The 130,000-nt window shown below is 40.0% G+C and overlaps 6 protein-coding genes and 2 non-coding genes across 13 annotated transcripts; 6 read left to right on the top strand and 2 right to left on the bottom strand.

Moving 5' to 3' along the window:
- The first annotated feature begins 27,258 nt into the window (after positions 1–27,258).
- nppc (natriuretic peptide C) lies at positions 27,259–30,844 on the top strand. The gene is made up of 3 exons (XM_015970730.3): positions 27,259–27,465; positions 28,384–28,670; positions 29,598–30,844. The coding sequence occupies exons 1-2, from the start codon at positions 27,373–27,375 to the stop codon at positions 28,654–28,656; spliced, it is 366 nt and encodes a 121-aa protein (XP_015826216.1). The 5' UTR covers positions 27,259–27,372; the 3' UTR covers positions 28,657–28,670; positions 29,598–30,844.
- Positions 30,845–39,650: 8,806 nt separating this feature from the next.
- On the top strand, positions 39,651–45,509 carry ncl (nucleolin). Its single transcript, XM_015970729.3, has 16 exons — positions 39,651–39,838; positions 40,751–40,846; positions 40,923–41,031; positions 41,277–41,426; positions 41,722–42,009; positions 42,383–42,535; positions 42,674–42,757; positions 42,846–42,969; positions 43,051–43,187; positions 43,302–43,428; positions 43,558–43,694; positions 43,809–43,938; positions 44,202–44,353; positions 44,540–44,666; positions 44,937–45,193; positions 45,286–45,509. Exons 1-16 carry the CDS (start codon positions 39,821–39,823, stop codon positions 45,348–45,350), a joined length of 2,154 nt encoding a protein of 717 aa, XP_015826215.3. The 5' UTR covers positions 39,651–39,820; the 3' UTR covers positions 45,351–45,509.
- LOC129152348 (small nucleolar RNA SNORA57) lies at positions 41,500–41,637 on the top strand. Its single transcript, XR_008558963.1, has one exon. It is a non-coding gene; the product is annotated as a small nucleolar RNA SNORA57 (small nucleolar RNA).
- On the top strand, positions 43,989–44,123 carry LOC129152346 (small nucleolar RNA SNORA75). The gene has a single exon (XR_008558961.1). It is a non-coding gene; the product is annotated as a small nucleolar RNA SNORA75 (small nucleolar RNA).
- Positions 45,510–52,018: 6,509 nt separating the features above from the next.
- b3gnt7 (UDP-GlcNAc:betaGal beta-1,3-N-acetylglucosaminyltransferase 7) lies at positions 52,019–55,042 on the bottom strand. The gene is made up of 2 exons (XM_015970728.3): positions 54,903–55,042; positions 52,019–53,945 (listed from the first exon to the last, which is right to left on the bottom strand). Coding segments are annotated over exons 1-2 (1,251 nt in total). The 5' UTR covers positions 54,905–55,042; the 3' UTR covers positions 52,019–52,696.
- A 9,114-nt stretch (positions 55,043–64,156) lies between these two features.
- Positions 64,157–101,539, bottom strand: LOC107392757 (lisH domain-containing protein ARMC9). Of its 4 annotated transcripts, none has more exons than XM_015970722.3 (26): positions 101,353–101,539; positions 100,961–101,120; positions 100,716–100,841; positions 100,322–100,492; positions 99,846–100,001; positions 99,651–99,743; positions 97,851–97,875; positions 97,120–97,277; positions 96,811–96,909; positions 94,512–94,547; positions 93,244–93,278; positions 93,062–93,173; positions 92,701–92,793; positions 88,462–88,552; positions 87,348–87,471; positions 86,622–86,761; positions 82,737–82,813; positions 82,399–82,473; positions 82,171–82,261; positions 82,025–82,077; positions 80,896–80,994; positions 75,579–75,694; positions 74,783–74,952; positions 74,176–74,284; positions 68,364–68,560; positions 64,157–64,361 (listed from the first exon to the last, which is right to left on the bottom strand). In XM_015970722.3, exons 2-26 carry the CDS (start codon positions 101,033–101,035, stop codon positions 64,339–64,341), a joined length of 2,544 nt encoding a protein of 847 aa, XP_015826208.3. In that variant the 5' UTR covers positions 101,036–101,120; positions 101,353–101,539; the 3' UTR covers positions 64,157–64,338. The 4 variants fall into 4 exon arrangements, with proteins under 4 accessions (XP_015826208.3, XP_054608238.2, XP_015826211.3 ...); XM_054752263.2 differs by having other exon boundaries at positions 82,025–82,074; XM_015970725.3 differs by lacking the exon at positions 94,512–94,547.
- A 304-nt stretch (positions 101,540–101,843) lies between these two features.
- On the top strand, positions 101,844–105,275 carry polr2h (RNA polymerase II, I and III subunit H). Of its 2 annotated transcripts, none has more exons than XM_070554196.1 (6): positions 101,844–102,016; positions 102,305–102,389; positions 104,327–104,410; positions 104,498–104,591; positions 104,686–104,769; positions 104,929–105,275. In XM_070554196.1, the coding sequence occupies exons 2-6, from the start codon at positions 102,317–102,319 to the stop codon at positions 105,044–105,046; spliced, it is 453 nt and encodes a 150-aa protein (XP_070410297.1). In that variant the 5' UTR covers positions 101,844–102,016; positions 102,305–102,316; the 3' UTR covers positions 105,047–105,275. The 2 variants fall into 2 exon arrangements, with proteins under 2 accessions (XP_070410297.1, XP_015826205.1); XM_015970719.3 differs by having other exon boundaries at positions 102,250–102,389.
- Positions 105,276–106,714: 1,439 nt separating this feature from the next.
- Positions 106,715–120,887, top strand: mfsd8l1 (major facilitator superfamily domain containing 8-like 1). 2 transcript variants are annotated; one of them, XM_015970718.3, is made up of 13 exons: positions 106,715–107,028; positions 107,242–107,342; positions 111,690–111,875; positions 112,026–112,088; positions 114,124–114,243; positions 114,357–114,436; positions 114,535–114,880; positions 115,030–115,103; positions 116,493–116,706; positions 116,839–116,961; positions 117,035–117,165; positions 117,677–117,782; positions 120,196–120,887. In XM_015970718.3, exons 2-12 carry the CDS (start codon positions 107,267–107,269, stop codon positions 117,752–117,754), a joined length of 1,491 nt encoding a protein of 496 aa, XP_015826204.1. In that variant the 5' UTR covers positions 106,715–107,028; positions 107,242–107,266; the 3' UTR covers positions 117,755–117,782; positions 120,196–120,887. The 2 variants fall into 2 exon arrangements, with proteins under 2 accessions (XP_015826204.1, XP_070410296.1); XM_070554195.1 differs by lacking the exon at positions 106,715–107,028 and having other exon boundaries at positions 107,035–107,342.
- The last annotated feature ends 9,113 nt before the right edge of the window (positions 120,888–130,000 follow it).

The following is a 130,000-nucleotide window of genomic DNA, read 5'->3' as shown; positions in this document are numbered from 1 at the left end:
GGGTTGAGACATTTAAATTTCTCATCTATAAGGTCAGACATATTTGTGTCTACAGTTCTGCAGGTGCTGCAAAATCTTAAAGATTATTTTGACTGGAATACTTTGAGTCATGTTGCAGACCCTAGTCTGACAAGCCATTGGGCCTAACGTGATGCAAATCTACATGGTTCTCATTACCAGTTGCACCTCATCAAGCTTGGCTTCTGGTGAACTTTTATGCATTTTTATTTTTTATATAATTGTGTCTTCATTTATGAGGATATTAGATTGAATTTGTTAAAATGGAAATTCACTGAGAAATGTATAATACTTTTTCTTTTTGAATTACGATTGGTCATGTGGAGTTTCACATGCATGTTGAGCGTGAAAACAACCCCTATTGTGTGCATTAGCTGTCAAAAAAGAATAGTTAGGGAAAGGCTCTGATCAGAAAAAGCAACTCAGATCTACATCGCTCTAAAATTTGAACTCATAGGTGTAGTTTTGACTTTGGGGGGGGGGGGGGGGGGGGCTTTACAGTAAGTATACAAAATTATGTATAAAACTACAGCCTAGAGGCTCTTTTATGCAAAGTCAGGAACGCAGAACTGTGAAGTACACAGATGACAGTAAAACAGAAAACTAATACTTTCAATTCAGCTTTGTTTTTCACTTTGTTAGTCATTTTCATTCCTACTCATTGTCGCCATTTTACACTTATTTTTTGAATATCTGCTCAATAGAGCTAATTTACATCAGATTCTAGCGGAACTCTTGGTCCTAGTGCTCAACCAGTCTGTTTAATATAGCGTTATATTGGTTTTGGATGGTAAAAAGTGCAGGGGACACCCATGCATGGACTCACCCACCTTGGCTGCAAAAGGTTGTGTTGTCTTGTGTTGATTAAAGCCGGGCATACACCGTGCAAGTCTTGGCCCATTTTGAGTTAATTTTCCTCTCCTTTGAAAATCTTTGAGGTTGGGGCAAGTATTGTATTATACGTTGTGTAGTATACAGGGGGTAACGAGAATCAATTTAAACCTAACAACCTATTGAAGCAGCGCTGCCAGCTAAATGTACCAGAATCACTCACACAGCGCATGTGTCAGACTCTGCATGGCTATTTCCGTGTCCACACACGTGGTCTCTATTTTTACATTTTTCTCTGCACACAATGACAATGGATTGTCAAGAAAGCGTGTTTGCTGTGTTTATGTCTAATAGAATGGACCCCAAAATATTCTTTTACTTCCTTTCATTCATCTTCCTTCTGCAACACCCATTAACACTTGCATGTCCTCCTACAACTACGGCAAGCCCGAAGTACAACAAACATCAATAACAGCACAACAATGTGGCTTTTTGGACTCAAATTTCCAAAGATTTTGGTTAAAAATTACTATTTTTAGCATATTTTTAGGTCCCGAAATGTTGCTACCACATGTACAATGTGAGCAGTCAGGTCACATCTGCTCTTGTCTTGTGACTGAGTTGTAAAGTTTGGGATGGAGCTGAATACAAGTGAAAAAGTGTACGCCCGACTTTAGCAGCCAGAAGAGAACAATGGTTACATATTGTAACCCCAGACTCTGTGAGTATAGGCACAGCCCTTTAAGGCTAACATTGGATGAACCATTCTTGGGTCAACCAAACGCTGAAGAGCGTTCAATATAGGCCTGCCTACCATGAGCCCTATTCTGGTATAAAAGGGGTGCTAGCCCCACCCTCATCTCCCAATGCTCTTGACCATACCGGAATCGGTGAGGCCTGCCGCGTAAAGGGCTGCTCATATAATCTGGGGTTACAATATGTAACCATCGCTCTATTTCGTATAGGCTCCACCCCTTAAGGCTGCCATTGGATTAAAGGCAGAGCTGAATAAGTTTATGCTTCTCTGGTTCAATCATACTTTGGGGACACATCCATCAAGGTTGCAGTTTTTCACCCAAGAAAAAAGACCAAAGTGAGGCAGTGAAAGAGTTATGTTGCTTTTAGCCAATCAGAAGCAAGATGGTTGCATATCATGAATAATAATGAGTAAGACTCAAAATGCTGCTGTTTTACACCGTCCACTCTTTTGACTAACTTCGTCTTCCTGAAACAGGAGTGGAAAAGCTTTTTTCCAAAGCAACCACTCACTAGGCATTAATCCATAGAGACCACAACAGAAGTATTATGTGCCCCCTTAAAAAAGTTTTATAAAAATTGGGAAACGAATCAAGCTGTTAATGTGAATTCGTAATACATCAGTGATCTTTTGAGTTTCTAATTTATAGAAAGTCAAGTATATACTGTATTGTGAGTGCTTACTGAGGAGAAGGTTACTCAAAGAGGTAAAAGCTAAGTAAAAACAAAATGGAAAAACTTTTGATAATCTCCATCCAGGACTATTGTTTTGGGTGGACGTTATCAGAGGTCCTCTCTGATCTCCAGCTCGGATTTGTAAGGGTTTGGTGAAGTTTTTCCTGTCTTCTGTCTTCCAACAGTACAAGCTGTGCTTACTGGTACTTAATCGGACATTACTCAGCCAGTGATCAATGGCCTCTTGACCGAGAGCCCAAAACCCTCCTTAAGAACGGAAGTGCCCCAATATATCTGAAGACCTTGGTGGGCAACTCTAATTTAAGGACAGAAAACACAACTGACCATGTTCAACTTTGTGCAAAAAGTTATTAATAAACTCTAAATGCAGTTGGAAATCATGCTCAACTTAAAATATACTGTATGACCTTAGCAGATAGGAGCTATCAATGCTTCTTTTTCAAGCACAACCATGCATTCAGAAACAAAACAATCAAATCCTTGAACTTAGGGATTATCACGGGCTATTCCTCCCCAGGGTGTAGTCATCGGAAGCTGGGCATGCTGACGTTTTCCTGAACTTGTGCTTCGTTTAGGAGTGAACAGGAACATAGCTCATGTCCTTCGTTTTGGGAACCACATCCTTATTCCCTCTTAATGAACAAAGCAGTTTCTTTTTTGAGTCATTTTTCCTAAGAATGAAGCAATTTCACCTGATTGATATTTTTTACAAATTAGTGACATTTAGTTTTAACCATTTTGACCACATTCCCCCACAAAAATAAACCTCCTGATTATGATTTCTGCTACCAAAAACAAGAAAACCATAATGCTGTCTTATTCATGTCTCTTACGTTCCTGTGTGGCTGTTTTCACCTTAAATAAGTTTCCCATAACAGGCTTAGTCATTAGTTTTTATTGTTTCAGAGGGACTTTGTCTGCATCCTGTCTGGGGTTGTTTCGGTTTCCTTTATTGATTCACAACTTACACTCACACATTCATCCTCTTCGCAAGTCCAGCAGAAACAGTAACATCATCACACATGATGACTTTGATGAAATGGCCCTGACTTTATTTAAAGCATTGGCTTATAGCACCAACATCACATCGGATCCTATTTAATCCTCTAATTTATTATATGTTCTTTTAGGGAAATTGCATGGCATACTTTGACAGAATAAAACTTTTTTTAATGTTATTGATATTCATGAACGCGACACTGATCAGTGATGTCACCCAGTGCCAAAATAATCATGATATGCTGACATCTTAGCAAGGTCCTGAAAATAAACAGATTTTGTATGGTGACACAATAGTGAGAGGATCGAGCCAGCTTATTTTCCCTGTCACCTCTCCCTCCTCCCAGAACTCTTAGTTGAAATGTATGGAAGAATGGCAGTAACACCAAAACAATGAATTTATAAAATTGAATGTTTATTCTGTGAAATTACATAGTTGAATTATTTTAACCTAAAATACATCAGAAAATTTTTCATCCATAAAAATTCAGCTGGAGAATTTCAAGATAAAACTTTCATCAGCAAAACTTCAACTGTGGAGTTTCAGCTGCAAAGAATCAACTTTATAAATTCAACAACAAATGAGGTGACCTCCTGTTGACCTGAAGCTGGGCGGACACTGTGCGACGTTTTCACTCGTAGCACTCAGCTTCAGCTCAAACTGTACGACTTCCTCGCAGAGCAGATCTCACGAGTCATGTGCTCACACTGTATGACCCAGTTCTCGGATGTAACCTGACTGCTCAAACTGTACGTCTGGTAGCAACACGTCAGATCTAAAAATATGCTAAAAATAGCAGTTTTTACACAACACATCAGACTTTTTTGTCTTGTTTTGACTGTTGTCCTTCAGGAGTGCTGCAGGAGGACACACAGGGATTTATGGGGGTTGGAGGAGGAAAACGAAAGAAAGTAAATCTGTGTTTTGTGATCAGTTTAATTTGACATGAACACGACGAACACACTTTCTTGACAATCCTTGTCATTGTGTGTAAAAAATGTGTAGAAATAAAAATGAACAACGTGTGTTATTAGGGAAATAGCGGGTGAGCGGTGCTGATGCATGATTGTGCATGCGCCGTGAGCGGTTCTGGTACTTTTTGGGTCGCAGCTGCTCGCTGCGCTGCTTCAGCAGTGCGATACCCTCACGAGGGACGAGCAAAATATCAAACACTCCAGAAGTCTGTGTGAGCTCACGATTGCTGATCGGTAGCTGGTCACGTGGTGTTAATCGCCTCTCGTAACCCCCTGTACACTACACGACGCTCAGCGCAAAACTCGCCCCGATGTCGTGGATTCTCGCACGAGTGGAAAATCGGCTCAAAAAAGTGAAAAAGTTGCACAGTGTACGCCCGGCTTAAGCCAAAGCAATCATCCCTCAATTTAGTCAACACCTCAATTGTGTTACGTGATCAGTCAATCAATCAATCAAAATTTATTTATGAAGCGCTTTTCATGCAGATGCAGCTCAAAGCGCTTTACAATATTAAAAACAGCCAGACAGCAGTCGGTTTCCCACCCCTCCCACACAGATTCACATAAGAGATCCCCTTTGTTTCTCCCTCCTCCCACCCTCAATCCCGACCCAAGCAGATGCAAACTCCTGCACGCGCGCGCACACACACACACACACACACACACGCACACGCACACACACGCACGCACACGCACACACGCACACACGCACACACGCACACACACACACGCACACAAGAAAGGGCAGCTGGCTGAGTGCAGAGGTAGTAGGTACAAAGAAGACAAAAACGCCATCAAAGGAGCCAACTGCACCGGGAGCACCAAGATTGGCAGCAACAGCCTTGGCAAGAGTAAACATGGGAAGCACCCCGGCCGCCACAGTCCACCGCTGCCCCCGGGGCAGCCGGCCCCCACAGAGGAAACACTAGTTTACTAATGAGACTAAGATAACAGTTAAGAAACAAATTAAACATAAACAGCTGATAAATAAAAATCTAAATAAAACACAGTGATAAAAGATGACCAAGTAGAAATATATAAATACATTTAATAAATATTGTACAACAAAGTATTAAGACTGGTTAAAACTAATAATTATTACAAGTTAAAATACGTAGGAAAATATGTGTTATTTAATTAAAAGGAGTAAGTAATAAAACACTGATAAAATATATACCTAATTAAAAAAATAGGAAAAAACAGGCTAAAATAGATCAAAATCACTTAAAAGCTATAGTAAAAAGGTGAGTCTTGAGCCTGGCCTTGGATCAGTGAAGCATAATGTTATTGGTTAAAAGCCACTCGACTCGGTTAAGTAACAATCATGTCACCCCAGTTCTGACACAGCTGCACCGGTTTTTGTGCATGCTGTGTCTGTTTTCCTCCTTGCCTGTTGCATTCTACCAATCAACATCCATTGTGACTTTCATGTCTTGACTGAAAACATATTTTTATAACATGGCTTTTAAACCATGAATTGGCTTTTGGGAAATCTTAGCTTTCTTGTTGTTTTTATTAGTACTTTTATTTTGGTTTTACTGATTTTACAATTGCCAGTTTGGCATTTTAATTGTTTTTTGCTTTGATGATTGTCTTTTTTATCACTCCTTTTCCTGTACAATATGTAAGGCACTTTGGTCAGTTCCCATGCGGTTTTTAAATACGCTTTATAAATAAAGTGGTATGGTATTGTATTATTTTGACTTGGGTTCCAATGAGATTGCTTCAGCTGTTGTTGAATCTTTGCTGTTAAATTTCTTATATAAACTTTTTTTTCTGCTGATGAAATTTAAATGTTGAAAATCTGTTGGACTGCGCAGTGGTTAGAGCTGTTACCTTGCAGCAAGAAGGTCCTGGGTTTGCTTCCCGGCCTGGGATCTTTCTGCGTGGAGTTTGCATGTTCTCCCTGTGCATGCGTGGGTTCTCTCCAGGTGCTCCGGCTTCCTCCCACAGTCCAAAAACATGACTGTTAGGTTGACTGGTCTGTCTAAATTGTCCCTAGGTGTGAGTGTGTGCATGATTGTCTGTCCTGTGTGTCTCTGTGTTGCCCTGCGATGGACTGGCACTCTGTCCAGGGTGTACACCGCCTGATTGTCCATTGACCGCTGGAGATCGGCACCCCCCCCCCCCCCCCCCCCCCAAAAAAAGACCCTACGTGGACAAGCGGGTTCAGACAATGGATGGATGAATGGAATCTGTTGTTGAATTTTTACAAGTGACATTTTTGCAAGCATATTTTAAGCAAATTCAGTGTCTAAAAATGTCATAATCTGGTGAGATTGTATTTCTACAATAAAAAGATGAAAAAATTGTCTTCGTAGCAAGATAATTCCTGCACAGATTGTCCAAACTCTCCACCATGGTTCACCATCCTGACCACCTCTGTTTGTGTGTGTGTGTGTGTGTGTGTGTGTGTGTGTGTGTGTGTGTGTGTGTGTGTGTGTGTGTGTGTGTGTGTGTGTGTGTGTGTGTGTTGAGCTTGATCTAAACTGCAGCAGAGCAGAGCTCTCTGGGATATATTAACATAGAAACCCACAGCGCAGCAGATCTCATGGAGGGCAGAATCAGAATGAAACAAAACAGAAGCATCTGAACTGAATAACGAGGGGGTGGTGGCCTCTGTTCATCAAAAAACTTAAAGTGGACCATGAAATGAGGCATCCTACAAGTGTTTCCCTTTAACAAGAGATTGTGGCAAAATACTATCCATCCATCCTCTGAAGCCGTTTGTCCACGCAGGGTCGCGGGGGGCTAGTGCCTATCTCCAGCTGTCAATGGGAAAACAGGCGGGGTACACCCTGGACAAATTGCCAGTCCATCGCAGGGCAACACAGACACAAACAGGACAAACAACCACACACATACACCTAAGGAAATTTTTAGATAGATCAATTAACTTGACAGTCATGTTTTTGGACTGTGGGAGGAAGCTGGAGTGTCCAGAGAGAACCCACGCATGCAGGGAGAACTCCATGTAGAAAGACCCCAGGCTGGGATGCGAACCCTGCACATTCTGGCTGCAAAGCAACAGCTTTAACCACTGCACTACTGTGCGACCTGTTGTGAAATACTCTCTAGACAAAAAGGTTTTGATGTGATATTTTTGAAGGTGTGCTGTTACATAATTTGAAAAAAAAACTATGTTCAACTTTGTCTTTTCAGTTACTGGAATTTAATTGGTTCTGCAAATTTATACAAACAGAATTAGTAAAGTGTTTGACTAACCTGGTGCTGTTTGCATTTTTTTCTTCCTGTGAGATCTTTTTAGTAGTAAAAAATCCTAAAGATGTAATTCAAAATGCAACAGTGAAATCGAAATGAAATCCAAAGTAAAGACATTACAACATAGGCCGCACCGTTTGACTGACAAATGAACAAATCTGGAAAACCACAGCATGGGATGCTTTACACCAGAGATGATGCCAAAATGACAAATGCAAGAATTTTGAGGATTCTTGCTTGAAGGTTAAGTCAGCTGAGTACAAAATCTTAGCCAAAGCACGTGCATTTCCCACAGAAGGTCATATCATTGCCACCATGACCACGTGTGAAAGCAGAGTTTAGCTACACATCTTGGGTTTATGCACAGATGGTAACCATTAAAACTCATGCCAGTTGGGGTACCCTGTGGTTGGACCTTGTGGTACTCACTCTGGTTTGGCCAAAGTCACTGAATCAAATATGGTAGCAGACAATCCAAAGTTGACGCAACCATGTCTTTATAAAACGAGCACCAAAGCCATCTGTTATATGCTGGGCGATTTCCCGCTCTAATATCATTGTTTGAGTAACTGTTTCCAAGAATGCTAAGAGCAGTTTGATGAGCTTTTTCCTGGTGTCCTTATTTCTGTTTAAAGGTTTTGGTTCACCAAGGGTGGGACCCAGGAGTTTGATTTATTTGCAACAGGCCTTTTTTCAATGAAGTGAAGCAAACTGGCATGTTGTGGATTTGTTTCTACTAACTAATCATAACTCACTGCTCTCTCCTGAATGTCTATGGCTTTTCTAATCAGAGCATTTCCCCGTCTATTTTTTATCTGCGGCAAATGTGGGAAATTGGGGTAGAAGAATATTTTCACGCTCAGTCTGCATGTTAAACTCAGAGTGACCAATCAAATTTAAAAATGTGAGGTTAAAAAAAAAGGTTTCTCAGTGGACTTGGTCTTAAAGCTAACACTGAGTGGTGTCCTGCACCTCCACCCTACTGGTTGAAAGTGGAACTACATCAGTCATAAACAACCCTGCAGCAGCCTGCTGTAGCTAGCGCTAACAACAAGCTAACACTAACACGAGCCAACTAATACTAAAATAAACCACAAAGTAAAAAGATCCACATTGTTGGGCAAAAAATAAAATTACTTTTAAGTCCAGTAGCAACAAAGTCAGGTCACAAGTCAGTGATTTTGTCGCCATTTGTAGCTCCCTCAAACCTACTGTTGGCCGTTCCTATGTTCACTCCAGTTTTAGCGAATTGCTTTTCAATTCAATTTAATTCAAGTTTTTTTATATAGCACCAAATCACAACAAGCGTCGTCTCAAGGCACGTCACGTAACACACATTACAATACAGGTCGATTCATTAAGCCACTCAGAAAAAAGTTTCCTACATAACCCAGCAAATTTCATCGAGCAATCCTCATACTAAGCAAGCATGCAGCGACAGCGGAGAGGAAAACTCCCCTTTTAACAGGAAGAAACCTCCAAAGGATCCTGGCTCAGTATAGAGCTCCGGGAGTTGACGTCACTTCTCCCGGCATGCAACAGTTCAAATCGAAACGGCGCCATATTGGCATGCAGAAGCCCGCAGCTGGACTATTTGTTATTGTCAGAAAACTCAAACGGGAAATATGGTAGATTCCTGTTGTGCCCCAGGATGCAGAACAGACACGGACAACATAAGGAATGAGCCATCTACGGGATTCCCCAAGATCCTGTAGATGGCTCAGCAAACGTTGGATGATTGTAATAAAACGCGCTAGTGACCGGGCTAAAATGAAACTGTGGGATCCAGAGAGTAAAGGTTTTCGCTTATGCAGCGACCACTTCATATCAGGAACTTAAACCAACGTTTCCTCAACTGTGTATGGTGTTTATTTTAAATGCTTTTATTACGATTCTTAGTGGGCTTCCTAAACTTATTTTGGCGTGGCTTTTTCTGTCTTATTACTCATAGCAACAAGTAAACATCACGTAAAACGTTGCCTCGTGAGTTCTGCGTGCTGCCGTTTACGTGTTTTATGATCACAGCAATTAACCGGCTAAGCTGCATTTAATTTTTAAGCAATGGTTGATCAATTGTCAGATCACACATAAAAAACACTTTGGATTGCTATTATCTGTCTCACCAAGACAGATCTCAGACAGATCCTGAGACGCTCCTGCCTGACATATTTATTTTATCCACGGAAAAAAATCAAACTAGTGGTTTCTCTTGGCGTTCAGTTTATACATTCAAACAGCACAGCACTCTATTTAAACTACTTACATGTAAATCTGTTATTTGTGTTATTTGTCCATCCATCCATTTTCATCCGCTTATCCGGAGTCGGGTTACGGGGACAGTAGCGTCGAGAGGCCAAGACTTCCCTCTCCCCAGCCAATTGGGCCAGCTCCTCCGGGGAAATCCCAAGAGGTTCCCCGGCCAGTTCCGGTAAGAAGTCCGCTCCGACAGCTTCTGGCGTTTTTAAAAAGTATCCCAGGGGCACGGTAAGGGTCAGAGATGTTCAGTCTATTTAATTTCTGACTATATATGGCAATTTCTTCGGTTTTAAAGTGTGAAGTAAACTCCGACATAGTAAAATCCAAGCCGATCCCGTTCATGTTCATGTTTACGATCCGTGTTTGTTTACCTTTTTTGCCTGCCATAATGGCGTCTACTAACTGAGAGTCACGTGGGGTCCGGAGCTCTATAAGCAGCCATCTGCCACGACTCACTGGGGATCAAGAAGACAGAGCAGACACACACACACACACACACACACACACACACACACACACCAAGTAGTGCTTCTATGGTTACATTGTGATTTCTTAGTAAATATTCTATTTGGTGAGAGATAGACTTTATTGTATTTATCCTAGTGAATCTATAATTAAACGGGTAAACTAGTAGTAGCACATTCAATGTCAAGGAAAGTAAAATGTTATCAGGAGAGGGAGAATGATTAAACACTTTACCCTCTTACTTTTACTTTCCGACGCCGACATTAAGCCAAAAAAAAGAATAAAGCTAACTGCTAGCATAAAAGCTAACATCTGTAAAGCAGGTAAAGAGCTCCTCCTAGAGTATCTGCCCACTCTACAGAACTGTTAAGTGCATTATCTGGCCAGCAGAGGGCTGCAGAGTGGTGTAAACATGAAACTGGTCAAATTTCTAACTCAACAATCATTGAGATCAATGTTAAAGCTCTAGCTTAAAGTTTAAAAACTATTTAGTGTTTCTTTTGAAATAAAAGTTTTGATTTATAGTTAAACGTTTACTGCAACATTCTCTTAATTTTACCAAAGTAAAGTAATGTTTGCAATCAGATCTTTTCCTTGATGGGTGGGAGCCATTTGGGATTTTTTTGTTCAGGCAAGCCATCTGGTGAAATACAAGTCTTATGCCATTATATAAGGGCCTCTTGTATAGGGTCAGTAAGTTCCTTCATCAGTTTTACTTTTGTGCAGATATCTTCCTTTTTTTGGGTAGATAATTACCAATAAAATCGTACATTACCATCATCCTGCAGTTGACTGAGAGTCTGAATTAAACCGCATCCCAACACCACAAAAAACCCAGTATAACATTTATGTTCTATGTATTATTCCCACTCCTGTTCATCTATGATGATGTGATGCATAATTGCCCCATTTGATCATTATCCCTCCCTGTACATGTAGTCCTGAATTTCCATTGTTAATTATCTGATTCTCGTGTTGTTTGTTCCTCCTTTTCTCAGTGTTTATTCATGTTTAAGTTGTGGCATGAAAATGTTCCACTTTTTTGTCACTAGTCTACCTGCTCTTGTGTCTGCATTTCATTCCTCCGTTCACTATTTTGGTTGGTTTTGTCACAATTTCATCACACATAGTCCGATTCTTTACGTTCTTGATACCTGGTCTAGCTTTTGGCTGCTGACTACTGTGTCATTTAATAGATCCAGCAATTGTTATTTCAATGTCATCAAGGAATTAATTACTCACTTATCTATTCATCTGTCAAATGACTCCATATTTTACGACACTAATGGAAGAATACTCTTTATACCCCCTCTATGGTAGCATTAATCTAATTTTCAGCAATGATCCTGCCTCTTTACCTCTACCCTTCAGTATATTTATGCAGAACAATCAAGAAATACATTATCCACACTAATAGTCTTCCTTTTAATGAGAATAAGCCTTTTATTCTGTCTGATATTTCCCGAGTCCGACACCTTTAGGGTGTTCTTTCCTACTCAAAGCACTATTGAGTTTCAAGGCCTTTATTTAGTTCAGATCAACATCCCCACCCAGACCAAATGGTCAACTTCGGATGACTCTCAAAACAGATTTCACAGCGTGAGCTCTGGTCTCCAACCGTGTTTCCTATAATCTCTGATAGCCCTCCAAATAGCTTCTTCTTGTCAACTATATCAGCAAATCAAAACCAGATCCAGTTTTTATTTCTTTTCTCTTTTTTTAGATCCTTCATAACCATTTGGATGTTGAAATGACAAACTAAAATCAGAGCAACAATGAAATGTTTAAGTAAATAACAGCATATGTTTGCATACATTTTTTGTAACCCTTATTGCCAGTGTGAAATTCCATGCCCGAATATTTGGGCTTTGTTGGCTCACAATGTTGTTTATTTAGGCTACAGGACATTTTGAAATGGTTGGATAAATTGTGTCTAATCAATATTGTTTCTAAATAACTTGTGCAGCCTTACGGAACTGTCAGTTAGGTGCAAAAGAAGTGGGGAGGAGGAGGGACATCAACCTGAAGGATTTAGCACTGTTGGGAGACAACATGGCAAAGTGAATGGGAACATTTGAAGAACATGGCCGACTGCCAAGAGTAGTTTGGCTGACCACAGCTGACACAGCACTTCACCGCAGAGGCCACACAAGTTCTCTTTGGTTGAGGCTCAGAGGGCTCTAAAACAAGCTCTGCCAGGTTCGTGCACGTAAACAGTGCACGTGAATCCAGATTTTCAACAACCAACAGTACTCCTACGTGTACTTGTAAATTTCATTTCTAATATCAGGGGTATTTCTTGGTTAAATAAAAGTCAAATTTAAAAGAAAATGGGTGATGTAAAGCTCTGCATCCATGCACGGAAGACAAATAAATGAATGAAACCATGCAAAAACTCTTGTTGCACTGCTTTAATGTGCTATAATCATTTTCAACTCTATTTCTCATCATAATTACTGAGGCAGTTTAAAGTTGTACGTCCTCAACATTCCAGTTTTTTAAATTTTAGATTAAATTTCAGATGTTATTTTCTCCTCGTCTTTGTTGCGTAAAAAACGAATCCATCAGTGGATTGTTTTTGACTGAGTTGCTGACAACAGCTTTAAAACTTTATTTAATAGTTTAATTTTTGTTCTTGTGAATCGACTTGTGATTTTTATTTTGAAAGAAAAAAAACTCTTTTATATAGCTCCTCTCAAGATAAAAAATCACAAGGAGCTGCACAAGAACAAAAAATTATAAATATAAAAAAAAGGTTAAAAATATGGTTGTAATTAAAACTAATTGTAATTAAAAAAATGTAAGGAAAGGGAAAGAGAAAATGACTAGGAAAGAGGGAAATAAGTGGATCCTGGGACAGGCGGAGTTGGTAGAAAGTGCAGAAACGGGAGAAGGTGGCGATAAAGGTCCCGCCAAAGCCAGCTTCAACAGGTGAGATTTCAGCTGCCTTTTAAAGGACACCACTGAGTCCACTGATCTCAGGCTCAGAGGGAGAGTCTGAGAACAGTGGACTCAGTGGTATCCTTGAGAAGAGCTATATAAAGTATTGTTTTCTTTCTTTCACTAAGTACCATTAATAAAGGAACCCCTATGGTAAAGTGTTACCGAACATTTGTGAAGGAGCCTCCAAAGGGTCTAAAATGGTTTGCAAGGCTCCCTAATTCCCTGAGGGGGAAACTGTGGACACATTTTAACAAGAATATACATGACAATTTCACAGTTGTCCCATTTCTTTTGCATTTACATCATAAGCCTACAAGACCCATCCATACATAAAACACATGATTAATGGTGATAAAACAAAAGTGTGTTATTGGTCTACTGTACCCTCTGCTATCTATATTTACACTCAAGGTCCCTGTTATGTGGCAAATGTCTATTTCTCTTTTACAAATGGCTTTAGAGTGTTGCCTTGTATGTCATGTGTCATAAAGAACTCAGGTGAATGTTTGAAGCGTTACTTTCATGCAGTAATTATAACAATCTTTATAAAGGGGTATATAACAGCAGAGACAATGACTGAGCTACAACTAAGTAAACAAAGATTTGATCTGTTTTCATCTCTAAAAGAATTCTGCAAGTCAGAATATGTGAGTGCTCAAATAAAATTGACAGATATTAAGTAACAATTTAATCATTACACATCAAAAGCCGAGGGGAAAAAACATGTGGATTACATTTTTTTTAAACCAGATCGTTATCTACCAGAAAAATGCCGCATTGTAATTTTAAAGCCTTGAGATCATGAAGGGAAGTGGAGAGGAGGTCAGAAAAAAAAATTGATGATAACAAGTATGAAGTTTGGAAAGCTGTCAAAACAGATTGTTGGCACTTATTTTATAATTGATGTTTAAAGAAAAATATTATTTGGTGTTTGGATGCCCACGGGGAAGAACATGCGAGGACAAAACTAACCAACTAACACCCGCACTATATATGTTCACCCTGTAGATGTTGGTTACTGTTTACACACTTCAGCAGCTTGCAATGCTACCACATATTCCAGCTCAAATACAAAAGTTTCTACATTTACTATAGGGATAAAATAAGTTCTTGCTACACTACTCTGTATTTGTTCCACAATTACAACATTATTTGGTTTTGGGATGCTTCACTAGAAATTGATACAACTCCCACAACCCCGCTCATTGTTGATGGGATTTATGGCTCTTCAATGGGAGCCGTTCATTAGTCGGTCATTTATCTCAAAGCGCAGTTGAAAACACTGGCTCCTCTGAACGGAATGAAGTAAAGGGAGCCGGGGGGGGGGGGGGGGGGGGGGGGGTTATAAAGAGCAACGTGTTCGTCTGGTGACCTTGAGGCTCCCCCCAGCCGCGACTGGGCTCCCATCATTCATGTTCATGAGCCATTCAAAAGAATCGATTCGTTCACGAACGTCACAACTCTACCGCTCAGTTATGACACATAAAAGAAATGTCTTGCGCTTATTCAACTCTCCCAATTGTTCATTAACATACTACAGCTGGTAGCTTGAGAACAATGGGTCATAGTTATTTCCGTACTATAGAGCGCACCTCAGTATAAGCCGCACCAACAACAAAAAAGGTTTTCTACACACATGTAGATGTACACACATCTACAGCGCATGTATGGCCATAACATAAGATAGACAGAAAGACGCTACACGGAGGTTTTTCATTGTTTTAATCCAACAAAACAAATTTTAAACATGGGTGAACGTGCCTACAAGTTTAGAAAAGAAAACAGCACTGATAGCATTCATATTTCTGGATGGTTATAAAATAAAAACAGAACTGACACGTTATTACCGGTAATTTGCATGCATGTTTAGAAGAATAGAACAGCGCTGACACAGCATTAATAAGCTCTGGATGATTCGAAAATAAAAACTGCACACAAAACATGCCTGGTTAGTAAATAAAACACACTTGCCTACCAGAAAAAGTCATTCGCTCTCATCTTCCTCTTGCACACTAAAGCCATTAAAGTCTTCTTCTTCAGTGTCGGAGTTGAACAGCCTCAGAAGAGCTTTGTCACATACCTTTTCTGTGGCGATGTCAGTGCTGCTGTCCGTGTTGCTGTCATCATCCCCGGGTGAAGCTGGCTTGAATGAGTTCTTCCCGCTGCCGTCTCCAGCGCCGAACCATGGATTCATTCATGCCAAGCTTACGTGCGGCAGCACTGTTTCCCTCCTTTACTGCCAGATCGATGGCCTTCAACTTAAATGCGGCATCATATGAACTTCATACGTGTAGTTTCCATGATGAGGGGGTATGGATTTGAAAAAAATTATTCGTCGTGCCGGCTGCTTGCATGTGCTAAATTAAAATGAGCACTTTCTTCGATTTCCACTTTTGACTTCCACCTGTTTCACTTTCTGCTAAAGCGCCCCCTGGCAGGTGAAGGAAAATCTTCAGTAAAGCCGCACCTCATTATAAGCCGCATGGTTCAAAGCGTGGGAAAAAAGTAGCAGCTTATAGTCCAGAAAATATGGTATATGGAAGTATAACAGTTCAACCAGAATATGTATTTTTTTGGACGCTGAATTTTTGACACTGAAAAACTGAAACTGAAAACTGTCAGGGGAACAGCAGCATTAAACATGTAGCTAATGTTAGCTGACTAGGAGGTGCTGCTGGTGGACACAAATAAAGTACAGCAAAGTTATATTTACAAAATACAAACAATAAAAATGCTCAAACTTACTTGAGAAAAGTTATCGTCCGAACTATTGCCTCAATAGTCTGTCGATAAGAGCAGGAATAATCTGCACAGAGCCCAGGCATCTTGTTCACTGCTGCTGTTAGCCTGCTGTATCTAAGATGGCAGCTGCAGAGGGTCCTGGCAGGTGTCACGTGATCAAAGGAGCGTGATTTGATTGGCTAAGAGGCAATCGACTCAATTGACTGTCAATTGCTTTGGCTTGGGTCACCAGGAGGTCAACTAATTTCTGCTGTTGAAAATCTGATGTTTAAAATCTGCTCCTGAATAAAAGCTGATGAAAATCTTCTGTTGAAATTCTGTAATTGGATTTTTAAAGGTGAAAATTTGCAAATGAATTTAAGCAGATGTATCTTCTGTTGGAATTGTGTTGTTGAATTTTTAAAGATAAAAATCTACTAAATGAATTGTATGAGATGAAAATTTTGTTGGTGTATTTTGAGTAAAAAAAAAGAAATTCAAATACATTAATTCAAAGAATAAGTTTTCAGTGTCAAACACTCCACATCTAAAACAATGAATATTCTGGTGAAACAGTTATACTTCCATATAGTTAGCCACCTCTGTGATGTTAAAACTTGAGCTTGTTGCACCTGTGAGTTCTTATGACTCTTGCTAGCTTCCTCCCGGATTCCCTGTTGAGCGATTCTAGAGTACACTAAGTTCAAATGAACTTGGTGTGCACCAAACTTGGATTTTCCTAAAAGAAAAATATTGTATCTGGTTCTAGCAAGTGACAGCATGTACCAGATAAAATAACAGGATGCCTGTGAAAAATATTTAAAGAACATATTCGCTTGTTTTTCAGTAAATTTGCTATGGTCTCTAGTAGAAGTTTCAGTTTCAACCCGATGTCGAGCCCAAACCCAATCAATGGGCGTTCAGAATAATTAAGTGAATTGGTTGGGCTGAGTCACACTCGCACAGAGAGAGAAAGAACAAAGTGTGTCTAAATGGAGTTTTAAAAATTAATATTGCTTTATTCTATTCTGGCCACAATAAAAGAACACTAAAAGATATGCTAAACTGTGGAGTCAGCGGCAAGTGTTCAGGATAAGTCAGGCTTAGACCAAGTCTTGACAAGTGACAATGTTGGGCTGGCCTGGTTTGTGTTTCAACTCTTTCAGATTGTTTCAGGTTTGGGAACAATTTTTGGGCCCGTTGAGATATCTCTAGTATAAATGAATGCCTTGTTTGTCATTTTTAGAGGAACGAAAGCCCTTGCGTTCCAGTATCAGGAGGTATAAGGCCACAGGATTATACGTCTTTCTCATTAATATTCATAATATGCAAACATCTCACCTCGGATTGGCTAACAGCACCTCTTCCTCTATTTGCTCTCCTTTCTTGGGTGAAAAATGCAACATAATTGTTTTATCTTCATAAATAACACAAGCTTGAATGCCAACTTTTGAACTTTTCCATGTGTGTGTGGGGGGGGGTGCACGCAGATTGTTTCGCTTCCGTCTGTTGAGAACCGGGGGTTCCCTCAGTATGAGATGTTGGAGGTGTGGCATGAACGTGAACGTGTTCTACGATGTTGTGGAATTGCTAATGCTAACAACAACAGCTTCCACTAGCCAAGCCACACTGCTCTCTTCTGAAATCTAAGTAAATACAATTTTCTGTCGTCGCAAAACAAGGTCGGTGAATTCATGACTACAATTTTTCCCTGTAAAGTAGGAGAGACTGGCTTTTTCTGACTTGATTGTTTTCCCCAGCTTAGAAATCTAAACAGACCATAACAGAAGCACAATGATTTTGCTTTGCAGGTCAGTCTATCCACGCTCCGCTGGATCCTCAGCCCGAACACTCCTAAGTCTTCCAAATAACATAGCTCTATTGGATTGGTGGGTGGGATGATGCTGATGGAGTGGAACAACTAAGATGGTGACAGCTCCTTTGAAACGGCTTCAATATTGGATTATTTGGCCTTGGACTTTTCTTTAAGCCAAGAGCAAATCGAGGTCCTGAAAGCCTCTTTCCGGAGTATTTCTCTTATCCAATGGCACCATCTAGTGGCTGACAAGCATATCACACAAATAGTTTCTCCTGTTTTTGTAAGATGGCGACTTCACATTTCTTGTTTATTTATGTGCTTCTGTAGCCGACAGACAGAGCTAAAGCATATTGTTTTATAAGTATTATTCTCATGTCATGTTGTGTTTTTACATATTTATATTTTAAAGACTTACTTGTCCGTGAAAAGTTCATCGACTCTGCATCAGTCGAGGTATTCTGAAAAATAAAGTTAACAGCTGAAATAGCAGGAAATAATGCAGTTAAAGAGCAATTGTAGACGAAAGTAGTAGAGTGTGGAAAGTGGTCAGTATGTCCTCCAGCAGTCTAAGCCTATAGCAGCATAACTACAGAGATAACTCTGGATAACCTAGCCTTCAAGATGGAGGCATGTTGGAGGCAGGGCAGGGGAGAGCCGTCTTTACCGACTGTATTCTCCACCTCCCTCTACTCCCCCACTTGTCCAGATCTGGGCTAACATCAGAACTTAACGTTAGGTCCTATCAATAAAAATGTTTTAAGCCTGGTCTTAGAAGTAGACAAGGTATCTGCCTCACGGACTAAAGCTGGGAGCTGGTTCCACAAGAGAGGAGCCTGATAGCTAAAAGATCTGTCTCCCATCCTATTTTTAGATATTCTGGGAACCACCAGTAAACCTGCAGTCTGAGAGCGAAGTGCTCGGTTAGGAACATATGGAACAATCAGGTCACTGATGTATGATGGAGCTTGATTATTAAGAGCTTTACATGTGAAAAAAATCTATTCTGAATTTAACAGGCAGTCAATGTAGGGAAGCTAAGACAAGAGAGATATGATCTTTCTTTTTAATTCTCATCAGAACTCTAGCTGCAGCATTTTGGACAAGCTGAAGACTTTTAACTACATTCTGTAGACTTCCTGAGAGTAATGAATTACAGTAATCCAGTCTTGATGTAATAAATGCATGAACTAGTTTTTCAGCATCACTCCTGGAAAGGATGCTTCTAACGTTGGCAATATTACAAAGGTGGAAGAAGGAAATCCTACAAACCTGTTTAATGTGGGATTTGAATGACATATCCTGGTCAAAGATGACACCAAGGTTCCTTACTTTGTTCTCGGAGCCTAATTTAATGCTGTTCAGGTCAGTTGATTGACTAAGCAATTTCCTATTCTGAAGTTCTGGTCCAAAGATGAGAACTTCAGTCTTGCCTTGATTTACAAGCAAAAATTTTAGTCATCCAATTTTTCATGTCTTCAAGACAAGCCTGTAATCTACCGAACCGGTTAGGTAAATCAGGGTAACTGAGTATCGTCAGCAGTACATGATGAGACAATCACTTTTACGGGTTTCTGAAAAATCGTGCATCATTTTTGAAAGGGGAAAACTCCAGAAGGATTCTTTAAGTCCTTTATTAAGAAAAAGGAAGTCTTTGCATCTTTTGTATGGAGGACTGTTCTATTGACTAACATCTGTACCAGTGAGTATGTCTTGTTGTTCATTGTCCAATAGCATATGGAGACAGTTTATGGGTCGTGGATATACTATATATTCACATATATAGGATGGCTTACCAGGCTATGTTTTCCCATATATTTAATTTATACAGCTAATGCAGGCAATAGGGGTTGAAAACAAATATCATAGTGAGTGATGTTGGTCTTATAATTAAAATGCAGGGAAAGAGGTCGCAGCAGGGTCATGAATCAGTTTGTCTGTATGCTAGTATATTTAAAACAACTATGACCAACAATGGATGAAAAAAGTACAGGTGTCATTTTAATTTGGCCCTTTAACTGCTCTTGTGTTTTTTTCTCCTTACCTCTTGACTTTAGCCTCACTTAAAGAGTATGTGCTGAAAAAGGATCTTTATTGAGTTACCTCCTGGCCTGACGGTAAAGTTAACTACTGTCAAAAGCTGGGCACTTTTTCCACGTGTTCAGCCAAATGGTTTCTCTTCATGACTGGGGACTGCAGATCTTTGGCATATCATTCAGCCTGGCCTTTGTGTGCAGTTATTGGAAGATAAATAAGGCACCCTCTTATGTAAATTGCACAAATAAAGTGAAATAAACAAGATCAAACAGTGTTACATCTGTAGGGTAATATGAGATCAAATGTACGTACAATAAACGAAGGCTGAGGCTAAATGAGTTTATGAGCAAAATCCAGAGTCCTAAACACTCTGAGCGTCTTGCGTTTGCAACCCAAACACTCGCTAAGCCACAGCACACAGAATGCAAATCACACATTTAATGTAAATTATAAAACGTCTGTATTTTGCTTTGCACCATAATGTTCATTAAAAACCTGTGTGGCCTTTGCGCAGGTCTACCTAACTTGACGTCAGAGATCTCCCAACAAATCGAAGGCAGAAGTGAAGGTTCTGGCTTCGTTTATCACATTTGGGTTGGACCTCACATGTTCACCACTTCACTTTTCAAACGTGCTAAAACAACTCCAGCAGCAGCTATAGCTTTGAATGCAGTTTTGAAAAAATTGCCATACTCTTTCACTTGCAATCAACTTGACCGTTCGTTTTTCCATGTGCATTTTTAACAAGAAATCGGTACTGAAGCTTACCATCAGACAATGAAAACCGTTAATTTATAATATCAACAAAAATATAACCATCATGAAATTGCAGAAATCTACGAAATTGTGGAGCTTAAAAGTAATTGCCCCAAAATAAACTGGCTCATAATTCATTATTTGCATGCATTTAGAACTAAAAAAAAAGTATATTGCTCTTTAAGTCTGTGCAATAACATGAATTGAGTCAGAATATTTCAAGTTTCTCTATTGCTCATCTCAGTTGCTGAGAACAACGATTAGACCCAATAATTATTTACATAAAGCAAAATGGATGTTGACTGGTTACGGAAATTGCATCAATGTGTAAAAAATACAGTAACATCTGCATAAGAAAGAAAAAATGTTGATCTGTAACCATTTAACTTCCACACCAAGAAAATTATTTATTTTTATTCTGCCTTTTTTAGTAGCCTTATTTACAACAATAAGGGCTTTGAAATCATTTAAATTAATCATATAAAATAATTAGTCATGTAGGGTAACAATAATGGAATGTAATCATGTTTACAGTATCTCTTGATTTAAATGTCCTCATATTTTTTATAGTTGTGTGGTTTTGTTTAGTTTATTCTGCTAAGTTCTGAGCATGTTTGAACTAGGTATAGAAAATAAATATGCTCTACAACAACCCAGAGAAAGGGTTAATGCTTTTAGAGTCCCACAGTATTATAATATAAATGATTAGTGATTAAAATAAATTAATTATTTTTTAAATGCACTTATCACTACCACCAAAATGCAAAAAAAGGGAAAAAAAGAATATATATATATATATATATATATATATATATATATGTATATATGTATATATATATATATATATATATATATATATATATATATATATATATATATATATATATATATATATATGTATAAAGAGAGAGAGAGAGAGAGAGAGAGAGAGAGAGATACTTTTTTATGCTTTTGTGTCTTTTAGCTAAATATCATATGAATATCGGATAAACGTGAACACTGGTTCCGAGTTACTTTCTGCTTTAACTTCTATCAAAAATAGATGGAAAATCGCTCGGTTCAGAAAAGCCTGCCAGATCTACATCACGCTGTCCCTTAACATTCATGGGCTCACCCATCTTGGCTCACGACGGGGAAGGCTGTTGGTATAGCATCCCGGAAAAAAGCAGAGAATGTCTGGGCTTGTAGGAGCTAACTGTTAGCATTAGCAACGCCACCAAACAGCAGAACCCCTTCAGGCTTGTGTTATTTGTGGAGATAAAACATCCAAGTTGCAGAACATACAGAGACAGTGGTAGTGTCACGTTCCTGTTAGCCACACGCGACTTCAGCTGAATTCTACATCCTCAAACAGGCACACTGGAGCTTTTCTTCCTAAGAGAATGACCTGCAAGACATTCATTTCTACTAGAGACCCCCTGCATACACATAAAAATAGGAGTCAGTTTGACCTTTAACATTTGGAAACCAAGTGGTAAAAAATGCAGTCAAACCTCGGTACATATAACAGTCTAACATTTCTATATATATGTGTGTGCAAAGTTCAGGAGTTCATGTAAACTGATTAATAAAACAAGTGACTCACCAGTTGTTTTATTACCAGTTACCTTTAAATTAGATATTGAGGAAATGCTGGTCACAAATAAAACTAATTAGGGAAACATTGCATCGGTGTTTGGGTGCAGTGACATTAGGGCTCTTCATTCACAGTCAAGGAAATTGTTTCTAACCTTGTTGCACATCTGTGCCGCAGCATCCTGCTTCCATGTGGTTTAGTCAGAGCACATGTCACCGAAAACCCCGTTTTTCCACACAGTCTGAGAAAGTGGTGCAATGTTGGAGTGGCCTAAAAATAAAAACATTCCCACATGTGGTGATGCTGTGACTGCTTGAATAAATGCCCTTAAAACAGTTTGAATATTAATACAAAATAATCCTAGATTTGTTTTTGAGTTGAAACTTCTAATCCACACAGAATATGGTTGACATTTCTTGGTGAAGTGTAATCTGAATGCTTGGGCTTCTTCAGAACCTCTAGATGTTCCTTCAACTCATAAGATGTTGATATTTCTTATATTGGATTATTCATTTTGCTGATTTATTTGCTCATTCTCCAGAATTCCTGCACTCTTTTAAAACAGTTATCTGTCATTTCAATTTAAGAACTTTATAAGACCAGAATCACAAAACATTTTCTGCAAAAAATCTCTATAAGAATTCCCTTCTTTTTAATTTTTCAGGAACTCCATTCCTTTGTCCCATCCTCTTGGCTCCAGATCAGAGTTTTGTTCCTACTGAGGACAAAAAAAAAAGAAATAAAAATGTACTCTCAAGAATGTGTGACATATTTTTTACACATGTTGTGTAGGAACCCATCACCAAATAGTCTCACAGTTATTGGAGCACTTTTTTTTAAATAAAACCTCAACACTCGTCTCTTGGAGCGCTTGAATCTGTTTGGAATCGTAATTCCATGACGCTCATGTGAAGAATAATTAAAGCTTATTGTGAAGTGTTTCAGGGTGACTGAACTTTTTCCACTTTCCAGTCATCTCCTGGTGTCTGCATGAGTATATTTTAGTGATGGAATTGCAACAAAATGAAGACACAAGTGCTTTCTTTAAAGCAGGCAGGAAAAGTCTGTTGTTCATCTCACTGTATTCCACTTGTGGTTACTTCATGCTTCATGCATGAGTTTTTTAATAATATCATAAAAGATTATAAAATTTTTAGGACAAGCAGGTGTCTGAAAACATGGAATGAATGATGGGGATGCAATTGTAAATCAAACTGAGCTAATATGATTATTAACAGAAGGTCATTTAAACTCGTTGATATTTGCGCATCTTTGCTTAAAAAAGAGCAAGTTCACTGAGAAAAAGCTTTTTTCCTTTTGTTGTTTTTAAATATGATCAGTCAGGCCTAATGTGAAAATAGTTTTCTACCACTGTGATCTATATCTTCTGATAGGAAGTAGACGGGGAAACACTTGGATAAGAAAATCCACTCAGATCTATGTCATTCTGTAAATTAACATTCATGGACTTGCCCATCTTGGCTCATGACAGGGAAGGTTGTTGTTGGTTTAGCATCCAGGAAACAGCAGAGAACAACTTGACTAGTAGAAGCTAACTGTTAGCATTAGCAACTCCACCATGCAGCAGAACTCCTTCAGGCTTGTGTTACTTGTGGGGATAAAACATCAACGTTGGAAAGCAGAGTCAGTGGTAGAGTCGTATTGCTGTTAGCCAATCAGAGACGAGATGTCCCAATAGCAGGAAATAAGATCCTGCTTTCTTCAACAGAAAGTTTTTAAAAACTCATTTTTTTTAAAAATGATCTTGTTTTTAGTCTAAAAAGAAAATAAATTATTCTCTAGAAAAGTAGCACTAAAATACAGTATTTGTAAATATGGCCCAGATTTTCTTGTTTTGAGTAAAAAAAAATGCCAATGAGGCAAGCAAAAGTTGTTTGGCTAGAAATCTTAAAAATAGTAAAATAATCTAATTTTAGGTTCACTGGTTTTATTTTCCCTTTAGGCTAAAAATAAGGGAAAATGTCTAATAATTTGGCTTTTTTACTTTCTTAGAAGTCAATTTTTGCAGTGATGTGGCTAACAACTATAGTTGTTAGCCACATCACTGCAAAAACTATAGTTCCTGAAACAGAGGTGTCACAGCTTTCCCCCACAGAGATCGACTCAAGGCATTCATTTACATAGAGACCACTTCAAATGTAAATACATTTTTTAAAAATGAATTTATTCTTTAATGAATTTATATTTTTCATTCCTTATTACAGTTTGCTTACGTACCTGCCTGGCACTTCAAATTGTTTAATGAGGTGGGAAAATAAATAAAGCACATCTGTGTACATTATTTTCATTTATTTATTCTTTAACGATAAATACAAGCCGATTTATGGCAGATGCAAAAGCCATCAGACTGCTTTTGTAAAAAGCAGTAAAAATTCAAATGCAGTAGAAGTGTTATTTATAGGACCATAACAGCCCTGTAGCTTTTCTTCCTCAAACACCAGAGGACAAGTGAACACACACACACACACACACACACACACACACACACACTGCAAGGTTGACCACAAACACATGGCTCCTCAAACGGTTTGTATAACATCTTGATGCAAGCAAGTTATTACATCTAATTTTCCCTCAGCCACATCAAAGGTGAAAAATTAACTGCAAATTAAGCAAATACGAGTTTGAAATAAAGTCGCTGCAGGAACTGAGAATAACTGAAGGGCCGCTGAAAACTAAGAGCTCTGTGTTTGCAGTGATGTCATCGGGAAAAGCGTGTAATATTGTTAAACTGCATTTTAAAAAGGGACAAGCTTGTGACACAACAGCTGTGGCATTAAGGAAGAATGTGTCACCAAGGTTGTTAAAGTTTAAAATAAAGAAATGAGTACGGACAGAAAAATGTGCAGAAAGCAGAGCTGTTGTAAAAGGAAGCTGCGTCTCCTCCGAGAGACAGAGCATCTTCGCTTCAGGGATTTTACCTACCAACCCGTCTAGTGCCACTTTATGAGGAGGTTTAAAACTTTGCTTGCACTGAAATTTGCACACAATCAACCCAAACTTTATTTATGATTTATTTTCTCTAACTTGTTAAAATGCATCAGCAAACATAAAGATTTTAATTTTATTTATTGAAAAAAACAAGAAAGGTTTTGATTAAATTCAATAATAATTTCAATCCCAAATAAAACTAGAGAAAAAAAAACGCATCTCATTGTGATTTTTTTATTATTATTTAATGCAGTTTATGCAGATTCAAATGACACAAGAGTTCCACACAAATAAAATGTGTTCTTACTTTTTGATGCAAACAATTTTATTAAATTACATGGAAGGGAAACAGTTACATGAATGACATTTTTTACATGAAGCCATTAAGAAAGGACGTTTTATGAGGTAAAAACTTTTAAAAATGTATGAAACAAAAGTTGATTTGACTTGAAGATGCTTTTACTCTCACAGATATCTTGATACGTTCATAATTTTTGACTCTTTAATTTCCTGTACCTGGTTTAAATCTTGTGTCCTTTCTGTGTGCAGTTTGCATGTTCTCCCTGTGCCTAAAGACATGCATGTGAGAGTCATTACAACATCTAAATTGGCTGCAGGAGTGTGTTTGGGACGTGTGTTACCGCTGTGGTGAACCGAGGAGTTCACGGCGTTCCCTGCTTTTTCTTCAGGGATGAATCCCAGCCTCAACGGGACGAAGCAGGTGGGAAAGAAGAAATGGGTGGATGAAATTTAGTCATTAATGGTTGCCTACAACGAGGGGATACTTTTGAGTGATGCATTGAATAATTGGGACACACACACACACACACACTGGCATTGATTTACTAAACTTGGTGACAATGAAGGAATCATTTCCTTTGCAGAACAGTGATTGCTGCCACTGTGTGTTCCAAAACAGACCTTGCTGTCCCAGAGTTTAGCTGTCTGTCCTCTAGGGGGACACTCAGACAGCAGAATGACTTCACACTGCAACAAAAAAAAAAGAAAAAAACATGCACTGCAAGTCATTTTATCACTACTTCATTTTTATTCTCAAAGTTTCATTGCAAAATGTCCAATTTCTTCTATAATTAGTTGCAACAAAATGTTTCAATATTTTTTTCTTTTTTGTTAAATCTCATGTGGGATCATCTTGTTTTGATCCTGTCAGTATCATAAAGCTACATGAATACCATCCTAATTACTGTTTATAAAAAGAGCCATTTTAACAGCTCAGATGCACAAAAGATGCATAAAAGAGAATAAGCTCCGTGGTTCTTCCTCTTCTCACCATGATCACCTTTTCCCCTTTGTTGTAGCAGCAAAATATCCCAAACCCTTTCCACATCTGTAGAAACTCTTCACCTGTGAGCCTGAAGCAGGAAATCACCTTTGCACCGTGACATTACAGTGCACCACTGGACCGACTGGATAATTAACGCTATAGTCATAGTTTCTATGAAGTGTCATGAGTCTTAATCAGCATCATCTTTGATTTCTAGTTACTGGACGTGAGAAAAGGGCTCATCTTGTCCACAAAATCATGTTTGATGTGTTAACGTGACAATGTTGTCAAGAACTTCTGTTCTGTTTTACAATCATCTCTTAACTTTTAGGAGAGGTCAGATCAACAGGACGATGTCATTGCTCAGGACTCTTAATGTGCTGCATTATTTTTTATTCATTTTTGCCTTAAAGGTGGTTTAATTCTTTCTTTTTTTTCATTCTTTTATTCCAACAAAGTCTACATTTTGCTAAACGAATCACGGTGGGATTGGTGAGAAGCCTGCAGATCAGCTTGACTCATCTACTGTAGTGGCACTCTGAGTTTTTCCACTTCATGGTTACCAATTATGCAAATCATATTTAGGATGCAAATAAATAAGGTCTCAACAGCTGGCATCTCCTTAGTTGTGTCTGTGTTGCTAAAGTCACTCTGTCTTGCAATCTTTGAAAGCACCTCCAGTTTCAGCCGGTCTGAAAGTTAAAAGTCTGGTTATTATTATTATCATTATTATCATTATTATTATTATTATTATTATTATTATTATTATTATTATTATTTGATAGATGATAGTCAATATCATTTCCTGTAAATCCCAGATGACCGGAGCTTGTATCATTGAATTAATCCCTGGTGTGACGCGAACGGAGGCAGGTAAAGAAAACAAAGTATTGGCCAGAAAGAGGCCAATTAGGTAGTCATGACATCACCGTGGGCTGGCTATAAAGCGCTGAGGTCTAATGCTGGGAGTCAGAAGTGCAGCTGAGGAGCTTTCTGAGGGAAGGACAAACTCAGTCTGACTGAAGCTGCCGTCAGAGGAAACCTGGAGACAGGGCGACACTTGTCAACATGAACTGGTCCTACTTGGTGGCTTGTGGACTTTTGGTCACCTTGCTTTCAGAAAGGATGGGAGCAAAACCTTTAAGTCAAGCGCAGCAGAAGGTAAGCCACTTGTATCCCCATGAGGATTTGCACTCTCGGATGTTGGAAGCAGTTTCAGGGGAGAACAGCTGTTTCCTGACGCGCTCGGGTCTGTTATTTTACGCGTCACGTTTCATCCTTTTAGTTTCGTTTACACGTTCAGAAAAAGATTCATTTCCATATTAAAAGCCTTAAACCTTCTACTCAGATCTCCTTCGTTTCCCTTTATCCTCGTTTAAAAGCCCGCAGAGACAGTTTTAACCTTTCGTGACCTTTCATTCACTCGTTTGAGATTATTAGCGCTAAAGAAAAGCAAATAAAAATGTTTAAATCATTTGTAAGCACAGTTTAATGATAAGAAAGCTCACAAGCCTGTAAACATGGAGTTGAACACTATTTTTGCATTATGTCAGCAACAAGTCCTAATTAACTGATCCGGTTTGTGCGTAAAACTGAACCAACACCGGATGAAACCATGAAACAGATACAATACATAATTTTACACTTAGAGTTGAGCTTTATGAAGGCAAGGGTTATTGCCACGTTTTGGAGTGGAGGACCCAGGAGCAGGCACCTGTTTTCCAGCATGTAATTGTTCTCGGAGCGCACGGTGCCCACGCGGAATGTCACTTGGTAAAAATCAGCCTTCGGGGTTTTAACATTGTGGATTTCTTTGAAGTTTGAATCTAAACGCGTGTTATTATGAGTCTCTTGCTGTCTTATTTTTCTGGTTAGAACCACATCTGAACCCCTCGGGGCTCTTCGTTCCTCCTGCTGCCTAATGCGCTCTGCACCAAGTTGAGGTCTACCTCACATTCTGAGGAAATTCTGTTCAAACAAGCACCCGAGCGATCTGAATCCGATTCCAAACCGATACCTTTGCGCGGCCTTCTTTGCCCCAGGGACCCAATGTTTATCTATTTTCTTCTAATCTTCCAGTCTCTTAGAAGTTTGTTGGGTGAAGAGCTGGCGGAGTTTCTGGAGTCGGAGGAGAGGGAGAAGCGGGTGGACGCGGTACGCGCTAGGATGCGGTTACTGCGGGATTTACGGATGGACACCCGGGCCAGAGGGATGTGGGCTCGTCTCCTTAACGACCAGCCCGCAACTAGGAGGCACAAGTCGGGAAGCAAGAAGGCGGGCTCGTCGTCACGGAGTGGCTGCTTCGGACACAAGATGGACCGGATAGGAACCCTCAGCGGGATGGGATGCTAAAGAGCGCAGCGATGGTGAGCTCACATCACATCCGCATCCTTCTGCTTCTCCAGATGGAGCCACTGTAACATCACACACAGGAGCCACAGCAGAGATTAATTCAGCCAAAATGAATGCTCATTTAAAAAAAAGATTTTTGTCAAATTTGCAGAAAAGAAGAAGTATGTGCAAAAAAAGAAAATTATAAAATAAAGAGCATTAATGCTTATCACTGGAGAAGATACACTAAAGTATAATTTAGATATCAGAGGCACATCTCACTGATGAAGCAATTATCATGACTAAGTCTTATTGAGCAATCAAACTCAAGAGTTGGAGAAATCAGATGTCATAGTGGATCTGAGTGATCACACATACTGACCTTTGTCAAACTTCTGCAATCACAATGAGCAAAAAGTAGAAACCCTTCATAGAAAAGCCCGTCTCAAACTGATCTGGGAGCAGTCTTTAAGTCCAATTTCTTATTACTGCTCCCGGTTGTGCCAAACGGCCTCATACATCGCATTTTGGGAAGAAAAGGAGACAAGGAGGAGGGAGCCGAAATTTATTCAGTCTCCTGCAAACAGAGCATCCTGCGGCGGTCAGGATCTTTCTGGAAAAGCCATTTTCTCAACCCAAGAGTTTTGGCCCAAAACAGGGAAGGGGTTGTGTTGGTCAGTGAAGTAATGCAGACGCTATAGGTGACACACAATTAGTCCTGAGGGTTGTGGCCTTTCTGTGGTCGTGGTGAACTGTGGAACCATGATGCAGATGTGTGATTTTTGTAACTAACGGAAGCGACTCTGTTCCTCATCGGTCAAAAGTTTGCATTATGGTGAAGTGAGAAATCAGAGCGGTAATTAGACCGCTGAGCAAACACTGGAAATTCCTTAAATAAGGATGAGAATTCACACGATGAGTGCCTTTTACAATCAGTCTAAACCTTTATGTTTTTCTTCTAGATCTCTGGACGATGGGTTTGGACGATGCAAGACGAATTTGCCGTCCCCTGAAAGAACAGAAAAGAAATAAATAAGAGAAAAAAGATCCAAGTGACAAGATTTTTGGTACGGAAGTGACCACAACCAGCATTAAGAGACTGAGATGACAATGCTGCAAAGTCCTTGCAAAGAAAGAAAACTATATATATATATATATATATATGTATGTATGTACATGACAAGTTCATTTGCAAAAATAGATTATTTTGTTTTCATTACGGACATCAGTGATATCAGTCATAACTTTGATGATTTTGATCAAAAATGACGTTTATCTTTTTCTTAAAAGGAACTCCCCATATATTTATGATGGAAATGCAGGTAGCTAAACATAAACATAAACACAACAGTCTACAGATAGAAACATAGATGCATACTGCTACATTGTGGATGACGGTGTAAAAACTACTAACCACAAAAAGCTGTACATTAATGCTGCTGCTGTACATTCAAGTAATTCATCTTCCCCTGCATAAATGTATTTATGTTTAAAAGTATTTATATGTTTATAAAAAAGAGATATTTATAAATATGACTTTTATTTATGTAACATTTTGAAAATGAATGCAAACATCAGATGGATTCTGTTTGTTACATTTTTTTCTTTTGTCTTTCATAATTGTAAATGTAAAAAAAACTGATAAAAAGAACCTCCATGTGCACTTACACACATTTTCTGGGTGTATTTTTCACTAGAATGGCTCCATTTTAAACATTTCACACTGGCTTTGTGGGATCGGAGTCACAATGACTGGATGGTGGAATATCAATGGAGTGCTTGATATTTTTTGATCTACCCTGCAAAAATAATGAAATAGTTAGAAAAAAAACACGTATAAAACTCAAAGATGCTCATACACACAGCAAAGCAATCACAGTCCCATAGCTTTGTCACCGGGTGGTAAGAGTGCTACCTAATGCATCACTGGCCTTTTAAGTGCATTTCTTTATTATCTCAAAGCTCCTGGTGACATTAAAATGACCAAATATGGTATTCGTAGATTAATGGTTGGGAGTAAGCAGTAAATTTACAAGTTTTATTGCTGCAAATTGGATCTGGACCAAGGCCTTACTGCCACAGCTTCAAGTTATATGATGGTGATAACAATAAATGTCTTCATTTATATGCTTATCTGAAGTCTCTAAAGCTGGGGTTGTAAACAAAAGAAATATCACTCAAACTGGTCATTAAAATGAAGTGAAGTGACGCTGTCAGTGTACTTTTTAATGATAATTTGACTATTAATTAACTGTAACCCATGCAGGGGGTGATGGGTGATCCTTTCTGCTGTTCAAACGCTCTCACCCAATGTGGAGCTGTGCATGTGTAAGCAAAAAACACCAATAATTTTATTTAAACACAAAAACAGTATATGTTTAAACTCTTTGAACATAAAGTGTCACCGACGCCTCCCTGATGATGTTTTCTAAGCACGCCCAACTGGAAAGAGATCTATAAGAAGGCCCAGGACATGCTATCCATGCTCCATAGGAGCTTCAGCAGGAATACCATTGGCCTGACTGTGCCAGTAACAGTGCTCTACAGGGAGCCTAAGTCACTTACGCATCATGGGTCCCCAGAAGAATGAAAAAATGAATGCAAGTCAACGGGGCGAAAAACACTATTTTCTAACTCGCTTTGCCTTAGGCCCTGGATCACACATATGTTGTGTAGAGATGATGTTCTTACATTTAATTAGAAACCATAGAATGTGAAATATCATAAAATATGACCAATATCACCTTAATGGATCTTTGAGTAAATTTAACCCGAAGATCAGATCTTTTTATTGCAGGGAGCTTTTATTGAGCAGCACTTCATATTAACTCCAAGAAGAGAGAGAGAGAGAGAGAGAGAGAGAGAGAGAGAGAGAGAGAGAGAGAGAGAGAGAGAGAGAGAGAGAGAGAGAGAGAGTCAGGTTTAAAAAGTTAAAAGATTTATTTCTAAACAATTTGAACAAGACTAACTTTAAACACTATGTGTATGATGTAACTAAGGTGGAGTAAGACCGAGGATGGTGTGTGTGTGAAATATGTTCAGAACCAGCAAATCTGGAGAAACTGTTAGTTCTGAGTGGCAGTGAAAGGGTGTTTCGCTCTAAGCTTTGGTTTGGAGATTATAACACACATTGAGACGCAATCTGTCGGTCTATGTACCCCAACGGAAGTCCCCGTTTAGATCCGGTATGTCGGGGGTCCAGCTTGGGCCCTCTTGGAACCGACGCCTGTAGATATGCAGTGGTTGCCGACCCTTCCAGTCTTGAGTTACTCCCAGGTCAGGACAGTTTATTGGCGTCAACGAGACCCTGAAGGGGTCGTGATGGTTCAGCTTTTATTCTGAAGGAACCGTTGCAGCAGGTGGAACATGCAACAGATTTAATCCAGCTTGTCGTTAGGTTCTTTCGGCTTTAAGAGGAAAGTTACAGATTGGCCACTCCGATAACTTCTCTAGAACGCTTGGAACTGAAGTTAAGATGACGTGGGGCAATAGTTTTATAATTTGGATGTCTTGATTTAATGTCGAATCAGAATTTGACAACAAAAGGGGATTAGCACCAAGAAAACCACGCCTCGCGTCAGATCTGGAAGGTTCTGATTGGATCAGAAAAAGGAAATGTGTCATGTGACTTTAGCATTATGTGAGATCAGTCCAGTGTAAATATTTTAAGTTATATTACTTATTAAATACTATCATAGGATTATAATATCAAGTAATTAATATTCTCATTTCACAGATTGATTGAACATTGAGCTTCACATGATTATTTGGACTAACAAAGTTATTTGATTATTATTTAAATAGAAAGAATTCTTTGTCTTCTTTCTTCCTTCTTGTGCTGTCCGGAGAAGCAACAGTTCAGATAAGAGAACAGGGCATGAGTGGCCTTGGACCATATCTTGTAGATTAGGCTTGTGTCAGAAATGTATGGTTTTGCTTGGGCAGAGCAAATAGAGCAGGGCCTTTAGGTCAGAAATGGACGATTCATCACGCTACAGTTGTACTGCAATTTAAATGAGAAATAATGATGGGTGTTTCGACCACGCCACGTACTTTGAGATTTATTAGCTTATAAAAGTTCATAATTAGCATGACTACAAACTAGAAATCGGCACGTCGCATATGTGACATCACCACATAATCTCTCCGCAAAGTAGCTGCTATTTACCACATGATCAGATTTATGGTGGTTCTTTCCTCCTGTGGGAAGTTTGCCGAGCTCACATCCCTTTTTCCTCAGTTGTCTCCGTGTCTGGTTTGATGACTTCACTTTCGTGAAGCGCATTTGTAGTTCTGGACTTATCTTCACACAAAACCTAAAATAGCTTTTGAAAATAAGCACATTCTTGGTATCAAAATGTGTCTTTAAAATTCATGGACATCATATATGAAATCCGTGGCGCAAAACAAGCGAAATTAGAAAATAGAGTTTTTAGCCCCGTTGACTTGCATTCATTTTTTCATTCTTCTGGGGACCCATGTTGCGGAAGTGACTTGGGCTCCCTATTGGTTTGGTGGATGATGCGAATGAGTAAAACAGAAAAGATGGCAACTGCTCAGTTGAAACGGCTTTGTCTTTTCTTTGAGTCAAGAGCAGATAATAGCACTTAAAGTCACCGTGTATATTTTCCCTGGCAATAGGGGGCAGCACATCCCGAGCATTGTTTTATGTTCAAGGAAGACCTTACCAACAGATGGCTGTTAGGGTCAAAAAACCTTGGGAGTGCAATGTCCAGCAAAAGAAACACCAGATTCCCTTTCATTACTTGCAACGAGTGAAGAGGTAAATGTGTAAAATAATGTTTATTAATGCTGAAAGTTTTGTAACCGTTGTTACAAATCAGTAAATGTGTTTTATCCTCACGGGTTTCCGTAAAAGGAAACAAGGCACCCAGGATGGCGTCGCCCAGAGACTCAGATTTATTTATGTATATTTTTCAACAACTGGATATTTTTTATTTTATTTAAAACAACAGAGATTAATGGAAAAAAATGACACATTGTCACTTTAAGTGAAAAGGGATGTATTTGCATCTTCCTTGACCAAGTATGGTGGGTTACCCTATGACTGACATCCACAGTGGTAAATATGTTACGTTGTTTGTTGTCCAATAGCACGTGGAGACATTCTGAAAGGCAACTGCAGTTTCTGCCCCACAACTGAGCTCTGTCTGTGGGTCGTAGTTTGTCAGGCTCGGGCCAAGTGGCTGGGGAGAGGGAAGTCTGGGCCTCCCCGGTGAAGCAGCTGCCCCCCGTGACTCGATTGTGAATAAGTGAAAGACAATGGATGGATGGACAGAACCAAATTTTTCATTTATCAAAAATATTAGGTCAAATGTTCTCTAAGGGATTACAAATAAAAGGAAAACTACGTCTGGTGAATTTTAGAGACTCACGTTCATATTTAAATGTGTGGTCACTCATTATCTGAACTCTTTAGGGTTGCATGGAGCAAGTGTCTATCTTCAGCAGTCACCAGAGGCAGGAAACACCCTGGAAAGGTCACCTGTCCATCCCAAGGACACACAGGGACAGACAACCAGTCACAGGGTTGTCCATCAACCTAACATGAATGTTTTGGCCTGCGGGAGGAAGCCGGAGTACCCAGAGAAACCCCACACAGATGTAGGGAGAACGGCCATGCAGAAAGGCAGCTGTTTGGATTTGAACCTGCAACCTTCTTACCACAAGGCAATAGTGATACCAGCTCTGCAATTGCGGTCAGTCACCAATGAATTAAAATTAAATTTAAAAAAGCAAGAGCAATTTCAGTTTTACATGCCAGGGGATAGAACTGAGAATTTTTGGGGCCAAAATTATTCTTTCAATAATAAAAAATGTAAAATTTGTTTTCAGATGTATAAAACTGCAATGCTTACAGGACGATAAGACAAATCAAAACACCAAACCATTCAGATTTCATGTCATTTATGCTGCATTGTTTTTGTAATGCAGCTTAAATTAGGTGTGAGACTTTTAACTGAAAAAACATGAAACTAAACAATGCCAAGGATAAAATTAAAATACTCTTGACATGTTTTTTTCTTACTGTTACCAACTAATTTTATTGTCATCTGCACAATTCAAAGGATTTGTGATGTTGATGCTTTAGGGAAAATTTCAAGCAGCCATTAACTCAGCAGCCATGTTTAACTCCATTAGTTATGAGCCCACTGTTATTAAAATTTATGAACATTGCTGGATTTATGAGAATAACTCTCAATAGAAGTAATTTTGGGTGGTTGCCCAGGAATAATGTGTTTTTCCTCAAGAAATTCCACCCCCGAAATTATTGTTTCCCCTAACTAATGCGTTCACATGTAGGATGCAAATGATTTAATCCTCCCCGCAATACGACAGTGCATAACAGGTGTGGGAGGATGTTCTTTGAGGAGGAAAATTGTTTTCGCCACTCTGCAAATTCGGCAGACGCCCTCTAGTGGAGGTGCTTTACAGCACTGCACAAAGATGCTCCAACTCCCATTAGAAATCATTTCTGCTCACTCAGACATGATGAGAAAATCACCTGCAGTAGGCTTGTGTAATAACATTATACAAATTATGAAAACCCCAAAAGGATTTATTATTGTAAATATTTTCCCTCTGTGGGATTTATCACATTGCATTATCCAGAAATCAGCGCGTTTCTGTGACATTTCTCAAAAAAAACAGAGATTACTTTATTAATTTGTCCAGAAAATCCATTAAACAAAAGTAAAATTATTTCCCAAACTATCAGAGCAGCTGCAAATGTGCTTCACTCCAACGTCATGAAGTGAAATACAACGCTGCCTCTGTGTGGTGTTGTAGGATAAACACCCCATTCTTGTCTAGATGGGATTTAATCATCTGGATCATGTCTTCCTGACTATCCATAATGAAGGGACCTGCTGCTGCAAGCAGGGCCTTCATTGTTATGCGCCTGCATTCTGCGAACGTTAATGGCTCTTTCTGGAGTATTTCTCTTGTCCGATAACACCACCTAGTGGCTGACAAGCATATCACACAAACTATTTCTCCCATTTTTTGAAGATGGCGACTTCATGTTTCTTGTTAAATGTGCTTCTGCAGCCAACAAACAGAGCTGCAACAGGTTGTTTTACAAGAATTGTTCTCATCATGGGTTAAACAACCCATATATTTCAAAATCCTTCTCCTCACATGTAAAGCTATCCATTACCTTTCTCCCTCATACCTGTCTGACCTCATTCACATTATCTCTCCCATCCGTTCCCTCAGATCATTATCCTCTATCACTCTCTCTGTCCCACCTTTCCGTCTCAGCACTATGGGGATCAGAGCCTTCAGCAGCTCTGCTCCCCGTCTCTGGAATTCTCTCCCTCAAGCCATCTACAACTCACTCGCTCTCCTCCTGTAAATCCAGACTCAAAACCCACCTGTTTCAGACTGCATACTGCTAGAGTCACCTTTTCCATCTTCATTGATTTTATTATCTAGTTTGTATTTTTAGGCTTCTGTGTGTGATTTTTGCTGTTTTTAACTTGGTTTCTTTGTTGTTATTTTAGTGTCCTTGTGTCCCTTGAAAGGCACTTTTAAATAAAATGCATTATTATTATTATTATTATTATTATTATTATTATGTCATGTCGTGTTCTCACATATTTATATTTTAGAGACATACTTGTCCGTGAAAAGTTCATCAGTGGTGTGAAACAATTACAACTTTTATTTGAAAGAAAAGCCTGAAGAGCACTCATTTTGCACATGTCAAATTATTTGTCTGGTTCATCACTAGTGGTTGATGAGCTTCTTTTGTATTTTTTTTTTATTTAACCTTTATTTAACTGTATGAGTCGATTGAGAACTCATTCTCATTTACAAAGACGATCTGGCTAAGAGGCAGCAGCAACAAAAACATAGTTAGCTTCACGCCAAAGAAAAACAGATATAAAACATACAAGATAAAAATAAGATAAAACAGACATAAAGACAAAGGACTGCTCTCATATATATGTATAAACATATATCTGGACTGGAAGAGAGTCACTTCACATGTCACTAGAGACAGAGTTTACACCAATGACATGACGTATTTATAAGGGTTCTAATTTTATTAAAAAATACTTGAAAAAGACAAGAAAACAAGTTCCCGTCTAAACGGATTTGACGGAGGAGGAATTTAACAAGACAGCCGTAGAAAAGATGCAACCAAAACCACCAGATCCTCTTATCCTCATGGGGATACTGAATCGCAGGATATATTAGATAAGGATGGCTGAAACATCAGATGCTTCAAATGGAAGCGATGATAATGCATCGGTGATATCTGATGATACTGAAAAAATTTGGTCTGGCCTGGAAGACAATGATCAGGGTTTGTTGCCCTTTGATGAAAGGAAACTGTTGTGGGCTCCACATCTGATCAGCCACACACACACACACACACACACACACACACACACACACACATATTCCATGTGCAATAATTGTATATACATAACATTACTGTCCATATGTACATAGCGCTGCAGAACTGTATCCCCCCCCCTCCCCAAGTATGTTTGTTTTACACTGAGTGGGAGATGCTCTGTATCTCACTTTACACCTGTATAGTGACAATAAAGGCATTCTATTCTATTATATATATATATATATATATATATATATATATATATAGCCTAGATGGATTACATGAAAGCCTATGACTCAACAACTCACAGCTGCTCTTGATGAACATAACATCTATGATAGCTTCCAGTCAGGTTTTTGTAGAGCTCATTCTACTGAAACAGCTCTTCTTAGGGTCTCTAATGACCTTCTGACCCACAGTGAAGCAGGGGATTGTTCTGTTCTGGTCCTGCTGGACCTGACTGCGGCCTTTGACACTGTTGACCATCACCTGCTACTGGAGAGGCTGAGAGACTGGGTAGGCCTATCAGGATCTGCTCTGGAGTGGTTCTTCTCTTATCTGTCTGAGAGTTCCTTTTCTGTGGCCGTCTCCAAGTTTAGGTCCTCCACCACCTCTCTTACCCATGGTGTCCCACAAGGCTCTGTGCTGGGGCCTCTGCACTTCCTCCTCTATCTGCTTCCTCTTCAGCACATCCTGAGCTCCTTCAAAGGAGCTCCTACCATCTTTACGCAGATGACATCCAACTGTACATCTCCTTTAAGCCCCATGAGATGCCTAAGCTGCAGCTGTTACACGCCTGCTTAGACTCTATCAAAACCTGGATGGCTGGGAACTTTCTACAGCTGAATGAAGATAAGACTGAGATCCTCATCAGTGCCCCAGACAAGCTGGTTCCCAAAGTCAGAGACTCTCTTGGTCAGCTTGCTTCTCACACCAAAACCTCCGTCAGGAATCTTGGCGTGACCTTTGACCCAGCTCTCACCCTGGATTCTCATGTCAGTTCTCTTGTTCGCTCTTCCTTCTTCCATCCCAGGAACATTGCTAAGCTGAGTCCCATTCTGTCCCGCTCTGAACTTGAGACAGTTATCCACACCTTCATCTCCTCACGCTTAGACTACTGTAACTCTCTTTTCACGTGTCTGAGCAGAACCTGAACCGTCTACAGGTGGTTCAGAAAGCCTGTGCTCGGCTTCTGACCAAGTCCTCCAAACACACTCACATCACCCCACTTCTCCTCCAGCTTCACAGGCTGCCAGTCAACTTCAGGGTTCATTTCAAGATCCTGGTTCTGGTCTATAGGGCCTTACATGGACAAGCACCATCATACATTGGTGATCTTCTCCATCCCTACACCCCCAGCGGGTCCCTGAGGTCCAGTGACCAAAGCCTACTGGTTGTGCAACGCACCAGGCTAAACACCAAAGGTGACAGATAATTTGCTGCTGTGGCCCCCAGACTCTGGAACTCTCTCCCCCTGAGCCTAAGATTGGTGGACTCAGTGGTCTCCTTTAAAATACAGCTGAAATCTCACCTGTTCAAGCTAGCTTTTGCGTGACCTTCATCACCTCCCTCCCCTTATTCTGCTCTTATTCCACCTTTCCCAGGATCCATTAATGTCCCTCTTCCCTATTAAATGTTCTCTCTCCCTTTCCTTACATTTTTTTCTTTTCTCCTTTTAAACATATTTTTAATCATTTTTGAAATCTTTTTATACTTTAATTGTTTTTTTGTTTTTGTGAAGCACCTCGTGATTTTTATCTTGAGAGGCAGATAAAATATCATCAGATAGAATCAGATATAAAAATATCATTTTCAGCATGTGTTCAGTATTGTGCAATACTGGACGTACATTATCTGTGTCTCTTATGCTGCATATTTTTGGAAACCCAGTTGTCTATTTGTATTCATTGTTTTGAGGGTTGAATGTTACAAGAACAGGTTACTGCCTATGTGTTTACCTGTACTTTTGTTGTTTTCTTCTTCCTTGTCTAAAAGTGTATGTGCTGCAGTAACAAGGTTATTTCCCCAAAATGGGATTAATAGTCTATTCTAAATAGGGTGGGACCTCAGCTTCTCCAGATGTTTAGCACAGGTTGGAGGAGTCAGTGGCATACACAATGCCTCTGCCCTTTTAGTATTTGCTGTAAAATCCCAGTGTCAGTGTCCCAAACTCTTCAAGAGATTTGAAAAAAAAGTGAGAGGGCGATATCCTCTTTACTGGTACAATTGAAAAACTGTGGTAACGTTTGATCAAAATATATTTTATTAAAGGCAAATTATTGTTGGCGGTTGAAACGTTCGACGTGGCCCTAAAAACTGATTGAATATACCCTGGGTTATGCTAGAACCACGTGGTAGACGCGGTCGATGGTTTACGGCAGCTGACCAAAAGAAAACAGCTGCACGGAGTTGCATAAAGACGCATTGTCTTTGTGTCAACATTTAGAAAATTGCACTTTTTTGGCACTATCCGAAGACAAATCTTGGAAGTTAAACACACAGATAATCTCGGAAATGGTATTTTTAGATGAAATTTGCTCAGGTGTAGAGAAAAAAACAGTCTGTAAACGGCTCGTAGGCGAGGCGCGTGCACGAGGCAAATATGTCAATTTCCGATTGGTTGAAATGGTCATGTGGGCGGGCAGACGTCACAGCGCGGAGCTGGAGAGAAACCACTTCTGCGACCCGTCTGTCTTTCTAGTCCAATGTCCCACTGAGTAGACAGATCCACGTGCATGCAGCAGACATTTTGGTACTTGTCATCAAACCTTTAGATATTAGTGTTTCATTGAAACACACACATCAGAAGCAACCATGGTGAAGCTAGCAAAGGTAAGACGAATCTATATCACATCAAAATGTCCGCGCTGAGCCGTGCTTGAATTTTTTTTTTTTGGCGCACGAGGCCTTTGGCTTAAGGTGCTGCGTTTTTGGAAAAATAAAACCAGTCAAAGTTAGGAATGTGCGCGCATATGTTGCAGTGACAGCGCATTTTCACAACATTTTTAACAATCTAATCCTTCAAAAGTAGTTTTTCCCCCTAATATGTAAAGCATGCTGTATTTGGTCGACGTCTCTGGTTCTGGTTTTCCAGGCCTAGCTCGGCCTGCTAACGCTAGGCGAGTTTTCGTCGTGTTATTTGTCCGTTTCTCTTTTTAAGCGTTTGGGTTTTATTGTGATTAAAAAATTGAGCTTTTTTATTAAACTAAAGTGGGAAAGTAGAGTTTTGACGTTACTGGTAATACATTTGTAATAATGTAACATACGTTTAATCCTATTCCGTTTTAGCATTAGCACGTTGCACATTTTAAGTACGTGGTCCGCATCTTCTTTACACGTTTTTGAGTCGAATTCAAGGGTTTTGTTTTTCGTTATCTGTTGGAATCTTCGTGTCGAACGTTTGTTACCCAAAGCGGTTTGATTTTTGTTGTAGTTTTAGTCGTCTGTGGTGAAATGTAGCCCAGATGCTAGCCTTATGTTAGCTTCACGAGCTCCACGTGGGTGGGCGCACGCTATGAGTGACACACGCGGTGTTCAACCAAAACCGAGAAAGTAGTTTACTGTAAAGGCGGACGGATGTCACGATTGGTTAGTCAGTCTGCATTATTTGCGGTATTTATTTTTGTTTAACTTGGATGAACTTGAATTGATATACTTAAGCTTAACGGTTGAGCTGTAGATTCGTTTTGACTGTTGTGTAGTCTTTCTAGTTTTTATGGATTAACACTGGCTTTTTTTTTTCAGGCAGCAAGTCAACAAATTAAAAAGAAAAAAGCCCCCCCACCCCCCAAAAAAGTGGAAGAGGAATCTAGTGAAGAAGAAAGCAGTGAGGAGGAAGAGGTATAACACTTGCTTAGTTACTGATATCAGTTTGTTGAATTCAAATAACTGAACTTTCTTTCTTTTTAAAATCCAGACCCCTCCACCTAAAGTAGCAAAAAAAGCAGCAGGTAAAGCTTCCCCAGCAGTCAAAAATGGTACCCCTGCCAAAAAACAAGAAAGTTCTGATGAAGAGGATGATTCTGGTGAGCTGCACTAATAAAATTTAGGTTTTTCAGGTCCTATTGATGTCATAATAAAATAATTTTCAAGGGATATCCCCGTCAAACTCACACAATGTACTCTTATTTAGCCTACACATAACGAGCTGCTTAAGAAAGTTTATTTTAAATTATAAACCTAAATGCATAATTTATTAGTTGCATAATTGATTTTTTTCTAAAAGTTAAATTTTATTTGATTTGTGAAATTATCTCGTGGTCACCCACAGAGGAATCTGAGGAAGAGGCACCACCACCTAAAAAGACACCTGCAAAAGCAGCATCTGCAAAGACAGCTGCTAAAGCCACAGCAGTGAAAGCAGCGCCTGCCAAGGCTGAGCAGTCTGATGATGATGACGACGACGAAGATGACGATGATGGTATGTGGTGGTTTAGACTTTTTTTTTTTTTTTTGTTAACTTTGACTAAGTGAATAGTGAAGTGGCCCCACACCCTCCATTTCTTGGCATGCATGCAGTTGATTGGTACTCATGTGTGTAATGTACGGAGGAAAAGTAAAGGCAGCGCTATGTCTTCGGTGCCGGTGTGTTTTAATGTCTGCCGGTTCTATCCTCAAACGCTGTTACATTGCTTCATGTTTTGTTTTCTGCTCTATATGAATCTTACCTAGAAGTGAGGGTGAAAAATAACCCAATTTCAATGTTTCTTGTTCAGATGAATCTGAAGAGGAGGCCCCACCTCCCAAGAAAGCAGCAAAACCAGCAGCCAAGCCTCCTGCCAAAGCCCCAGCAAAGGCCAAACCTGCTCCAAAGGAGTCTTCTGATGATGATGACGACGATGATGAAGATGATTCAGAGGAGGAGGAGGCAGCTCCACCCCCAAAGAAGGCTACTCCAGCCAAAGCAGCTGCCGCTAAACCTGCGGCCAAAGCAGCTGCTAAATCTGCAGCTAAAGCACAGCCTGCTAAAGAGGAGTCTGACGATGAGGAGGACGATGAAGATGGTAAGCCTGATTCTCTATTGTTTTTAATTATTGACAAAGAAACTTTACGCTGGACCAGCTTTAACTGTGTGATGAAGAAAAAGGGACTTAATACTGATTGTGGTTGATGTCACTTTTTACATATCTGATGTTGGTCAAAGCTGCAATAGCAAATCTGCAAAACGGGCCAGCTTTTAAAAAGTCGCCGAACTCTCTTTCCCCGTCAGCTATCATAATTTTTAACTTCACAAACTATTTTTGTCTTCCTTTAAGAGGCACGAAAGTGTTTTAGACTAGTTAGTTTTGCAGATTTGCCATTGTAGATTTAAAAGGATCATGTGATCTAAAACATGGGGACAGGAAATGATGTCCAGATCTGATGTTTGTACTCCAGACTCTGAAGAAGAGGAGATGGACACCACTCCAGCTCCAGCAGCCACCAAGGCAAAGAAAGCAGGCATGGTCAAAGCCAAGGAGGAGTCAGAGGAGGAGGAAGATGATGATGATGATGATGACGACGAAGATGATGATGAGGAGGAGGATGAAGGTTAGTTTTGTGAAACTTTTCTTGTGTCTTAATATTCGTACTGGAACTTGACTCAAAAATTAAGTTTTAATATGTGAGATTATCAGAGCGTCAGACTCTGCTTTCCTTGTTATGAGAGCTGTAACCTTTTCTCCTCAGAACCTCCAGCAAAACCTCAAAAGAGGAAGGCAGAGACCAAAAAGCAGGAGACTCCTGCTAAAAAAGCAAAGTCGGATGGTGAAGGTAAGACATGTTTATGAATTTTCATCGTGATTACAAACCATCACAACTCTGATGCAGTCTGACAATGACACAATTTTCTTATCAACAGGTTTCAGCCTTTTTATCGGAAATCTAAACTCCAGCAAAGACTTCGATGAACTCAAGGATGGGCTGAGAAAATTCTTCACCAAAAACAGTCTGGAGATCGTGGATGTTCGACTTGGGGGATCAAAGTAGGCCTTGGGCAGATTTTTATTTTTTATTTATTTTTTCCTAAACTGTCAGTAATAATTGTTGTGGTTTACTTCGTCTAGGAAATTTGGCTATGTGGACTTTGCATCCGAGGAAGACCTCAACAAAGCACTGGAGCTCAATGGCAAGAAGTTCATGGGTCTGGAGTTGAGGATGGACAAGGCTCGCAGCAAAGAAAACGCACAGGAGGGCAAGAAAGGTGAATGATGACGTCATGATGTTACTGAATTGGTGATAAATACTTGTGAGCTGTCGGCATCTTACTTGGCTGCCCAGAAATTGTTCCTAAGTTTATTTCCATTGTGTCCTACAGAGAGGGACGCCCGGACGTTGTTTGTGAAAAACCTTTCCTTCTCTGCTACGGTTGATGACCTGAAGGAGGTTTTTGAAGATGCTGTTGATGTGCGGTTACCTCAAGGCCAAAACGGTTCCAACAGAGGGTAAGAGGAAGATGAGCGATCCTGATTACTTCAGAAATGTTGGTTTACGGGGAGATGTGGCGTGTAATTCCAGAGTTCCTCCACATTCTCCTTTAATCAGATCTGCTCTAATAAACACTGTTTTTACAGTATTGCCTACATTGAGTTCAAAACCGAGGCTGAAGCAGAGAAGATGATGGGGGAGGCTCAGGGTGCTGAAGTTCAGGGAAGGTCAATCATGGTCGACTATGTTGGAGAGAAAAGCCAGAAAGGAAGCAGAGTATCAAGTAAGCTTCTCGTGGTATTAAACATCTCATGTTTCTGTCTTTATATCTTCGTGATGTGTTTCTAGAATACGATTGTGTCTGATTGCGTTCTTCTTCCCTTCTCTTGCTGTGTAGCGTCAGGCGCCGCCAACAAGACACTGGTGGTGAATAATCTCGCCTTCAGCGCCACAGAAGAAGTGTTGCAGTCCACCTTTGAGAAAGCTGCATCCATCAGGATTCCACAGAGAGACGGCAGGCCTAAAGGGTGAGTATTAGTTTGGCTAACTTTGTGGATCTGTTGGGTGATCCAAAACAACCTTCTCATGAGCTCCTCTTAATCCTATCGGTGATTATGCACGGATTCGCACGAGAAGCAGAGCCAAAGCACAGTCGAAACAGACTTAGCCCTGTCTGCAGGCGGGTTTTGTCCATGTCCGCTGTGCAACAAGTGACCAAGTAAAATTGTAAATGTAAAAACTGCTATTGTCTTTTATTAATGTTTCTCTTTTTTTCTGCTTCTGTCTCTAGGTTTGCCTTTATTGAGTTTGAAAGCACTGAAGACGCCAAGGAAGCTCTGGAGAACCTAAACAATACAGAAATTGAAGGCAGGACCATCCGGCTGGAGTACAGCCAGAACAGCGGGGGAAGAGATGGCGGTGGCGGCGGCAGGGGAAACTCCGGTACATCTCCAATACTAATACTATCTCTCATAGTTGTGACCAGATGTGATGAGCCAGTGATCTCCCGATCCTCTGTGAAGATTCAAAAGATAGTCAAGTACTGATCAGGTCTCATTAGTGACCTCGTCGTGTGAAAGCTGGTCTTTATGTTCATATCGTGATACTTCTTGTGCTTTCCTCCATCAGGTCCAACAAAGACTCTTTTTGTGAAGGGTCTCTCTGAGGACACCACAGATCAGACCCTCAGGGATTCCTTCGATGGCGCCGTAGGAGCCAGGATAGTCACAGACAGGGACACCGGTTCGTCTAAAGGGTACGTACGAGGAGAGCTCCGTGTCTCAGAGCTTCTCGTGAGCGTCGCTTTGTCTCTGTGGCATATTGTGGGTTCACTTGAGAAGTAGAGTGAAGTCGCAGTTAAACAGACGGCTTCCTGAGTGGAATCTGTCCATGTCTGATGTGAGACAATTTCATATTTCACACGCTAACACGAACTGAAATAGAATAATTTATTTTTTCTGCATTAACAGAATTCTGCTCATTAAAGAGCGTTAGCTGCTGTTCTAACTGAGCAATTCTTCAACAGCTTTGGCTTTGTGGACTTTGACAACGAGAACGACTGCAAGGCAGCAAAGGAGGCGATGGAAGACGGTGAAATAGACGGCAGCAGGGTGACCCTGGATTACGCCAGGCCCAAGGGTGAAGGCGGCTTCCGTGGAGGCAGAGGGGGTGGTGGTGGAGGTCGTGGCGGGTTCAGAGGAGGCCGCGGCGGGTTTGGAGGCCGAGGGGGTGGCAGAGGAGGAGGAAGGGGTGGTCGAGGAGGCGGACGAGGTGGCTTTGGGGGTAAGCGATGGTCATGATGGTACTTGGACTTGAGTATTTCAGCTTTGTGTTACTTGCTGGGTATTGAACTGTTGGATTTGTGTTCCCTTTAGGTGGGCGAGGTGGAGGCGGGTTTGGATCAAAACCCCAGGGGAAGAAAATCAAGTTTGATGACTAAATCCTGGATGTAGTTGTGTTTTGAACAGACTCTGGTTTCATCCGTTTCAGAGCTTTTGGACATTCCAGAAAGCATCATTGGTATATTTATCTGTAAAGGGGCCTTTTTAAGCCCCATGTTTAGACCCTTCACCACCTACTTTACCCTCCTGTGCCAGAATGGTACTTCAGACCGTTTCAACTTTTAGTGCTACGCGTAAAAACAGTATGCTCCAAATGCAAACCTGCACCTCTCGTCATTTTACGCTATCTTTTCCACGGGGAGTAAAATGAAGCGGTTTTGCTGTGAAAAGGAAGCTGTGTAAATTAAAATTTCGTTTTACCTTTTGTAAGAAGAAATTACACCTGTAACCATATTTTTGTTTTTATTTTGTTAGGTAAGTTTTGTTGTGTTGCGTCTTTCATAGTCTAATCCTATAAAGCTGCATTGGTTTGGTGGCTAAAGGAGTCGCAGATGAATTCATTTCTCTGTAACATAAAATGTTTAGACTACGTTGACTGGTTTTTGACCTCTCAACATTTTCACCTGAAATAAAACCTTACAAGAGGTCATTTTTAAATATCTATCAGACTTTGTCATTTTTAGGCAGCAAATCAAAATGGTCTTCTATAAATTATGGAAACAAGACTTCTGTATTGGCAATTGGTTGTATAATTAACAAATTTCTGCTTTAGTCTTTAAAAATCAAGATACGATCTTTTAGTTCTAACTAGGCGTTATAGGGTGGTTTTTTTGGTAATGTTAGCCTGTTTTCAGCTGAATGACTAGAAGTTTTTGTCTTAATGAATTTGCTTTTCAAATATTAGAGGACATGAGTACAAAAGTCAAATGTACACAAGTTAGAACTTGGTTACGGTGGTGTTGTAACCTAGTGAACTAGACTACACTCTTGCTTTGCTAATTATTTAGTCTGGTTTGCCACGCTAGCGGTGATGGGAAGTGAACTGTTTAGTTTCACTTTAGGGCCTGAAGATGGCACAGGTTGACGAGTTTACTATGACATCAGTAACATTTGTTCCAAGTAAGTCAGCCTCATGATGGGGCATGAGGAAATGGTGGTAAAGGTTTGGCTCAGAACAGGAAGTTGGGTTGGTTCTTGAGAGATGGGTACACCAGAAATGATATCTTGGATAATCTGCAGCGCTTCCATCACAGTGTCTAGCTTTAAATCGGGTTGACTTTAGTTAATATGGTGGCTGGTCATTTTTGCTCAGCCATTGACCATAAAATCCTTATAAATAAAAAGCTGAGGATAATTGAGATATATTAAAGACGGAAGATAAAACTAGTATTTTCAATACAAGAATAAAATGATTGTCTAGGTGGTGTGATGCTGTTCTGCTCTTTGGATTAAGTGGAAGTTCGACTTGGATCATAGACGTTTGCTTTTTTCTAGTTGACTATTCACTGTGACGAAATTACAGCCAGTCAATAAAATCCTATTCAACAACGCAGAAAATAAAAGATGGGGCACTTCCAAAGGGCTTTGTATGGAGGCACCTGGACCTCTTTGGTTTCTTAAAGACGTTTCACTTCTCACCCTTAAGAGCTTTGTGAATTCCTGCAGGAATATGGGAGACTATAAACTAGCTGTATTGTTGCATAACGAGCTGAAACTACATATGAATACCCCTCCTGAATGAGAAGTTATCCTCTATTGTGTGGGAACCATATTGAATAAATGTGTGTGTGACTGAATCAGTTTGGGAGTCGGGTTCAGAGCTGCATTATAGGTGCTGGAAAGGTGGAACCCGTGGCTGCCACCATAGGTTTTTCTTGTTTGGATTACCATGACCTGGATGACTGAGAACGCGTGGGTGATATCACGGTTTTCACAAGCTCCGTGTCCCACGTTCTTTTAACAACTAAATATTACTTCCTTGTGTCATGCGTTCCAATTTTTTCTCTCCCTTTTGCCATTCAACAAGTCAATGTTTCGAGTTTTAGCAGGGAAGGTTGTCCAAGTCCTTGATGTGTGATTGACTTTAAAATAAAATAAAGAAGCAGTAGCTCAGGGGCTACAGCAGATTGTCCAGTAACAGGAGGGTTATAGGATAGAGTGCTGCTGCTGTGTCCTTGGGCAAGACACTTAACCTAACCCACCTAGCCTGATGGGGGCGCTGGTGTCACCTGTGCTTGGCAGCCTTGTCGTAGTTCATCACCACCAGTGTGTGAATGAAGAACCTTCTATGAGTTTAGACGGCAAATTATATAATTTATCACTGATTTTCTTTTGCTGAATTCTTTCTAATAAGTACTGGTGAAATAAATGCCCAAAGACATGACCTTTCATGTTTGCATATTAATCTGTTGGTTAAAAAGTGGTCTCAAGTGTCACCGTTCACCTGAACGTACCCCCCTCCGCTGAATCGGCTCTGACCCAGTGCTTTGGCAGGACCATCCTGTCGGTGACACCGGTAGATGGGACGTCAGGACACTGTCACCTGATGTCTCTGAGAGATGAACAGAGACCTTTGTTCCTGAAGGTGGCAGGCCAGAGGCTCTGATGATGACCCCAATGAATGAGTCCATTTACAGGTTTGCCATCTGTTTTTTAACGCTGACAAAAGGGTCACACAATGCCTTGGTCTTTTGTTCCAGGGAGAAATGAGGAGTGAGAAGACATGTTTGTCATATTTGTCCAGGGAAATATGTGTCAGTATTAACACGCTTATCACAGAATGATTTTTTTTACAATAATTTTGTGGGAAAAGGACCACAGATTAGGAAGCTGCTTGTTTTTACAGCACCGTGCAACCATGCATGTTTCTAACAAACGGCTAAAAATCCTAGAACATCTGTCTGGGACGTGTTTTTTATTATTTAGCACATACCCAGAGACTCAGAGAAAACTTATTGCTGAGTGTGTTTCTGTTATGCGCTTTAGCCTTTTATCATTCTGACCATGAGTCATAACATTCATTTGTGCTTATTAGACATTCATACTAGCTCTCTTCTGACTAAAAATAGTGCAGATTTCATGACAAAGATGGTAATGTGCTGCATGGTGGTGCAGATGTCATCTGCATCCTGTCATGCATGTGTGGGTTTTCTCCAGGAACTCTGGTTTCCTCCTGCAGACCAAACACATGCACGTACGGTTGTTTGGTGAATCTAAATTATCCCTAGTTGTTAATGTGACTGGTTGTATGCCTCTGTTCCTGTGGGCAACCTGTCCCCTGCCTCTGACTGCTGGAGTTTTGGTTAGAGTACATCAGATGTAGTTGTACACTTTTATCCATTAGATGGATAAATGTTAACACAATGCGGCATTTATGCACAAATTCCTGTTCCTGCTGTCTGAACCGCGGCTCTTTCTTTAAAAAAAATCTTACATTAGTTCACAGAACGCTTAGATTCTCTATATTTTGTGTGGTATCCTGTTGCAGAGACGAAATGTGCAACAGGAAACAGACTGTACTGCTCGTTTTTTCATGTCATCACCTCAAACAATCTTCCCACTGAACGAGTTCACTTTTCAACTTAGTAAACAACAGTTCTTTCTTTTCTGTTATGTTTAAAATGAAAACTGTTGCAATTTTCCGATTTTAAATAAAAAAAATTGTTACTTTTTTGTTTTTGCCAAGGCAATAATGTCTCCATCTTAAACCACACCAGTTAGGACCGTTTATGAGGGCTGCCTTTGGAGGAAGTAGAGATCTAGTGTGAAACTTTGCACCACCATTCAACTGATTTACTGACTAAACTGACATCAAAGACATCTTCAATTAGTTTCAGCAAATATAAAGAAGGTCCTCATCTGACTGCAAAGGGGAAAACAGCCAAATATCATCACCAGGGTGGGAAATTTACCCACGCTCATAGGTCCCTTCGATCAGCAACAATTTCTCCATTTAATCTGTCTGACTCCTCAAAACTAGTGTCTGCTAGGATGTTTGCCCGCTAAAGCGTTTGAGGAAGTCTAATAAGAAAAGAAGCCATAATCTTATCACACAACCACTAAATGACACAAACGGATTTCAAAATCATAATTTAAAAGCTGAAAAGTTGCTATGCGATGTTTAACGTGAAGCTGTGGCTCCGTACCAAAAAGGTTTCAAGCTTACAAACGTATTTGATTTACACAGAACATCTAAAGCCGACACCGTCTTTAGTTTGCAACTTCCCTCATTTCAGGCACTTTTCCTCAAGCACATTAACTTAATATCCTTTTGAATGCATGCATTTGCTTATAGATGCATACATACCGGTATACATGTATCAGTTTTGCAAATATTAGCCAAACTGATATTACACTCTCTGAGGAGCACTACATGGAGTGGCTGTTTCTGCTCTAGTCGGTGATGTAATGGTGCTTAGTTCTGTCAAAGTGAGTTAAAATTTAAAGGATTATTACAGAATCTGAATTTTTTTGTCTGTAGATAACACCACAGCCATCTTTACTTAGCCTTTTCTAACCTCTGTGATGAAAACTGTCTGAGGATGAACAATCAGACCCAACATTTTCACAAGCTGCCATGACACGCAACAGTTTTAAAGGAAAGCGCCGCCTTTTGTCCTGAACACAAAGCTGTGACTTTCTTTCAGCCTCTTTATGGTTCCTGTATCCAGGCAATATCTCCACTCCCACCCCCAGACAACTCCAACTAAGCTTTATGACATCTAAAGCTGCAGGTGTTCTCCTTGACGCTGCGCTGCTTTGTCAGATCGCCCTGGTCATGCTGGACACAGTAAACGTTAGGTACCTTTTTGGTAGGTTGAAACGGACTCAACGCGCTGATTGATGATACAACATTGTAACAATAGGGATGTTTCAGTTTTGATTTTGGGTCACATCAACCTTGTGTGGGAACAAAGGGGACAGTAACTTAGAGCTTCTGCGCTGCCAAGAGCGCCCTCTACAATATAAATAAGACCTGGTTTCCCCAAATAAGGAAAAAGGAAGTTTTTCATTTATTATTTCTTATGCTGGCCTGTTTGCTTGTGATGGGAATTCCAGCTCTTTTTAGAGAGCCGGTTCTTTTGGCTCAGTTCACCAAAAAGAGCCGGCTCTTTCAGCTCAGATTTTCTGTTGCTTAAGTATATTTATCACCAACAATAATGCAAAACTATATGTAAAACGATTTACTAATGTAAAAAAAGCAATATATCAAATATTTATCATTTATATGGATTTATTTACGGAACACTTTAAGAAATCTCAACTTTCCGACTGCTGTCGCTCATTTTCTCACTGTCGTCGCACTTTCCTCTCTCGCTCGCCTTTTTCCTCCTCCGCATTCCCTCTCGTCTCCCTCCGCCCGCACCTGCGCTGCTGTGTGTCTGAGTCTGATCCGCCTTCTTCCCTACTGCTCTGTGTGTGGACAGTCTGGACACGCAGTTACACATGTTGGCCTGTGGCTTTCAGCAAAGCGGGGGTGGGGGGGATGATGGCTCCCAATGACGATCCGGCTCTTAGAGCAGGTTCGTTCGCGATCGACACATCACTACTGTTTGCTCTTTACAGTATGTTGGATATCAGATCAATGGCATTGGCAGACACAGGCAGGTGAAACAGGAAAAATGAGAATATGGTGCAAAAGTTTGTTTATGTCAGTAATTCAAATGCAAAGCCAAATATATCAAGCCTTTTTTTATTATTACTGTGATGATTATGGCTTACAACTTATGAAAACCCCACATTAAAAATCTGAGACAATTAATATTCTGAAAATATTGAATAATCCAGACTCAAAGTGTCAAACTCTGATCAGCTAATGAATCCAGAACACCTGCAAAGGGTTCCTGAGCCTTTAGATGGACTCTCAGTCTTACATGAATTACTGACATTAATAGACTTTTGCACCATATTCTCACTTTTTCAATTTTGCCAAATGCAGTGGAGAGCCTAAGGCTCAGAAGGAATCTTAAGTAAAACAAGGGTGTTATTTAACTTTTGTCTTTTTTAACTGTTTCTCTGATGTACGTTTTGGAAGTTGGGCCAAATTTCCAGCATGCAGTTATTGCAATTCTTCTGACAATAGTAAGGCAAGCAAAACGACAATGAAAGTGCATTTCTCTGCACATATTTTTCTCCATATTTTATCCCTGTAACATCAACGCAATTTTCAACACTTAATTTCGGTGATTTGTTTTGGACTCGCACCCAGATTTTGGGAGCGCACACACACACAAATGCGAATGATGAACATATTTATTTACAAATGTGCATTCTGATTTTTTCTTTTTACATCTATTATTTACATCATTTAAATAATCACAACCCATCACATGCCCTGACATCCAGGGCTCTATTACACTGTTCTGTCAATCTGTTACTTTAGGTTTAAGAACCCGTCAAACTCACACACATTCGTACCAGCAATACATTTAATTCACAGTGTCATTGTAAACCCTCATCCACATTTAAGTCAAGTATAACAGCCTGTCTAAATCCACAGACAGCATGTATGTAACAAGTATAAAGATGCCTTTCAAAAGGTTCCCAGTAGAAGACATGCAGTAGGGTTCCTAGATCAAGTCAGATATGCGTCAAAGCGATGAGAGCATCAACATCGGCCGCTGAAGAGGCGGTTCAAATAGGAAGCACTAAAAGTGATCACAATCAAATATTTTTGCTTGAATGAGGTAGCGACAGTTGTTACCTTCTCTGAATGGATAACTGATCATAAAAGAGAACTTAAGAGATATTCTTAAAACTTAAATCCGTAACATCCTATAGATGATGCACTGTTACAAAAAGTTCTGATTTGTGCATGATATCACAGAGGAAATGGAAAAAGGAAATTAAAAAGTGGTTTCTTGAGCCTGGGAAACTATCTGTTGCGTGCAACCAATGTGTTCTTAATTCAGTGTGATGCTATCTGATGCTCATCAGATATTTTTTGATGCACAGGAGATACAATATGACATGCACAAGGAAGTCACTTGCACGCACGAGAAACCATTTACTTTCTCCACTGTCTCCCATTATGTCACAGCAAATGAAACAGCATTGTTATTCATCGCTTGAACCTTTACATCGATTTTCTAACTGATTTTTTCAAAAGAGCTCGACTCATTTACTAGGAGACGATAAACAGTAGAAAAAGTGACGGTTGTTCTTTGGCATGCCTCGTTGGTAGAAGCAGTAAGTTGCTGTCTCTGAATTTGAGTGCTGCCACTGTAATTTATTCAAAAGATATAAATACACATCTTAAAATAAAACCCTTTGAAACAAAGCCAAACTAAAATAATTTACTTTAGAAGAAGTTCCTCTAAAATGTGCATTGCTTCTCAGGCGCAGCAGACGCAAGATCAGCCTCCCTCCACATAAAGGAGAGCTTAACTTGGCTTTTGGCTCTCCTGCATCCTACCGCGCCCTCCTTCCCTCCACCATCCTTGAGCTATAGGAGTTCTACTTTGTGCGAGCAGACCAGATCGCTGTTGACCAGATGCCACATGCGCAAGAGGTCCGATGGGAGCAGCTTGTGCACCACGATCATGCTTTTATAGAAACAAGGTTCTCGGTTCATTTTGCTGTTTTTGTTCTTCACCAAGCCAAAAGTCTTAAAAGCGTTGTGTTTTATCGGCGTGACCTGCAGGACCTCCAGACACATGCCTAAGAAGACATCATCAATGGGGTATAGTTCAAGGGTGTCAGCAGCCCAGTGGAGCCTCCTGGCCAGAGTCCCATCCATCAGGAAACCTCCTCCGCCGGCATACGGAGGGTAGAGGGTTTTATTATACAAAGCATTCGGGATGTAATATTTATTGTCCTTTCTACGGATGGGCTTAGCCTGGAAAATCACATCCCCGACCAGCAGGTTCTTAACATGGCTGCTGCTTTCCAGAAACTCAAGAATGTTCTCCACGCTGACAAAGACGTCGTCGTCCCCCTTGAAGACGTAGCGGACTCCGCTGCAGTAGGTGTGGAACCACTTGAGAAAATGAGTCTCCTTCAGAGTCAGGTTGAAGAAGCTGTCCAGGAAGTCCCACTGAAGAATATCCCCGTATATGTAGTCTTCATACTCCACGAGCTTCTGGTGGTTGGCCCTTTCTGCTTCGCTGGAGGGCGTGCCAAGCAGAAAGAGGGTCTTTACGCGTTTGCCGTTCACCTCCTGTTCCTTGCCCCAGGTTTTGCGAATCACATCTCTACGGTCGTGCTGGGTGGCCACCGATTTAATCACCATGAGCAGATGAATCTCCCCCGAGCACTTCTCCGGGTGGTTGAGGAGCATGGGGAAAAACCGACAGTGCCGATAAAGCATGAACTGTTTGAAGTTGTCCTCCAGGTCATTGAACCACTGCTGGCTGGAGAGGTTGAGGTTGGCGCTGCAGTTGGAGCTGGTCACGTCCCAGGTACTGAGGCCGCTTTCCTCAGTGATCCTGTTCTCCTGCGTGGTGAACTGAGCCTTGGGCTGCTGCTTGTGCCAGCCAGTCTTCCAGAAGCTTTTCATCGGTGGGCGGGAGATGGATTTATCTTCCTCAGCAGCTCCGGATCCCTGGAAAGTAGCAATGCGAGTCTGCCTCTCTAGCGCGAAGGGAGTCCTGACGTTGACGCTCCCCTTCTGGACCACGGTCAGCGCCACCACCGCCAGAAGGAACACGACACTCACCTGCTTGTACACCCTCCAACGATCTCTGTTGCTCATCCTACAGGGAGACAGAAACCAGGAAATCACTTTCAGATTGGGAATCATTTTCTAATGCATCTTCAAACATGTTTTTACAAAGATTTCTGTGTTACAGAACTAAAACAGTGATGTCTCCAACACAACAGGTTACGCACATTTAAAATGGTTCCTGTAAAGAAAAACCACTGTACTGAGCACATTTAGAGCTGGTTTCACAAAACGTAACACACCAACATGTATCAGTGTTTTCCTAAATGGACACGAGGAATGTTCAACAGATTCTCACATTTCCAACAAGTCATGCTGGGGCTCGTTTTATCTAAGACCACTAAGACATTCCCAAACAGGCCCCTCAACCTTTTGGGGAGGCTTAGCCCCCCCCCCCCCCCAACGGCTGATTCAACAGACACATCCACATCTGAATTAAAATGAACAGAAAGTGAAGATCTGTTTCCTCACATCATTAATATGGAAACAGATGTACAAAACTAATGTGTAAAGGGATAATTGAGGCTGACTTCTGCCATATTCCTTGTTATGAGAGCTCTTGAGGTAACAAAGGTTAATACTGCACTAAAATAAAAAAAAAATTGATATAATATTCACCCACGTGGCTATTTATTAAAGTTTATTACAGCTTTAGTTGTTTTAAATTACTTCTATAAATCTGAATATTGCATTTTTTATACACACACACACACACACACACACACACACACACACACACACACACACACACACACACACACACACACATATATATATATATATATATATATATATATATATATATATATATATATATATATATATATATATATATATATATATATATAAGCAATTTGACTCTTTAACCGAAACGAACACATTTATAAATACATTCTCCACTCTTAACATCTTTTTCAGATTTTTAAACGCCACCTAGACAAATGAAAGCGTTAGTATGACCCAGGCGGAGAGAAAGGATGGGACTTACATGCTGCGCTTTGCTCTTCGAGCCGTTTAAACCAAGAGGAACAAGAAAAACCAGGCGAGAAGGATCGTTTCCCTTTTATGTCTGGATTTAAAGCCGCAGGTGGGTTCCGGCCAGTAGAATTAACGCGGAAAGTAGAAGAGATGAGAAGTTTCTGATCCGGTGTGCGCGCGCACTCTGACCGATGCTGAGCGCTGCGGCACGCGCTTATAAAGGCTCCGTTACGTGGAGACACATGGAACAGGATGTGTGTGATCACGCAATGCCGGAGCCTTTAAGACAAAAGCAAGTGCTGCTGGGCTTCTGCTCAGCCTGCCTTTGGCAGGGGCGTAGCACCAAACTCTGGACCCTGTACACTCTCAATGTCATTGGGCCCCATTCGGCACATGTACATAAATGTGGTTTTATTTGTAAAAATAAATAAGTCATAAGTAAGGTTTTATATATGGATTTTTGCCAGCTATTTCTCACTTAAAGGGATATTCCACCCATTAGTACAATTGTGTCTGTTGTCATGTTACCCAGAGTTAGATAAGTGATAAAAAGCATTTTGTAACCAGCCCCGTCAGTCTACTGATCTACGAAAGGCTTGTTGTTCCCATTCACTTACATGTTTTAAGCTAAACTAAAGCCAACTGACTGTTGTCAGATCAGGAGAATGACTGGGCTGGTTACAAAATGCTTTTTATCACTTATCTAACTCTGGGTAACATGACAGACACAACTGTACTCAGGGGTGGAATATCCCTTTAAGGTACATCCAGTTCATGAAGTAACAATTTGAACCCTGACATGTGAAAATTTGATTTCAAAATATTTATTGTTAAACAGGAGACAACTTTACACTCAGAATGAATTCAAATAGGCTACATTACTTCTGTAATGAGAAGGCACATTGGAAATGAAAAGAATTGTTGTTTTTATGCAATACGAAAAAAACGTTGACACTGGCTTCTGGTTCTTGTTATCTAGGCAGCCTTAAGAACAGAAGATGTACAGAAAATGTAAATATGTATTTACATCGCAGTAAATGCCCACTGACGGGCCTTTTTCTTTGCAAAGTCACATACGATATCAAAAAAGTTAACTTGTTTGGCTAGTTGGCTTTCTACTGACAGAATGGCAAGGCTGTTCAGTCTGTCCTTCAACTTGCTGAAAGCTCGTTCACCCCCAGCAGCTGTTACTGGGATAGTGCAGAAAATTCTCAAAGCAATACAAAGCTCACCAAAAATGCTCTGTAGCTACCTCTTCCAGAAAGCATTAAGGAGCTCAAGAGGGGACAGATTCTTTGGGAATGTAACTTCATATTCTGTGTTGAAGTGTAACACTTCATTTTCAAAGTCTGGTGAAAGAACTGAGTGATATATTTTTGTTAATGCCCTGCATGCTGTTTTTATTTGAGCTTTCGTCATACTTGTCAGCTTCAGAATAGGTGCAAATGTTTCACAAATGTATGCTGTAGTCTGGAACCTTGCATTCGACGCACTGATGATGCTATCCATTGCAACAAAAAATACACTCCATTGCTTGTGCCACTAGGGAGGCCTCTGTGAGAAGTGAATCCCATTCTCTACGAAGAACCTGCATTTCCTCTTGTAATGCCTTGATGTTTGCTGCTTCGACATCAAGGGAAATATCTCCTGCCTGAAGAATGACATTTCGTTTCTCAATACACTACAAAATCTTCACCCACACAGAAAGAAGGACAATGGCATCAAAGGTTTTGAAATACATGATCAAACCATTTGCCTCAGACTTAACTTCATTTGTCAAGCTGCAGGTGGCTAGAACACGATCTAATGCCTCAAGGATGGAGGGCACGTGAGCTGCCACAAGTCGCACTGCAGCAATGCGGGCACTCCATCGAGTGTGAGACAGATGATGAAGAGAACATCCGGTCTTTTCCTTCAAGAATGCCCACCGCTCTGGGCTAGCACTAAAGAAATTGTACAGTTGGTTTACAGAGCCAAAAAATGCTGATAGTTGTGGACATGGCTCAGCTGCATGGACACCAACCAGATTGAGGGTGTGGGAAGCACAGGGGAGAATGTAGCAAGTGGATTGGCTTTTGAAATAAGAGCCTGCACAACTTTCACCTTCCCAGACATGTTCGCTTCATTGTCATATCCTTGTCCTCTACAGTCCTGTAAAGGTACGCCATTTCATTGCAGTGTTTCTATAATCATTTCAGAAATGTCCTGACCTGTCTTTTTGTAGAAATTGTTGAATCCAATGAACCTCTCAGCTATCTTCCAAAAACCACTGCCTTCTTTTTCATGATGTACATATCTTACCAATAGCACATTCTGTTCTGTATGGGATATGTCTGGGGTTGAGTCACACATGACTGAGTAGTATATTCCATTTTGTCTTTCTTCCAAGATAGTGTTAAGCACTCTCTTGCCACAGAGATTAATGAATTCATTCTGTGACTGACTCTGGACTCCTCCTTTGGGGAAAGCAAACACTGAAATAAAGTCTGGTTTTATTTTCCCCTCTTTAGTTGGCAACAACAATATAAGGAAACAAAATGACACAAAGGGAGCCCAATGTTTTCTAAATAAAAACGGGGGAGGGAATCATGGGCCCCTCTCCCCTCTTTGGCCCTGGGTAGTCAGGTCCACTTTTGCCCCCAGTTCGACGCCCCTGGCCAAAGGTGACCCATTAGGCTCTTAAATTGACCCATTCTAATAATTCTGCAAACACTGACCCTGCATGGCAACAACCGGAATCCACTTTTAATTTTTTAGTTTATAAAAGGTCGTTTTTTAAAAAGATGTGTTCTTTTTAATTAGGATCCTGACTGGGATCCATTGTGCACACCTGTGTGTGGCTGCTGTGTTGGGTTAGGTTATGCTGGATATATCTACCACCAGCAGCATAATAAATGTAAAACCTTAATCAAGATAGCTTTCTGCTTAAGAAGGATTCTGGAAAAAGACCAGCTTCATCAATTACCAGATTCTTGGACCAATAAATAGGCAGAAACAGAAAATAAAAAACAGAAATGTTTTTTGATTATTTATCTTTATGATTCACTTTTCCCAAAGCCCAGCCAGTTTTATTATATTTAGGATGTAATCTGAATAAACTGCGGCCATGAATCTGTTTTTAAGAGCTACTGCTTTTGAAATGTTTTTACTAATCTTTAGTCAAGAACTCAACGCGTCCATCCTCTGAGGGCTGCTGGGGCACCAGCTGTCACATGGATGACCTTCCTCATCTCATACACACCAGTGGTGTGTCCAGATCTTTTTAAATAAGGTGGGGGCACCCATTCATGTATGGGTGGCACCTTTGACTGTGCTTTCATGGTGGGGTGTCTCTCAAAATCATTAGTTTTTGCAAATTTGCATAATTTGTGAGCTCTACATTGTGCCAGGACCATATTTTCTCTTCTTCTTCTTCTTCTTCTTCTTCTTCTTCCTCGTCTTTGTCTTTTTTTTTCATTTTGTGGTGTTTAAGCCACTTCTTGGTGCATTGCCACCACCATCTGGAGTGGAGCGTGAACCAACGATTCTGGCTCTTGGGGAGTACACATGCTTTTTTCCTCCTCTCCTCCCTATCATATCCCCAAGGCTCTTTGTCTGTCTTTGGGTGTACAACTCTTCTACATTTTTTCTGGAAACTGGAAATTATTAAAAATGGACCTGGTCAGCTGGTCTCTCAATGCGATTGACAAAATTTTCTCAATGATGAGAACGGGAGAAGGGGCTCCCGGGTTCCCCTCTGGGACAGATCCAGTTGGGCATATCATGGACTCCTGGAAACAGTGGAACCTGATCTGCTTATCTCAACTGTCTGTAGAGGATTCTGAAGACGTATGGATATTCGTGGTGTTGGTGTCAGGTTTCCTGCTTTTTGGCCTGGGAGGTTACCCGGCTTACTGGAAAATTAACGAGCTGTTGAGGAATATTGGCTCTTTCCTTGAGCTCAGGGATGGATTACACCGTGCTGTGAATGCACAGACTCATATAATTGTCAAGATGAGTCGTAAGCTTGGAACTTTGGCTGAGATTCATGCTTTGGCACAAAAGATGGAGGCTGTCGCCATGGCAACTCTGTCTCCCTATCCCAGCCTGGGCGGGACTGTGAGCTGTGAAGGTCGCTGAATCGTTCCAGGAGTCACTGTGCCCTCTAAACCCAACAACCTCCTCTCCCTGTCCAGACTGAGGTGATGAGCGCTGCTTATCGTGGCTGCATGCACTGATGTGTGGAGAGTCCCCAACCCTACCACCCCACCTAGTGGACACTTATGTTGTGTAATGTCTGAAGTCTGTTGAATCTCTGTCTGAGGAGTTTTTTGCATAGCAAAGCTGCCCTCCCTGTGGAGGGTAAATCTGAAGTGCCTTTTTTTCCTCCACCTGAACCAATCCTCATAAAAACCCTCTGATCTCTATTAAGGTAGCGCAACTCGGGTTGCGAATGACCACAGTCACCAATTCTTGTCATGTGTTTATGCCTATGTATGTACGTCTGATCTCAGAATTGTGTGTACTGAAACTCTAATTTCCCTCTGGGATTAATAAAGTATCTTTGAATTTGAATTGAACTGAATACACACGTGGTTTGAGGGCCCACAGCTAGAAACCATAGTTATAAGGCGCATACTGCCAAATACTGTTCTGGGGTTTATAACCCCAAACCACAAGTAAATTTAGTGGTGTGGCCAATCAGATTCGAAGGGTGGCACGTGCTACCCCAGACCATTCCCTGGTAGAGAACAGAACCTATAGCTCAGTATGAGCAGCTGTCTGCTGCAACTCACTGAGCATTTGAGAAGACAGCAGATAGACAAATTGATCGCCTCCATCTTTTGTGCCAAAAATAAAATTGTCTGTATTTGATATAGCGCCTTCTAGAGTCCTGGAACCCCCCAAGGTGCTTTACAACACAATCAGTCATCCATCCACTCATTCACACACACATCCACACCCTGGTGGTGATGAGCTACATTTTAGAAATCCTCTAAATGGCTGAGGAGCGGGTGCCACTGGGAGGTCCTGGTGCTAATGGGCTGTGCTCAGGTTTATCAGGCTGACTTTTCACACTAATCATGCAAATACTGGATTTGAGTGTTTGCAGCACAGAGTTCACATTATTAGTGTGGATGATTAATAGTATGTTACAACATATTTCAAGACTTTCAAGAGGGGTTAATCTTTAACATAATTCACAAACCTCACTTTTTTTCATTTATTGCAAATAATTCAAGGAAACTTTGTCTTTTTCACCCTTCAGTGGAACAAAATGTTAATAGAGACTCAAACCCTTCATTAAATTTCATGTTTTCTGTGACAAAAACTGCATTCCTATATTTTTACAGTGTAAAGAAAAAAAACAAACAGTCCCTCATGCTTCAAAACAGGAATTTTCTATCGGAACACAGCTGTGACTGAAAAGCTCCTTCCTCTCCATCTCTCTCCATTTCCTGATTTCAACCAGCCATCCTACACAGGCCCATGTGCATCCTGTTGCCTGCTCGTGGTGTTTTTTCCCGTTCTGATTTTCTTTGCCCCTTCGCTCTCAGTAGTTATTTTTTCTCTGCATGCTCTGGAGAGGAGCTAGGTAATGGTGAACTTTGCTGTGGGCACAGATGAGACAATGTAAATCACTAAAAGAAACACACAAAGGACTGTGGTGATAAACATCCTTATTTGCAATCAAAAGCTTTAATCAACCTTAACTAAATGATATGAAGTCTCTAAGGCCTTCAATCACTGAACATGTTCCTGTTTGTTTGGGGAGGATTAAAAATTTGAGTTTGCAGCAGGTTTTAATTCAATCAGTTAACAGTCAGCATTGTTCTCAAAATCCAAAGATCACCTCGACTGTTATGCGGTTAAAATAGACTTGTAAAAAGAAACCGATAGAATTTGCATTAATGGGAAATGAAAACCCCAACTAGCAGGAAAAAAACGAAACCTAAGAAAGTTTCATCAGCACAATCTGACATTGTCCCCCTTCTGCCACACACCTAACCTGCATCAGTCATACGTTCCACTGGGAAACGGCAAAAGCCGCCATGACTTCACACACCTGGAGAAACTTGAAATAATTTTTGTCAACTAGCTGATGAGGGAACCTCAGAAATGTGCATTTGCATCCCCTCTTCCCTTCAAAGACCCATAGCTCCTCAGTCACCATAAAGGAATTTACAGCTTAGGAAAAAAATGTAGCTTTAGGGGATTTGCCCCCCCAAGCAGACTTCAACCGAGGATCGTCTTCCCCTACAAATCCATACAGAACAAAGGAGCTGTGATGAGGCTGTGCTATGAATGCCCCTTTGAGTTGGATGAGTTCTCCAAGGGGTTAGCACAACAACGAGTAAAGTCCTCCCCCATCAATAAATAAAACAAAAACAAAACTTTTGGGTGATTTTTAAGACGAACATTTAAAGAAAAAGTCAGAATTTGTCGGTTAAGTTTGACCAACTTAGAGTTTGGCAACAACATGAAAAAGATTAATAATCTACTTGATGCTATTCTGACATTTGTGCAATGTTTAATAGGTACACGGAAGCTTCTTGATTATTCTGAAGGAAATTGATGGTGATGTCAACCAGAACCTAAGGTCATCATCCACTAGTTAATTTTCTACACACGTCACAAACAAATTCCTCTTTTCCCCCAAGAAGTGTCAGACGCATTTTGTAGGTCTGCTTAAAGTCCCCACCTCTGCATGTAGCCTCAACGTTCTTAGGGGCTTGATTAGAACGCTGCAACCCACAAAACAAAAGCCGGCTACCTGAAACCCAATTAATAACCTGCAATGGGCTGTTAAAGTGGTTTTCAATGATTTCTTTATATTTTGTTTCAAAACCTTAAAGCAACACTAGAGTTTTTAACACTATTGATTTCAAACTGCTTTCAGTGGTTCTTGAGCAACTTCATATTGGAGAGCCCTCTGTAGCCCTGCTGGTTCAGGTAGGGACACATGGGAGCTCTCTGCCTGCTTTAGCAGATTACAGAGCTGGTAGCTAATATGAAGGCTAGCAGTTAGCTTTGTCAGTTTGCTAACGTCAATAAAAATACAAGAAGACGACGTTTTCCTTTATTTGTTGGCATCATGGCGGAGCCTGGAAGTAAAAGTAAGAGAGTAATGTATTTGGAGGGAAAGCAAAGAGCTCAAACCAGAGTGAACATCAGTGCTGCCTGCTCTTGTTGGAAGGAGCTAAAGGAGGCTATGGTTACTGGACTTGTAAGTAATAATAAGTAGTAATATTTTTTTGTACATGAGAGTATTTACTTCATGGCTTATTTTGTATCAGTTGGCTTATTTTTACATTAGCATATTGTTAGCGCTAGCTACAGCAGGGTTGTTTACGACCGTTGTAATTCCACTTTCAACCAGTAGGAGGGATAAAAGGGAAAATTATTAAGTGTTGCTTTAAAGTGACTTTAGAAATAACATGAGAGTCAAGCCTCCACTGGGATTGGCCCTAGTGTACACATAGTGAAAATGCCAGTGCTTTTATTCTGAAGGTAATGATTAGTTTGTGAGAACATTCCTGAAAAGGTCAGAAATGTTAAAGGTGAATTCAAAACAGGCTGTGAACATGGGTTTGTTTGACGAGCAGCCACTTTGACCTTCAACACTTAAGGGGACTGATGCACTTTGCAAAACAACGTGAGAGGAAAGTCAAGCGGTAGAGGGTGAGGGGGCTGACCCTGCTCTAAAGTAGTCTTCACAAGAGGAAACAGGAGGTTGAGGAGACAAATGCTCTCTTCTTTGTTGGTGTCATGTTTTATCAGCATGGCTGTCTGCTGATACACAACCAAAACGGGAGCTGGTAACACCGATTACTCAGTGCTCCTCAGAAAACCCTGGGAAAACTTTTTCTAAACTCTCTCTTCTGAAGTTTTACCTCCATCTTTTTTATGATAGAAGAAAGTTCTTTTTCCACAAATGGTTCCAGCAGTTTAGGATCAGGGTTACAGCCGACGGCCACCTGGCTGCATGTGCGTCAGTCTGTCATGTGTAGCCTGTTTCCTCACATTGTGCTGAGGCACACCGGCTGCATCCACACTCCATGTGTCATCACAGGGGGGGTGGGGGGGTGGCACAGCATGAAGCATTACCACCACCTGCTCTGCCAAAACAATCACACACCAATGCTTTTATTGCATCAGGTTGACCCATAATCCCACGTTTTCATTACCAATCAGATGACATGTAAATGATGGATTTTCAGTTAGTTTGGTTCAAGAGCAGCACGAGCTATTCCTGATCATCAGGATGCTGAAGTTTTCCTGTTTGGTGTTTCTGAAGCAAAAAGGTTAATTAGTGGGATGGTCAGGATGACGTCATAAGTGATAAGTCACTTGAGCGGCACACCGTGGAAAAGATCACAAGGTTGAGTCATATACCTCCCAAAGATTAGTTCCACATTAAAAGACTTGTCAGAGCTCCTACACCTTAATTTTATGGATGTTACATCGATAAGTGCCTTTTCCACCCACTTTTTAATGCAGGAATAAAAGCAAAATTGCATTTAAGTCTAGTAATAAAATACACATAAATAAATAACCTGTGTTTATTCTAGAAGCCACAAACCGTTGGAGCTCTTTCAGTTGTATAACCTGAACCGAAGCAAGCAAAACAGACTAAAAAGACCAGCAAACAGGTGACGTGGCACAAATATAATTCAAATCACAACGAGAAAATAAGAACATCATCTATCCATCTGCACAAGAACACAAAAGTAGCACATACTTTTATATATAATATACAACACAAGTTAGAAGAGAAAATGAAGAGAAAATGTAGAATTTAAGAGATTTACAAAAAATAATTCAAGTTTTCTGAGCACATGCACGACATTTTTAATACGATGTAACACAAGCTCTAACCAGAGGAGTCACACAGAGATCTGCATGTTTCCTGGAGAGTCAGATAAAATGATGGTTTTTACATTTTAAGCTCAACCAATACAGTCACAAATTATTCATGAAGAAGTTTTCCACATGAGTTCAAATCAAACTAAAGCACACCAAAACATTCATGGTCATTTTATTCTTTAGTACTCTTTCAATTGTCGTATCAAGTACATAAAGAGCACATTTATAGATCTAATAAATAAACAAATTATTTTATTTCTTTATTTCAACCAATGACTGAGGACACATCCGAACACACAACACCAAAAAGAAAATCTGAAATTCACGGACTTCGAGGTCCACAGAGTTGCTAGTTGTGATTATGGTCAGCCTTATTATGTTACCAGGGTAGTTTGTGCTGCAGCCAAATGGAGGAAATATTCAGAGCCACAATCCAACACATTGTTCCACCCACTCCTCTTCCTCCTCTTGCTGCTCTAGCATTCCCCTAACCGTCTCTGTAGGCCTGAGCCTCGATTCCAACCCGGGGAGGGGGATGAAGTTTCAGGAAGCCCCACGCTTCTGGGGAGATAGCGCTTGCCTATGGTGACAGCTCCCTCTCACCTCCTCTTGGACTGCCTGCCTGGAGATGGGGAGAAAAGAAGAAATTAAGGAGACAGAAAGTTGGGTGGGACGTCTACCCCAAACCAGTTCATTAAAAAAAAAAAAAAAAAAAAAAAACCTACAAATCCTGGGAAATCAAAGGCTTAAAAATAAAAAACTAAACTTTTTTGGGCATGTTGTATTATTTTCTCAGCAAAAACACATCCAAAGCATTCATTTGACTTTATGCTTGAATCTGCAAATGCAGATGGCAGGATGGGGTAGGTTTGAGTCATCAGGTCTCGCTCCTCCCCTGTTTTGTAAACACCAATGCACACTTTCCCTAAGTTGCGAGCAGCGGGGGACTTAATCCCCGCAGTTTAGAAGAAGTGATTCCTTTATTTGATCTGGTCAGCACTTTTGATAATGCTGTAAAAGATGAAAATGCATTTTTGGCTGTGAGACGTACAGAAATTTGTTCGGTCTTCCTAAGGAAGAGTATAATCACCAGGAATGGTTAGTTTTTATTGTCGGGAGTTTTTCAAAAACTGAGCAAGAATGTGTGATCATGATTTCACAGACTGTTTATTAAACCTTCGCCAGTACCAGAAAATCGTTCAGATAAATTATTTCTTCAAACTGGCGTCATTCCAACAATAAAATCACCCGATGGAGGAGCCAGAGTGGTGGTTAAAACCAAAATGTTAACAGCTAACCTCTCGCAAGAATGGTTACAAAGTTTGGTGTGTGTGTGTGCGTATTCGTAAAGCTGCGTTCTTTTTCTTCGTGCTACATTATATAGGGTTACAATATGCAATGGGTGGAATTCACACGGGTGGAGGCGGGATTTCCATCAAATAACTTGTATTTTAGAACAAATTACGTCTCCATAACGCCAATGGTAATATTTTATTTCATATATGGGCCTATCATTGCTCTGAAAAGTAGCATGATACAGGTTCTTAAAAAATACTCCTTTAAACATCTTTTGTACGTTCATTCTGTGTATTTTTTCTAACTCCAACACAGCAAAAGAGCTGTTTTACCTTGTTTTACCACCCACAGAGACGATGGGGTCTACACACTGGATCACGCATGGGACTGCGTTATCGGCGATGGACGCACGGGCAGCAGAGGGCGACGCCGTCCTCTTCTGCCCGCGGATAAACAGAAAAGGAAGTGATGCCGCCAACAGCGGCGAGCTCTGAGGGAGGCTAAAGCGATAGCCAAAGCGTCAGCAAAAACAAGGTAAAACAACTCTTTGGCTGTGTTGGAAAAAGAACCAAGTATGTATCTTGTTTTATTTGCCAAGATATCGAGAGAGACCGAAGCAGAAGCAAAAGGATTTAGCTCTCCAGGTCAGTCTTGCAACGCTTCACTGGAGCCTCAGCGGGTCTACCATTGAACTGAGCAGTTTTGTGTCTTGCCAACAACAGCGCACTATCGGTTTGGTAGGCGGCGTTAGCACCAGCACTGCAATGGGGGGAAAAACAAAAATGGCTGCAGTTCATTTGAAACAGCTTTGGCATCAACTTTGGACTATTAGACGGGCTTTTCTCTGAGTCAAGAGCAGATAGAGGTACTTTAGTTCTTTATTTAGAAAAAGGACATACTTGCATCTATGGCGTTTGGTCGACTTCCCTGTTGACTGACATAAGGTAAATGGCCCGTGTTTGTATAGCACCTTCTCGGGGTTCTACAACCCCACATGGCGCATCACAACACAATCGGTCACACACATACTGTATTTAGCTGTGAGTACATCACATTGTTTGTTGTCCAGTTTGAAAGTGAGACGTAGATTGAGATCTTGGCCAGATTATGCATTCACTTATGTAGGATGGCTTGCCAGGATAATGTTTTTTCACTGTGGATTAAAATTTTCCAGCTTACTGTGAAGAAAAGGGAAGGCGTCTTCCACCAAAGAGACAAAAACTCGGATTCCTTACCGATATCATCAGTGAGAACAGGAGTCGCAGTCCTTGAGTACTTCTTCCTTATCTTCTTGTTGCCTGGCAACAAACCTGTCATCTGTCATCACATCCGGCCAGCGTGGCTGACCTGTCTTGACTAAGATAATGCTGAATATTCCACCCAACAGCAGAGCCTCTTCTTGTTTGCACTAACAGGGTCAGTTCTAGCTCTCCTTTGGTAAAGTCAGCGTCACACTGTCTATAGAATAAAGGTGGGCCTTACTTCTCACTGTGTGGTTTGGTGTTCCCTCTCTTCAGTCACACCAGACCTCAACTAGCAGCAAAGATGACTTAAAGCTTGACTGGAATTCAAGTTAATATAAAACTAAATAATTTAGCCCCAAATGCTCTCTGTAGACTTGTGTCTGCTTGCTGTTTCATGAGCTGAGCCATGATTAAAGGAAGCTATTCGCTTATGTCGGACACTTTCCAGACCTCAAACGTACAACCCACTCGCAGGAGGATGTTGTGGATTTGAGAGACCATTAGGCGCTATTACAAGCTTTATGGTCAGAGGTACCGGGTGGAAGAGCCGGAAGAAATCGCTTATGAAATGCAGTTAAGATGCATGAGAGCATGGGGAGATGCTATCACCATGCTAAGAGCACCAGATCTTGTCTGCATTGTTTCAACTTCTCTGCATGATACGACATGTACGCGCTAATAAAGCCAGTTGGATCCGACAGACTGTTGACTTTTTTCAGCAAAAACTTAACGCAATTTGCTGTTTTTGTTTGTTTCTGGAAAATAATTGGATAAAACCCCAACAATGATAAGTTGTTGCCTTGTTCTTGCCCTTCTTTTAGTCTTCACAGAAAACAAAGCATGTTACGTACGTCTGTAAATGAGTTTAGCGTTTTTATTTCTTCTTAAAGTCTTGCATCCATTAAAGACACAAATCCTAATCCTCTTTGAGATGTGGGAACAAATAAGATTAAGAATTTTCTGACATAATGCTTTGGCGTAAACACACTCAGACGGACTCTTTTTTTCACTGAACAGTCCAGTCTGAGTGAGTGTGAAAAAACTAGTCTGATGTCTAGATTTAGGAACTTTACAGGCTGAGTATCGTCATCAGTGGAGAAATTCTCCAAACAATGTGAGGCCAGATTTAGTTACAGACTCAGATCAACTGTAATTTAAGATAGGAGAAACTGAGAAATGGGAAAACCAGACTCTTGGTGCTACTGCCTCATACCATGATGAGAGCAACCAAAATGTACGAGATGTTGCCCGGCCAAACAAGAACCAGAACTAGGAACCAGAGCACCCTGGTGAAAAGTGGGCTACTGGAACAAAGCGGAAATGGGGGCGATGCGAGAACCTGAATCTGTTGGAATGCTACTACTCCAGTAACTCTAGCCAGAGGTGTTGCGTGCAGAGAAAGTACAAAGAAGGGTTACTTTGAAACCCACGTTCAACCTTAACAGCCAAACAACTAGTTGCTCAGCGTTCCAACACCCACAAACATAAACTAATAAAAACACCAGACAGCTCAGTCCAGAAACGTGCAGCTCTAGGAACAGCAAAGATACTGCAGAACCCTCAAGCTCCCAGGCCTCTGGTAGAGGACCCCACCACCCGTGGAGGGTGAGATTGGATTTATTAAGTAAAAACATACGTACATAAAACAGATCAGGTGTGAAACACAGAAAAGATAGGTTTGGAAACTTTTAGTGTTGTTTTATAAAGATGCTCCTGAGATCTGATGTTTAACTATGATTAAATGTCAGCAATAACTTTAATCAAGTAAAAAAAAAAAAGAAATCACAATTTAGCAATTGTCCAGTAATTTTTGCTATAATATGTTCATTTGGTAGCATCACTGTCAATGTGGATGTTTGTACGACTTCATAAGTCATATTTCATTTGCATCCTGCACTTGGAAGACCTGTTTGCCTAATGTTTAAGAGATAATGTAACAAACGTGTAATTTTTACATGCTGAATCCTCTTTGCTGTTAAAAGTCAGAGATTCTGCATGTGAAAAGCTGTATTTGTCCATTAAACAGACATTATGACTCGTGAATCACTTCCTGAGTTGATTTCCCATCATTAGCAGATGCTTACCTCCTCCTTCTCCTTCTCCTCCCCTTCTTCCTGTGGAGCTGGTAGAACCGGGCCGGTTGCTCTGCTGCGGCTCGGATTGTGAAAACTGGGGTGCCAGGTTGAGCCTGCCATCCCTGTGAGCTCTGTTCTGGTTGTCTGTGGTGTCGGGTGTGCGGGGAATCTTGGGCTTGCTCAAAAGCTCTGGGGCATAATCCCCCCTGGAGATGAGAGGAGAAAATGGAAATGTTACATATTGTTTTGCTGTAATTCTAGATTATGAGATTAAACAACAATCACCTTGTGTAAAATCAGACATGTGAAATTAAACTAAGGTGGGAGATGAGTGTAGACCACTGAGACATTTCCTTCTTTAAGAGTTAAAGAAAGAAAATGATCTTTTACACAGCGCATCTCAAGATAAAAATCACAAGGTGCTTCACAAGAACAAAAAAAAGTTAAACATATTTTTTTTTAATTGTAAAAGTATGGTTAAAATGAGAGAAAAAAAACTGTGAATAAAAGATGCAAGAAAAAGGCGGGATCCCGGGAAAGGCGGAGTTGGTAGTTTGGCAGCTTTTTAAAGGAGACCACCGAGTTCACTGATCTCAAGCTGAGGGGTCGAGAGTTCCAGGTTCAAGAGTTAAGTAAAATATTGTTTACAGCTCAGGTTTGCAGACTCAGTTAGATGTTTTAGCTGCATTTTAGTCCTATTATGCTTACTTACTTTTTGCATTTTGTTCAAAGAAGAGTCGTGTTCTTATTCCATGTGATTTTTGTTCATCATGAGGTGCAGCCATGACCAGATTCAGGTTCATAAAGAATGTATGGCTGTCCTGACTGACCTTGTGCTTGACATTTAATGGTGTTCATTTCAGTCGATACTTCTATCTCTGGTTACAACCAATAATGATCTGATCTATATTTAGTGTAATGATACGTGTAAAATGCACAGGATCCCACAGCTGCAGCCTTTTCAGAATAATATCAGGGTATCTGCAGGTTTAAAGAAGGCAAGTAAAAGACTTTTAGGACCTTTTTTAAGGTTTCTCGAATGGAAAAAGGCATGTGACCACCTTTCCAATAGTTTCGTCCAAACCTTTATTTACTTAAGGGTCTAACAAATAACACAAGCATGAAAATAATTGCTCTGCAGAGGATGAAAGTCTTTGTGTTTACTAAAACAAATTCTGCAGGACCACTAAACCTGCACTTGCCCATGGCTAATGCACCCACTAGCTACAGTGGCTAATAGAATAGAATAGAAAATAATAGAATAGACTTTATTGATCCCACTGTGGGGAAATGCACTTGTTACAGCAGCACACAGTACAGGCCAAACATTTGGACACACCTTCTCATTCAATGTGTTTTCTTTATTTTCATGACCATGACCATTTAAAAAGGGGCCAACAAGTGCTAAACACCTCTGGGAACTCCTTCAAGACTGTTGGAAAACCATTTCAGGTGACTACCTCTTGAAGCTCATCAAGAGAATGCCAAGAGTGTGCAAAGCAGTAATGAGAGCAAAGGGTGGCTATTCAGAAAAAAATAAAACATAAAACATGTTTTCAGATGTTTCACCTTTTTTGGTTAAGTACATAACTCCACATGTGTTCATTCATAGTTTTGATGCCTTCAGTGAGAATCTACCAATGTAAATGGTCCTGAAAATAAAGACAACACATTGAATGAGATAGGTGTGTCCAAAATTTTGGCCTGTACTGTACACTTAAGAAAATAATTTGAAGGAAAATAGTAGCAAAGGTACACGTATATGCACATAGGCAGTAAGCTAGTATTGTAACCTTCGACCACTAAAAACCACAAATAAAATTGAAAAACGTGGGTTCTATAACTTTGCAGCATACTGTAAGGAACACAGACATACTATGTAAATCAGGTATTGCACAAGTATTGAACACATACTGAGTACTGCATTGATGTTTTTGTGTACCAGGATAATGCCAGTACCAGTTAAACTGAAGAGTCATACACTCTTACTGCAGAGGGGATGAAGGACCTACTGTTTTACATCTAGGATGTCTCAGTCTGCTACTGAATATGTATACCTGAAAATAGGCCCCTACCACACACCCCCCAACGGATGTTGGTGGTTTTTCTTATATCAGTCTCATACGTAAAAATGCAGAACACCAACGAGAAATTCACATTTATTGGGTCTGTGATATTTTTAGACCCTCCAGATTCTAGATTTAAGGATTATTTGTTGTTTTTGAGGATTTTAAGGCATTAAGTACGGAAAATCTAATTTAAAGGTGCATGAAGAAAGAACAACATCATGCAGTCACATTTGGGTACAGCAGTCCATGTTTCAAAACGAACATATCCACTCTCAACTTGAGATACTTTTAGAGCTAGCTATTTATTTCTAATTCACTGTTCGCATTGTTAGCTCAGTGTTAGCCTGTAGTCTTCTTTATCCAATATTAGAGTAAAACAAAACGTTGCTGTGGCATCTTAGGGGTACAAGAAATAACTTCTGGGTCACTCCTGTAACTGGCTTATGATCTTCACACAATACTGCTGCGTTTTGCTGGATGGTGCTGATCTGATAACAAATGCTGGTGCAGTGTTTGTGTTGAAGGTGTAGCAACTTGTGGGCTTACATATGACTGGCTCTGGATCAAGAAAGTATAGAGTTGGGAGAGACAGTAAACTGTAACTATGTCCCTTTGTGGCCATTTTGAAAGGAGAAAAACTATAAAGTAAATGGCCTGTATTTGATATAGCGCCTTCTAAAGTCCTAGAACCCCCCAAGGTGCTTTACAACACAATCAGTCATGCACCCATTCACGCACACATTCACACCCTGGTGGTGATGAGCTACACTGTAGCCACAGCTGCCCTGGGGCACACTGACTGGTCCCTCTGAACACCACCAGCAGGCAAGGTGGAATATATGTGTCTTGCTCAAGGACACAATGACAGCAAAAGACTGGGTGGGGCTTGAGCCTGCAACCTTCAGTTTCCAGGGCGAGTACTTAACTCCTGTGCCACCATCGCCCCAACAACTAACAACCCCTTAGCTGGATTAGAAGAAAATCTGTTTCCATGTAACCTTCCCTCTAACATGATTGAAACATTGGACTGTTTTGTGATTATTTCAGAGTAAAATTCTTACTTATTGCTTCTTTAAGGCTTTTAAAACGTTTAAAGGATCCTTAGATACCCTGTAAATTCCCTGCAATTTGCATAAATTACTTTTGAACTTCCAATGTGAATCATTTTAGTTAAGACCTACTGAGCAAAGGGAAGTTTTCATTATGCTTAAATTTATGCAGGTAGACCACTTAAAATGTGTGCATACTTCTACTTTTCCTGATAAAAACATGCACTTTTTGCAATCCTGGAAAAAACACAGAGATGCAGATCTGCAGTTATGCCTGAGAAACAGTATCATGGTGACTAAATGGCTTTTATGCATCCAATTACAAGGCACTGAGCTGAAGTCCCCTAATGTCCTTATCAAGCAGGAGCCAAATGGCCTACATCCTGTGCAGGAATCCAACACCGTATCGAAAAGAGTAGATTTCATTCGTGCATCTGGCTCCTACAGCTGATAATATCTGCCACAGCTGAGTGGGACCAACCACGATACTTTCTCCAACAGGCTAAATATTTGCACCAAAATGCAAAACGTTGAATACAATCCCCCAACTTCCTTATTTCTGGGCATACAATAAACAACCAGGAGATGAAAAGATTATGGTGTGGCAGCTGATGAGTGACCAGTCTGACTGATGTGTTTATTAGTCTAAAAAAGCCACCTGATTATGTGAAATTTGCCAAGTTTCTGGGTTGCTAAGATCTCATTCTGCCTGACGTAAATTCCCTTTTCTTTTCTGTGTAAAGGACTTGTCATTCAGACAAATTAAATTGGGTTGTTGAGGTTAAACCCAGTCAGGTTGTATTGTGGAGGTGTTTCACATTCCTGGAGGATGGAAGGAGGGTTTCCTTGGACTCATTACTCTTGGCGGGATTTTGGAGTCATGTTCCTCCAGGATTTAAAAGAGAGAGTATGTGGGGTGGGATTGAATGGGCCTCTTTGTAGATGCAGCTCGTTTAAACGCATGTCACAGTCGCACACGCCAGCTTTAGCAGTGCTGAATCACCCATCAGCGTCCAACGCTGATGCCAACTCTTTCCACAGACACACACTCACACGTGAGACATGTTTTTTAGGCTTTTGAAAGAATTTGCATAAATCGTAACTAAACGACAATGTGTCAAATATCGGAAGAGCTGTTTTATTCAATTATACGATTTTATTGACAAAATACGTTATTTAAAAAAATAGGTGCTGCATCTTTTGTACATATTGGGAAAGAGCTGGCAGAAACAATTTCTGACCCCAGAAAAGATCAGTATGGTTGTAGTTTTATTGAAAAAAAAACATTTAAATTTGATGTTCCTTTTTCCGGTGGAGGAAATTTAGACGAATATCATTAAATACTTTGATGAGTGCAGTCTCAGTGCTGTGGTGTTGTCCAAAGCCTGACTGGAAACTATCTAGCAGGTTTGTCTCTAAAAAGTTGTTCAACTGGATCATAACAGCTCTTTCAATAATTTTCCCAAATGAAAGGGAGATTACAGATTGGTCTGTAGTTATTCATCACAAAGAGATCTAGTTTTCCTTTCTTTAGAAGAAGCTTAACAGCAATGTAGAGAGGGTAATTATGTAAGTATTTGGGTGCTTTTAAAGCTTAATATAGTAAGCTTTAAAAGCAAATTAGTTTTTTTTGTGCACGCCTGTTACCTGGAGACACACAAACAAACTACTACAGGTTCAGCAGATATCTGGTTGTAGATCTGTGTTTACACTGAGAAACTTCTGAACAAAGTACAAGCAGGTAATGGCAAAAACAATACTTTGAGCTAACAATGCTAATGGTGAAGCAAATGGTCAGCTCTAAAAGTATCTCAAGCTACTTTTTCAATTACCAACAACTGGATATTACAGTGAAATGTATTTATCTATTTATCAACTTACTGTGTGTGACTTAGGGGTTGACCGATTTAGTGGTTGGCGGCCTAATTGGGCCGATATTTAGCAATTTTTCATCACTGGCATCGGCCGATAATCCTCTTTAGTAGAGCTAATTTAAAGTCAGGCACCTCGGCAGGCAGCCTGCTGCTGCTGGAAGCCGGTGAAGAACCCCAAAGCAAAACTCTGGGAGAATTTAACTGAGGAAAAAGTAAGGCTTCTCTTTTGTGTTTCAAAACTCTTCAGCTGTATTTTTAGTGTGAATTAAAAGTAAAATATGAAATAATACTTAGCTGAGTGAAAGAAAAAACGAGCCGTAAGAGCCGGTAACCGGCAGAATGCTACCAATGCTAGGCTGTTAAGAACTTTAGAGACCTTAAACTCTCAGCTGCTTAACATATTAGCTCCAGTTTTATAAATGTTATTCTTTTCCTGTATGGTAGTTGGAGAATTTCACTCAGTGCGCGGAATAGAGGAGAGTAGACTCCAGCAGCGTTGTGTCTGTCGCTGTCGTTGTGTCCTTGGACAAGACACTTAACCCACCTTGCCTGCTGGTGGTGATCGGAGGGACCGGTGGCGCCAGTGCTCGGCAGCCTCGCCTCTGTCAGTGCGCCCCAGAGCAGCTGTAGCTACATCGTAGCTCATCACCACCAGTGTATGAATGTGTGTGTGAATGGGTGAATGACTGTTTGTGTTGTAAAGCACCTTGGGGGTTTCCAGGACTCTAGAAGGCGCTACATCAAATACAGACCATTTTTACCATTTAATTCACCTTTTTAAGACAAGAATTTATAGAACAAATGTGTATGATTGTGTGGACAGCTGTACCTGGCTGAATGTCCATTTTGCTTCTTCTCCTGGGACCGTCCTTTCTGGGCTCCATCTTCGTACGACCCCTCCAACTCTGAATCCTGGAAGAACCGCTCACATTCAGAGTCTGAATATGAGACAAAAGAAATGTGAAACGAGATCCATCGTACGTTTTGTAGAATGAAACTAAATGGCCATCTTTTTGTTTAAAGACACACCTTAAAAATAACAAAGACAGTTAAACAACGTAAACCCTGCGGTACATTATCATCACAATGCTGAGCTGACTTCTTTACTGAAAAGCAAAACTTTGTCGTGTGCGGTTTGGAGTTTGGAGAAATTAATCCTTTAGACGGTTTTGAAGACATTGTTGAAGCTCATCACACCGGATCATTTCCCGTAAATTCAATATGCATCAAATAAGGAATAACAGAGGGAGGGAAATTAGATTGTTTCCCAAAAATGCTACTGGTTTTCAGTAAACAAGTCAAATGAGAATGTGCTATCTGATGAAGGAATCCTCCAGAGTTTAGACGAGATCAAAGGTCGGTGATTTTACCCAATCAAAGTTTTATTGCTGTAAACTTATTCTACCATTAGGTCATGCTAGGATAACAACCCCTACCGAGGCTGTGGTGCAGAGAGTCGGTGGTGCTGGGTCGACTGCCGGAGCGTGTCGGAGGCCGGGAGTTGAATCGGGAAGGAATTAAGCTTCCTTCCTCACTCTTCTGCCTGCTGAGAGGATATTCCCTGTTTCTGTCGCTCTCACATCCCCGACTGCCGGCTCCAATCTCGCTGCAAATAAAAACAAAGACAAAAACAACACAATGAGCGTTGGACTTCAGACACCTGGCATTTTCATCCCTATTTTCAGTGCTTAGTAATTTAACTTTTATACAGTTTCTGGGGCAAAATATTATGACTGTGATCTATTGCGCAACTTATATTGACAATAGAAACATTATTAATAATGTCAGTGAACAACATTTTTAGGTATCTTAGACAAAATTATGAGAAGCTGTAAATCATAATAAAAGTGATCTAATATTGTTCCGTGTACTACTCAGCTCCCTTCAACGTCAACTATGTGTGTATGTTTAACCTGCTTAGTGGCCTAGTGGTGGAGCGTCCGCCATGGGACTGGGAGATCAGGGTTCAAATCCCGGTCGAGTCGTACCAAAGACTTTAAAAATGGGACCCAATGCCTCCCTTCCTGGCCCCCCTTTAAAGGGGTTGGATTGGTGGGTTAAACCACCAAATAGTTCCCGAGTGCAGCCACAGCTGGATAGGATAGGTCAAATGCAGAGATGAATTTCACCAGCATTTGATAACTAATGGGACTTTGTATGTGTGTGTGTGTGTGTGTGTGTGTTTGTGTATGTGTGTGTGTGTGTGTGTTTGTGTATGTGTACTGAACTTACCCCGTGCTTACATTACGATAGGAACTGGGGGTGACCGGCCGCTGTAAGGGCTCGTCATCATTTGGCTGAGGCAGAGGAGTTGACTTCCTCTTCACTTTAGTCATGTTGGTCATAATCTACCACATTCAGACAGTGACTTTAAGCTTGGGCTAAACATTTTATACAACTTTATCAACTTAATTAAAAGAAAAATAACAATTAAACCTATTTGACAAGATGATCTGAACTATCATTGAGCTGAATATCAAAAAGCTGTGAATGCATTCAGTACTAAAGCCTATTATTAGCATCTCCCACTGGTTTCAGTAATTCTGCAGATAGTCATTAATTACCTTGGTAATTGTGAGTTTAATTAGAAAAATAATCATTTTTAAATGTTAGTTAAACCTGCTGTTAATTAATTCAAACTGATACAGACATCATGTTGGTGTTTCGGAGCTCAGGAGCAGAGGGAGTCCTGACCATGGGCCCCCTACTTCCAAAAGTAAAAATGAATGGGAGTCTATGGAGTGATCGGGGCTACAATGATAATTGGAAAATGTTTTGGGGAAAACCTGGTCTGATGCGAAGAGACGGCATCCATCCCTCTTTGGATGGAGCAGCTCTTCTTTCTAGGAACATGGCCAGTTTTATTAGTCCTCCATGACAACCCAGGGTCCAGACCAGGAAGCAGAGTCGTAGTTTAACACACCCCTCTGCAGCTTCTGTACTGTTACCCACCCACTACCCCATAGAGACAGTGTCCTGCCCACAGCCAAAATCACACAGATTAAATATCAGGCTTAATAAAGCAAATCATGGAAATCTCATAAATATTAGAACAAATTCAACTGAGCAGAAATTTAGAAAAATTAAATGTGGGTTATTGAACATTAGGTTTATTTTTTCTAAGACTGTTAATTAATGACTTGATTTGTGATAATCAGATTTCTTTGCTCTCTCTCTCCCAGAATCCTGGCTGCAGCAAGACTATGTTAGTTTAAACGAGTCGACTCCTTCTAATTATTTAAATCATCATATTGCTCAAAGTACAAGGCGAGGAGGAGGAGTAGCAACCATTTTTCATTCGGACTTATTAATCAGTCCCTTACAGATTAATAGTTACAGTTCGTTTGAACATCTTATTCTTAGTTTTCCTAATCCAGATTGCAAAACTGTAAAACCACTCTTGTTTGTAGTTTTATATCATCCACCAGGCCCTTACTCTGAGTTTTTGGAGCAGATCTCTGATTTTTTATCTGATTTGGTGCTAAACACTGATAAGGTCATTGTAGTGGGGGATTTCAACATTCATGTGGACATTGAAAATGATAGCCTCAATGTAGCCTTTAGTAATATCTTAAACTCAATTGGTTTTACTCAAACAATACATAGCTCCACCCACTCCTGCCATCATACATTAGACCTTGTGCTGACTTAAGGCATTGAGTGTGAGGAAATAACGATCTTTCCACATAATCCAGACCTCTCAGACCACTTTCTGATAACCTTTGAGTTTTTTATAACTGAGTTCTCGAGACATGAAAGTAAATTTCACTATAGACGGTCTCTATCTGACAACGCTGTTGCATCTTTTAAATCAACTGTTCCATCTTTACTGTCCTCAGCATCTCAGAGGAACGTAGCAGATGGGCAATATTTTCATTTCTATCCCCTCACAAATTGATGGCTTAGTTCATCATGTTACTTCCTCTTTACGTGTGGCATTAGATGATGTTGCCCCTTTAAAAAAGAAGGCAAGTAGGGACAGGAAGTTGGCTTCCTGGTTTAATTCTCATTTACGAGCTTTAAAACAAAACTCTGGAAAATTGGAGAGAACATGGCACTCTATGCACCATGAGGAGTCCTACTTATCCTGGAAAAATAGTCTTGTGCTTTATAAAAATAAGCTTAGACAAACTAGAACTGCTTATTTCTCAGCGTTAATTGAGGAGAATAAGAATAATCCTAAATTTCTTTTCAGTACAGTAGCCAAACTTACACAGAATCATAGCTCTGAACCATCTATTCCCTTAGCCCTCAGCAGCAATGACTTTATGGGATTTTTCACACGTAAAATTAATTCTATTAGAAACAAAATCTATAGCATCTCCCTAATGCAATTTCTTCTTCCTCAGCGAGGCAGCATCAGAGGTAACTGTAGAACCTCATCTGTGTTTGAACCGTTTTGATCCAGTTGAGTTTTCAGAGTTATCAAAAATATTAGCTTCATCTAAACCTTCAACTTGCATTTTAGATCCAATCCCAACCAAATTATTTAAAGATGCATTTCCTTTGGCTACTGCCCCCATTCTAGATATACTCAATCTATCTTTAGTAAATGGATACGTACCACAGGATTTTAAGGTTGCTGTAATCAAACCTTCACTTAAGAAGCCTTCTTTGGATCCAGATGACCCAATGAATTACAGACCAATACCTAACCTTCCATTTTTATCCAAAGTCCTGGAGAAAATAGTGGCCATCCAAGTATGTGAGAATTTAAACACTAATCTGTTTGAGGAATTTCAGTCTGGTTTTAGAGAGTATCACAGCACTGAAACTGCCTTAGTGAGAGTTACAATGATATTCTCATGGCCTCAGATATGAATCTTGTGTCTGTTCTAGTCTTGTTAGATCTCAGTGCTGCCTTTGACACAGTAGATCACAATGTTCTTGTAGAAAGACGAACATGTTGTAGGGATCAAAGGAACAGAGCTAGGCTGGTTTAAATCCTACCTGTCTGATATATTTCATTTTGTACATGTACATGACAAATCTTCTTCATACTCCAGGGTTACTTGTGGAGTACCACAGGGTTTAGTGCTTGGACCAATTCTTTTCACTATATATATGCTCCCAATTGGTAAAATCATTAGACAGCATGGGATAAACTTCCACTGTTATGCTGACGATACTCAGTTATGTTTATCCATTAACCCTGATGAACCTAATCGGTTAGGTAGATTACAGGCTTGTCTTGAGGACATAAAAAATTGAATGACTCTAAACTTTTTGCTTTTAAACCAAGACAAGACGGAAGTTCTCATCTTTGGACCAGAAATCCAGAAAAGGAAATTGCTTAGTCAATCACTTGACCTGAATGGCATTACATTAGGCTCCGAGAACAAAGTAAGGAACCTTGGTGTTATCTTTGACCAGGACATGTCATTCAAATCCCAAGTTAAACAGGTTTGTAGGATTTCCTTTTTCCACCTTCGGAGTATTGCTAAGATTAGAAGCATCCTTTCCAGGAGTGATGCTGAAAAACTAGTTCATGCATTTATTACATCAAGACTGGATTACTGTAATTCATTACTCTCAGGAAGTCCACAGAATGTAGTTAAAAGTCTTCAGCTTGTCCAAAATGCTGCAGCTAGAGTTCTGATGAGAATTACAGAGAGATCATATCTCTCCTGTCTTAGCTTCCCTACATTGGCTACCTGTTAAATTCAGAATAGATTTTAAGATCCTTCTTCTCACATATAAAGCTCTTAATAATCAAGCTCCATCATACATCAGTGATCTGATTGTTCCATATGTTCCTAACCGAGCACTTCGCTCTCAGACTGCAGGTTTACTGGTGGTTCCCAGAATATCGAAAATTAGGATGGGAGGCAGATCTATTAGTTATCAGGCTCCTCTCCTATGGAACCAGCTCCTGGCTTTAGTCCGTGAGGCAGACATCTTGTCTACTTTTAAGACTAGGTTTAAAACATTCTTATTTGATAGGGCCTATAGTTAAAATCTGATGTTAGCCTAGATCTGGACAAGTGGGGGAGTAGAGGGAGGTGGAATGTACAGTCGGTAAAGACGGCTCTCCGTTGCCCTGCCTTCAACATGCCTCCATCTAAAAAGGCTAGGTTATCCAGAGTTATCTCTGTAGTTATGCTGCTATTGGCTTAGACTGCTGGAGGATACACTGACCACTTTTCACACTACTACTTTCTTCTACAATCTGCTCTTTAACTATATTATTTTCTGCAATTTCAGCTGTTAACTTTATTTTTTCTCTAAGTGTTTTTCTCCCCAGAAGAAGCTACAGTGATGTTCTGCTGGTGGCCTCATGGAGGGGGCCATCGTCTAGCACACTGCTGCTAACCACTTAAACATTCTCCCTCTCCTGATAATAACTTTTTGCTTTCCTTGACGTTGGATGTGCTACTGCTAGTTTACCTGTTTAATTATGGATTCATTAGGATAAATACAATAAAGTTTATCTCGCGCCAAATAGAATATTTACGAAGAAATCACAATGTAACCATAGACACATTGCTGCGTGTGTGTCTGCTCTGTCTTCTCGATCCCCAGTGAGTCGTGGCGGATGGCTGCTTATACTGAGCCAGGATCCTCTGGAGGTTTCTTCCTGTTAAAAGGGAGTTTTCCTCTCCACTGTCGCTATATGCTTGCTTAGTATGATGATTGCTATAAAGTCCCTGACACTAGTCAGTGACTTGATGCAATTTGCAATTTTGGTTTCCTTACATAGGAAACATTTTTTTTCTGATTGGCTTAATGAACTGACCTGGATTGGAATGTTTATTATGTGAAGTGCCTTGAGATGACTCTTGTCGTGATTTGGTGCTATTTAAATAAAATTGAATTGAATCAAAGTTATTTTCTTATCCTGTTAGAAATGTGTCATGGATTTCATATATGATGTCCGTGAATTATAAAGACGCATTTTGATGCAAATAAAGAGCTTTTTTTTTTGACAGGCAGCAAAAGTTACTTTAGGTTTTATGTGAAGACGTAACCGACTACAAATTCTCGTCTCACCAAATAAACGCTATTGAAACACATATGGAGAAGAAGAGATGAACAACAGCTGTGAGTTTAACAAGCTTCAAATCCTTCTTATTGGACAAAAGAAGGAGCATTAAACAAGGAGAAAACCACCGAAAGCTGGTCATGTGGTAAAGTAGCTGCCACGCTAGTGGAGAAGAGATCCTGTAGTGACGTCTGATTTGTAGTCATTTTATTTACAAATTTTTACAAGCTAATAAATCACAAACTATGTGACAGACATGGTCAAAACATGTATTATTATTTTTCATTTAAATTGAAGTTCAACATATGTGTGATTTAGGCTGTAAGGCAAAGTGGAACAAAAAACAACTTATAGCCCCGTTCTTTTCCATTCATTTTTGTTTTTTCGTTTAGGGGACCCAAGAGCCGACCAGAAGGGGAGGAGACTTAGGCTCCCCAAACATCATCAGTGAAAACATTATCAGTTCTACTCTGTCTGGTCTCGTCTGTCATCTCATTGGTGTGTGTGTGTGTGTGTGTGTGTGTGTGTGCGTGCGTGTGTGCGTGGTATATAGTGTTCTGCTCTTACCCCTAAGTACTCTGTGGTGAGCAGACTCTCTCCAGACAGTTCTCTCTGCTGTGGTTGAAAAACTTCCTCTTTATCAAGGTCTATCTCCATTAAATCTTCCTGTCATAAAATGTTAACAAACAAGTCAGATTTACGACACCGACTGTAGTTGGAGTTTCTTGTGTAGAAGAACCTCAAGATGGAAGGAATTACTTTTAAGAGGACAAGACGGAGGGCTGGTCCGAGTGGTGCTCGGTTCTTGCTGGTGGAATTAAACAATGTCACAGCAAAAAGAAGTAATAAAAGTTTTAGAGCTGTGACGCCATTATTCGTATTATTTACAAGCAACTGTTAGTTTAACTAGGTTAAGCTGAAGTTAGAATGTGAAATGCTTAACGATAATTTTTGTGCCCATCATTGGATGTTTTTTAGTAAGTGCTGCATGTTAGCACAAACGTAACATGGTGGAGGGTTGATCATTTAGGCCTGTTTTGCAGCTACAGGACTTAGACACCTTTGATTTATGATATGATTTTATCATGAATCATAGGATAGATGTTTGGCCCAAAAGACCTACGATGTGGTTCATTGGGTTATAGTTCATCAACTGGTTTTAGTGCCTACCTACCCAGCCGTAATCTGTTTTAACTGTGTTACAAGAGGAAGTACTTTCCTTTAAACATGACGGTTCAACTTAATCATTGTAGTAAATGAACAGCAAATAAAAAGCCGGATATGAAAAGCCCCGAACAAGGGTGCTTAGTTTTTTTTAACAAGATTGTGACAGGATGTTCACACACAATTACGTACTTTACACTTAGTTTGTACACTGTACACACTGTGATACGCCCAGAAGGTTCCTACCATACACCCTCCTTAATAAATCATTTTCCCACAGAATTTCAATCCCAGTAGCTCCCTGTGAACACAAACTGGTGAGTAACACCCTATATCCAGCCATTACAAGATACCCGTCTACCACAGGTAATTGCATGGTTTCCTTTTTCTGTGTTCCTCCTTTTTTTTTAATTCTTCAAACAGTTTCACACAACAGTTCTTTTCATTTATTTTTTATATACTCTGACTTTTTTTTAATTAACTTGGTGATATACAATTAATATGTATGCTCATTGGCTTATAGACGTCTTACATCATTGTCATCCTCATCTTCTTCGTCATCCGATTCTGGTCCCTCTTCTTCTGCTGGGTAGAAAACAATAACAACAAGATTTTGAACCTTTTTGGTTCCAGTAGGTGATATAAAGATGAAATAGTTTTAGTGGCTATAAAGCAAACCTGAGTTTAACTGTTTGATTATGAACTCAATCTGCCGGTTAAGATCTGGGTTCTCCTCTTTGTTGTAACAGCGAAGAATTTCCTCAACGCTCTGAACACGTTAAAGGAATAAAAACACAGCACATTCTCTGGGAAACATTCAGTAAATGATCATCTTTAATCAGCCTCTGTATCAAAAAAAGATCTTAACTTTAGAACTTAAGGGTTAATGCATTTTTGCCACCTCACCATCTCTCTGGCTTCCTGCTGCACCGAGGCGACGCTCAGGATACTGTAGAGAGCTCCGTTCACATAGGGTCGTATCTGAGGACAGCAGTGAGATGATTAGTAAACGTGTTGTCAGCTTATGCACTGGTTGAGGTTTAAAGACAGTCACATACATTTAATATATTACTCCAATTTCTTTTAAGAATTAGACTTATATTAAATAAATGTACTGGTAGTTTTTTGCCAACTGATAAAAAATGTGCTGTTTACAGTTTAACACCCATGAGTGTAATCTGTGTGCTTAACTCTCATTGTACGTGCAACATCTGTGTCCGCGTGGTGACAGACATGTGAGTCACCTCGTGGTTCTCGTGTCCGAGGAGGTCAGTCAGAACTTTGAGCACATGCTTGGCGATCTCTGCACACTTCCTTTTTCCTGCAAACACAACACACGTACACTCAGGATTGTTTGATTTGGCATCACAATAAATCTTTTCTTTTTTTGTTTGTTTTAGTTTGTAAAAAAAAAAAAGAAAAAAAAAGAAAAAGCCAAATAAGGTACAAAGAAAGACTGTTAGACTGAATTGAGTTATGATTTTGTCATGACATTTGCAGTGGTCTCTAGTATATACTGTGATGGACAGAAGACGGAAGCTGCCGAGCTCCGAGGGTGTGGTGATTGGACACCAGCTGGTCCTCGTTATGGACAACAAGGCCAGGGAGGATAAAAGGGTGACAGGCCTACTGAGAGGTGTGCGTGGTCGACCTGTCATTGTGGCATCGGACTTTGGGGGGTGGGGTCGTTCGCAGCCGGGTAGGGCTGCCGGCGACGAAGATAGCTGAACAGGTGTTTAGTCAGGTGTGGGTCAGAAATAAGCTGAGGAGACGAGGGGTGTGTCCCAGGCTTCAGAGGCGAGATAGGGGACCGTTTAGGGTCCTCGAGCGGGTGACAGACGTGTTATACAGGCTAGTACCCGTTGAGGGGGGTCCTGAGAGTGTGATTCATTTCAACCGACTTAAGCCGTGCACTTCTCTTCCACTAGTTGCAGCACCGATGGCTGTGGGGTCCCGAGAGAGAGCGAGGCAGAGTCTGCGTCAGCAGGTTGCCACCTGGGAGGACATCAGCAGGGTTCATCGACGGTCTGCAGAGACAAGCAGGTCTGGCGGCGCAAGTGACCCGGCCCCATCACGTGGAGAGGCTGCTCGAGGAGGTGCTGCTGCAGGAGGACCGGAAGGACGTCTCCCTGGGGAGATCGACAGACGTGGAGCTGCGGAACAGCGGGTGGTTCATCAGCCGGATGCCACCTGGGGGGACATCAGCAGGAGTGCTCAACGGTTTTCGGAGACGAAGGGCTCCGGTGATTCAAGCAACCCTGCCCCATTGCATGGAGAGGCTGCTCGAGGGGGTGCGGTTGGAAGAGGATCGGGAGGACGTATCCCTGAGAAGGTCGAGGGACCTGGAGCTGTGGAGCAACGCGTGGTTCGTCAGAGGAGACCCCCTGTTTGGTATAAGGATTATCAGGTGGAAATCTAGGACTCGAGGGCGAGTCCTTCAGGACAAAGAAGGGGAGAGTGTGATGGACAGAAGACGGAAGCTGCCGGGCTCTGAGGGTGTGGTGATTGGACACCAGCTGGTCCTCGTTATGGACAACAAGGCCAGGGAGGATAAAAGGGTGACAGGCCTACTGAGAGGTGTGCGTGGTCGACCTGTCATTGTGGCATCGGACTTTGGGGGGTGGGGTCGTTCGCAGCCGGGTAGGGCTGCCGGCGACGAAGATAGCTGAACAGGTGTTTAGTGTTCCAGCGCCAGGAGGGAAGGCTGGTCGCCTTCTTTAGACAGCTAGGGCTGGGCATAGGTGATGCCAAGGCCGCGCCGACATCTGCCGCTACGGACTCTGGCAGTGGACTTATGTTGTGGATTTACCCGCCGTCCTCGCAAGCTACACCCCGGGGCGTTGGACGGCGTTGGAAGCTCAGACCCCGGGGACGGGGGTCACACCATCCGTGACAGCTAAGTACCGCTGCTGATGTGATTCATGCTGGACAGTTGGTTTTAGAAGAGAGGGCTTGGGCCATGGTGTTTTATCGTTGTGTTTTATTATTGATTGTGCAATAAAGTGTGTCTTTTATAAGCCGTTGCCTACTGGTGGTGTGTTCAGGTTCTGACTGGAGGGCAAGATATTCTGCCCGTGCTGCCCACGGCTACTTTTATTACAATACGAATGAAGCGATCTTTGTGGCAAATAAAGCTCCGGTGCTCCTGTTCCGGGGAGTGGAAGTTAGCCAGAGGAGTAGGGAGCAGAACACGGCAGGATTTTGGGTCTTTTTCCTGATATTTGGTCATCTCGCCACTGATTTGCTGCAGTAACATGACTCTGATTTATATTTCTCTGTCAGCTTGAGTATGGAGTCGCACACACACATTTTCCTTCACTTCTCCTTTGCCTAGTGTTACAAAGCCAGGACAGCAGAGTGCGTAGAGATTTTCTGGGGGTATCCTGTCACTACTGAAGTCACGTCTCCAGTTCACGATAGAGTATTTACTATTGTGTGCCTATAGTGTGTGTTTATGTATTTCAGAGTTTTCAACACGGACACATTTGTTTATGTTTATGTTTGTTCATTTAGCAGATGCTTTTATCCAAAGTGACTTACAATTTATAACCTATAGGGCATGTTGTGATCTGTGGGGGAAACCGGAGAACCCGGAGGAAACCCACGCATGCATGGGGAGTAGGGATGCACCGATACGATACTGGTATCGGTGCCGATACAGATACCAATACAAGTATCGGTATCGGTAAAAGTTAACCGATACCAGTAACCGATACCAATGCAGTTGCTTGAAAGTGGCTTCACTGTAACTTGTCATTTCTGTTCACCTAATAGTTTAGTTTAGTGATGATTTCCATTCATATATTTTACTTTTTATCTACCTCACAGTCTTTTCCTGTTGAAAGCAGAGAAGAAAATAAAATCTGTATTCCAAATCATGAAATTTTTTTCGTGGTAGAAGTATCGGTATTGCCAATCGGTATCGGCGAGTACTCAGATCCAAGTATCGGTATCGTATCAGTTTGGAAAAAAGTGGTATCATTGCATCCCTAACACACAAGAACACGCAACTCCACGCACAAAGGCCGCAGCCCAGCCGAGTTTCAAACCTGCAACCTTCGTGCTGCGAGGCAACAGTGCTAACCACTGCACCACCATGCAGCCCAGATTTGTCCCTCATTCTCCTCCACTTCTTCACGCAGTCACCACCTCTAAACCCACATTTCCCTTCCATGAATTAAAGGTTTGCTGTGTATCTTTGTCAGTCTCGTGTGTATAAACGATCATAATGTCAGACTTTTTCCGTGAGATGCTCTCCAATCTGCTTTGGGTCTGCTGCTAGGTCTTTGGTGCTCATTTTATTTTTTTGATGGGGGGATGGCTGGGATACTGACTAATTTACAGGAAGTAGCATCCTGACTAATCACAGGCTTGTGGTTTCCATAACTTTTGACAGACAGATAAAAAATTGGGCGTGTATCCGTCACCCTTTCATCGATGCATAATGGCGCTGTGTGATTCTGTACCAACGCAGACAGAAGTATAAATTAGGCTTAACTTTGTTTGTTCTGCAACAGTGATGTTTTATCTCCACAAATAACAAACCTAAAGGAGTGCAGTGTAGTGGAGTAGCTAATGCTAACAGTTAGCTTCTACTAGAAGAGACACACTGTGCTCTCTTCCTGGACACTACGAGTAATTCCTCGTCTATTTTCTATCAGTGGCTAATGCAGGAAATAGTGGTAAAAGACTATTTTCATATTTAACCTGCATGTTAAACTCAGAGTGACTGATCATATTTCAAAAATAACAAGTAAAAATGGTTTGTCAGTGAACTTGGTCTTTAAATCTAATGATTGTATAATTAACCTAGTTGGTGTCATATTTGTGACTTAATTCAACAGCTGAGTGTTAACTTTCAGTGTTACGGTATAATGAGATGACTAAAGTCAGTTATTATTGTTTAACATAATTTATTTCATAATAACCCTAAACAAAAACAACCTATGTACGAGTGAAGGCATTGTGATTTATGACAGATGAACTGTGAAAGGGGCTAAAGATGCTACTCAATAACTGAATGACGTGTACTTTCTGCACTTTGATTTATTTTCCCTGTTTTTCATCGCCAGTTCAGCTGTGATAAAAGTACTCCAACATCTGGATAACGAGCTATGCTTCCACTCTACCTTTAGTACGCAGACACAAGTTCATAAGCAGAGCTGTAGAGTACTCCAGGGTGTAGTCACTCAGGCAGTCCGGGTCCTGCAGCTCATCTACAAGCCAACCGATCAGACCATCATCAATCATGGCCGTCTGCTGGCTTCTCCTAACAAGAGAAAATAACCACCACATTTATTCATCCTTCTCAACAAATTGTTCATCCTTGTTGAAGCTGATGGCTGATGATAAAATACAAGAAGACTTATTTCCTACACTGTCTCTGGATTTATTTTATGTGCATTTGGTTTTGGGGGACAAACTGAAAAATGCAGCTTCATTCCCCATTTTTCGTCAGGATGTTTTCTGAGATTGTAGAAAAGATATAAATTACACATATTATTAAAGAAAACCTGTTGTCCATAGTCAAATTTAGAAAAATAAAACATTTATTCTCTTATGTTTAACATGAATAGCTGATTCATCTTTACGTAAAACTGCATCACAACCACAACTGTTGAAGCAATGCAGTAACCAGCACAGACAACAACATCCAGATTTCAATGTATAGCTGGTAACAAGGTCAATCAAATAAAAATGTGCTTGCAGAGAAATGTTAGCTGGTTTTCTAAAAGGTAACTTTTAAAAGTGACCTGTAGAAAGAATTGATTATAAGATACGACAAACACAGCATAATTAGAAGCTAATTCCAGTGTGATGATTAAACAAAATTTAAAGTAAAATCCCAAATGTACCTCAGGCTAAGTTTCTGCAGAGCCACCAGGACATTTTTTCTAGTCAGGGACTCTTTGTCCTCCGTTTTTAAAGCTTCGGTCAGAACTTTCAGCAGCTTGGGGATCTGTGAGAGGTAAGCACGGCCTGAAGTCACAAACACAGAAAGAAATTAACATCAAATTAAAAATGGTTATTTAGTTCAAGAGTAGAGACTCTGATATGAATGACTTTAAAATGTGCCTGTTACCCTTTAGAAGAAGAAAAGTTTATTTATACAGCAACTTTTGAGATAAAAATCCCAAGGTGCTTCACAAGCACAACAAAAAAAAAAAGAGACTGAAAAATACAGAAATGAGAGAAACACGAGCAGGAAAACAAGTTAACGAGCAGCAGCAGCTCAACAGAAGGTCACGCCAAAGCCAGGTGAGTTTTCAGATGCTTTTTAAAGGAGACCACTTGAGTGCATTGGTCTCAGGCTCAGGGGGAGAGAGATCCAGAGCCTGGGAGCCACAGCAGCAGATGATCTGTCACCTTTGGTCTTTAGCCTGGTGTGCTGCACAACCAAAATCAGAATCTGAATCTGAATATTTTATTAATCCCAAAGGAAATCATTTGCAGATAAACAGTTTCTCCAGACAAAAGAATAAAAAGCTCAGGAAGTAACAATAATACTTAATAAAATAAAATAAAAATCCTAAGGTAAAAGGTCCCACTAAGCAAATATGGATTCAAGACTTGCAATACAAGTGATCTAGAAAACCATAATCCATATATAATGTAAGAAATGGTGCATTGAACTGTGGAATGGAAGCAGCACAAGATATGTAAGAACTACATCTAATAAATGAAACCTGACAGGTCATATGCAACATTAATGTAATTCATTCCACCTGCATCTGCAAAAGAAGTTTAAAGGATCAAATGTCCCTGCATCACGTTACAAGATTCCAAGAAAAATGAAAACTTCTCTGTTACTGGGAACAAAAACAAACACCATTCTACCATCATTGGTGGTTTCAGTCCTCCATGGAAATCTACCGAGGTCTTCCACCGGTTTCCTTCGTCGTAAGCAATGACTCAGCATACCCAAAAATGCTGATGTTTTATTAAACCCAACAGTGGTTGAAAACTCACCCTCTGCAAGGGAAGCAAATGCATTGATGAGACGAGCCGTGTACTGACGAACCACCTCATTGTTGGATCTCATCATATCAAGCACAGTTTTCTGGGGGGGGGAAGTCAAATTAAAATGATTTATTAGGATTTAATATTCACAGAGTAACACGACGTTCAGAACGTCTAAACTATCCACAATAACGTGACACATTAAAAAGATGTTAGTTAAGTTAGCATCAATTATATTCATTTCAAATGTCTTAATCCTACTTTCTGCATCACAATTAAACAAAATTAGGTTTAGATTAATATATATATATATATATATATATATATATATATATATATATATATATATATATATATATATATATATATATATATACACACAATGAGTTGACATATTTGGTAAGATTGATGTGGTTTATCATGCCTCACTGAGGTTTATTACTAACTGTAGACCGCTGACCCATCATTGTGAACTGTATACTCGAGTGGGATGGCCTTTGTCCGCCAGGAGGTTGGGACATTGGTACACTTTTATTTATAAGGCTTGGATTACCACCCAGCTATATCTGTAACAATCTCAAGGAGAAGTGTAACTTCTCACAGTCTATGTGCAAATGATCAGTTGTTACTGTGTTCCATTTGCTCACACTGAACTGGGTTAAGGGGCATTTGTCCACTCTGCTCCTTCTGCATGGAACGGGCTGCAGGAAAACTGGAAATTAACCAAGTTTATCCCCTTGACTACATTTAAAACCAGCCTGAGAGCCCTTGAGACGGATTCCCTGTGTTGTAACTGCCTTCTGTAATTTTGTACGTAACATCTTTGTGTAACAGAACAATTTTGTAACTGTAACTTTTGCTGCCTCTTGGCCTTTGAAAATGAGGTTTGTAATCCCAATGGGACTTTCCTGGTTAAATAAAGTATAAATAAATAAATATTCAATTAGCAGTAATTTTCATATAAGAACTCAATTCTTAAAAATACAACAAAATCTATTTTTAGTCATTTGATGCATAATTACCTTTATTTTGTAACAGCAACATAAACTCACAAATTTTGTTACCTGCTGAAAAGCCATGTGTATATAACACCTTGGGTCAATGTGATGAGATGATTATGCAAGAAAAGATGAATTGTCTCATGCAGATGAATGAACCAGTTCTATAGAAATATGATTTATACTATTATTATTGATACAAATACTGGTCATTTATGGAAAATGGCCTGTATTTGAAATAGCCTTATATGGTTCTACATCCCTCCAAGGCGCTTTACAACACAGCCAGTCATTCATCCCTGCATACGCACATTTACATGCGAGCGGTGGTAAGCTACAATGTAGCTACAGCTGCCCTGGCACCATCGGTCCCCCCGACCACTACCACCCATTTATATATAGGGATACCCTTGCAATCTGACCCATTTGAAGTGTTTCTGCAAAGAAGAGTGGGCAAATCTTCCAAAGTCAAAATGTGCTGTGCTGATAGACTCACACCCTGATAGACTGAGAGCTGTAATAAAATCAAAAGGTGCTTCAACAAAGTGTTAGTTTAAGTGTGTGCACACTTATACAACCACATTATTTAGTTTTTTTTTGGGGGGGGGGGGTTCTTCCCTCCACCTGAAGGATTTCAGTTTGTTTAATTGAGTGGTACAGTTTATAGGACACAATAAAGGTGGTAAAACTTCTGAAATGATTTACCTTCATTTCATTTTTGTATAGCAGAGGAATCTGACATTTTACCAGGGGGGTGTAGAATTTTGATATCCACTCTACGTCCTCCACTCATTACACACTTAAGCGCTTTGCAACACAACACTGGTGTTAGGGACAGTTTGAAAGACAATCTTAGATTCTGCCCCATGACTGAGCTCTGTCTATGGGTCGTGACCAAACTATATGTTTACATATGTAGAATGGCTTCCCAGGCCACCACCGGGCCATAAACTGTCAGGAATTCCATAATTATTTCCTTCTCAGCTTTAAGCTGTCAGAAAACTTGGTTTTAATCTATTACACGACGAGATTATAAATTGTTTGTCTTCTTGTGATAAGTGTCCAGTATCATGTAGCTTGAAGCCGACTGGAAAGCACAGCAGAAGGTGTTGTTAGGCAAGGCAGCTTTTTTATATCGCACATTTCATACACAGAGGAAACTCAGTGTGCTTTCTATCAGCAAGAACATTAAAATCAACGTGACATAAAATCCATCCATCCATTTTTTCCCACTTATCCAGAGTCGGGACACGGGGGTAGCAGCCTAAGTCAAGAAGCCCAGACTTCCCTCTCCCCAGCCACTTGGGCCAGCTCTTCCGGGGGAATCCCAAGGCGTTCCCTGGCCAGGTGAGAGACGTAGTCTCTCCAGTGTGTCCTGGGTCTCCCTTTAGGCCTCCTCCCGGTTGGACGCGCGCAGAAAACCTCACCAGGCATCCAGAAGGTATCCTAATCAGATGCCTGAGCCACCTCACCTGGCTCCTCTCCATGTGGAGGAGCAGCAGATCTACTTCGAGCCCCTCCCGGATGACTGAACTTCTCACCCTATCTCTAAGGGAGAGCCCAGCCCCCTGCGGAGAAAACTAATTTCGGCCGCTTGTAACCGCGATCTCGTTCTTTCGGTCACTACCCAAAGCTCATGACCATAGGTGATGATAGGAACGTAGTTTGACCAGTAAATCGAGAGCTTTGCATTCTGGCTCAGCTCTCTCTTCACCACGACAGACCGGTGCAACACCCGCATCACTGCAGATGCAGCACCAATCTGCCTATCGATCTCACGCTCCAGCTTTCCCTCACTCGTGAACAAGACCCCGAGATACTTAAACTCCTCCACTTGAGGCAGGACCTCTTCCCTGACCCGGAGAAGGCATTCTACCCTTTTCCGAATAAAGACCATGGTCTCAGATTTAGAGAGCTGATTCTCATCCCAGCTGCTTCAAACTCGGCTGCAAACTGCTCCAGCGAAAGCTGAAGATCACGTTCTGATGAAGCCAACAGGACCACATCATCTGCAAAAAGCAGGGACCTGATCCTCAGGCCACCAAAACGGATGCCCTCCACACCTTGGCTGCGCCTAGAAATCCTGTCCATAAAGGTTATGAACAGAATCGGTGACAAAGGGCAGCCTTGGCGTAGTCCAACTCTCACGGGGAACGAGCCCGACTTACTTCCGGCAATGCGGACCAAGCTCTGACACCGGTCATACAGGGACCTAACAGCCCATATCAGAGGGCTTGGTACCCCATACTCCTGGAGTACCCCCCACAGGGCCACCCGAGTGACGTGGTCGAACGTCTTCTCCAAATCCACAAAACAGATTGGTTTGGCAAACTCCCACGCACCCTCCAGGACCTCGCTAAGGGTATAAAGCTGGTTCAGTGTCCCACGGCCAGGATGAAAACCACATAGCTCCTCCTGAATCCAAGGTTTGACAATCCGACAGGAAATATAATATAAAAATTAAAAAGAAACAAAATTAAAGTTAAAAGGTGAGCAAATTCAGTGCAGAAGGTGCAGCATAAGAACATTCATTCAAAGGCTGATGAAAACATGAAGGTTTTCAATTTTTCTACAGTTGGGGCACATTTGAGGTCATGAGGAAGCTGATTCCATCTGTGAACAGCATACTAGCTAAAAGCAGCTTCACCCTGTTTGGTTCTGACCCGAGGTTGTACCAGCTGACTGTTTCCTAAGGATCTCAGAGCCCTGCTGGGCGTATACACCTGAAGGAGATTTGACATGTATTTTGGCCCCATGCCACTGAGTGATTTATAAGCTAGTAGAAGTACTTTGAAATTGATTCTGTACTTTACTGGTAACCAGTGTAGATATTTAAGAACATGAGTGATGTGTTTGGTTCTCTTGGTTCTTGTTGTTAAAGATAGATTGGGCTGCATGGTGGCGCAGTGGTTAGCACTGTTGCCTCGCAGCACGAAGGTTGCAGGTTCGAAACTCGGCTGCGGCCTTTCTGCGTGGAGTTGCGTGTTCTCCCCATGCATGCGTGGGTTTCCTCCGGGTGCTCCGGTTTCCCCCACAGATCACAACATGCTCTATAGGTTATAAATTGTAAGTCGCTTTGGATAAAAGCGTCTGCTAAATAAATAAATAAAAATAAATAAATAAGATTCTTTAGTGCCCACAGCAAAAGGCTGGGGATGGGAACGGGTGACGTAAATAAACAAAGATAAATGTGCGTGACTCAGCCCTTTAACCGTGACGTTTGTCATGCAAACCCAACCTGCTGCCTCACCTGATTTGTATTGTAACATTTCAGCAGATCATTGCTGATGAAGCCCTGAAGCACGGTGTCTCTCTGCTCGCCTGGGAGCGAACGAGTCAGTCTCTGGAAAAACCCACAGAGATTCGACAATTTAGAAAAGTTTCAACATATGAGATATGATTAAATAACAACCTTACTTAGTCGGTACATTCTATACGATTTAGTCTTTCCTAAACATGTTAATGGCTGACGAACCAATGATAAAAATCTAATTTTTAGATTATTTTGCAGGCAAAAGGACTGAACTGAGTGTAATCCTCAGTATCTGCATTTTAATTTCTTCTGGAGGTCAAATTGAACTGAATGAAAAATGTAACAGAAGCTGGTTTACCCAACGTAAGGCCTGCAGCAGGAGACACCGGAGTCTGAGTGGGCCCTCTACCAAGTCCTTCTTCAGCTTCTCGTAGTCTAACGAGGGCAACATTGGCACGTCTTTAGGTCTCCTGAAGAATAAAACAAGTCTTATTAAATCGGTACAGATAGGTGGAAACAAACTGTTGATTTTAGACTTACTGCGGTGCAATGGATGCTCGTAGCATGGAGGAGGCCTTTAACAGAAACAAGAGCCACGAAAAAGATCAATTCTGTACTTGAGACTTGATTTAACCCATTTTTATTTGACTGGTTCACCTACAAACAAGTGTTTTCCTCCACCTGAGACACTCAAGTTAAAAACTGCATAGTGTTCTTTAGGACATGCACACATCATGCTTGGGTTACATGCTGAACATCTAATGATAAAGTGCAGTTTATTCAACTTTCCATGCACTAACAATCAGGCTAAGAACCATTACCAAAAAAGGTGGGTTAGTCGCCCTGTAGCTGGTACACCGTAATCTAAACGTACAATAGACCTACGATGGAACCTTATGGAACAAAACAGCCTTCAGACAAAGAAAAGTGCGACTGAGAAGCTGGTAACGTGGGTGTTTCTTGATGATAAGGGAAACTGTTTTTTTTTCTTTCCACTGAGAGTGGAAATCTGAGCAGTAACATATAATCTGGAACCAGGTTTGTTGGACGTAGAGTGGCAGCAACATGCAGTTGCTTTTCCCAGGAGAGTTGTTTTTGTCATTTAGGCATCTGCTGACTTAGTTTTATTGTTCTTAAAAAACAAAGAAATAAATAAAGAACTTTAACATAAAGAATGGTGAGCAGAGCAACAAATGGGATTTCTATTTTCCTCAAAGAATTTATTCAAAGTCCAATCGGAAATATATCTTTAATGAAATGATGCTGGTGTGACCTGACGTAGCATGCATGAAAACACATAGACTAGTAATTCATTCACATTCGATCCTAGTGACTGCCTTCAGCTGTAATCTAACACACCTATAGATTGCTCCGATTGTGTCTATATAACTTTGTAACTGAAGCAGACTTTTTGTGAAATATGTTTCTATATCAAAGCAGCTTGTGTTTATGGATCAGACACTAAACACTTTCAAAAAACATTGTCGACTGACAATAAGGGGAGAAAACTGAAACTGTAAAAGCAACACGGAGAGTTGAAGGGCGGAACCATAGCTAAGGTCTTTAGGAACAATTATGGGGATGCTCTGAAAGGCACTCTTGTTTGGTTTTATACGTATGAAGACAAACATTTCTAAAAACTAGGACAAAAGTATCAGGAAGTGGACTGAGAACGGGGTCAGGCAAAGAAGGGCATTTCTGATGCTACAGGGTCGATGTAATCATGATATGAGCAGAGGGGGAACAGAGCGAGATGCAAGCAAGCGGTGAATGACAAATGGAAAAAGGTGATAACACATGAAACTTACATAGCCATCATCATAAGGACTCAAAGAGTAATATCCCTTTGTGGACAAAATCATCACACACACACAGAAAACACACACACAAACAAAAATCGATCAATTCAAGCTTTTAAAACTTCAAATGTTACCAACCAGGACTCAGAACAAATCAGAGATTAATGAGAGCGGGGATTGTTCGGATTCAGTTCCAAGTCTTCTGATAATGTCTCTTTTCCCATCACAACAGTTTGTTGAACGCAGTTTCAACACCTTCCTGGGCTTTGATGGCTAAAACGCTGCCTTTCAACTGGCTTCAAAGCAAAGACGAGCACTTAGTTGGTTAACAACCACTCATGCAAGTAGAGTGGGGTGGGGTTTTTGTGGGAAACGGGCTAATTAGTGCTTTTCCAGTACAGATCCAGTGTAGTTACATGGTTACCCAATACAAAGAAATGAGAACAATTTTAAACTGAAGGGGATGCCGAAGGGATAGTTTCAAATAAACAATCCTATTTAGGATTGCTGTTATTTTGGTGTATCATTACTTTGTTTTGTAATTAAACCATTTAAAACATCAACCTTAGGACACTGGAATCAGCAACTGGTGTGTTTTACTGGTTCTGTCAGCCGAATTAGGTCCAGTCTTCTGTTGGAGGAAGAGGCTTAGTGGAGAATGGAGATAAAGTGTTGGAGACACACTAAATAGGCTGCAAACTAAGATCACACCAAACACGACCGCAAAGTTGAAACAAGAGACCTGATAATTTTTTAAAGGCATAATATACAACTTATTTATATTTTTAAATCATTTTGTTGAGCCATTATGTGCTAAAATGACCCTTTACAGGGTTAATGAAAAGTCACTCAGACTCCACCGCCCCCTGTGGCCTGAATATTGCTCTTGCAACTTCAGAGTATCTGGACCGCTCCCTGTTAGAGTGAAGCTGACATACCTGGCGCTGCAGTCTGCTTCCAGCACCTTTCCTGCATGTTTTAGATCATGAACACAGACGATTTGTTTGATTTAGTGACAATCACTCCTGTAAACACTAATGAAGGCTAAGGAGACATTTCAGCTGTTAGATTAAGGTATTAAAAAGACAAGCACTCAGTGAGGAAAGTTTCACTTTTGGTTTTATGACCAAATTAATAACAGATTCTAGGAGGTGCTAAAAGCTAAAACTACCAATCTCTATTCTCCCCTGTTTAAGGTCACCAGTTATGTATCCCATGATGCATACAATTGCCTAATTGACCCCAAAACATTAGGCTGCAGAGAAAATGAGAAAATATGATCTAATCTCTTGCAGGTCGGACATCAATACAAGTTTGGAATTAACAGGATTAAAGCTGTTACAACGAATCTGCAAACAAGCTAGGTTTTGAACGCAAACACGGTCATGGCCCACTCAAACCTCCCCTCGGATATCTTTCCTGAGACGCTTCTGCCAAAACCGAAAACCTGCGATGCCGGAGGGAACGAGATAATGCTAAACACCAGTCGCTGTTTTTTTAAGGTCCAAACATCTTTTGCTTTCTGTGACTTCAGATGGTGTTTATCTTTTTGGGACTCTGGTAGTCTGTCCTAAAGTTGAAGTGGTACCAGCCGGCTGTTTGTCCTTTTATGGTATTGAGCTGAGAACCTCTCACATCGGTGGTGTTCTGTTGCTAAATACACAAGCGTGTAACTAACAGAGGACCCAGGGAAGTGCGGCGGTTTGACAAGACCAACAACTGATTGGTCCAATGGTTGCTTTCAGTCCAAAACGTGTTATTGCCGGGGGGGGGTTTAGACAAATGCGAGAGAACCACTTTATTAATTGTTCTCTCTTTTTTAAAACCTCCACAATATATTTATAGCTATACTACATCAGAACGTTGTTAACAGGCATGAGAAATGTTTTATGCTATTTGTTTTCTAAATTGGCCATTGAAACTTTAATCAGCGAGACCTTTTTCACCAGTAAACTAAGAGGAACTGACCCAATAATTATTAGTTACATCTATCTTTGAGTTACTATGGCTGGCATGAACAAGGAACTACGTGTACTTTCCAAATATGAGTGATGCAAAGCTAGGATCCAGCCACTCCTTACCAGGATCTTAACCGTGGATTTACAGCGCGGCTATTGTCGGCATCTCAGTGTACAAAGGGAGAAACTTGGAATATTAGGGGTTTATCTCAAAAACCGTTTCAAACACAGAGGGGTGATTCGACTAGCCCTCAGAGATGTGGCTCCTATCAGCGTTTCTGTAATCCTAACTTTTTTTCTAAGAATAAAGATCAAAGAAAGAAAAAAAAAACAGAGATTGTGATGCTTACTGTTCCAGGCCTGGTGAAATCGGTGCTCTGCACCATGCGCTGTCTCATCTGGCTGCTGAACAGGCGGACATACACACTCTGAAGGTACTCTAGGGAAATCTGTATGATAGAAGAGACGTTTTACCATTTCTGGGTTTGGACCAAAGATGGATGCTTTCATAGAAAAGATTACTTTAAAATGTCAGTCTAGATTTTACTACTGTTTGAATGAATGAATTAAACCAAAGTCAAGTTAAATCAATCTTTTTGTCAGTGCTTTCGTCACCAGCCTGACTTCCTCCTCACCACCCTACAGTCAGCTCGGATTACCATTTTCCCGCTGACGGTGGCCTCCAACGTGTCAACCAGCTCAGCAGTGATTCCAATAAGGTTGCGGTAATCAGCTTGAGTCTTGTTAAACTTCCGCACATAGCTGGTGATGCGTCGATCCGATTCAGCGAGCTGGAGCTGTAACTGCTGCACGGCCTCTGTGCAGTCACACAAAAACAGTCATTTACCAAAGTCACTGTTAAACTGCTAAACTGAGCATTTTCTCACAACACCTGAACACATCATGCGAACACAAAACATGAGAAATGTGTACATTTTAGATGCAATTATTCAAATAAATGTGGACATTTGTTTAATTAAAACTCCATCCTTCAAACAATGTTAATATTTACCTGTCTCAATCTCTGTCGAACATGTTCCGGAGCAGAGATAGAGATAATAAGAACAGTAAATCTTCAGTAAAGCCTCTGATAATCTCAACTTTCCACATCACAATACGTAGTCAAACACAGATTAAGCAGGGACCGTGACAAGACGTGTTTGCTGCTTTAAACATTAAACAGAAAAAAAGATTACCTACGAACTTAACCAGTTTGTGTATGTGTACTTCTTAAAACTAAACAAGACCAAGAAATACTTAAACTTATATAAAACTAATTTATATTCATTTGGCACAGACAAGCAGTCATGAGTATTCTGCAGATGGTGCTAGAAAACTAAATAAAAAACATAAAACAGCAATGAAGCGCATGCGTTATTTGGGCCATTACCTTTTGTACTCCTTCCACCCTCCTTCTGCATGACATCTGTTAAAGAATACATTCATCACCGCTATTGAAACAAAATCCATTGTACTCCTGTTCTCGTTTAACTAGAGTAAAGAACGTCTTATACACCCTGTTTGGCTAAGCCAGACTTGTCACTAGAAAGGTAAATGGTGTCCTACGGACATCTTACTGAAGCCAACACCCTTGTGTGGGCAAACACAGCTCTCATACACAGTGTCTATAAGACCCTTTAGTAGCAGGTAAGCATTGAGCATCCTACATAGTTTTATGTTGAGGTGATCCTAAAATACAAACGTCCACATTACCTAAAGGTAAAACACTGAGAGCTTTTTGGAAGATTTTAAGCAAGACTACATTATAATCTTTAATATTTAAGACTTTGAGAGAAAATCAAGCTTCATCAAGTATCACCATTTGTATAGCCGGCATTTTGTTACCCTGGTTAGTGTGGAACACTACTGTGTATTAGAAATGCATCAATACAGAAATATCAGCATGCACAATATCAATAATGCGAAAGCTTTCAATTCAAACATCTTATGTTTAATCATGCGTCCTTTTCTTGTATTGTTTATTGTAATGCTTACATATTCAATGATTTGACCTTGCTTTGACATTTTATTACTATTTATTCTACTGAAATCTTCAATTTTACTGCAGGTTTTAACTAGGTTGTGCCATAATTTTTAGTGTGTTTAATATTCCATCATACATTATTGCATCCATTTTATTATTTTATTGTACCTTTACTGTTATTTTTAAGATGTTTGCCTCCTTTAGGGTGCTACTGTACAACAGGCCAACAGATGGAAGCAAGCCTTTAGCTAACTTAAGCTACAGGTGTCCTGTGGACCGATAGTGGTTTCTCCATTGCCGATACCGATAACGTAAAGGTCATGGTCAGCCAATGGCTGATATGTTCAGCTGATTTGCTTGGTTGATATCTTATTTTCATGCTAAAATGTCACTAATAACATCAGCTGATGCACAACATTTCTGAAGCTGAATCAGTTTTTGAACGCGGAATTTAACCAACTGTTAAATCTTAATTTCGTGCAGGGCTCAGTGTGAAAATATGACATATCAAGGAACTTACAACCTAATAAATATTCAAAACTGGTAAATAAAAAAAATTTTTAGTTGACAGAATCAGTTTTTAGAGCATTTGTTATGCAGATGCTATTAAGGAAAGCAAATATACATTTAAATGAAAATCTACAGCAGCACTGGGCTGCCCAGGGATGTGCCTGACTTAAATTGGCTTTATTAAGGAGGAATATCGGCCAATAATCGTATTTTAAAAATGGTATCAACCAGATATATCGACTGACTGATATATTTGTTTACCCCTATTGGTAACAAATAAATATTGATTGACTGACTTAAGCTGCATGAAAAAAAAAATACATACTTGGCAATCCCATGGACACACACACTTGTATAACTGCTCACAGACAGCACATGATGAAGAGTGTTGTAACTACAGAACATGTGGGTGAACTGAAATTACAATCGTGTGCTTTTATGAGCAAGCTGATCCTTCTCAAAAGACCCTCTAGGTGCATTATGTTCGTTTGCCTTGCATTTTAAATTATTCTTAGATTTATCTATGTAACTTTGAAAGCCCGGCTTAGTTGCATTTCTGCTGTGAAATAATTTCTTTATGACATGATCATTTTCAGCCTGAAGCTCCCTGCTGGCATTTCTTCACACGTTATTACCAGAGTCGCCAGCCGTTTTGTTTAAAAAAAACATATTTGTCAGTCTAAAATAAAAGGATACATATAAAGTCAGCAGCCTCGGTGTCTTGGATGATTTTAATGACTGTAAAAGGAATTTCTCCAGCTTAGATTTCAACTGTGGGATCCATGAATCCTAAACACAAAAATATTAATAAGCAAAAGAAAAATGTAAATTCAGTTTGAATGTTGCAGTCGCTGATGGGCGAAAAATACAGAAAGAATCATTTCTGAGTACCTGAAAAAGATCTTTGAAGGACGGGTGAACGGTGGGGTTGGGAACAAAAGGCAAAGCGTAGTAAGGCAAGAACTCAGTGGTCTGACTCAAAGCTGCACCCCGAGTTTCAAGGTACTGCTTAAAGAGGGAAATCCTCTCCTCAAACTCAGCTTGGTCCTGGAAAGCGATTTGAAATTAAATGTTTAAACTATCAGTCAGACAAATTTCCTGTCTACAAACATGCTCAAAATAAATCAGGAAGCATCTTTGCCACATGACTTTTTTCCTTCCTAAAGGGTGGCTTAATTATTTTAACTAAAGATGATGTTCACATAAGGGATTATGCATCATAGTGTAAGTTAGACAACTACTGTTATTTAGTGTTGTTCAAGGGTACTACTTTTGAGAAAGCATGTGGCGCAGCTTGGTGGACACTTTGAAAACAACACATTTGGTTGTATTTTGGATTTCCTCTTGGTAATAAAACCAATACTTACTCGTCTATTAGGGTGTCTTCTCAGTGGATAGATGGAAAAGTGGATATGGAGGTAGAACTCAAGGCTTTGTGCTTCAGTGTCTGTGTGTTTGACCTCAGAGGGAATATTCTCTGTCCACAGCTCAAAAAACACCTTGTGGTCTCCGTCATCAAATGAGCTAAGAAGGTCCTTCTAGAAACGTCACATTCAGAAGGAGAAAATCGCACAAAACAAGAACTCAGAGAAAATATTCAGGTAAATATTCAAAATCAGCTGGACCATCTTGGCATTTGCATACTTGTTAGGCTGTGTACGTCCTTTTGTAGGATTACTGGAACTACATAAACGTCTCCCCACTATGACAGAAAACACACCAACATAGCAGATTTCCATGTTGAAGAAGAGCATTGTTTACCTGAATGACACGAGTCTTAGAGTCTCTTAGAGCATTTCCTCTCGGTTTTGAGACCAGCTTGCCTTTCCTTTTGCATTCCTTGTCAAAAACCTGAACAGTCTCCTCAAACTCCTCAAACGTGAGGTACTGCAACAAACAAACAAACATGATTCAACTTAAACAGTGAAGGATGACACTGAGTTTTGGTGCATTTCATTCATTTTCAGCGAACATCAATATTGCTGTGACCCAGATATCTTCTCTACCTCTTTGATCATCCCAAGAAGATCAGCTTCTGTTGCCAAGACGTCCCCCATCTTGGCTTCCTCACTGGAACTCATGTGTGTACCGAAAACATTTAATACCCCTTTAGACGGGAACGATTTCTGCTTTCATTCAAAAACGTTTATAGATCTAGGGTTCAAGCTAAAAGGTGCAAGAACAAAAGAGCAAAATACATAAGTAAAAACTTAATTCTATGAGCAGTAGTAAAAATAACCAAACACCAAAACGCACAACGGAATGCTAGTGTAACTTCGGCAGGCATGTGGGGTTTTATACCATCTTAAATGGTTTAACATCAAGATTAGCAACAACTTATGAAGCTACAAGCTATCTAATTAGTTGACACACGACAGGACATTAACATGGCTCCTACCTTATTCGCACGTAATTTGATTTGGGAGAATTGACGTACAAACAAGTTTGTGATGCGTTAACAAGTAAACGAGATCCATAAAGTACATTTTTGCTCGCTTTGTCGGACAGTGAACGAAAAAATAGCTGGCAACCACAAACAGGAGGGACGCTAAAAATACCTAGCAACCAGAGGGTCACCGGAAAGTAAATGTGAGTGTCGTAAACTAAAACTAACTAAATGTATTATATTTTACAAGAAAATATATTGAATAACCTTAAGTTATGAGGCATGCGATTTAGAAAAACAAAAGTAAACGATTGTAAATTATAACAACGCACAGACAAACGTAATTGTTGACCTTTTTTAGGATACATTATGCAATTTTAATGGTAAAACTATTATTTTAGTACGAGTATTATATTTTTACAATTTCTTATGTTTTACTTTGCTTTTTAACATAAACATTTATTTTTTCATTTTATTTTGTTTTATGAGAAGTACTTCCCGTGTCAAAGGTTAATCACGTTGTTTCTGCGCGCCACAGATTGGCTAGATAGCAATGAATTAAATTACTCTTAAATAACAAATCTAGCTTATGTTTTGAACAGTCGCTGTTGTCCTAAAGAATCGAGTAGTTGCGAGGCTTCTGTGTTTGCATTACGACATCTAAAAATAATTTGGGGTAAGTGCAACAAATGAATTAACAGTATGCTAAAGCTAGCTGTTAGCCAAAATAGGAGATTCAACGTGGAAGATAAAACTTGCCAACTTTAACTGACGTATGTCCTAGTCTTATTTTTATATAAAAGTATTTTATGGTAATATGCTTATAGCAGTTGATTTCTTGTGCTACCTAACGTTTCATTGCTTTTTAAAAGTTACTATAGTTTATTACGTTTTATTTTTTGTTGACAGGTTGTTCAAGTCATAACAGGGGCTTAAACATTTGATCCCCTGCACAAATTCACAGAGTGGGCCAACGATGGCTGGAATTTTGTTTGAAGATATCTTTGATGTGAAAGACATTGATCCAGATGGCAAGAAGTTTGACAGAGGTACTTATGAAGTACAATAACGTATTGGGGTGACTTATTTAATTATTCCATCATATTGTTTTTGTCGTATTGACATAATGCACAGGTATATTGACTCATGAGTAATCATTTATTCTACGTTTTTATTTGCCCACGTTAAGGCAGACTTTACATAGTGATGTTAAAGAAAATCTGGCATCCTGAAGTTAAAAGCTAATATAAAATTGAAAGACATTCAGCTCATTAAGAGAGCAGTTAAAAAACCAACTTGCTTATTGGATTTAGTTTATACAGGTGCTGGCCAGTAAATTAGAATATCATCAAAAGGTTGAAAATATTTCAGTAATTCCATTCAAAACGTGAAACTTGTACATTATATTCATGCAATGCACACAGACCAATGTATTTCCAATGTTCATTACATTTAAATTAGATATTCATAAGTGACAACTAATGAAAACTCCAAATTTGGTATCTCAAAAAATTAGAATATTCTGAAAAGGCTGAATATAGAAGACACCTGCTGCCACTCTAATCAGCTGATTTACTCAAAACACCTGCAAAGGCCTTTAAAAGGTCCCTCAGTCTTGTTTTGAAGGCACCACAATCATGGGGAAGACTTCTGACTTAACAGCTGTCCAAAAGACAATCATTGACACCTTGCACAAGGAGGGCAAGACACAAAAGGTGATTGCTAAAGAAGCTGGCTGTTCGCAGAGCTCTGTGTCCAAGCACATTAACAGACAGGCGAAGGGACGGATAAAATGTGGTAGAAAAAAGTGTACAAGCTCTAGGGATAACCGCACCCTGCAGAGAATTGTGACGACAAACCCATTCAAAAATGTGGGGGAGATCCACAAAGAGTGGACTGCAGCTGGAGTCAGCGCTTCAAGAACCACCACGAGGAGACTCATGAAAGACATGGGATTCAGGTGTCGCATTCCGTGTGTCAAGCCACTCTTGAACAAGAAACAGCGCAAGAAGCGTCTCGCCTGGGCCAAGGACAAAAAGGACTGGACTGATGCTGAGTGGTCCAAAGTTATGTTTTCTGATGAAAGCAAGTTCTGCATTTCCTTTGGAAATCAAGGACCCAGAGTCTGGAGGAAGAGCGGAGAAGCACAGAATCCACGTTGCATGAGGTCCAGTGTAAAGTTTCCACCGTCAGTGATGGTGTGGGGTGCCATGTCATCTGCCGGTGTTGGCCCACTCTGTTTCCTGAGGTCCAGGGTCAATGCAGCCGTCTACCAGGAAGTTTTAGAGCACTTCATGCTTCCTGCTGCTGACCAACTTTATGGGGATGCAGACTTCACCTTTCAACAGGACTTGGCACCTGCACACAGTGCCAAAACCACCAGCACCTGGTTCAAGGACCATGGTATCCCTGTCCTTGATTGGCCAGCAAACTCGCCTGACCTTAACCCCATAGAAAATCTATGGGGTATTGTGAAGCGGAGGATGCAATACGCTAGACCCAACAATGCAGAGGAGCTGAAGACGACTATCAGAGCAACCTGGGCTCTCATAACACCTGAGCAGTGCCACAGACTGATCGAGTCCATGCCACGCCGCATTACTGCAGTTATTGAGGCAAAAGGAGCCCCAACTAAGTATTGAGTGCTATACATGCACATTCTTTTCATGTTCATTCTTTTCAGTTGGCCAACATTAGAGAAACAAACATTTTTTCATTGGCCTTTAGAATATTCTAATTTTCTGAGATACCAGATTTGATGTTTTCATTGGTTGTCACCTATAAATATCAAAATTAAACGTAATAAACATCGGAAATACATTGGTCTGTGTGCATTGCATGAATATAATGTACAAGTTTCACGTTTTGAATGGAATTACTGAAATATTTTCAACCTTTTGATGATATTCTAATTTACTGGCCAGCACCTGTATAACCTACAGCAGACAATGTTTATAATCTACTGACAAATTCTCACCTATTGCAGTGTCTCGTCTGCACTGTGAGAGTGAATCTTTTAAGATGGACCTCATCTTGGACGTGAACATTCAGATCTATCCTGTGGATCTTGGTGAGAGCGTAAGCCCTTTTACCGAGGGCACTCTTATTTAGTTAATTCTTAATACAATAAAAATCTGACTTATAACATATTATAAAGGTGACAAGTTTAGACTGGTGATTGCCAGTACTTTGTATGAAGATGGAACACCGGATGATGGAGAGTACAATCCTCAGGATGATCGACCATCTCGGTGAGACATTTTTTGCACTCTTCCATCATCTCGTAGTGTGTGTGATCTTTTGATGTTTGAGGTTTGGGCTCTCTGTTTACATTTTCATTCATAGAGCGGACCAGTTCGAGTATGTGATGTATGGAAAAGTCTACAAAATTGAAGGAGATGAGACTTCAACAGAAGCTGCAACTCGCCTGTGAGTAAATTTCTTATTGCTGCACAATTTTTACAACAAATAAAATAAAATGATCTAAGTGTTGAAGTTAAGGAACAATTATAATTTTTTTAATGATCATGAATTTAAGATCGGACATGTATTGTTAATCTGCTTCCACCGATTTGCTTGATGTTTCAGATCTGCTTATGTTTCTTATGGAGGCCTCCTCATGAGGCTGCAGGGCGATGCCAACAATCTTCATGGTTTTGAAGTAGACTCCAGAGTCTACCTCCTCATGAAAAAACTGGCTTTCTGAACTAAAAAATCCCCCCCCCAACATACACACACAGATTGTTTCAAAGTCATGGTGAAACAATCACTAATACTCGGGTCTGGAGCAGCTGCCAGATGGAATACTGGACTAGTTTTATTATTATTTTTCCATAATGTTGTTTCTAGGACAGAGAAGATTTTTCATGAAAAAAAAACTTTTACAACTTCTAAATGCATGCAAATTGTAAATAAAGATTTCTTTTGTAAAATGATTCATTCATTTATTTAGAAGGATCAGTGCACATCAAATAATTTTTATCGAAGTATCAATACAGGTAAATATGCTGGATTATGTGACACATATAAATTTACATTTGCAGTCCCTATAGGCAGGGCGCACAAAAGCACAGCAAACAGTAGTTACAAAAGGGACACGTCACAGACAGTACTGTGCAAAAGTTTTAGGCAGGTGTAAAACTGCTATAAACAAAGAATGCTTTCAGAAATAAAATGATTGGTTGTTTTTATCAATTAAAAAAATGCTAAGTGAATGACCCCAAACATCCAGCATAAGACCTTAACAACTATCTTCAGCATAAAGAACAAGAAGTCCTGGAAGTGAGGGTCTGACCCCCACAGAGCCCTATTTTAACACAGTGGGGTGTGTCTGGGATCACATGAAGAGACAGAAGGTTGCGAGAAAACCTACATCCACAGAACATCTGTGGTTAGTTATCCAAGATGTCTGGAACAACCTACCAGCCCAGTTCCTTAAACAGCTGTGTTCAAGTGTCCCTAGAACAACTGATGCTGTTTTGAAGGCAGAGTGGTCACACCAGATACGTGTCTCTTTTGTTCATGAACTCTTTTATGTCGATTGATGAAAATAAACGATTAACACTTCCATTGTTGAAAGCATTCTGTTTGCTGCATTTTGTCATACCTGCCTAAAACTTTTGCTCAGAGCTGTGCACATTACATTTCATACATTAGCAAAGGTCAAAGGTTACTTGACTGCATTCAGCCAGTGTTTCAGCTGACTTGAAAGCTTGTGCTGTTGAGCACTCCCCTATAAGGAGCAGGAGACTTACAGATATTTATGGGGGCATTTTGTCCAGAGGCTGTTTTTCTGTAAGCGACCTCACGGACCGAGACAGCTGTGACCCCCCCCTTTTTTTTTCTTTTATGGTCGCAGGATGGTCGCGACACTAGGCCAGCATGGCGCAGAGCGAGGTCTGATCAACGCTGCTTTCAGCTGTAATTTTGCTTTATTCATTTTCTGGAGTTTTTTTCCATTGACCCATCTCAGCAAAGCCTGAGGTGGACTTTAAACATGCTAACTTTTGTTTGCTCGTTATCTGCAAAACATGGGGAGTTGCTATAGTAATGATTTTAGAAATATGTTGCAAATGGCTTTCGTAACTTACAAGTCAGAGATTTCTTAACACTGCAAAAAGTGCCTCTGACTACTAAATTTTGGGTGTAATCTCCCAAGTGCTGATGCTGATATTTGATCATGACTGTTGGTCGAATCCCATCACAGTGGTATTTGAATGTCCATGGAATCTCGATGATAGCAAATGGAAATGTGAAAACTCAGGAGGCAGAAAATTGAATTAAAGGCGAAGAAGCAGCTTTTGTGCTTTAAACAGACCACTCCGTGCCTGCAGTAATGGATGTCACAGGATGGAGAAGCACGCTCACAATGACTCACGTATCCATGCATAGGAGTAAATATGTGTGTAACTTATCAGTTATACATCATAACAGTTTCATATTTTAAGCATTCTTGTGTGGATGCTTTTTTCTGTAGGATACTTGATTTATGCAGTGGTTTGTGTGCAAACACAAAAATATCGAAGAACACCTAATCACTGTAGCCATTTAGCTCAATTCTGTTTTCCTGGGAATATTTTTTTTCCTCTTGAGTGGTGGTCTGCGCTGCGTCTAGGACACCGGAAGTGACGTAAACACGCAGTAGCATGTTCGATGTAAAGCTTTGCTGCCGCGACCTAAACCTGCCCGGTGAGTTTACTGGAGTTCACGACTTTCTGCTTAGACTGCTTAGACTAGTGGAACCACACTCACGTTTAGCTGAAGTCATTAGTTTTAGTGGACAGACTTGAGCTTCTCCTTATTGGAGGCGTCGCAGTCGGGATTATTTTAGTGTCCGCGCGACTGTAGAAATGCGAATAATGAAGGTTTCCTGAAGAATAAACGCGATTTGTCAAATGACAGAAAGAAGATCACAGAGTCAATCAAGATGGATAACAGACGAAAGAAGAAACTGACATTCTTCACCATCGGTCTGATTTTTCTTCTGAGTGGAGTAGAATATGGTAAGATGGCTCAGTTATCCCAGTCAACGATATGTTGTTCACATATTAAGAAAAGATGTTTAGGCTCAATGTATTTAAAACATCTGAGAATATAGAGCTTGATCTTAATCTCTGTTGCATCACACACACACACACACACACACACACACACACACACACACACACACACACACACACATATATATATATATATATATATATATATATGTATATATATATAGTTGTCTGTGGCACGAAAATCGCCTGGATTGTTAGTTTAGTTGTGTTAAAATTTTAATCTCTGATCATCATTGCAGCATGCTCTGTCCAGCAGTAAAACAATAAGAAAAAAAAGTTAAATGTACTTTATACTCTCTTAGCCACGTTAAAATTACAAGACTCCAAATGTCAACCTCAGATGAAAAGAGGATTATTTAGATGATGCTTTTCCCTTCTTTTATTTTCAGAAATCTCACATCTAGTTTTTCAATACACAATCCAGTTGTTTTGCTGAAGTGGATCCACAAGTTTCACAATCTTTTGAACACAAAGAAAAGCAGCTCAATGAAATCAATGCAGTGCACATGTTTTGCCATATGCAGCAAGGGCAGCTTTATTATATCTGGTCAGGGGTGCTGTAAAGCGGTGAAAGATTAGGAAGATTCTAAGGGCCCACAGCTGTCAGGGACCCAAAAAAGTTTCAAAGTTGAATAAAAAATAAATAAAGTTTAAAAATTACAAGTACTTTACTTTGCAGCATTTTTCTCATTTAAGACATTAAACAAACAATATTTTAGTCTATATGAAATGTATATTTATTCAGAGGTCCCTGCTGTATTTTGACTAATTAATTTGAACCCCCCCCCCCCCCCCCCACATGGAAGAAGAAGTCGCAGTGAATCCTTAATTTTTATCAGTCATACGGAAATACTTGATTTCAAGAGGAAAGACAGCTGAAAATGAAGTTATGTAAAGCTTTGACACAACATGGAAATTTAATTAGATATCCAAATTTGAATTTTATCATCAAATAAAATTTTAGAATAAATAAACACATTTTAAGGGAGTAATAGGGAAAAGGAGATTAACACCTTTCAGCATGTGCATTTCCTGCTGTTTCCAGCAGTGACATTGCTAATTCTGTTGAAGGAAATTCACTGTTTAATGAGAGACAGCTGGTGAAAATGATATGTAAATAAGTAAGAATGCATGTAGACCTACATAATTAAGCAAAACTGAAACACTAATATAAAGTATATATATTATATTTTTTCTCCCTTCGAATCTGGGAGGGTGGGAACCCCAGCTTCAGCTATGGACGAGCCCCCAGGGGGCCCAACTTGATATTTTTTCATGGGGCCCAAAGTCTCTGGCAGCCCCCCTGTATCTGGTTCCCTTTCACACCACCATCAGTACATAACTGACCAAATAACAGCTTTACCTAGATGATGAAAGAATCTGAGTAATCACTTCCTGCATTCCGGTGTTGCTTTATTTTGGGTCATCTGACCACTTCATTGAGTTTAGATCGTATTTGCTTTGGGCTGTCCTTTGTCTGGGTGATAACACTGTTGAAGGAATTAAGGGAGAGAAAGAACCATCTCTGCAGCCAAAGCTTAAATGTTGTGTTTCCTTCAGCAGGACCTAGAATGATAAGACTGAATGTTGCAACATGATGACATCAACTAATCACTAACTATGTCTGCTCAGCTCCTTAGGGGGTTTGTTCAAAGATTATATAAGCTAATAAATGTTTATCTTTAGTCTTTTTTTAAAGGACTATGTAAGAATTTTACACTGAAATAATCACAAAACAGTCTAATATCTCAATTATGTTGGAATGAAGGTTACATTGACATAGATTTCCTTCTCAGCTGGCTGGGGGGTTTCCACTTCTTCTTATTTCAAAGTGGCCAAAGAGGGACGTAGTCATCGATTACAATCTGTCCCACCACAGGGTGGCCGAATCTGTGCTGGCAAATGGTGCAGAGCTGGCATTTGTAGTTTGACACTGTCCGGCAAAAATGCAGCAGCGTTTTAGTCATAAATCAGTAACAGGAGCGACCCAGAAGTTATTTCTTGTACCCCTAAGAAGCCACAGCATCTTTATGTTTTATTCTAATCAGTGACGTCTCTACATTAGGGGCCAGTGGGGCCGGACCCCACCAGATGGCACTGTGGAGCTCTATGCTTGCTCAAAGCAATACTTTGCAACTTTTTCATATTTTAAAATCGTTTTCTTGAGCTAGTATGTTCTAAAATGACCCTTTACAGGGTTAATGAAATGCCACCCAGCCCCCTATGCTCCCTGTGGCCAGAATACTGCATTTGCAACTTCACATCTGCCAGTCTTTTGGACTTAAAAAAAATTGAGCTTACATTCCTGAGTCTTGACTTTCTGGTTCCAGCATGTTTTCTGTATGTTTTAGATCGTTAACACAGCTGATTTGTTTAATTTAGTGATGAATCCTTCTTGTAGAGACCGAGGAAGGCTGAAGAGCCAGCTGTTAGATTAATGCCTCTTTCCGGAGCATTTCTCTTATCCGAAGGCACCATCTAGTGGCTCACAAGCATATCACACAAATAATTTCTTCGTTGTTTTTTTTAATGGCGACTTCACGTTTCTAGTTTATTTATGTCCTTCTGTTGCTGACACACAGAGCTAAAACAAGTTGTTTTACAAGTATTATTCTTATGTCATGTTGTTTTCTCATATATTTATATTTTAGAGACTTACTTGACTGTGAAAAGTTAATCAACTCTGCATCAGCTGAGGTATTCCTTAAGTTTGAAGCATATAATTGGTAATTTAATGCTATTGGTTAGTTCTGGTCGGCGCTCAGTGTCCTATTCCACGGAGCTCTGCGGGGCAGGGGGCGTGCTTAGCAAAATAAAGAAAAAGACGTTATACTTACATTATATCACAGTACACGATAAGATAATAACATTTACGGATTTCTGAAAAACCATACATAATTTCTGAAAGGAGAAAACTCTGGACAGATACTTTAAGGTGTTATGAAGACGAACACACAGCAAGGAGATAGGTTTTACTTTTGGTTCTACAAACGGACACTAGGGGGAGCTAAAGGCAAACAAAAACTGCCTAGTTCCACTTGAATGTAATTAGTGGAACAGAGTGGTTTGTTTTGGAGTTATATTGAATAAAAAACCATTCTGTCACCATGAAGATTCTGTTATATACCAGGATACTGCCAGGATATTGACAAGCTCAGTAGGTTAAACAAACGTTGAAACTCAGAAAGGTAGTGAGTAATGCACTTGTTTTGAAAATGGCTGCAGTAACAAAATTTGACCACAGGATGTCATTCTTCATTCTCACATTGTGCACCTTTAATTAGTGGTCTCTCAGTCTACACCCCAGCTTCTTTTAAGTTCCACCTAAATGATCAAGGGAGTTTCAGTGAAAATCCTAAAGACATTAAAGGGATTTTTGGGGTATAAGTGTATAAAATCCTCTCCAATTTAAAAAATGTCGTATAGCTTTTGCAACTTTATTGTATGACCCTTTAGGCAGTTTTTAATTTAGGATTACATGGGTATTTTGGCAGAAATATTAAATATTCTTGCCGTCCTTGATGCTTTGGATGGACTGTTAATGCTTTACACTTTATGAAAAATATTTTTTGGGGAATGTTTTGCTGCTTTAGAGATATGCACTTTAGTTGTGGTTGGTCCAGACTAGCCGTTAGCTCATCAGTCTCGTAGGATATAAACTACTTCTCCAAATAGAAGCTATTCAGGAAGCCATCTATGAATAAGACAGTAACCATTTCTATATTTTTATACAGAAACACATTTGGGACAGCAGTGACTCAGGAGCTAGAGCTGGTTGTCCAGTAATTGGAAGATTGCAGGTTCAATCCCAGCTCCGACCAGAGAATGCTGCCGATGTGTCCTTGGGCAAGACATTTAACCCACCTTGCCTGCTGGTGGTGGTCGGAAGGACAGGTGGTGCCTGTGTTTGGCAGACTTGCCTCTGTCAGTGCGTCCCAGGGCAGCTGTGGCTACATCATCACCAGCGTGTGAATGACTGATCGAATTGTGAAGCGTCTTGGGGGGTTGTAGAACCCTCAGAAGTTGCTATACAAATACAGGCCATTTACCATTTTAAAATGACCTATAAAACCCCTCTAAACTGTGCAATATCTTCTGCTTCAAAGGTAAACATTTAAATCTATTAATTAGAGAAATGAAGAAAATTTCTCTAAATAATCCAAGTTATAATGTTGCATTCTAATAACCAAAAGACACATTATTATTTTCAGTTCATTAAGTTTTTGACATTGACTTTTTCTTACTTTTCTGAGTTATCACTAATGACGTGAATCCCTTCTGTTTCCCCAGCTGTTATATTACCTACAATATGGCGGTATTTACAGACGTTGGAAGCAGCGCCATATTTCCTGGGTTTGGCCCTGTCAGCGTTCAGTTTCAGTGGTCTTTTGGCGGGACCGCTCTTTGGACACTGGTCAGACAGAACAAGAACCACAAAGAAAATCATCTTGCTTTGCAACTTTTTTGAGATAGTTGGTGAGTCCACAAATCACACTTTGTTATCCGCGTATACAAATGAATAAAGTTTCTACTTCACCTTTGCTGTCATAAACAAACAACATGTTTTGGTGTTTTCTTTAAATTGAAGCATTCATATATTTCTTATCTATTATTTTTGTTGTGCAGGTAATTTCATGTACTTCATGGGCTACTCCAAGTGGCTCCTACTGTCAAGTAGATTTGTAGCAGGTGAGTTTGTTCGCATTCAAAGCATCAGTCAGTCTAAACTTCTGTAGAAATCATTAATCTAACTCTGATGCACAAGAGGGTACAATTATAAATTACTTTTATATTATTGAGCAAATTTTGCACTGCTCCAAACGGTGGCACCCCTAGAAATTTTTCATAGGGGGTAGAACATGAGTCCAGTGAAAATTGTGGGGTGGCACATCAAATTGGTTCCTGTGGTACCTCTGGGAGACATAATCTGATTCAGATTAATTTATTAATGACCACACAGCAAGTTGGTGGAATTTCTTTTCAGTACAGCATGGCATGCTCACATCTCACATCTCTGTGTCTTCACACCACAGTCCACATTCAATGGCAGGAACACATAGACATTTCAGGAAAAGACTTGATTTAGTGACCGTACAAGCTGTCGGGAAGAAACTGTGCCAGCCCGACTTTAAATTTTTTCAGTTGTCTAAGGAAGAATAAACGTTTATTTGCTTTTTTTGTAAATTTGATCTGTGTGCTTTTTCCATTTAAGGTTATTATTGACGAGTGTACCTAGATATTTGTATGACTCTGTGATTGTAATGGGTTGGTTGGAAGCTGAGTTGGGTATCTTTTGTGTGGGAGAGCGGGAAAAGTCAATGAGTTCCTGTGTTTTTAATGTGTTGAGCTCTAGGTTGTTGTCTTGACACCGTGTGACTGCACAGCTAACCTGTTCCCGATAGTATAGTTCATTATTGTTAGTGATCAGACCAATGATGGTGGTGTCATCTGCATATTTGATATTCATTCTTTTTCACTGAAAAGTAATATGCTTCCAACTCATTTATCTCAGATCTGAGAAAACATTTTTAGAAAAAAGACAAAATTCCTTGTTATTTCTGTGATTTTGTCAAATCGACAGATTTAAATTAACGGGAAAAGGGACAGGGTTTCCCCCAGAAACCTCACTAAGTCCGGCAGACTGTGAGAGCGGGGGTAGGGGGCACACGCTTGGCCTGGCGGCTTGTAAAGCGTTGGCGGACACCCTGGGGGATCTCCTTGTCTAATTTCTCTCAGAACCTGGAACTAATCAGAAAAGCAGCCTCCCATGTACATCCTTGATGCTGGGTTGTAATACATAGTCTGTATCGTGGTAATGAACCCATCTCCAAATTTTATATTCTTTTAACCCTCTGATGCATGAATTATGAAATCTTCAACCATGATTTTTTAAACAATTTTTTTCATTAATCTTTAGGTGTGAATGAAACAAATTTCAACAAATATTTTTTGTAACATTTTGTTAATTTACAAATAATTTATTACATGTCCATCTCAGTGGACAGCGTGCATTCTGAACATGAAATATGTTGGCTTGACTTGCTGAAGCTCAAATGGAGGGGCTCACATGCAATAAAGTCTTCAACAGCTGTGCTTAATAGCAAAAATAAAGAAATAACAATTTTGAGTACCTGTCCACTGTAGTGACCATTATGCATCAAAGGGTTAAAGTTATCCACAAATAAGAAAATTCTACTCGATTAAAGGCTATTCCACATCTCAGAGCAACAGTCCACAGGGTGGCGGTAACCTATACAATGCATAAGAGACCCTGAATCAGTTTTTGAACTCTAAATTCAACAGACTCTTGACCCTTTATTTTTTGCAGTGTGTTAGGATCAAACATTTACCCAAAGCTATTCAAACACAACAAACTGATTAAAAGGTTAAATACACAAAACAAGTAAATGAGCAGAAATGTAATTTGACAATAATCTTTTATTAAGTTTTTCAGCAATTTGAATATACAATTAAATAAAATTTAACTGCAGCACCAGGGTGCCCACAGATGTGCCTGACTTTATATTGGTTCCTTTAAAGAGGTATGTCGGGTGAAGCAGATATAAAAAATGTTAAATATTGTTCCGAAATATTGACTGACCAATAAATCCCCTCACAATGTTTCTGGTTTAGCAAGTTTTATTAGCAAAGATCAGATCACGTTACACTATATTAAAAATGAATTTAAACCAGATGTAAAAATGTTATCTGAAAAATTCCTCAGGGATTGGTACTGGCGCAGGATCGTCTATCTTTGGCTTCCTGACTCGAAGCACTGCTCCGGAGGATCGGGCCACTGTGTTTGCTGCTGTCATGGCTTGTCGACAGGCTGGCCTTCTGATTGGTTGGAGTTTTTTCTTCTGAATTATGATAGTTTTATTTGTGCAATATTCTCTCAGATTAGGTGGGATTTGGGAGATTATTTGTATTTAAAATGTATATTTTACCTTTCACCAGGTCCTGCATTTAACATCTTTCTGCGGCTTAGTAATTTCCATGTTGGTCCTTTTATTGTCAACAAATATACTGCCCCTGGGGTAAGGAATAGAGCGAGATAATATGCATGGATATTTGAACCTATTTCTCATATTCCTGCCTTCACCGAGAAACCACGCTCCTCTTCTCCCTCTTGCAGTTGTTCATGTGTTTGCTGTGGATGCTCCTTCAACTGGCCGTGTTCTTCATGTACTGGGATTTACCACAGCTGGAAAGGAGAAAGACCATTGACAGTCCAAAGCTCAGCGGGGAAGGGAACATGCCAGGGGCTGTAGTAAACAATGAGGATGAAGGTGAGGAGGAGGTGAAACCACTAATCGCTTCCCAGGAGCTGTTGGGGTCGTACGGCTCAGTGGTGATATCAAACCATGCCCACGTGGCATTCAGCTCCTCGCTGAATCACGTTCATTCTTCACCCGCTTCTCCTGAGATGTCGCAGAGCCACAAGTGCCTCCAACCTGCGAGAAGTGGCAGCTTGTCCAGAGGTATTTGACTCACTTTTTAAGTAGACTACTCTGGGCCACGTTACAAAGCTGTCATTTTTAATCATAAAATTTGTGCAAAAACGTTGCCGTTCAACTCTTTAATTCATGATTGATTTGAAAATGAATGCCGTACCTTTTTGTTTTTGCAGAGTTCCTGAGAGAAGAGGTGGTCGTGCTTCTGGCTGCTCAGTTCATCACCCTTTTTAATCAGACAGCGCTTGAGGTGCATTCACTTACACAGACAAAAAAAACAACCCTTGTGACTGTGCAGTGTTGACATGGTGGAGATGCATTTAGTTACTATGCTGCTCACATATGGAATCAGCTTCCCCATGACCTCAGATGTGCCCCAACCCTAGTGTTGTTTAAAACAAAACTAAAAACCCTAATGTACTCATCAGCCTTTAAATGAATTGTTTCTTATGCTGCATCGTCTCCACTGTAATCTGCGCTGTAACTGTGTTCTCCTTTAGCTCTAAACAGTAATTCTATCTATGTGTATTTTAATTTGTGTTTTCATATCATGTCCTGATAATTGTAAAGCACATCTGTGTTTGAAATGGGCTCTATAAATAAAGCTGCCTTGCCTATAAGCTAACCAAAAGAATACTGACATGAAAAGGCACGTCGCCACCTACTGTACTGGAGTGGAACGAACTTTATTCGAGAGGCCGGTTTTCTAATGCGCATGTAAACATGGATTAAGACTCCCAGCTTATTACAGTAAGATCGGCCAGGATCGACTTAGATGTTGGTCAGTGTGCTTGTAACCACACCGACTGAAAGCAGACTCATCGGTTTTGCCACATGGACTGCAGTACCCAAATTTAATTTTAAATTTAATTAATTTATTTAATAATCAGGACAGTGCATGTTAACATCAGTCACGCTGAAACATGCCAGAGTTAGACATAGGCTAGTTTACATCTGTAGTCCTGTGCCAGTTGTACAGTCGGCATTCTAGGGAGGACATTATAAAACACCTATACACTCATAAGTAAATTATATGAAGATTGCTATAGAAAAGCTTCATTAGTCTGGTACAAAATTGGACATCATATTAATCCAATGTAGAAAAAAAGTAGCATGAAAGCAGTATTAAATAAATATTAGTAACAAAATGAACAGGATGATAGGTCTAAGTAGCGAATGCAAAAAAGGTTAGAGTACACACGGAGATAAAAAATAAAGGGGCAACATGCTGCAACAACGGGCTGTTAAGATGCAACTTATAAAAGATCTGATTGACTTTATTCTTAAAAGCATAAACATGCAATAAATTAGGGCAGTATTAATATTATTAGTAAAAGTGTACAACATGCAGTAATTACTGTTAAGAGTCAATGGACAATACAGCCTAAGAACACAGGATGGCAGCGCAGGAGGTCAGAGTTGACAGGTTTGATTATTGATGAGCCAGTTTTTCAAATGGGTGCGGAATAAGGCGTATGTACAGATGACCACAGGATGTCATTCTTACTTCAGATGTAATTTGACAGTAAAATTATTACTGAACATGCAATTTACTTTTAATTGTGCAACAGAGAAAAAACTGCCTATATTCTCTGAATAATGACCGTCTGCTTTTCTGCCTTATTCCCTCTTTCCTCAGACTATGGTGACCCCCTTAACCCAAAAATATTTTAACTTTGGGGAGCTGGAGAACAGCGTGATGTACTGCCTCGGTGGTGTGGTGGTGATCACTGGATTCCTGTTTGTTCGCTGGCTGAGTCGACACGTTGCAGAGAGGGTGGTCCTTGCCATCGGTCTGGCCATTTGCAACATCTCCTGCATTTGGTGCCTGATTTTCCTGGCTAACCCTTTAGGTCAGGCAGGACTCTCTGCATGTGCATTAAAACAAGATGCATTCCTCTGGGAACCATCTTTTCTAAGCTAATATCCATATTGATTGAACTGGTTATTTGTTTGTGTTTTTATTGAATTCTCGTCTTCTGTAGGTGGTTACTCATGGCAGCTGACAGAGTTTATCATCGGGGTGTTCCTGCAGGTTTTGGGTTTACCGTTTGTAGCTGTGGCTCAGGTTTCCCTCTTCTCTAAAATAACCTCAGAGAGAACTCAAGGTGAGAAACAGCACCATCTAGTGGAAAAGTGGCATTATACTCTTTCCTGTATTGACTGACTCTGTCCCTGCAGGTTTTAGTCAGGGTGTACGTCGCTCAGTGGGGGGTCTTGCTACCATCCTGGGCCCGCTGTGGGCCGGTGGTCTCACTGAGAACATGTATATCATGATGGGTGCTATGGTGGCGCTGCTGGTGCTGCTAACGGTAGGTACAGTCGTTCTGAGTGAGTGGAGTGCAAAAAGACTTTTATGACCAGAAATGTTAAAATGCTGTTTGAATAAAATGAAATAAAATTGGGGAAATACATTTTTCTCATGATTTTTTTTATAACTATATTTTAGAAGAAATAATATTTTGAAGCTGTGCATTCCTAAAAGCAACTTTATGTGCATCTGTTTGTAAATTAGTGGTTTAATGTAAATACTGTAGGTGCATTTTAAAAATATTAGTTCTTATTATAATAAATCACTTCAGTCTATGCAACCCTCTCTTATGAAAAATTCTATGAGGGAAAAAAGATGGCAAAAAACTCTTTTATATTCAGAGTTTATTTAGATTTTTTCAATACTTTTTAATTTTTACAAGTTACTATATTCTGAAGGGAAGTTATTAAACGAGTAAAAAAGGAGAAGAAAAATAGAAAATATGTTAAACCAGCATGAAATTGCCTCATGTTAATTTCTCTTTGCTTTTTTAATTATTATTTCTATTATAGGTGATGCTGGCTTTCTCTTACAACCGTTTGGTGGAACCTTCTCAGGAGCACATGGAAAGTTCACACATATGTACTTAAAGCTCCAGCTTTTTAGAAGAAACCCAAGGTACACTAACTGTGTGTGTGTGTGTGTGTGTGTGTGTGTGTGTGTGTGTGTGTGTTTCAAACCTGAATTTTAGGTTTTATGCAAAAGCAGAACTAGACAAGTCATAATTTCCACCATAGAGAATAAAAATGAAGAAGCTGAACTGAGTTCCATTTAAAATGACACATTTTTGTTATCGCTTTTGGTTGTTTTACTTTATTATTATTATTATTATTATTATTATTATTATTATTATTATTATTATTATTAGGTTATTATTAGGTGGTTCCTCTTTACAAGTCTGGCAATATAAGCATCAATTTAGAAACTACAGACCGGTCTCCTTGTTACCTCATTTTTCAAAGATATTGGAAAAAATTTACAATGACAAGCTGGAAAAATTTGTAGAAAAAAAATTGCATTTTATTGGACAGGCAGTATGGTTTCAGATCAGGTAGATCTACCGCACAAGCTCTAATGGAATTGTTTGAAGACATATCCACAACGCTTGATCAGAAAAAATATGTTCTGGGAATTTTTATTGATTTGAAGAAAGCCTTTGATACAGTCGATCACAAAATACTTATATCAAAAATGGAGAAGTATGGTATAAGGGAGACAGCTCTCAATTGGCTAAAAAGTTATTTGAGTAACAGAGCTCAGTATGTCCAGCTGGGTTATCACAAGTCTAGCTGTCTCGAAGTTCACTGGAGTTCCGCAAGGGTCGGTACTCGGCCCGAAGTTATTTCTTTTATATTTAAATGATATCTACACAACTTCAAATTTATTTAAATTTATTATGTTTGCTGATGATACAAATATCTTGTGTTCAGCAGAAGATATACAGCAACTTGTACAAAAGGTCCAGAAATAATTGAGTAAGCTTAAGAATTGGTTTAATAAAAACAAACTGTCGTTAAATGTCAGCAAAACAAAGTTTATGTTATTTGGAAATAAAAGAAGTAGTAAAGAGATCTATTTGACTGTTAATGAAATAGCCATTGAAAGAGTGTATGAAATTAGGTTTTTGGGGATATTGATTGATCATAAGCTCTGTTGAAAGCCATACATAGAATATGTGTGTTCTAAATTAGCCAGAAGCATTGGGATAATAAATAAAACAAGATATTCCCTACCACAGAAAGCACTACACACACTTTATTGTACTATGATTCTACCATACTTATCATATTGTGTCGAAGTATGGGGTAATACTTATAAATCAAATTTATTAAAGATTTGTGTTCTCCAAAAAAGAGTGGTAAGGATAATTACTAAGTCTAGATATAGAGATCATACAACTCCATTATTCTATAATTCCAGATTACTCAAAATTTTTGACCTTATTCAATTTTAAACTGTCCAAGTACCATATAGGGCCATGATGGGTGTACTACCGGGTAATTAGCAAAGGATGTTTAAAACTCATGAAGAAGGTTATGAATTGAGAGGCGTTAAAAACTTACTTTTTCCATTATACCGAACAACTATGAAAAGTATGTGTGTATCTGTATGTGGTATCAAACTGTGGAATAAACTTGATGTGACTTTAAAATTATGTAAAAACATTAGATCATTTAAAATATTGTATAAACAACTTATAATTGACTCATACATAAATAGCAAGTGATAAAAATGGTAATTGATTGCAAATGGAATATTTTGTTTTGTTGTTTATTGGTTTTGTTTTTCCTTTTCTGTAGATTCATGTGAACAATTGTTTGTAACTGTATTTTTATGTAGCAAGGTGAAGATAGAACGACCTGCATAAAGAAAAGTTTTTTTTCTTTCAAATTTGCTAATGTGAGCAAATGTGATTTATTAACTGAATTGGGGCTGGACTAGATAAGCTTTTGCTTCTTCCAGTTCCCTCTCAAACGGTTTTATGTTATTGTATGTTTTGTATTGTTTTCTTCAACAGCATATGTTAATCGTATTCCACATTTTTAAATTTTTATGCACCAGGAATATGGAGGAGTGCATATGCAATTTGATGTTTTCAATGGTTTGAGATAAATAAACAAATAAATAAATAAATAATAAATAAATAATAATTATAAGTATTATTAATATTGCTATAATAATAATCATTATTATTATGGAGATTTACTTCTTTGATATATTGTCTTTTGCATTTTCAGAATGCCCTGTGTTATTATGTTTTCTTTAATGTAATTTTAGAGCATAAAAGAGGACTTGCATGATTTTTATTGGAGCAGATGGCATTTTATGCTTATATTCAAATATATAGATTAATAATTACATTTCTGTTCCTCTGCTTATATATAATTATTTGTAAGCCATTGCATTTATTTTTTGTTGCTGTTGTTTTTACATTCATATATTTTCCCCATTGACTGGAATGTAGAAAGTTGGCAGATGTTTTATATACATTATTAATGTATTTATTTGTCTATTATTTTATTTTTTTTAGTCTCTGTAAGAACCCAGCTGGACTTTGCCACCCTGCACCTTTGTTTTGTGTCGAGGGACTGCCCGGAGACTCCTAAAAGAAGCTGTTTGGACTGAGCAGGTTGTTTGGGTAGAGGCTGGTCGATGGACTCAAACCGAGTATACTATTGCAGCGTGTTTCCCATGGAAATAAAGAACCAAGCTAGTGGTGCATGTAAAAAGTGTCACAGGCACCAAAAAGGTGCATCACTCATCCGACACATTCTGTTTCAGCATGATGCAGCATAAGATGCACTCCTAATCTAATAAACATGTATTTTTGTTATTTTGTCTTAAATAATTAGGCATCCTAATTTTTTACCTGTGGCAAAATGGAACTTCTAAAAATAAAATATTTGCAAATGTTTGCATATATTTTATTTTATTTCAGTGATGTTTAATAATTTCAACTGTATGATTTAATAAATCAGTGTGACAAAAGTTACCCTAATGACTCTAACATCCAAATCAGACTTTATTAGGAAAGATAATACATAGGAATTCATTAAAAATAAAAAAAACATGCAACAAATAAAACACTATTGTATCTAATTTGTTGTTTGAAATTGAATATTGACTCATGTTTGTAAATATATATGTAATGACCAAACTTAAAAAATGAAATTAGATTATTTTTTTCTTTGTCAATAAAATTATTTTTCAAATTAGACCTCACCCCCTCCCTTGAATTCATTGGTGGTTCAGAATGTATGTGAGAGTGTAAAAAGTCTGTAGCAGCAAAGAATTAATTGGTTTTAATTTAACTGCATTAAGATTTGTATTTTATGGTTTTGTCTTTTGGACCAGAAGTAGTCACATTGGCAGAGGCGTGTCTAGGGAGTGGCCTGGGGTAGGACCCACCCTACAGATTTGGAAAACAAATAAGCTTAAAAAAAATTCATGCCTCTTAACAACATTCTAACATGCAGTAAAGCTATAAATATATTGTTGAGAGTTAATTTTTTTGTTTTTGTCTAGAGACCTTCAATAACTCACTGACAAAATGTTCAAAGCTAATTTATTGCATTAAAGAAATCTTTTACAGATCTAATAAAAATAAATTCCAGCAAAAGGATAAAGCTTTTGCTGAAGCGGTTCGCAGCCGAGTGTGAAGCAGCAGGAATGAGAATCAGCTCCTCTAAATTCGAGACCATGGTCTTGAGTCGGAAAAGGGTAGAATGCCTTCTCCGTGTCGGAGATGAGGTCCTGTCCCAAGTGGAGGAAGTATTTATAGGCGAATTGGTGCTGCGTCTGCAGTGATGCAGGCATTGTACCGAACTGTTGTGGTGAAAAGAGAGCTGAGCCTGATCTATGCTCCTACCCTCACCTGTGACCGAAAGAATGAGATCATGGATACAAGTGAGTTTTCTCTGCAGGGTGGCTAGGCTCTCCCTTAGAAATAGAGCGAGAAGCTTGGTCATCTAGGAGGGGCTCTGAGTAGACCCGCTGCTCCCCCACGTGAAGTTGAGGTGGCCAGTTGAGGTGGCTCAGGCATCTGATTAGGAAGCCTCCTGGACGACTCCCTGGTGAGGTTTTCCGGGCACGTCCAACCGGGACAGGCTATGTTTCTTGGCTGGCCAGGGAACACCTTGGGATAAGCTGGCCCAAGTGGCTGGGGAGAGGGAAGTCTGGGCCTCTCTGCTTGGGCTTGGGTGGAAGTTAATGGATGGCAAAAGGATAAATTAATTCTATGAATACCGTAGTTCAGTAGAATTGTTATTTTGTTTTAAATTAATTAATCATATCAAACTATAGATGAGATTAAACGTTCTTTTTCATGTGATGTAATAAACACTTTGTACACCAGTGGGCGCTCTTACACCTTGTTTATTTGTGTTGACCCAAGCCAACATGCTGACTGACCCACTCAGTAGTGAAACGTCTCTGCAGACACATTTGTCTTAGATGCTTGAGGAGCAACGTTGGAAACAAAAATATATAATTTGATCAAAATTAGTAAAAACAATACAAAGAAATATAGAACAACTTTTGCATTTATTTCATATTCATTAAAGGTAAATATAGATAATTCATGAATACTTGAACTTAAAAAATAAATAAAAATGTAGAAAATCAAGCTTTTATTCTACCTTTTAATGTAGGTTTTTCATTTTTAACTCAAGGAAATAAATGATCCATGTGTAGACATCAGTAATACAATACTTTTGCTCAATTTAAAGGTTTAGAACTAAAGTACAGGAGAAGAAATCTAGTCTCTCAAAGGAGATTTATTAAATTTGTTTTTAGTTAAAGCTGTCAACATAAAAACAAAAATTTGTGCTATATTGTAGCTGAAATATCTATTAAAAATGTTGAATTAATTTAGTGCATCACAAACTAATATTTATTTTCATAAAGTAATTAAAATAATTTTATTAAAAAAATGAAAAAAGTTAATGTTAACTGTTCTTTGATTTTCGGGGTATTTATTTGTGGTGCGTTTATTTGATTATATTTTATATTTGTATGTATAAATTATATTTCTATTTTTAATATGTTCTGATACTGCATATATTCATTTTCTATCACTGAGATAAAAAAAATTACTTGTAAATAAAATCTAGTTCATTTTAATAGTTTAAATCATTTTTTTTGTATCCATCAGAAATATTTGTATTGGTTATATAAAGCTTTTCAATGTAATTGTTCCTAAAAAAAAAGTTCAGTTAATTGTCTCCACCTAAAATTCTACATGAATAATAAAAAATGTGATTGTGACATTAAATCATTGTGAGAACAGCAACATTTATTGTACTCCAATTTTATATTTTGAGAAAAAAAAGAGACAAAATGGAAAAAGCGTCTTTATTGCAGCAATTAGAAAATACTGTTTTTTAAATTGGTGGAAAATCAAACAAATTGACTAGTATTATTTCCTTTTTGTAAAACAGCACAGAAACTTCCAAATAATTTAAAAATGAAAGGAAAAGTCCAAATTAAATAAAAAATGTCAGGATTATGTTTTTTAAATCATTGCTTAGTTTCATGCTTATGTCCTTATATCATGAATGACGACTTTGAAGACTAAAAACATGTTACTGAAAAGGAAACACATGATATGATTGATGCTGAATTATTGATTTTGATACTATATTTCAAAATAAAAGTATGGGGGAAATTCTGGTTGAAAAAAAAAAAAAACAAGTAGGATTGGACCCATCAGGGGTCGCTGTGTAGTAGCCAGCGGGGACCGGAGTGTGCATCGTGGTTTTTGATGACGCCGTGTTGGCAAAGGGGCGTGGCCTGTCGCTGTGAACTCTAGTTGAACTCGTTTTAATGTCGGGCGGGGCCGGCTCAGGGATGTTACGACACAGGGCCAGTAACAGAGATATTTTGGGGTTTTGCTACCTTTTTTTTCTCCTGCTTAACTGAGTCCCTGCACCCGCCCTACACACACACACACACACAATCCCAAAACACAGTTGGCCCGGAGCGGCTCTATGACCGACGAGTGACCTGGCATATCAGGGTCGAAAGTGCAGAACACGTCATGTGTCATAACAGTTTTCTGGGTAAATTTGGCGAGCATGCTCCTCCTCTTTCCTCTCCAATCACAGACCTATGCAACCAAATCAGATATGATAATGGGCACGTGAACCTTTGGTGAACTCGATTTTACCTCGACTGGATTGACCAGCAGGGGCGGGTGAAGTTTAGTAGGACTTAATGTCTATCGCTGGCATTTTTGCTTTGTATGTTTTTGTTTCACCCGTTTCCTCAGGCTCGAACACTGATTGACCCCTCCCCAAAACTAGGTTGGGTTGATGCACTGTGACTGGGATTTGTTTATTTATTTTTGAGGGGACATTGGAGCTTAGCTTTACAAATATACTTCCTTTGTGTCGTTTTTGACCACCTGTGCTGAAAATATGATTTGACCCAGAAAGGCTCATTAAACGACAAAAGTAGTTTACGATGAGGAAAAATAAAACCAGACGATAAAGTCTGCTTTCATCATCATCATCATCATTAGCCGTGTTTCCACTTTTTCCTAGGAAGTGTCTGGGAGGAGGGAAAGCGACCGGCAGAAAGGATGGCTCGGCCCGCTCAGCAGCAGAGCTAATGAGGTTCTCAATAAATAAAATTAAAAATAAATTCATACCTTTCAGGACTTGGCGTATCGTGGTTGTTTCTGCAGTCAGTGACGTCACTGATTAGCACCAAAAGGCGTCCACAGACATTAAAGGGATACTTTCCAACTTTTTCATATTTTGAAATAATTTTCTTGAGTATGTGCTAAAATGACCTTTTACAGAGTTAACAAAAGTTCACCCGGCCCCTATCGCCCTCGTTACCAGAATATTCCACTTGCAATTTCAGCCTGGCGGGCCGCTCTGTTTTAGGCCTAGTCCACACGTAGCCGGGTTTTTTTTTAAACGAATATCCACCCCTCCAAAAACTTGCATCCACACCACCTCGTTTAAAAAAAAAACTCTGACCACACGTACCCGGATAAATACGTTGTTAAGGACATGCCAGACCTGTAGGCGGCAGTACTTCCCCCATTCTTAACCTCGTCCTTCGTCTGTGGTCTTCCGCAAGGACCAGTAATTCCACTTGCAAAAACAAACAAGCAAAAAGCGCTTGGACAATTGATAAAGCGAGCGCAGCACTGAGGGCATCCATGCTGTCGGCTAGTGTAAACACAGGTCGCACACGTGATGTCAGCATTTTTTTGCTGCGGAAAGTGACGTTGCGGACCTTAAAACTCCGGTTTTGTCTGTCCACACGCAGACACCCAAAACGGAGAAAACGCAGATCTTCACTTTGGCCGGAGTTTTTAAAAAGATCCATTTTCGTGTGAAAAAACTCCGTTTTCGTATGGATGACAGGCCAAAACGTAGAAAAATATCTACGTTTTGGCAGATCCCCGGCTACGTGTGGACAGGGCCTTAATTAAGCTGACTTACCTGCATGTTTTAGATCATGAACACAGCTGATTGTGATGAATCATTCCTGTAGACACTAATGAAGGCTGGGAGACATTTCAGCTGTTGGATTAAGGTGTTAAAAAGGTAAACACACAGCGAGGACCTGGTTTTCGCTTTTGGTTCTACAAATCGTCGCTAGGAGGTTCCAAAAGCAAGCCCAAACCACCTAGCTCCTCTTTAATAACAAGTTATATTTGGTCAAAGTATGTCATGATTTAATCCATTCGGAGGACTGGTGGAGCGGCTATGTGACATAAATAGAAACTTTAAATGACCAGAAGAAGCGTCGTTTTTTACAGTGCTCCGTGAGATCACAAAGCTTGTTGGGGAATTTCTATTACATTTTTTGGCGTTGAGTTTATAAACGTTGATATTAGAGCAGCATCATCATTTCTTATTTTCTTTTCCTTACATTCTGCATTGCCAGCAACTCTTCCAATTTTGCAAATGTCAGTTGTTTTAGCAGCAACTGCTGAAGTAATTTCCTACTAAGATACAACCAATCAGCGTCCAACTCAGTGCCTCTATCGAGCCAAGAACAGTTCAAGTACTTGGTTCCTGAAATGGCATTCTGTGAATGTCTGGTCAAATTACCCAGAAGTTCCAATAGTGGGAATGAGTATAGGGTTAAAAATATTCAAAAGTACCTTCAAAGTGATTCAAAGACTCCCCTAAAGGGAGGGATATCCCACAGGCAGAACAGCAAACGTGCAAAAAAGGGAAAACCTTTAAAATGCCCAAATCATGAAATATTAACTTTTTGCGCTTGTGTCACAGGTTCCTAATGTTTGTGCAAAAGCTGTTTCATCCACCATCCTATCAAAATGATGGCATCGACACAAATGTGTGAAAGTCTCCTGAATGTCCCTGCAGAGATGGCACTTGAGCTTCCAGTTAATAATACATGTCACTTCAGAGGTGCAACATTCCAAATGCGGAATGGTTCTGGAAAAAAAAGATGTGGGAGAGCGCTCGAGTCGAGGTATCATGGAAATAAAAGGATGCACTTTGACAGAAGGTTTACTGAAGAAAAGGGTACAATAACGAACAATCTCATGCCTACGGTATACCGTGGCCTAGTTTCCAGTGTTTAAAAGGTCACGTTGGCATGCCAACTCGGTTTGGTTGATGTAGAAAAACACAACTCCAGGAGGTAAAAATGAGCTTTATGTGTCACCCAGGGGTGTGTGACAGGGTTTTTCCTCTTCGTTTGTCTTATTGGGAATGCATGGTTGTGTAATGCCTTTTCTAATGGATAAAGAAGGCTGAGGTAGCCTTTAGTTGAGACACACCAGGCTGGGTTGCACAAGCTAGCCAGCTGCTTAGAGACATTCAGTTTGCCAGAGTGGGTCACTTTTCAGGCATCCTCACGAGAAAGTTAATTTGAACAACTTTTCACCCCTTTTTCGATATTTCAAACACCAAATTCTTTTTGCGGTTTGACGTTTCTGCAGTCCCATTAACAAATCATTGTGTCTGAAGTCACATGGGCAGACCCATGTTTGTTGCACATTCCGTCTCTGTCTGTCCGTCCATCCGTCTGTCTGCCTGTCCGTCCGTCCGTCCATCTAAAAAGTCTCAAGTAAAAGACATTTTTTAACCCCTTCTGGACTATTGTCGTAAGCTAGCGTTAACATCCAGATGGAGTATTAGTATTGTATTAGTATTTCATCAAAAATCTGACATATCTTGTACACATCTACTGCCCTCTGGTGGAGGAGGAGCTACAGGTGGCAAGGGTCAATTTTATGCGTCTTTCACTATTATATGCTATAAAATTACATGACTTAGTAGATCTTAGGTGTGTTCTTGCTGTGTCTTTGTAAATCCATGCTTTTGTTCTTTTTTAAACACAGAAACAGTTTTGTTTACCTGTTTGTAGCTACGGTTTCGCCGACAGCTGCCGGCTTCTTCAGGCTGACGCTGATGGTGGCGCGTCACTTCCTTCTCCGTTTATCTGCGGGCAGCAGAGGACATTGTCGCCCTCTACTGCCCGCTCTCCCCTCTCCGACGATGCGTGGTCTGCATGGGACTGCATCGTCGGAGAGGGGAGAGCGGGCAGTAGAGGGCGACAACGTCCTCTGCTGCCCGCAGATAAACGGAGAAGGAAGTGACGCGCCACCATCAGCGTCAGCCTGAAGAAGCCGGCAGCTGTCGGCGAAACCGTAGCTACAAACAGGTAAACAAAACTGTTTCTGTGTTTAAAAAAGAACAAAAGCATGACTTAGTAGAATTTATTATTCTATAATTGTTTTTTCAACATCAGACAATAGTTTAACATACGTATATTTTCTATACCCAAGTGTCCATCGTAGGGCAACACGGTGACACACAGGATGAACAACCACGCACACACACACACACACACACACACACACACACACACACACACACACACACACACACACACACACACACACACACACACACACACACACACACACACACACACACACACACACACACACACACACACACACACACACACACACACACACCTAGTGACAGTTTAGACAGACCAATCAACCTGACAGTCATGCTTTTGGACTGTGAGAGGGAGCCGGGGTGCCCAGAGGGAATCCACACACAGGGAGAACATACAAACTCCATGCATAAAGGCCCCAGGCAGGGATTTGAACCCATCCTTCTTGCTGCAAGGCAATGACGCTAACCACTGCACCACTGTGCAGCCCACACAGTTTAACATTTGAAAACAGTTAATATTGCTTCATATTCCAGGCATTGAAGGCTTAAAAATGTCTGCAATTACCTGCGCTTTCTTAAGAAAATCAACAATTTAAATTCTTAGCATAGTTAACTCTTTAGTTTTCCATATCCTTCATGTATTCCTGTCCCAGTCGCATCCTGACTGCTCCAACTCGTCACCAGCTTCCTCTGGCCTCACGTGTCCTCTCAGAAAAGAGATTACCAGCCCATCTGTATCACCCGTCAGGCCACGCTAAGCTGATGGGAGCTCTGCTCAGCAAGCCACCGCCACAATTGTTAACCCTGATTAACTTGATGTGCCGCTCTGTTGAGGGAACAGTGTGAAAATCAAGTCAGTGCCGTGACCCAGTGCCCTGCCACTGAACCGGAGGGAAACTGGGCAAACTCTGGGAAGGTGAATGAGAACTGGATACGGAGGGGGGAGGAGGAAATAGGAGGAGGAGTGAAAACAGAATGAGATGAGACGGAGTGATGGCATGTTGGGGAAAATGTCTCGGAGCTTTCATTAGTGTAAGCTGTGAACAAATGGAAATGTGTCTGCTGATACAAAATAGGACACAAGAAATTTAAAACAGGAATTTGCTTCCATGACAAGAACAAAAACAGCCATTTTATTTTTGTTCTTTAATTATTATTAAATATTCAAGCAAGATAGCTCGGGTTACTAACAAAGACCTATTGCACGACTTGTTATGAGTCATTGGGATGTGTAATTATTTATTGTTTAATACTGTGAGATTATAACCTGTTTCAACATTAGAACACATTACAGACCATATTTGATTTGTTCAAATGAGCAACTAAGATGGGATTCAACAAAAAGAACATTTTTGTTGTGTTTACTTTTTGATTGTTTGCATTTTATTTCATTTTGTAGTAAATTCTGAACGTTTTGTAATTAGTTCATGTTGATAAATGCTATATTGTGTTTCTGACTTTGTGTTCAGCACCTTGGGCGTCTGGTGAGGGCATGAAATAAATAAAATGTAAATAATGTAAAGTAAAAACACACAAGCGCGCACGCACGCACGCACGCACACACACACACACACACACACACACACACACACGTCTAACTTAACAAGAGGCTTACTGTTATGATTGACTATTTATATTAAAATTAAAATAAAAATATAAATCAATAATTATATAAACCTTTTAATTAGATCATGAAACCGGATTCGTTATCAGTTAAAGAAATGGCGGAGAATGTTTCTAAGTTTCAGCAAAGAACCGTCCTCTCCACGTTTTGAAAACATGTGCATGAGAGAGAACGCCCAGCTATCCTCGTGCACGCTCTGTTCACTAGTTCACTAGTCTAGTAGCTGCCGGCCTTGCAGCGCACGCTCACTCAAGAAAAGATTTGTGTTTTTACTTCAATGTCAGATTTACATTTATTTATGTGCAGTTCTTTTTTATTCCAATTTTTTGCATTTTATTTTACTTATTATTTTTCCACCCGTATTGCACTACTGTTGTCTCCCCACATCTACATACCCCCTGCTTTTGGTGTCAGAAGTTGTGAAGGAGAAGGACAGGCGGCCTTCCAAGCAATGCTTGGATGCTTCTCAACGCCATGAATATTTATCTTCATTCCAGGATCAAGCCATCTTCAGTGAAAAAGAGAAAACGTTTATAAAAAAATTAAATATCCCAAATCCTGGTATTTTATCATCTGATTTTCAGGATTTGTGAGATTTTCCTAATGAAAAACAGACAATATGGTTAAAATCACGCCCCTTCTCTATGGTAGGTAGAAACCTACAGAAGGGAGCAGAGATCTGGCTCCCTTTGACCTGTAGGTGTGATCACACCAGGAGCACAGCGGTAAACCGTCAAGCTTCCTCAGATAATGCAGCCGGGCTTGTGAGAGCGTTGTTGGAGAACCTTTTGGACAGGAAGCTATTGAACCTGCTAACAAGCAGAACATAAGAGAACCAGACAGCAGTGTGAGGGAATGTGTCCAGAAGTTGGAGGTGCTCTGCAGAGAAGAGGGCCCTGGAACTTGCACTCATTACAAAGGATTGGCCTGGGATTAAGCACAGAACCAGTTAGATTTGATTGGGCCGAGCTGTGTTGTTAAATTGCTCATTAAATCCAATTAGAGTTGGGAGAAGGAGATGGAATCAG

The sequence above is a fragment of the Nothobranchius furzeri genome, chromosome 8 (genome assembly GCF_043380555.1).
Source record: "Nothobranchius furzeri strain GRZ-AD chromosome 8, NfurGRZ-RIMD1, whole genome shotgun sequence".
Lineage (NCBI taxonomy): Eukaryota > Metazoa > Chordata > Actinopteri > Cyprinodontiformes > Nothobranchiidae > Nothobranchius > Nothobranchius furzeri.
Note: the sequence above shows the minus strand (reverse complement) of the source record. Positions and strands in the feature narration are given on the sequence as shown.

Coding starts and splice junctions, on each gene's coding strand:
- ncl (XM_015970729.3), top strand. Junction 42,010..42,382: donor TGAGGAGGACGATGAAGATG/GTAAGCCTGATT, acceptor TTTGTACTCCAG/ACTCTGAAGAAGAGGAGATG. Junction 44,354..44,539: donor CGGCGGCAGGGGAAACTCCG/GTACATCTCCAA, acceptor TTCCTCCATCAG/GTCCAACAAAGACTCTTTTT.
- polr2h (XM_070554196.1), top strand. CDS start 102,317: ATGGCTGGAATTTTGTTTGAAGATATCTTTGATGTGAAAGACATTGAT. Junction 102,390..104,326: donor TGGCAAGAAGTTTGACAGAG/GTACTTATGAAG, acceptor CACCTATTGCAG/TGTCTCGTCTGCACTGTGAG. Junction 104,411..104,497: donor GATCTATCCTGTGGATCTTG/GTGAGAGCGTAA, acceptor CATATTATAAAG/GTGACAAGTTTAGACTGGTG.
- mfsd8l1 (XM_015970718.3), top strand. CDS start 107,267: ATGGATAACAGACGAAAGAAGAAACTGACATTCTTCACCATCGGTCTG. Junction 114,881..115,029: donor AAGTGGCAGCTTGTCCAGAG/GTATTTGACTCA, acceptor TTGTTTTTGCAG/AGTTCCTGAGAGAAGAGGTG. Junction 116,962..117,034: donor AACCTCAGAGAGAACTCAAG/GTGAGAAACAGC, acceptor CTGTCCCTGCAG/GTTTTAGTCAGGGTGTACGT.
- nppc (XM_015970730.3), top strand. CDS start 27,373: ATGAACTGGTCCTACTTGGTGGCTTGTGGACTTTTGGTCACCTTGCTT. Junction 27,466..28,383: donor TAAGTCAAGCGCAGCAGAAG/GTAAGCCACTTG, acceptor CTAATCTTCCAG/TCTCTTAGAAGTTTGTTGGG.
- LOC107392757 (XM_015970722.3), bottom strand. CDS start 101,035: ATGAGTTCCAGTGAGGAAGCCAAGATGGGGGACGTCTTGGCAACAGAA. Junction 97,876..99,650: donor CGAGGCTGCTGACTTTATAT/GTATCCTTTTAT, acceptor GATGTCATGCAG/AAGGAGGGTGGAAGGAGTAC. Junction 94,548..96,810: donor ATTTCACCAGGCCTGGAACA/GTAAGCATCACA, acceptor TTGTCCACAAAG/GGATATTACTCTTTGAGTCC.